Source organism: Panulirus ornatus, chromosome 62 (assembly GCF_036320965.1).
Source record: "Panulirus ornatus isolate Po-2019 chromosome 62, ASM3632096v1, whole genome shotgun sequence".
Classification (NCBI taxonomy): Eukaryota; Metazoa; Arthropoda; class Malacostraca; order Decapoda; family Palinuridae; genus Panulirus; species Panulirus ornatus.
Genome location: NC_092285.1, coordinates 1,506,463 through 1,650,641, shown reverse-complemented (window position 1 = coordinate 1,650,641; position 144,179 = coordinate 1,506,463). Strand labels below are relative to the sequence as shown.

The window sequence follows — 144,179 nt, the reverse complement described above, 5'->3', positions numbered from 1 at the left end:
ATTGGAATAAGATGACTGATGACATTGTTAATGCAGAGAGCATACATGATTTTAAGTTGTATGGTAACATAGAATGTTTAAAGAGATGGGCCCCACAAGTGTAAATATTCTTCCCCTTACAGTATAGATAGGTAATTATGTATGGTGAAATTTGGTACAGATACATAATTATGTATGGTGAAATTTCAACAGGGCCATGAGCCTTGTATGTATAAAGGCCTTTTAGTATTTGTTTTGTTGATGACTACTTTAGATCACAGTGCTTTCCCAAACCTCCTTCCCATTCCATTTTGACAACTTTTATTTGTATTTCCTTTGGATGTGTGCTTATATGCATTGGTGCACAAGTGGTTGTGGATGTCCATATTTTTATGCTTGTACTTAATTTTACATTCAGTACATCTACAAAAATAGTCAGGAGTTTATTTATGTATCTGATCAATTTATTTCCATAGATGTAGTTGATGTGTATCGTCCAGCCAAAGACCATGTGATCCTGCTTGATTTTAATGTATTTGGTGAAACAACTGATGGACTTCTTTTCTCATGGCCTGAACTAAAAGGGCTGGAAGACACAAGACAGTGTCAAATCAGGGTAAAGTGATACTTGGTCTCTGATGTTAGATTATCAATGTTTATATTTTTCTTGGTAATGAGATATTAATGCTGTGTGATTATCATTAGGATTATTACAATTATAATTTATTTCATCCCTGGGGGTAGGGGAGAAAGAATACTTCCCATGTATTCCCTGCATGTCATAGAAAGCGACTAAAAGGGGAGAGATTGGGGGACCGGAAATCCTTCCCTCTTGTTTTTTAATCTTCCAAAAGAAGGAACAGAGAAGGGTCCAAGTGAGGATATTCCCTCTAAGGCTCAGTCCTCTGTTCTGAATGCTACCTCACTAATGCAGGAAATGGTGAATATGTATGAAAAAAAATGATAATGGATTTTATAATGTGATTATTTTTTTTCTTACACATTCACCATTTCCCGCATCAGTGAGGTATCGTTAAGAACAGAGGATTGAGCTTTAGAGGGAATATCCTCACTTGGCTCCCTTCTCTGTTCCGTTTTTTGAAAAATTAAAAAACAGGAGGGGAAGATTTCCAGCTCCCCGCTCCCTCCCCTTTTGGTCAACTTCTACAACATGCAGGGAATATGTGGGAAGTATTCTTTCTCCCCTGCCCCCAAGGATAATGTGTGATAATGTATATATTAATTTTCAGTTGAAATGTGTATCAGTTTTAACTATCAATGTGCCTTTCTATATATCTCTGACGTCTGTTCCCTTTGGCAAAAGATTCTCCATAACTGGTGAACTCCATTCCCATTTCTTAGCCCTTAGTGCCTCACCCTTCGCATGCCACTGGCAAAGGGCAACTCTAATGTTTCACCCTATTACTACTTAATGCTCTTAGCTAATGTTCCATTTTACCAACCACAACATCAGGCTTTGAGTATCCACGGTTTTCCATGACATCATCCAAATTTTATGCATATACTGGGTAAGTGGGAAGTGGCCAGGGGGGTACATATGATGCCTTGCAGATAAACATTACTTGGGAGAGGCAGGAGGAATGTTATAACCAGATTGTTTTGCTCGGGCTATCCTTGAAATAATGTCTTGTGAATGTAGCTATGATTTTTGTCATTTCCTGGTGCTACCTTGCTAATACAGGAAAAAGTAAACAAGTATGAAAGAAAGAGAAAGTTTCAGAGAATTATAGTTATTATTATTATCAATGTAAGGGTAAGAGAGATGTGTGGAAATAAAAAGAGCGTGGTTGAGAGAGCAGAAGAGGGTGTTTTGAAATGGTTTGGGCACATGGAGAGAATGAGTGAGGAAAGATTGACCAAGAGGATATATGTGTCGGAGGTGGAGGGAACGAGGAGAAGTGGGAGACCAAATTGGAGGTGAAAAGATGGAGTGAAAAAGATTTTGTGTGATCGGGGCCTGAACATGCTGGAGGGTGAAAGGAGGGCAAGGAATAAAGTGAATTGGATCGATGTGGTATACCGGAGTTGACGTGCTGTTAGTGGATTGAATCAGGGCATGTGAAGCATCTGGGGTAAACCATGGAAAGTTGTGTGGGGCCTGGATGTGGAAAGGGAGCTGTGGTTTCGGGCATTATTGCGCAGCAGCTAGAGACTGAGTGTGAACGAATGGGGCCTTTGTTGTCTTTTCCTAGCGCTACCTTGCACACATGAGGGGGAGGGGGATGGTATTCCATGTGTGGCGAGGTGGCGATGGGAGTGAATGGGGGCAGACAGTGTGAATTGTGTGCATTGGTATATATGTATGTGTCTTTGTATGTATATATATGTGTACATTGAGATGTATAGGTATGTATATTTGCGTGTGTGGACGTGTGTGTGTGTATACATTGTGTATAGGGGTGGGTTGGGCCATTTCTTTCGTCTGTTTCCTTGCGCTACCTCGCAAACGCGAGAGACAGCGATAAAGCAAAATAAATAAATAAATAATTATTATTATTATTATTATTATTATTATTATTATTTCTTTCTTTCATACTATTCGCCATTTCCCGCGTTAGCGAGGTAGCATTAAGAACAGAGGACTGGGCCTTTTAGGGAATATCCTCATCTGGCCCCCTTCTCTGTTCCTTCTTTGGGAAAAAAAAAAAAAGAGGGGAGGATTTCCAGCCCCCCGCTCCCTTCCCTTTTAGTCGCCTTCTACGACACGCAGGGAATACGTGGGAAGTATTCTTTCTCCCCTATCCCCAGGGATATTATTATTATTATTATTATTATTATTATCATTTTATTTATTTATTTGAATATATTATTATCATTACTATTATTATTATTTTTTATACTATTCGCCATTTCCCGTGTTAGCGAGGTAGCGTTAAAAACAGAGGACTGAGCCTTTGAGGAATAACTTCACTTGGCCCCCTTCTCTGTTCCTTCTTTTGGAAAATTAAAAATGAGAGGGGAGGATTTCCAGCCTCCCCGCTCTCTTCCCTTTTAGTCGCCTTCTTCGACATGTAGGGAATACATGGGAAGTATTCTTTCTCCCCTGTCCCGTATACATAATTGCTGTTTTCCGCATCAGCAAGGTAGCACCAGGAAACAGGTGTATATATATACACCTTTATATACATAAACGTCCATACACGCACATATACATACATATACATATCAACATTACATATACAAACACATATACATATATACATATCTACATATGCACACTTGCTTGCCTTCATCCATTCCTGTTGCTACCCCGCCACACAGGAAATATCATTGCTACCCCTACTTCAGCGAGGTAACATCAGGAAAACAGACAAAAAAGACCACATTCGTTCACACTCAATCTCTAGCTATCATGTGTAATGCATGGAAACCACAGCTCCCTATTCACATCCAGGCCCCACATGCCTTTTGATGGTTTACCCAAGATGCTTCACATGCCCTGGTTCAGTCCATTGACAGCACGTCAACCCCAATATACCACATTGTTCCAATTCACTCTATTCTTTGCATGCCTTTCACTCTCCTGTATATTCAGGCCCTGATCGCTCAAAATCTTTTTCACTCCATCTTTCCACCACCAGTTTGGTCTCCCGCTTCTCCCTGTTCCCTTCACTTCTGACACATATATTAAGTATTATATTTAGGTTGGTCTCTTGAAAATTATTTAAATGTTTAATGTGTTAATATTAAGTATTATATTTAGGTTGGCCTCTTGAAAATTATTTAAGTGTTTAATGTGTTATTATATAATGCTTACAGATTGTTGATGATGAACCCAGACTGAGTTTTATAGATGAGGAACCAGAAGGGAACATCCACCACTTTAATGAGAGAAACATCACTGATAGCAACAGACATTCATACTCTCCACTGAGAGAAAATATGCCCGAGTTCAGGTTCATATCAGATGCCACTGGAGTTCAGCCAAGCCCATATATGTAAGTTTTATGAGTACACTGGATTTCAGATGAGATACTTGTGTGTCTTTGCATATATAGATATAAGAATGTACTCTCTTTTACACTTAATAATCATTTGAATCCCAAATTTCAGTTACTTTACATTGTTGTACAGTTACACTGTACTTGATTACAAATGTATGTGACTGTATTACTGTTAGCTTGCAGATATATCTGGTAAGTGTTTTTAAAGCAAAATCTGAATTATTTTCTTTTCTCCTATGCAATCTGTTCCGTGATCATGAGAGATTCTCTAACTTACTGTATCTCAAAGAAAGTTAGTTAGAGCCATCTAAGTGTAGGTGTTTCTGGTGTGGAAACGCTGGCCTTTTTCACCCTTTGCTAACCACTCGCCCATGACTGGCAGCTTGCTTATTTCAGTCCTGACCATTAACGTCAGATTTCTTTAGGATCCTATACTCTCGAGATAAATGTTGCAAACAGACCAGCTTTTTCTATTCCTTGGATTTTTTTTTATGCTTATTGCTTAGCTTATTAACAGAATGGCATACTGTATGTGTTTGAGGTCATTGTTTTAGGAGGGGTTGGGGTGTCTGGGAGGGGAAAGTGTGAGAATATGATAGGAAAGAGGGCCTAGAAAGATATGAGGGGACGAAGTGGGCTACAGAGGTGGGCTTGGATAGGGTGGCCTTTTTTACTTTTCTGTCAAACTTACCTGATCCATTTCTGGAATTTTTTTATGTCTTCTGTCCATCTATCTATATCTCTGATGCTTTTCCCCCCTAGAACTTCCTCAAGAGGGTGGCCATGGCAAGTGAGTCTCCATAACCACTGAACTCCAATGCCGTTTCTTAGTTAAGTGCCTCATCCTCAACATGCCACTGGCAGAGGGCAACCCTAGCATAGTGTTTCCAGAGGCTCCTACCTAATGTACCTACTAGCTACATATACCTAATGTTCCAACCCACTACTTTTGCATAATGCTTCCATCTAATGTCGCTACTTGCTGCTTCTACCTAATGTTCCTACCGACTACTTCTATAACTTGCTTCCACCATTTTGCCAAAAGGCAGGGCTTGCACACCGTGTTAACCACAGGAAAATTTAGTGTTACGAAGAATAAGTTGTGTGAGTTAAGTTTTTTCAAGTTTTATGTGCAACAAGAAGAGATTGTACATTTGTGGAGAGAATGCGAGCAGTCCACTTGTGGGTGAGACAGAAAGAAAAGACAGCTCCTGGGTCAGAGGAATGGAACTTGACAACCTCCCAGTACCCAGGTGGGTAGTACCAGTAATGTACCTCCTTGGTTGGTGGCTGCCTACCAGCTACTACCTACGCTTCCTTACCTATTTATTTTATTATACTTTGTTGCTGTCTCCCATGTTAGCGAGGTAGCGCAAGGCAATGGACAAAAGAATGGCCCAACCCACCCATATACACATGTATATACATATACATCCACACACGCATATATGCACACCTATACATTTCAACGTATACATGTATATACATACACAGACATATACATATATACACATGTACATAATTAATACTTGCTGCCTTTATTCATTCCCGTCACCACCCCGCCACACATGAAAATACAAACCCCCTCCCCTGCATGCGCACGAGGTAGCGCTAGGAAAAAACAACAAAGGCCACATTTGTTCATCCTCAGCCTCTAGCTATCATGTATAATGCACCGAAACCACAGCTCCCTTTCCACATCCAGGCCCCACAAAACTTTCCATGGTTTATCCCAGATGCTTCATATGCCCTGGTTCAATCCATTGACAGCATATCGACCCCGGTATAACACGTCATTCCAATTCACTCTATTCCTTGCATGCCTTTCACCCTCCTGCATGTTCAGGCCCCGATCGCTCAAAATCTTTTTCACTCCATCTTTCCACCTCCAGTTTGGTCTCCCACTATTCCTCGTTCCCTCCATCTCTGACACATATATCCTCTTTGTCAATCTCTCCTCACTCATTCTCTCCATGTGACCAATCCATCTCAAAACACCCTCTTCTGCTCTCTCAACCACACTCTCTTTATAACCACACATCTCTCTTACCCTTTCATTACTTACTCGATCAAACCACCTCACACCACATATTGTCCTCAAACATCTCATTTCTAACACATCCACCCTCCTCCTTACAAATCTATCTATTGCCCATGCCTCTCAACCATATAACATTGTTGGAACCACTATTCCTTCAAACATACCCATTTTTGCTTTCCAAGATAATGTTCTCGCTTTCCTCACATTTTTTCAACGCTCCCAGAACTTTTGCCCCTCCCCCACCCTGTGACTCACTTCCGCCTCCATGGTTCCATCTGCTGCCAAATCCACTCCCAGGTATCTAAAACACTTCACTTCTCCAGTTTTTCTCCATTTAAACTTACCTCCCAATTGACTTGTCCCTCAACCCTACTGTACCTAATAACCTTGCTCTTATTCACATTTACTCTAAGCTTTCTTCTTTCACACACTTTACCAAACTCAGTCACCAGCTTTTGCAGTTTCTCATCCGAATCAGCCACCAGCGCTGTATCATCAACGAACAACAACTGACTCACTTCCCAAGCTCTCTCATCCACAACAGACTGCACTTGCCCCTCTCTCCAAAACTCTTGCATTCACCTCCCTAATGACCCCATCCTTAAACAAATTTAACAACCAAGGAGACATCAAGCACCCCTGCTGCAAACCACAAACCTGTCTTTGTTTTTTCTACTTACATGTGCATACACACACATAAGAGGACATATATAGTCTTACTAGCCTTGTAATCCCCCTAACAATTCTATAACTCATTTTTTTACTATTATATTATTATTTTGCTTTGTCGCTGTCTCCTGCGTTTGTGAGGTAGCGCAAGGAAACAGACGAAAGAAATGGCCCAACCCACTTAATACACATGTATATACATACACGTTCACACACACAAATATACATACCTATACATCTCAATGAACACATATATATATACACACACAGACATATACATATATACACATGTACATAATTCATACTGTCTGCCTTTATTTATTCCCATCGCCACCTCGCCACACATGGAATAACATCCCCCTCCCCCCTCATGTGTGCGAGGTAGCGCTAGGAAAAGACAACAAAGGCCCCATTCGTTCACACTCAGTCTCTAGCTGTCATGTAATAATGCCCGAAACCACAGCTCCCTTTCCACATCCAGGCCCCACACAACTTTCCATGGTTTACCCCAGACACTTCACATGCCCTGATTCAATCCATTGACAGCACGTCGACCCCAGTATACCACATTGATCCAATTCACTCTATTCCTTGCCCGCCTTTCACCCTTCTGCATGTTCAGGCCCCAATCACTCAAAATCTTTTTCACTCCATCTTTCCACCTCCAATTTGGTCTCCCACTTCTCCTCGTTCCCTCCACCTCCGACACATATATCCTCTTGGTCAATCTTTCCTCACTCATTCTCTCCATGTGCCCAAACCATTTCAAAACACCCTCTTCTGCTCTCTCAACCATGCTCTTTTTTATTTCCACACATCTATAACTCATAAATTCATTATATTTACAGCTTGCTAAACATTCTGTGTCATTGAATGGCATGCATTTTATTGATTTACATGATATTTACCTCAGCAGGAAACAAGACCTGCAGTTAAACAATTTTCTTTATTCACAGGCAGTATGGACTCCCACTGGACATAGTTGATTTAAGCACTGGTCATGATCCTCAAAAACTTATTGATTTTCTACAGATGGTAAGGATTTTTTTTTTTAACAAATATAAACACTGCTACTTTTAAAGTAAGATAAGGTAGATTTTCCAGCAATCAGTTGTAACTGTTTTGAATACTTATGTTGTTTCTTTGGTTTATCTATCTTATTCTTGTAACTAAATATTCTTTCTACCTGTCTGTCATCATACTTCATACCCAATTCCTTAGGATGGACCAGGTCCATACAGCATTGGAAAAATCACTCACACACATCCTTAGTCTAAGCCAATTGTAACATAAATTGTACTTTACCCCCCGTCCTTAGCATCCCTTCTGTGGGACTCCTGTAGTGCTCAGGAAGCTGGCCACATCCACAAAGCAGGATCATAGGTTGAGAAGTGTGGTGAAGTTATGTGTATGTCTTTGCAGTGTGTGTGCAGAACAATTGAGGAGTAAATAATCAGTGTTAGTGTTGAAGTTGCTTTTTGTTCATGAAGGACATGTTTGAAAGTTGTTGTCCAGAAGGCAGATGAAGAAGCATGATTTATATATCTTTGGGGAGAGTTCCTTCAAGTAGGTGTTTACCTTGTGGAATGGAGTTTAGATTTGGGTTGGGAGGGTGGGTTTTTAGAGCTTGTCAATTTTTAACTGTGTTTGTGTTATGTTATTGTTGTTTTTTGGGAAGAAGGATCTGCTTATATAGGTTTCTTTAGTGTGCACCATGGGAAACTTTTTATTTTTATTTAGAGGCTGATGGTTGGTTATGAAGTGGCTTGAGTGTGAGTGGTTTAATGTTGTTGTTAGGCACCTAGTGATTGCTCTGAGTACATTGGTTTGAGTATTTCGAGGTTTTGGTGTATTTGCTTTAAAAAGGGTGATTCATCAAGCATGTGAGGCATAGTTTAGGATGGAGGCTAAATTGCTTATATCAGGTACTAAGGGATTCTTTTCTTGTCTGAAACTGGAGCTGATGAATGTTCTGAGGGCATTTGGTTTCTTTATGGCCTCCGTGTTTATGTTTGTCCTACGTGATATTTAGTATTTAACTGTCAGATTATAATTTTGTTGAGTGGCTCTAGTTGACCATTTAGGATTATAGAGGACGTAGGTTGGTTTCTTGTGGTGACAGTTGATTTCTGTAAGGACGCAGACATTCTTTTTTTCTTAATTAGGATAATATTATGATTACATAATGTAGTACAGCTTCTTTGTTGTTGCTAGAGTTAGGCTTCTGTGAGGTAAATAAGGAGCCAAATGTTGAAGGCTCAGGCTTAAAGGTTTGAATGTGCATTGATGAGATAGACTCAGGGATGAATGTGAGGGTGAGAAATAAGGAAGGGGTAGCATTTCTGCTGAAGGAGTTGTGGGAATGCATGAAAGAGTGTAGGGAAATGAGTTCCAGACTGATATGGGTAAAAATGAAAGTGGATTACAAGAGGTGGGTGATTGTTAGTGCTTATGCACTTGGAAATGAGTGGATTGAGGAAGAGAGATTAGTGTTTTGGGAGGTGCTGAGCTAGAGTGTTAGCAATTTTGATGCAAGGGATCGAGTATTAGTGATGGGTGATTTGAATGCAGTAGTTGATGTGGCAGTTGAGGGTATAATTAGGGGGCATGGGGTACCGAGTGTTGTTATGAAATTGGTGAACAGCTTTTGTGGAGTTGAAGAAGGACTGGTGATGGAAAATACTTGGTATAAAATGAGGGACCTACATAAGGATGTGTAGGGGAATGGGGTAGATGGTGGGAGGCATTATTGGATTACATACTTATTGATAGATTTTTGCATTATATACTTACTGATAGGTCATAATGTGAATGTGCTGAGAGGGACAGCTGATGGCATATCTGATTAGGATTAGGTGGAGGGGAGGGTAAAGGTTTATATAAAGGCTTAAGGAAAAGAGGAAATGCAATAGGTGGAAAGATGATGGTGAAAGTAAGTAAGCCTGGACAAGAGGGTTCTGTGAAGAGATATGTGGAGAGATTGAGTATAGAATGGTGAAAGAAGTAAAATGTTAGAATGGTAAAATAAGTAAAATGTTAGAATGGTAAATGAAGCTAGTGCAGTGGGTGAGTAATGGGAGGCGTTTTGGAAAGCAGTGCTTACATGTGCAAGAGAAGTTGTGTGGCATGTGGAAAGTGTGAGGTGGGTATATGAAAAATGGTAATAAGTGGTTGGATGAGGAAGTATGTTGCTAATGAAAAAGGAAAGAGAGTTTCATAGGCATTGCTTACAGGTAAGGAGTGTGAATAATTGAAAAATGTACAAGAGAAAGTAGCAGGTCAAGAGAAAGGTGTGGGGGCTGAAAAAGAGGGCAAGTGAGAGATGAGTTGAGCAAATATCAGCATACTTCAGTGAGATTATGATGATGTTTTAGAAGATCAGTTGGGTGAAAAAAAGAAAAAGACAAATGGGAGCATCAGTGAAGGGGGCAGATGATGAAGTGGTAACAGGCAGAAATGAGGTTAATAAGAGATAGAGTGAGTATTATGTAAGACTGCTGAATGTGCTCAGTGATGGGGTTGCAAATGGGCATTTTAGATAAGGTGAGAGTCATGACAGGTGGTTTAGTGAAGAGGGAAGAGGTGATGAAAGTGTGATAAATCAGCTGGAGTAGATGGGCTTGCAACTGAACTTCTTAAGAAAGGAAGCAACTGTGTTGTTGATTGGTTAAATTGGATTTTCAGAGTGTGTATGGATCATTGTGAGGTGCCTGAGGATTGTTGGAAGGCCTGTCTAGTGCTTTTGTATGAAGGCAAGGGGGACAAAAGTGAATGTTTGAATTATAAGGGTATTCATTGTATGTGAAACTGATGATAGGGAGGATGGTGTCATGAACAGACCTTCAGATTTGAGAACGACAATGTGGTTTCAGGAGTAACAGATGATGTGTGGAACAGTTGTTTCTTTTGAATTTGAAATGTTTTAGATGACGAAAGAATGGCCTCTTGTGACAAAACTTGGAGAAATAGTAGCATTTGTATGTGGCACTTATGGATCTGAAGAAAGCATGTAAGTTTTCATCAAGAGAGTAAGGTGTGTGTGTGTGTGTGTGTGTGTGTGTATGTGTGTGTGTGTGTGTGTGTGTGTGTGTGAATGGAAAGAAAGCAGGGTAAGCAGTTTCAATTGAAGGTGAGAATCCGGCTAGAGTGTGTGATATCATCATGGCTGTTTAATCTGTTTACAGTTGGGATGGTGATGCAGGTGAATGCAAGGATTTTTTTGGAGAGGGGCAAGTGTGCAGATTGTCAGGGATTGGGGGCTTAGAAAGTGAGTCATTTACTGCATGCAGGTGACACATTGCTGGTGGCAGATTCAAGGGAGAACATGCAGAAGTTGGTGTCTGTGCTTGGGAGAGTTTGTGAAAGGAGGAAGTTAAGAGTAAATATCATTGAAAAGAAGGAAATGGGTTAGTTGGAGGCTGAGTTTGACTGGAGAGAATTTTGAGGAAGTACAGTATTTTAGGTACCTAGGAGTGGGCATAGCAGCAGTGGAACCTTAGGAGCTGAGATGAGCATTAGGTGAGAGGAATGTATGGAAAGAGGTCACTTTCTGTAAGGACAAAGGTGGATATGTTTGATGGTATCCTCGCCCAACAGTGTTTTATATATGTGTGTGCCCTAGATACAAAGTATTGAAGAGAGTAAATGTGTTGGAAATTAAATGCATGGGGACAGTATGTGGTGTAAGGAGGATTGATTGAGTATAAAATGATAGGGTAAGAGAGAGGTGTGGTAGTACAAGAAATATTTATGAGAGCTGAAGAGAGTGGGTTGAAATGGTTTGGACATATGGGGAAGATGACTAAGAGGCCATACATGTTGGATGTAAAGGGAACAAGGGAAAGGGGAACCGGGAAGATGGTAGAAGGATGGAGGGAAAGATGCTTTAAGTGTTTAGGGTTTGAACATGTAGGAGGGTCTGGGGATGGAATACACTGGGACAATGTGGTATATAGGTGGCAATGTGATGTCATTTGGCTGAACTAGGACATGTGGAGCAGTTAGAGAAAACCATAGAAAGGTCTATGGAGATTGGCTGTGGCTAGGGGTTTCTGGTTTTGATGTATTAAACATGATTGAAGGAGAACAGATGTGAGTGAGTGAGGCTGTTTCTTCTGTTGCAAGCTCTCCATTGCTAATTTGGGAAACAAGACATTTTTGAAAAAAGCTATCAAGTGTTGAAACATAACTAGAAACGGATAATTGACAACTAAGAACTAATAGTTGTGATGACTTTTCCAAGACGCTGATGAGGAGTTCTGTATATAATTAAGGTAGTTATAGGAGTATAGATAAGGCAATTATAGAAAGATTTTACATACTGTAGAATGGTCAGTCAAGCAGAATATGGAGTACTGAGTTAGTTTGAACATGAGAGGGAGTAACTTAGATGGGAAAGATGTTTGGGCTTTCTGAAATGCAAGGGTCTAAATGATAGAGAAACCCATGAAGACTGCAGTAGGTGGAGGAGATATAGCATGAGCCACGTTACTTAGTGAGAATAGGCGTAATGAATTTAGACTTTTAGATTTACTGATAACTACTTTTTGTACATCATGTAAACACTCATTAACCTATCCTTTTGAAGAAGAATACTCTCTCTTTTTTCATACTGGTTGCTGTTTTCTGCATTAGTGAGGAAGTACCTGGAACATGTGAAGAAAAAGTCTCATTTGCTCACTTCCATTTTCTAGATGGCATGTGTAATGCACTAAAACCACAGCCCCTTATGCACAGCTAGACCCCACAGACCTTTCCCTGGTTTTTCCTGGTTGTTTCACATGCTCTGGTTCAGTCCATTAACAGTATGTTGCCTCTTGCATACCACATTGCTCCAAATTTTGCCCCTTGCATACCACATTGCTCAAAATTTTGCACCTTGCATAGCACATCACTCCAGTTCACTCTATCTTGCATATCTCTCATCCTCTTGCATGGTCAGGAACCTGAACACAAAGAATCTCGTTCACCCCATCCCGCCATCTTCAATTTGGTGTCCACCTTCTCCTTGTCCATTCCACTTCTGACCCTATATCTTCTTTGTCAACCTCTCCTAACTCATTCTCTCCCTTTATCTGAACCATTGCACCACACTCTTCAACTCTCTTAACTGTACTCTTCTTATTACCACACTTGAAGAATAGGAAAACTGTAAAATTTATTATAATGAGAATCAGTTCTATAGTTATTATAATAGTGTCTAGACAAAACTGAGAATACTGATTGGATACATCTAGCCCTAAAAAAATAAGAGAGAGTACAAAAATGTTGCATGTATTTTCCTTGCAGAAGATGCAAAGTGAGGCAAGTGAGAGTTCTGAGGATGAGGAAGAAGTTCCCAGCTGATCCAAGGAAAAGCATAGATTCTGATTCCACTGCTAGCACCTGATGGATCAAGTTCTTTAGTCTCTGACTTTTTCATTTGTCTTAACTTTCACAAAAGGTAGATGGTTTTATTTTGTTCATTAATGCTTAAAGGAATGATCAATATAAACAGACATCACCCTTTATTCCAGTTTATGTTGATTCCCATATATGATTATATTGGTAGGATTTTTTTTTCATTCGTTACTTCACCCTAAACTGTCTCTTGGCATATTAATCAATGAAATTATATACAAAGTAAGATGTAGTTTTCTTTAACCCTTAAATGCCATGTAACTTAGTGTTCATGTTTTGGACAAAATCCATGGTTTCAACATTTCCATTCCTCTTGTGAAATGAAAGAAATACAAGTAAGTAAAGGATTTGTACAAAAAAATAAGCTAACGTAAATTATATGGCCTTAGTAGAATATAGTGCTGAAGTTAACACATAAAGTGGAGGGAGTAAGGACAGGTAGGAGGAAGAGCAGGGGGTTATGAACCTCTGATACAATCTCAGTAATGATTTAAAGCTATTTATGAAAGAATTATGTGTAAGTGTGTTGGGTGTTTAGAAACGAGTGAGCTGACATAAATTACTTGGCCGTGAAATAGCCCTAACGATAATGCATAACTCCCTGTGCTGGGATAGGGGTGAATCTTGAGATCCACACTAATTGATATCAATTACTATGTATGGTCACAATTTACAATTCATTCTTTCCTACTTGTTCACTGTTTTCCATATTAGTGAGATAGTATGGTGAATGGAAGAAAAGGCCTCATTTGTTCACATACATCCTATAGCTTTCATGTGTAATGTGCAAAAACCGCATATTTACACATATAGACTTTTTTTTATACCTGATTGCTGTTTCTCATGTTAGCGAGATAGTGCCAGGAACAAATGAAGAAATGCCGCATCTGCTCACATCCATTTTCCAGCTGTCATGTGTAATGCACCGAAACCACACAACTCCCTATCCACAGCCAGGCTCCGCAGACCTGGATATTGACATATATTGAAATATTTACATTAAGTACATACTTACACTTCAACACCTGTAATGACCAAGAACCTTAGCAGTTGTACAAATGTTAAAAGACTGGCAGGTTGTTCAAAATATGGTTGTAAAACCTTGTGCTTGTGATGACTCCTGGTGCCCACCATAGTACACAAGTCTTCATATGAAGACTCTTGGCATTTAAGGGTTAAAGATAATGATTTACGAAGAGTTTATAAACACTCAGGGTTTCTTTGCCATCAGACTCTAGCATATTTACAAGAAACATAAAAAAAAATTAGGGATTTATCAGTACTGTCGTTGATTTCAGGTAAAAGTTTTCAAATGACAAAATCATTTATATGTTGCAAGCTTATTACAGATCAACTAAGGGTGCATATGTGTACTCTGTGGTTGTTGACATTTTATTGGCTTGTTTTAGCTATTGATCCAGCTTTCAGGTTTGGTAGAACTGTGAAACTTTTTCTCTCTCTCTTTAAAATATTCAGTCCAGAAAGAAAAGAAAGTTATATGTTTTATTCATTGCAACATGTAGAAAGATTAAAGAAAACAGCTTAGGATTAAACACATGACAATTTGGAAGAATTAGAGAAATTGATTTAAAAGAATTCCAACAAATATGGTATTTGAAATAGACACCAGACCAAGGAAAAATAGCCGAGTCTGACAAGGAAGATGGAGAAATTCTTTATTTTTCACTTTATGAAGTAAGAAATGTGCAAGGAATGACAACTGCAACCTTTAAAAGAGTATGGAATATAGTTGAAAACTGTTCTTATTAACTCCAAAAAAGACATTTATGCAGTGTGTGTTACAGTTCCAAACAAAAAGTAGTGTGTAAAAGCAGAGTATATGGAGAATGGTATACTCTAGCCTTGCTACAAGGCCAAATCGTGTCATAGGAACTTCCTCTCTCTTATACTTGTATGCATAGGTGTTTGAGATATAGTAGATACTGCAGGTTTAAACAAAGTAAATTAATTGACAAAGGGAAGAAATAAGAGTAAGTAGTGAGGTTGCAGTGGAAAGGGATAGGGAGCTGTGATTTCAGTGCATTACACGACAGTTGGAGAATGGATGTGAGCAGATGTGCTACCTAGCTAACGCAGGAAACAGTGATCAAGCTTGAAAAAATTGCATTTATATATGATACAAAGAGATATTATTTAGAACCTGCATTAGGCATACAGACCAATCTGTCAAGGTTATGATATTTTCAGAAAATCTGTGGCCCACATTTTTCTAAAATTCACATACTTCCAAAGACTGGATTTTTGACCCTCCATATCAGAAGTAAAATTTTTAACAAAAAAAATATAAGAGGATGTGCTAGGGTGGTTTGAACATATGGGCAGAGTGAGTTGGAGACGTTGATAGGGAGGATATATGTGTCAGAGGTAGAGGGGACGAGTAGGGGAATACCAAATTGGAGGTGGAAGGATGGATTGAAAAAGTTTTGAGTAATTAGGGCTTGAACTTGGGTGAAGGGCAGTTGTGGGATGGAGTGAATTACAGCACTGTGGTATACAGGGGTCAACCTGCTGTCAGTGGACTGAGCTCGGGCATGTCAGGCAGCTGGGGAAAAGCAGGAAGGTATCTGTGTGACCTGGTTATGGATGGAGAAATATGGTTTCATTCCACTATAAATGACACTTGGAGAGTGGATGTGAGCAAATGCAACCATTTTTTGTCCATTCCTGGCACTTCCTTACTCAAGTGGGAAATGGTGATCTAATATGAAAAAAAAAAGGTGTTAGTATAATAAAATACTTTGACTACAAACCATCCTTTCTGCACCCTCCAAAAAAAAAAGAACATAGTATGAACTGTGACATGTGCAGGGCAGGTAACATAGGAGGAGCAACATGGCATCAGGAGAATTGGTATGAGAAATACTTGAAGGAAGAGAGGGACTTGTATATGGCATTTATTGACTTGGAGAAATTGTATAATAGATTTAATTGAGATTGAAAGGTGTTATTAATATATGGTGTAGTGATGATTTTTTTTTTTTTGGAAAAGTAAGGCCCAGTGCAAGGAGGTAAGGGAGTAAGATGTTCCTGGTGAAGATGGGTCAGTGACAATGGTTTATGATGTCTCCATGGCTTTTTAATCTGCTCATATAGTGTATGGTGAGGGTGGTAAATATGAGGGTTGTGGAGCAAGGGGCAGATGAACTGTATGTTGGGATGGATGAATCAGTTGCTATTTGCAGATGACATGACTCTGGTATCAGAGGCTGGTTATGAGTTTGAGAGAGTGTGAGAAAGGAGATAGTTCGAGAGTTAAAGTGAACAGATGTAAAGTAATGAAGTGTAGCAAGTGAGTGACTGGGGAGGTCCTGGAGGAAGTGAGGTGTCCTAAGTAGCTGGAAGTAGACATGGAAACAGATGGAACCTTGAGGATGAAAGTTAATCTTAGAATGGGAGAAGAGGCTAGGGTCTGAGATGCACTGAGGATGAAGGAGAAGGAAAGGCCTCTGTCTGTTAGGGTTAAGATGGGTATGTCTGAAGGTAATGTCATCCCAACAATGTATGGATGTGAGTCTTGGGCCTTAAATACAAAAGAAAGGAAGAGTTTGTACATGTTGGAAATGAAATGCCAAGGTCCAATAGTGGGTATAAGGCAGGTTGATTGTGTAAGGAATGACAGTGTAAGAGTGTGGTACTATGTGCATCTGATGGAGAGAGCTCGCTAGGGTTGATTGATGTGGTTTGGATATAAGGAAAAGATGAGGGGAAAAATTCTTAAGAGGATCTGCAGAAGTGAAGGGAACAAGGGGTAGGGGTAGACGGAGAAGGAGAGACAGGAGTATGGAATGGAGACGGCTGTAGGGTACCAGGGTGTTAATACTCAGGAATGTGAAAGGTGTGCAATGAATAGAATGAAATGGATGTGGTAGTGGGCAATTTGCTGTCATTGGGCTGAACTTGGGCATTTGAAGTTGTAAATGTAAGCCATGGAATAGTCAGTGAGGCATGGCTATGGTTTCACTCCATTATTCATGACAGCCAGAGTAGATGAGTGCAAATGAGGCTGTTGCTCGTTTGTACTTAATGCTACCTCATTGAAGTTGGAAAAGTAACTACACATAAAAACAAAAATTGAAGTAGATTGAAAACTATTATGAACAAATGTGGAACACTCAAACTAGTATAAAGCCAACAGAGAAATTACTGTGGAGATCAGATGTATGAACTACATGTAGGATTGGTGTCAATGACCTCAGTGAATACAATAGAATTATTGGATCTGAAGGGTTGTATGACTTTTTCGTCAAATAACACAGATAAGTAGAATGAACAGTAGAGACATGAAAGGGAGAGGTACAGATAAGAGCATAATGATGGAAGTGTAGATACTTACAAGAAAATGAAAATGACAGTAAAAATGTGGTAATCACAGAAAACCTAGAACACAATTTGAAAAACTGTAGAAGGAAGAAAAGTTGCTAGTATGAAAGTGGCCCCTGGGGATAGGGGAGAAAGAATACTTCCCACGTATTCCCTGTATGTCGTAGAAGGCGACTAAAAGGGAAGGGAGCGGGGGGCTGGAAATCCTCCCCTCTCGTTTTTTTTTTTTTCCAAAAGAAGGAACAGAGAAGGGGGCCAGGTGAGGGTATTCCCTCAAAGGCCCAGTCCTCTGTTCTTAACGCTACCTCGCTATCGCGGGAAATGGCGAATAGTATGAAAAAAAAAAAAAATGAAAGTGAAGAACATGGAACAAATAAATAAAGAGAGAAAGAATAAGAAATTGAAGGGGACGATGAAAGTAATGAGATGGAGAACGTGCAAATACTGTCTCATAGATGAAAATTTAACGAGCAATTTCCTCACCCATGGTTTTGCCGCCTTATCTTTGGTCTTGTCCTACTTGGATCATGCCTCACCCATGGTCTTGTCTTGGGTCATGCCTCACCTAGGATCTTGTCTCACCTTATATTCATTCACTGTAGGTATTGCCTCACCCTGAGTCCTGTTTCACCCTTTGTTAACTCACTGTACATCTTGCCTTACCCTTTGCTTGGCTTAAACCCTATGACTTGTCCTACCCAGTGTCTTGCTTGACCATGGATTTTGTCTCACTTTGGTACTTGCCTTCTATGTCTTGCTTCACTGGAACTTGCTTCACCATTTCTTGCTCACTGGTTCTTGTCTCACCCTGGGTCTTGCCTCATGATAACTTGCAACACCCTGGGTCTTGCCTCATCTTATGTCTTGCTTTGCCCTTGATATATCCTCACCATGTCTTGCTTCACTGTGGATCTTGCCTCCTTTTGGTTCTTGTTTTGCTTCTCCCTGGATCGTACCTCACCATGTCTTGTTTCACCTTGATTCTCGCTTTATCCAGTATCTTATCTTGGATATGACTCATCTTCCTCCATCCTGGGTCTACTTTCATTCGATATAGCTTTACACATCCATGTCAAGCTTCACCTTGTGTCTCATCCCACCCTGTCTTTACCCCACCGACCTCACCCTGGGTCTAACCTAAACTTGGCAGTGAGATCCTATAAATCGGGCATATTGAGTAACTGTTTAATTCTCCGTTTAATCAAACTTCGCACAAAAACACTGAAGGAGAGAGATCGGAGCATCAGCGAAGGTTCACACCAACCTTGACGGTTCGGAACTTCGAAGAGACGTTTCGTGTTCATTATTCGAATCAAATAACTGCAACATAGTCTACCCACGTAATGCCCCTGGACCCCTTTTTATGGAGCTTGTGCAACTCTTAGGCTCTGGAAATGATAAGCTTCTTTGGAACGAAAAGCTTTTGACGAGATTGTAGTACCCTCATGGTCTCACTGACCACGTACACACTGCTGGTAGCCGTGGGTTATGGTGTCTTTGAATTTCAGTATTGATAAAATCAAAACAAGGGTTAATATGATACAGCCATTGTAATTCTAGTCGGGTTTCTTCGTGTCTTTCGGTATAGTGCTGATATTTAACCCATAAAAGACGATTTGATATTCAGTAACTTATGTGGCTCCTCGCACCAAAATCATTTATGGATACGTGATCTAGAGTTCATTTCTAAAAAAAAGAAAAAAATGGGGTGCAAGCCTATCCTTGTTCCTGGCTTATTAATGATGACCTCTAATGATCACCTTAATCTCACCCAAGTGTTGGGTCAGAAATTATTTTGCACCACAGCTCTATCACCCGAGAGAAAAATAAAGGAAAATAGTTTACTTTCGTTCAGACGAATATCCGTGGATTTATCCCTCTGAAAATAGTTACGGAATTTTTGCTTCCTTGTTCCAGTAGAACAACTGTATGATAAAACAATATACAGCGTCTTGTTATGGCATACAGTGGGAAAAGTTTGGAACTCGTCATCCACTGCTAGTAAGAGGATGGTGGACCAAATGATGATTAGTGGTAGATTTGTTATGATTTTCTACGAAAAATCTCTTCCTCTGAAGTAAGAGTGATAATGTATGTAGTGTGATGAGCTTTTGATAATGTTAACTCTGTAGGGGATGTTTTGGGGCTGCATTTGTATCAGTGGTGGTGAGTTTTAATGTCTCTTGTGCCCTGTGTTCCATTATTTCAATTATGTTCCGGTGAAACCCGATGATCATCATTCTGTACACACTATTACAACAGACCATATACATTAAATACACTATACACATCATGCTAGTGCCTCATATAAGATTGTTATATTGGTCCAATGAAACTTAACACAGTGTGGTTATGAATAAGCATTTTTGGCTACAGTAAGAAAGTTAAGAAGACCAGCTTAACTCTGAGGTGAGATGTGATTAAATGATAATCTCCAAGAAAGATGAAGGGTGAGGAATGTGGCCTGGGGGTGTTTTCTGAGGGCGGTGATCCGAACTTGTCCCCTGAAGCTTCGTACTTGTGTCAATATCCCGCGTGAATCACATAGTTAAACGTCCTAAATATTGCTTATAGAACGGCTAGCAAGAAAATCTTAGCTTTATTTCTTAGGTGAATGTCCCATGAACGTGGAGACAGGCAGCTATATCTTATTCTTTTAAAGGAATGAGAATGGTGGACTTTTCATTGACGAATAGCATGTTGGTTAGCTTTGAGTCGAAGCAATGCTTCGAAACATTTTCACATCATCACATTTTTGGCACACCATTTCGAGTGCGTGGTCGCAGGCATCGGTGTGTTAAGTTGTTATTCTGTGAGTGAATTGTGTTATTATGAAAAATCTCTCGGTTTATTAGACACTGTGTCAGGACTCGGAATCTAAAGTGAAGTAAACTGAACAATAAAAGTGTGAAGCACATGAAACACAAACGTGTGTACTTGGACGGCGTTTCCTACTGTCTTGGCCGGTAAGTTGTAGTTAGAGGACATATTTAGCAATGGCTTTTAGAGAGTTGAATCCATCGTTACGCCATCTATCTCTTAACCCACACCATTTATTCAGTGGAAACATGTCTATTTGCGAGTCTGATATTTCATCTTTGTTAAGTCAGGCATAACTATGATATTAGGGTATGTTGGTTTAGGTCAGAGGTCATATGTAGTTTGCATGCCCGAGAGATGCTCGTTAAAAGAAGTTTTTCTTGTTAAAATCACTTACGGTTTAGGAAGATAAAACCTTGTCAACATGCATGCAAAATTCAGTGTCAGAACTGTGTCAATAGATTTTATTTTAAGCATTTTGTCAACACAGTACTGAGCTCAAGAGCTGAGTAAGATACATAGGTCATATTTAGTGTATTATGTCGGGAAAGAAGAAAGTTATCAGTATCTTTGACTGTGATAATTATCGTAATATTATGTAATAACTTTGTAAGTTATTTGTAATTTATCAACAGGACATATGAAAGCCTTAGTAAGCCTAATAGTATTTGCCATTATATTTATCGCAAAGTAGGCTACGCAGGCGGTGCTTATTCATATGTGATATAAAATTGACTAAATGATATTAATTAATATAAAGATTTGTTTTTACGAAGTTATGATGTGGTATTCATAATGTTGAGTTGTTAGAAGCAACCCTTTAGTCTCCTGTATATACTTGTATGGCTTTATTTGATCTCTCAAGATCACATAATGCTCCAAGTTATGTTATGTAGATATTTATGTAATCACATGAACTATTATAGAAAGCAAAATGTAGGAGAATGTAAGTATATATACGAAACACTTGTAGAAATCAACAGAACCTATGTAATCCTTATCAAAATTCTTTTGCAGTAGAAATTTATCTCGATGTTCATTATTCTTGTCAAAATATATTTGTCACATGCCACTGCTTGATCCCCTTAAACAGCCACCATTCAATGTGATAATCAGCAGTAGACCACTTTAGTGTTGGTATATTGCCACTATACAGTACATCTCTGCTACTCAGGAGGGTAAGTAAGGCCTTCATAGGTAGTTTTTATATTTTGCCTGCTTATTACTACAGTGACATTTTCACATTTTCCTTGATATACAGTAAATAACCCACAATGCTGTTATGTTATTTAATGGTATTATTCCCACGCTGTTTCCCTAGTTTATGAGGTAGCGCAAGGAACAGACGAAGAACGACCTAATTTGTTCATATTGGCTTTGTATTGTCGTGTACAGTGGAGAACCCCCAACCACAGACCTTCCTGTGGTTTTCCAGCTTTGATATGTCCCATGCGAGCTTATTATGTGTTACTGTAGATTAGAATCTAATACTTCAAGTCACACTCCACAAATTTTATTCTATACTCTGATTACTGAGCAAACATTACAGAATGGAATTGTTTTTTGGTCAAAGTCTAATTTTGATATGTGGCTAAACTGGAAATTTCCCAAAGGTAGAAGGACTTGGTATAGTTGTTTACAGCAACAGATCCAAGTTTCACAATTGGCTGCGGAGTTATACTGTAGCCATTAAATTGGGGAAAGTTGTTTCGGTATATTTAGTGATGGCTTGGTAGGCTAGATTTGGTTACATTAACCTGGTCTTGGTGAAGTTAATTTACTCCCCCATGACATCTATTAGATTTGGGTTGTGGTGTATTTCTGCATTTTTTATATCTCATATCACTAGTTGCCTCTGATTAAAAGCCCTGTGCAATTTATGGGGTACTCAAGATTTTTAGAAATTTATAATGTCACCTCAGCACTTGAAAGTGACTTACCCTGAGTGTTTTGAAACTAGATTTGTGAATTTTCAGCTGTAGATAATGATGCAGAGCTAAATTAGGAAATTACGTTTGCTTCCTATGATAATCTGCCTTTCCTTTTCACATGACTTCTCCAATCTTTCATGTGAAACTAGTTGCATATTTCATTTTACCTTTATAGTTTGTCTAGTACAATGGGAAGATGACTTTTGTGTTCTTTCTTAGGCCATTGAATTTTCTTTGATTATCTTCTTCATACTATTCGCCATTTCCCGCGTTTGCGAGGTAGCGTTAAGAACAGAGGACTGGGCCTTAGAGGGAAAATCCTCACCTGGCCCCCTTCTCTGTTCCTTCTTTTGGAAAATTAAAAAAAATGAGAGGGGAGGATTTCCAGCCACCCGCTCCCTCCCCTTTTAGTCGCCTTCTACGACACGCAGGGAATACGTGGGAAGTATTCTTTCTTCCCTATCCCCAGGGATATTATATCATTGATTATGATTATATCATTGTATTTACTCATTCATCTTAAGGTTTCTTGAAATGATCTGAGTCTTCCTGCTTTCTCCATGAACATATTGCAGTGTTTTTATAATGCTGTAGTATTTTTTGCACTTTCATTTCAAAGCCATTGCCATTCCAACAGTCAGAGACTAATGGAGCTTCAGCTTGTGTAGGACTTTCTTGTGCTGGCTTGCACTGGAAGGCTTGACTATCTCTGACCATGGGGTCAGTTGTTATACTGTTTTATTTATATTTTCTTGTCTGGGATAAAGCCACTCCATTTCTGAAGTATACCAAAATACATAAAATGTTTTTCTGTATAGGAATAAAGTAGCTCCACAAGTAAAACATATAGACTGTTATTGCTTATTTTCCTTTTTATTTATGGAGTTTTTACAACAGCTGTGGATGAACATTGTACACCTTGCTCAGTCTGTATAGGAAAATGATAGGTCAAGGTTTTAATGGGCTTCACCTATAAGATGTTACTTTGCATGTGAAAAGTTACCTTTGGTGAGGCCGTATTACTCGGAATACATTTTTGTTGAAGGAGTACTTATTACTCCAAAGGAGTCTACAGTTTCCTGCTGCTGGAAGTAGTACAGCCTTGGGCTACAGAGGCCTTTAAAAAGGTCCTTGTTAACACAAGGACTCTGTAATAGAATTTGGTCCGGGAGCAATCGTGAAATAAAGAAAATAAGTGAAAAGTCAACATGAAAATCTCACCCATGTTCCCTGGTTAGTAGGTAAAGTGGTGTTGGTGTGGGGTAATGTTTACCTTTCTGATGATTATTTCGTAGAATCTTTGTGTTGGACAGTAAGGGTTGATGTTTTTTTTTTTTTTTTTTTTTTTATACTTTGTCGCTGTCTCCCGCGTTTGCGAGGTAGCGCAAGGAAACAGACGAAAGAAATGCCCCCCCCCCCATACACATGTACATACACACGTCCACACACGCAAATATACATACCTACACAGCTTTCCATGGTTTACCCCAGACGCTTCACATGCCTTGATTCAATCCACTGACAGCACGTCAAACCCTGTATACCACATCGCTCCAATTCACTCTATTCCTTGCCCTCCTTTCACCCTCCTGCATGTTCAGGCCCCGATCACACAAAATCTTTTTCACTCCATCTTTCCACCTCCAATTTGGTCTCCCTCTTCTCCTCGTTCCCTCCACCTCCGACACATATATCCTCTTGGTCAATCTTTCCTCACTCATTCTCTCCATGTGCCCAAACCATTTCAAAACACCCTCTTCTGCTCTCTCAACCACGCTCTTTTTATTTCCACACATCTCTCTTACCCTTACGTTACTTACTCGATCAAACCACCTCACACCACACATTGTCCTCAAACATCTCATTTCCAGCACATCCATCCTCCTGCGCACAACTCTATCCATAGCCCACGCCTCGCAACCATACAACATTGTTGGAACCACTATTCCTTCAAACATACCCATTTTTGCTTTCCGAGATAATGTTCTCGACTTCCACACATTTTTCAAGGCTTAAAATCCAAGCATTTCAGAATTCTAGAAATCATGACAATAATTTTATGATAATGATTTCATACTGATAACCTCTTACATCTTTGCATATTTCTACATTTTGATTATGTTGACCGGATCAACTGCACATTCACCCCTCTTACTTTCTTTTTCTATGCTGTTAGGGTAGGTTTCTAATCTAACATTAACAGATCAACTCAAATCAAAACAGCGTAGAAAAAAATAGGGGTGAATCTAACAATGACTCTCCTGCTTGGTCGGTTAAGCATCCTCTGTCGCATCCAAAGCCTGATGGTCACTGTTATATTTGCAACCTTACAAATAGCAATGGTCTCTGCAACCTTGCAAACAGCCAATGTTGCTCTTTTGTCCTAGCTGACAGCGACTGATGCATGAGTAGACTAACATATCTTTTTTTTTTTTTTTTTTTTTTGCTTTGTCGCTGTCTCCCGCGTTTGCGAGGTAGCGCAAGGAAACAGACGAAAGAAATGGCCCAACCCACCCCCATACACATGCCTTGATTCAATCCACTGACAGCACGTCAACCCCGGTATACCACATCGCTCCAATTCACTCTATTCTTTGCCCTCCTTTCACCCTCCTGCATGTTCAGGCCCCGATCACACAAAATCTTTTTCACTCCATCTTTCCACCTCCAATTTGGTCTCCCTCTTCTCCTCGTTCCCTCCACCTCCGACACATATATCCTCTTGGTCAATCTTTCCTCACTCATTCTCTCCATGTGACCAAACCATTTCAAAACACCCTCTTCTGCTCTCTCAACCACGCTCTTTTTATTTCCACACATCTCTCTTACCCTTACGTTACTTACTCGATCAAACCACCTCACACCACACATTGTCCTCAAACATCTCATTTCCAGCACATCCATCCTCCTGTGCACAACTCTATCCATAGTCCACGCCTCACAACCATACAACATTGTTGGAACCACTATTCCTTCAAACATACCCATTTTTGCTTTCCGAGATAATGTTCTCGACTTCCACACATTCTTCAAGGCTCCCAGAATTTTTGCCCCCTCCCCCACCTTATGATCCACTTCCGCTTCCATGGTTCCATCCGCTGCCAGATCCACTCCCAGATATCTAAAACACTTCACTTCCTCCAGTTTTTCTCCATTCAAACTCACCTCCCAATTGAATTGACCCTCAACCCTACTGTACCTAATAACCTTGCTCTTATTCACATTTACTCTTAACTTTCTTCTTTCACACACTTTACCAAACTCAGTCACCAGCTTCTGCAGTTTCTCACATGAATCAGCCACCAGCGCTGTATCATCAGCGAACAACAACTGACTCACTTCCCAAGCTCTCTCATCCCCAACAGACTTCATACTTGCCCCTCTTTCCAAAACTCTTGCATTCACCTCCCTAACAACCCCATCCATAAACAAATTAAACAACCATGGAGACATCACACACCCCTGCCGCAAACCTACATTCACTGAGAACCAATCACTTTCCTCTCTTCCTACACGTACACATGCCTTACATCCTCGATAAAGACTTTTCACTGCTTCTAACAACTTGCCTCCCACACCATATATTCTTAATACCTTCCACAGAGCATCTCTATCAACTCTGTCATATGCCTTCTCCAGATCCATAAATGCTACATACAAATCCATTTGCTTTTCTAAGTATTTCTCACATACATTCTTCAAAGCAAACACCTGATCCACACATCCTCTACCACTTCTGAAACCACACTGCTCTTCCCCAATCTGATGCTCTGTACATGCCTTCACCCTCTCAATCAATACCATCCCATATAATTTGCCAGGAATACTCAACAAACTTATACCTCTGTAATTTGAGCACTCACAGATATCTACATGCATTAAATTATGATTTTATATGTTGTTGATTTGATTGCTGTCAGCTGTGAAGACAGCCAAAATAATTTGCTAAAACATTCATAGTAGAAAAACTTTATATCTTATACAACTTTCGTTCAGCTAGACATGAGATAGAAAAGATTGCAACTCCCTTTGAAAGTTCTACATTTTAGATTGATTACTGTATTTCCTGAAATTCATCACTTCGTGCAAAAGTTTGTACTTCAGAATAGAAAGATTATACAGTTTTCTGGCTTTGGAAATGGGTAACAAAAGAAAAATATTTGAAGAAAACTTACTATAAGAAAATGTTTAAAGAAACATTTGAAAATTGTATATCATATGATACAAATCTGAACTTTGAGCTCATTTAAAAGTTCTTAAAGTGAATTATTCTGAATGCAAGGAAGAGGTGATTATCAATAGTGTAAAGTTCCCTTTTTAAAATCACAAATAGGTAATTGAAATTTTAAAGTTGTTGGGTATGTTTGGTGTGACATATGGATGTAAAATGTCCATAAATCATGCAAATATGCCACTTTTCATAAAGCATATTATTGCAACCCAAAAGTGTGTGAGGAAGAGGACCTTAATTTATAGTACAGAAATTAGTTTGTAGGATTATTTTGGTATTTTAATTTGTAATCAATGCACAACACAAACATTAACCATTAAGAAATCAGCAGCAGTAGCAAAAACAAAAGAAAAATAAATATAATAGGAGCAACTGGTACAAGAGACTGAAGGAGGAAAAGCAAAAAGTTGGGTATTTTGTGTGTCTTTAACACCAAGTGACATTGACAAACCATGAAAGCTTCAAGGCTATGTTGCATGTTAAAAGAAAATTTTCAGCCAAAGGAAAAAAATAATAAACAGATAAATTCCAGTGGTTTGGGCTCTCAAAGAACATAGGAAGTGTTAAAGACAGGATAAGAATGGTATATGTAATCTGACAGACAAAATGTCTGATACTGTGGAGTTTTACCAGTTTATGACAGAAAGTAGTATAATGGGGCATCAGAGATTAATGAAATGTAGAAATACTGTTCTGTGAAAGTCATGTAGAGCATATTTAGGTTAAGAAAATGGGAAACATTCAATGCAGGAAACATTAATAAAGGAGCATGAACAGTGGCATGTTATAGGAGGCGGACCCATGGTCTGATAGTGGGTTGGAGGGGTCTGAAAATGAGAAAATCTGATTGTCATAAAACTATTTCAGGGTCCAATAGCTTAGACATGATTTTTTTAATAGTCGCAGTGTCTGTTAGTTTGGGGGAATGTCCATCCTTCTAAGGGAGGAGATAGGAGTTTTTGGCCAAAAAGTCCTTTTAACATTCATTATTTTTTCATTTATTAAACACTCAGTTTTTGTACCATTACAGATGTTTATAATGATTAAAGAATGAGATTATAAATAGCATGAAAGTAAACTTAACCTTGTAATACACAAGGAGGACCTACTGCACCACAGTTGTCAGATATAAAACTAACAGTTTTGCTTTCATGTATATCTTAATTTTTTTCTACATTACCTATCAATGGGATTATTGTCATCTTGCATTTATTCCTGAGTAGACAAAATAATATAAAGTATTCTTTATTACCTTTATCAATAGAGATTGGCTTATGTGCTGACATTGACACAAAATGTCCACTTTACTTCCCCATTGTGTCTCCAGCATAAAAGAAAGTGATTGTTCTGTGGCAACTTTCAGCACCCATACATGTGCCATCCCTATTCCTGCCCAGAACATTTCCCTGAAACTGTGGTGGGAATTCACAGTGCAAAGATCCTTGCCCATAGATGTTGATTACAGCAAAGAGCTCTGTTTGTGTGTCAATTTTTTTTTTTTTTTTGCTCCTAAGCTAAACAAATGATTTATCGTCTAGTTCAGATTAACTTGTAAATCTTTTTATTAAAGTAAAAGATGGGAAACACTAAAGTAAGAAGTTTTAGGTTAAAGAAGGTAGATATTCATTAAAGAAATTAAGGAAAAAAGTTTATGTGCCTTGAAGAAGTACAAGATGTTCTTTAGATGTAAATCTTGACTTTTTTTATTTCCCCTTTTTTGTGGGTATTACTTTGGTTTTGGCTCCTGAATGCTGGCTGCTTGTGTGCTCCCACCATCAAGTAGACCATGCAACACTCAGCAAGCTGCTGCATCACTTGATTAATGCTTGGCCATTGGCAGCTTATGGGTGGGTTGTTTTGATAACTGTGTCTTTCCTCACACCTCGAAGCTTTGGAAATCTCTACCTTCTTTCCCAATGACTATGATATGGCACATTTTTCACTTCCTCCAAGATTTGTATATACTTTCCCGTGTCTCTTCTTTTTCTCTTTCTCGTGATTCTCTCTATATTCCAATTAAGGCCCAGCCTTGATGTGGACTTTTCTCTGTGACTGGAGCCTCTAATGTAAAATTAATATTATTATTATACTTTGCCACTGTCTCCCGCGTTAGCAAGGTAGTGCAAGGAAACAGACGAAAGAATGGCCTAACCCATGCACATACTCATGTGTATGCATACACGCCCACATGCACACATACATACCTATACATTTCAACATATACATACATATACATATATACGCATGTACATATTCATACTTGCTGCCTTCATCCGTTCCCGTCGCCACCCCACCACACATGAAATCCCCCCCCCCCCCCCCACACACACACACACACACACACACACACACACACACACACACACACACACACACACACGTGTGAGGTAGTGCTAGGAAAAGACAGCAAAAGCCACATTTGTTCACACTCAGTCTCTAGCTGTCATGTGTGATACATCGAAATCACAGCTCCCTTTCCACATCTAGGCCCCCCATAACTTTCCATGGTTTACCCCAGATGCTTCACATGCCCTGGTTCAATCCATTGACAGCACGTCAACCCCTGTACACCACATCGTTCCAATTCACTCTATTCCTTGCATGCCTTTCACCCTCTTGCATGTTCAGGCCCCGATTGCTCAAAATTTTTTTCATTCCATCCTTCCACCTCCAAAACAAAGTCAAAGAGATCATTGCTTCCTTATTTCAGCTAAACATGAGATATTTTTATCATAGTGTCACATGCCTGTGTCACTACATGAGCTTTTCACCAATCACCAATGAGGAAGGATGACTGGGTACACCCATTCTTCGTTTTACATGGGATCACTATATGTGATTTCGCTATTGTGCAAGGAACCAAATTATACTGGTCTTCCTTTCATGTGGTCAAAATTTGCTGCTATGCAGATGTGTGTACAGTAGAAAGTGTGCCAGAACATTTGTGAGGGTTGGAAGGTGGAGTAGCATGGGTCTTGGGTGGATCGCACTAAAGTCCCGCCAGTGGGTCAGTCTCACAGTTACTATTATTGTCACCACATCCCCTCTTGCCCCCTTCACCAATGTTCTTATGTGTTCTCTTAACAGCTTATTCTTCCTAAAGTTTACTGATACTCACTAACCCCAACTCTCATATGCCCTCTTTTTCAAACTTCCTCTTGCCCTGTTGCTTTCTCTTGTACATCCTCCAATAATTTGCACTCCTTCCCTGTAAGCACCACCCAAAGCCTCTGTTTTTTCTTTCACAAGCAACTTCACTTCTTCATTCCACCAGTCACTACCCTTTCTAATCTGCCCACCTCTCGCCTTTTGCGTGCCACATGCATCTGTCACACATATCCGCACCTCCTATTTCACATCTGCTCCCCTTGCTCCATTAAATCTTTGCCATTCTACTCTCATTTTCTCTTGTTATTTCTTCACATGTCTCTTTGCCAAGCTCACTTACATTCTGCACTGTCTTCTCATGAGCACTGATTCGTCTTTTTCTAAATCTGTACAAATCTTTACCCCTGCCCCACAAGATAGTGATCATATATTCCACCATCTGCCCCTCTCAGCTCGCTTACATCCCAAAGTCTCTCTTTTATCTGCCTATCAATTAATGTGTAATCCCATAGTGTTTGCTGACCATCTCTCCTGCTCACATACATATACTTATGTATGTCCCTCTTTTTAAATCAGGTATTCCCAGTCACCAGTCCTGTTTTGGCACATCTCCACAAGCTGTTCACCATTTCCATTCATAATACTGAATATCCCATGCCACCCACTTATACCCTCAACTGATACATTACACACCTTCACAGTCAAATCACCCATCACTAATACCCAGTTTCGTACATGAAAAATGTTGACACACTCACTCAGGTGCACCAAAAACCCTTGCCTCTCATGATTTTACTTCACATGGCCAGTTGCATAAGCTCCAGTAAACATCCATCCCTTGTTAGCTACTTTCATTTTGACCCACATCAGTTTAGAATTCACCTCTTAAACTCATTCACATTCCCACAACTCCTGCTTCAGGAGTAGTGATACTGCTTCCATAGATCATTTCTTCTCACTAACCCCTGACTTTACTCCTAAGATATTTCCAAACCATCCTTCCCCTTTACCCTTGAGCTTTGTTTCACTCAGAGCCAGAACATCCAGGTTTCTTTCCAGAAACATAATCCCTGATTCTCCTCTTTTCAACTTGGTAATATGTACACACATACAATCATGCCTGAGCATGAGGAGGATGATCACTCCCTGTATGGCTCCATTTTCTGTTCTGTCTTCTAGAAATTTGAATACTAGAAGGGGTCTCCAATCCTGCTTTTGCCCTTTTAGTTGCCATCTACAACAGGCAACAACCCCAGGGATACTTATTGTTGTATTTTTTTATTGTACTTTGTTGTTGTCTCCTGCATTAGTGAGGTAGCGCAAGGAAATGGACAAAAGAATGGCCCCACCCATCCACATACATGTGTATATACATACACATCTACACACGCACATATACATACCAATACATTTTAACGTATACATATATATACATACACATAATTCATACTTGCTGCTTTTATTCATTCCCGTTGCCACCCCGCCACACATGAAATAGCATCCCCTCTCCCCCTGCAAGGTAGCGCTAGGAAAGGACAAAAGGCCACATATGTTCACACTCAGTCTCTAGCTGTCAAGTGTAATGCATCGAAACCAAAGCTCCCTTTTCACATCCAGGCCCCACAAAACTTTCCATGGTTTACCCCAGATGCTTCACATTCCCTGGTTCAAGCACATCGACCCGGGTATACCACATCATTCCAATTCACTCTATTCCTTGCGCGCCTTTCACCCTCCTGTGTGTTCAGGCCCCGATCACTCAAAATCTTTTTCACTCCATCCTTCCACCTCCAATTTGGTCTCCTCTTTCTCCTTGTTCCCTCCGCCTCTGACACATATATCCTCTTTGTCAATCACATTGCCTTCTACAGGTTGACTATCCCTTATCCGAATTATCTAGGACCAGAAGTGCTTCAGATTTTGGAATATTTGCATATACATATTATGATGATCTTGGGGATGAGACCCAAGTCTAAACACAGAATCCATTTGTGTTTCATATGCACCTTATACACATAGCCTGAAGGTAATTCATACAATATTTTTTAATAATTTTGCACATGAAACAAAGTGTGTGGAACACTGAAACATCAGGAAGCTAAGGTGTCACACCCTCAGCTACCCTTGTAGACAATCTGTGGTTGTTTGGTGTCACCATTCCTGACTCTGAATTTATATGCTACTGATAAGCAATCATTTTCTTATGCTTATTCACATGTAAGTACTGTAAGTACTTAACAGTAAAAAATTTGAAATAGCATTAATACAATGAAAATATAATGTTTAGGTGTGGAATTTTCCTCTTGTAATGTCATGTCGCTGCTCATAAAGTTTCGGATTTTGGAGGATTTTGGATTTTTGGATTAGGGATGCTCAACCTGTATTAACTTATGATGCCACAAGTAGTCACTTGTTAGCCATGTGAGAAAGATCAGAAAAATATTAGTACACTGCTTTTTACTGGAAATAATATTGGTGTCTTTCTGTTATCCTTTAAGTCAAATAAATAAGTAGGAGAAAACAAAAGGAATGAAAAAGCTTTTGAGGGCAAAAGTGGACAGTTTATGGGAAATAATTTTCAATTTCAGAATGAATATTCACCCCAGATGATAAATAAACTTAAGCAATTCTAAGGCAGATGTAGGGTGTTTATGTTAGGGTGGTATGTGAAATGAGAGAGTCACAGAAAGTGGTTTGGTGAAAGGAGGATGTGGTGAAAGCTTACCTAGGATGAAATATGGCAAGACAGCAGGAGGGGATGGCATTGCACTTGAATTTCTTAAGGAAGGGCATAACTGTGTTGTTAGGATTCTCAGTATATGTATGGATTATGTTGAGGTGCCTGAGGATATGCAGAATGCATACGTCTGGGTTCTGTTCTGACCAACTGGTCGGATCTCGAAGTGGATGTAAGTCGGATGCATGTTGGCATGACATGTAGAATTCGTGTACCTGTACAACATTCTTTTATCGTACTCAGTTTCTCTCATGATTATCTCGTTATTTTAGTGATCAGCTTTATTATATGATTCTGTGGTTTCCTTTTACATCCTTTAGTGTCTTTAGTTCATATTTCATCATTGCAGCAGGGGTGTGTGATGTCACCAGGCTATTTGTTTATGGTTGGGATGAGGATGGACGTAAATGCGAAAGTCTTGTTTGTAGGGGATGAGAGGTCTTGGAAAATGAATCAGTTATTGTTTGCTACTGATACAGCACTAGTGGCAGATTTGATTGAAAAACTGCAGAGGTTGGTGACTGAGTTTGGAAGTGTGTGAAAGGAGGAAGTGGAGTAAATGTGAATAACAGCAAGGTTTGAGGTTTAGCAGGGTTGAGGGACAGGTTCACTGGGGTGTGAGTTTGATTGGAGAAAAATTAGGGGAGGTAAAGCATTTTTAGATACCTGGGAGGTGACATGGCAGCAAACAGAAGCATAGAAATGAAAGCGAGTTTTAGGGTAGGTGAGGGGGCGAAGGTTCTGTGAGCAATGACGAATTTGTAGAAAGAGGGATTGTTATCTGGGAGGGCAGAAATGGGTATATTTGAAGGTATAGTAGTTCCATCAATATATGGATGCAAGGCTTGGACTATAGATGAGGATATGCAGAGGGGGTTGGATGAGTTGGAAATGAAATGTTTGAGAACATTTTTTGGTGTGAGGAGGTTTGATTGAGTTAGTAATAAAAGGGTAAGAGGGAGGTGTGATAATAAAAAGATTGTGGTTGAAAGAACTGAAGAGAGTATGCTGAAATGGTTTGGACATATGGATAGAGTGAATGAGGAAAAATCGATAAATGAGGGTATATGTGTCAGAAGTTGAGGGAACAAGGAGAAGGAGGAGACCAAATTGGAGATAAAAGGATGGAGTGAAAAACTCTTTGAGTGATTTGTGCCTGAACATGCAGGAGGGCGGGTAAAAGGCATGCATGGGATACAGTGAATTGAAACAATGTGGTATACAAGGGACACTGCTGTCAGTTGACTGAACCAAGGCACATGAAGCAGACAGGGTAAACCATTGAAAGGTCTGTGAGTTCTGGTTGTGGATAGGGAGCTGTGGTTTTGGTGCAATACACATGATAACCAGATAATGGATGGGAGTGAATGCAGCCTTTCTTTGTCTTTTCTTGGTGCTACCTTTTTTACACAGGAAATGGTGATAAGGAAGAAAAATGTTCTTAGGCTTAATTTTAAGACTTGCAGAAACTGCTTTGAATGCCTGACAAGGATTATTGGTCAAATTAAAAAGAATGATTGCTATGTGGAATGTAAGGATTATGTTACAATGTGCTTGTTTAAATTAGGAGAGCTATATGAAAATGCACTTAAAAATACTTAGTACAATGCTTTAGGATATAAAAAAAATATTTTTTATGGAGAATGTACTTATAACTGTCAACATCATCAAATGCTTAATACATTACAAGGCTCACAATAATTGAAACATTTTTTCAAATCAAAAGAATGCTTTCACAAGGCAAACTGTTAACATTCAAGTTTGGTCCTACCATATAATTATTAAAAGATAAAAAAATTTTACCCAGTTTCTAAAGAGGCTTTTCCAGTAGATTTAAACTTAAACATTAGGTTTCTGAGGTTTGTTTAACTATCTATTGATAAAGAATAAATTACATCTGTGATACAGTATCTCAAAAAATTGCTTTGCTTAGTAAATATATCCATAAAATCTTTCATCATCTCAATAAATTATTAAATTGAATTGCTTTTGTTGAAATGATGGAGTTTACATACATCAGTCTGTAAAGCAGGATGCCTAATATCTGGCATTTTGAAAACAAGCAACTCTCGAAATCAAGCATATGCAAGAACTTTGAGCACCCAGAGCTGAGGAAAATCTATTAAAAGAAAAATATAATTACATAAAGTAACTGACATTATTAGGACTGGTTAAGAAGTCCCCCCATTACAGAAATTCCAACTCGTGTTTCCGAGCTTGAACCGAGTTCAGTGATCCTTCATGGGCTCTAATACCAACCTGTATGATGGATGAAGTGCAAGATGTTACAGTTCACTTTTACGTTTTAATGTCACGCATTTGTCTGGTTAATAACTTTCACCTCCCAAAATCAACGAGGATAAATACATCTGCATCTGCATCCCTCCTGCCATTCCTGATGCTTCATTCTCATTGAAACAAGATTTTATTCATCTTCAACTTCAAATGAGCCAAATGCCACCCCCAGCACTTCAAATAAGAGATTACCCATTGCTCCCTTAGTCTACGTGTACATTTTGGGATCACAGACAGTTAAACTATTTCTGGGAAGAACAGTAAATAATTACAATTATAATATGTGACATGAATTTGAATACTAGGAAAAGAAAACTCCACAGGTATAGTTATAATTCATTCCATCTGTCTCCTGCCTCTCTTGAGGCATTAATTAAACTCCGTGAATCAAGAGAACACTCATGTTTAATCCTTTTAATCCAATTCATTTGAGTCAGATGCCACCCTCAGTACTTCAGATAAGCAATCAACCTGATTTTCTGTGTACAATTTGGGATGAGAAACAATCATTGAAAATTCTGAAATATCCCTACTGCTTGGCCCCAAGATTGCCAGATCTTTGACATTCTGCTGTACATGATCAGAGTAGATAGGCTCGACTGAAAACAGTTATGATTACAGTGATAGGTTACTTATGAATGTATTAAAAAAATATATTTTTCTCTATAAATATACACAAATATACTTAATGTATAAACTTCTTATCCAATAGACAAAATTATCTTAAATCTACCTTACTGTAGGAGCTACCTCTGCAAATCCTACTAAGCATGAAAAACATTCAATACCAGTAACATAAATGCTGGAAAATCATGGTGAAATTAGTGTAACCCTGCCTTACTGAAACTCGGACATTACTCAATCCTCCTTCAGTTTTAACACTGCTTTATATGTAAACCTCTGAATGTGTCACACGACTTACCACATGCCATAGGCATTATAAGTGTGTCTGAAAACCTTTAAGTATTCCAATTTATGTCCAGTATAATTCAAAAGATGCTGTATATACCCTTTTGAATTTATCTTCCATTTTCATTAGCAAACACAGTGCAGTCTCAAAAATATCGTTTTGTACATCTCTTGCAGTGCTACATAGAATCTTCTTTAACTGTTCTGTCTTCTAATTTTCAGTAGAACTGATTTCATTCAGCATAATATATCTGGCTTACTAATTACCAAGAATTTTGACAGTTTAGAAGTTTTTTATACAGTAGGAAGGATACTAAATCCATTCATTCATTAGCTCATGTGTGAAGAAGAATAAAAGTAAATATCTCCTTGACATAATGATTAATGAGATGGCAGTTTCTTTCATCAGCATTACTCATTGCAGCAGATGTGACAGTTTAAGTGAACTTCAGAAGTTCATGGCAGACTTAATAGTAAGAAAAAGCCAAGGCATTTTTATTTGTGTTCATCTCTCTGAAGGTTGGAGAGTGGTAACTAATGTAAAAGTGTCTTAGGAATCTAAAAACTCGTCTCTAACAAAATTCTGCTTATGAGATTATCCATTAATACCCAAAAAGTAGGGTGCGCTCAAATTCTGCATTTTGCTGTTTGGTAAGATGCTGTATTGAACTTCTGTATGTTTTTGCTCCTAAATGACATTGACCTTCAGTTAGGCATAAATTTATATTTTCAAATGATTAAAAAAGAAGAAACAAGAAAATTATCAAGAAGACACTTTAATGCATTCATTAGAATGAAAAAACACAAATATACCATTTCATGTAACATATCAGTTCCATACAAAAATGCATTTTTGCAAAAGTGTAGAAAGACCATTCTCTATACCTGGAAGTATTTTCAATAAAAAAACATACAACATAAGTAATTTCATACTTGTTACAGATACTAAATTAGTCATTATAACTGAATGGTCCAAAGAAAATAACAGTGCACTATAATCATACGATTTCCCATTACCACAGAAAATCCTTATGTGGTTAGAGCTTATCAACACCACTGCATGCTAAGGAATGCTTTAAAAAGTCATCCTCCTCATCCCACTCATTGGATCCATACAGTGACTCATTTAGTTCCCTCTTTTCCTCAGCTTCCTTATTCAGTAAAGGGGTATCTTTTTTTTCTAAGTTCAGTAATTTGTTGAAGTTTGGAGGTAACTGACCACCAGCATACTAATCAATCATGTATTGACAACTTATTTTTATCAGCCTATTTCTTTCAGGTTCAGATGCACAGGGTTTCTGCATTGAAGTTCTTTTCCACACTGCTGCAGCATGCTTTATTCTTTTTATCTTGTTTTTGAAAACATATGCACTTGGTGATGAGGAACTAGGTTAGAAATCTTTCGTCAAGGCCAGAGATCCTTAATTGTTTTGGGTGCATATGTGCGCTGGAAGATTATGTAGTGACATTATTCACACTTTCCAGCTTTGGTCTCCCATATAGATGGCAAAGACTTCTCAGATATATAGACATAATTGGAAACTGAATTTGATGATCCCAGTGCTCTAAAAAATGCCCTGTATTCATCATCCTTCATTATGTGTTCCAATAGCATCATCATTCCTTTGTTCATGAAAGATATCATGTAATCTCAACCAGTAAATGGTTGAATAGCAGGCAAGGCATCCAGGGTAATTTTTGTCAACAGAATTAACCAAATGATTTATGTTGATGAGGTATCATGTGCTGTTGGTATTAAGCCCTACAACTAACTAGAGGCTAACATTTACTTACCCTTGAGGTATGTAATACAGTAGTATGACTTAGATTTCTCCTGATGGTAATGTTAGTTGCCGGCTGCTGGTTGATTCTCAAAGATGTGATATAGATTGGGTTTGCAAGCTGGATTCTGCAAAAGCTTGATGTGCTTCCATAAGCTGTTTCATGAGAGAATGAGAGGGTTCCATGGCTCTAAAAAGTTTGAAAGCCCCTTGATGTAGATGATAGGATGATAGGTGCAGATAATAGTGCTGGGGTTACACTGTTCACAGTGAATTAGTAACATTCACTGTCCAGGACAGTGTACACTTTGTCATTCACCAGGAAATCAATATATCTTGAAAGATTATAACTTAGAGGCTGACTGCCAGTCTCTTGGACAATTCTTAGAACGACTTTTGATTCAGTATGACATATTTTGTGGACCATGCTTTTGTCATTGAATCCTTGATCAAAGGACTAACATAGCTATTGCAAACATTTTTTACCAAAGCTGCTATTTGGCATAGCTGTGTAAGCAGAACCCTGGCGAGGCTGCTAAGTGGTGTAGGAAAATTCTGCTTCATGAGTGTGTGTGTAAGACTGGCATTGATGATTGTAACTTGAGGTTCAGTTGATGACACGGTACACTCAAGGTCATGACACATAATGTTCTTAATCTTGTGAAGCACCTTGGATGTATCTCCAGTGTTCAAGCTACCATCAGTATGAGCCAATAATAAAGGCACTATTGGTAGTGTAAATTGAAGGGCTTTCTCAGGTACTGTCAGCTAACCAGATCTCTGGTTCTTTTTATCTCATATAACTTCACTCTACTTAGGGCTTTTGTTCTCACTGCAGCTGACCCAAAGTTTTTGCTTTGCATCTCTTGATTAGTTTCTCAGAGTTAGAAGGTTCTGTAAAATAAGCATCCTGGAATTCAGCAGAACAAGCCTCTCCTTTTGATGATGTAATATTATGTCAGTCATTGTCAATAATTTTCTGGCCAAAAGTAAGATAGCATGTACAAGTTCTCCTCTGCATCTTCCATGAAAGGATTCATAGTGGACTGTATCCCTGCCATAGGTCTTTTAAAATTATCATTGCCTTTTCCTGTTCTGTAGGGTCTTAGGTCCTTTGTGTTGTCTTAGGGGAGGATATACTTGATTTACTCCAGAAAATGCTGATGATTAGACTATAAACTGTTCTAGTGACCATCCAGTGGTTTCTTGCATTTTCTGAGATAATGAATGAATCTTTACCAGTGTTATGCAAGGCCACACCTACATTCACAATTTGTTCCAAGGTTGTGTCTATATCCGTTAATGAAAGATGTCAATGCATCGCAAAGGCAGTGTCTCTTAACTCCAACATCTGCTGTACATGTAAGCTCCTGCAACAATATAGCGCTTCCCAGTCATGGACAGAATCAGTAAACCTGGTGGTAGTATATTATTATGACTTTGTTGAGAACCCCAGAACCTTTCAGATAGTAACCTACACAGACCAAACCAAAATATGCTTGGGAGATGTGGAAGGGACTGGAACAAATTAATGCTGCTGTTCTATTATGCTGAATTTCTAGTGCTGGCTTAGCATTGGCAAAATCATTGATGATGATGGCATGTCTCTCCACATTCTTCAGCAACCCACTGTAACATCTTTAGTGTTTCTGAAACCACACTCACTTTATGAGGAGCTGTTATTTTGACCATATATGCTATCCACTGCGTTGAAATGGATATTGTGTGATTTGGGAATTCCATTCAGCTCATATGGGACACTTGTCTAGCATTATATTAATCACCCACAGTGTGTCCTTCCATTCAGAGATAGTCATATAGAGAAGGCGAATATTCAATATACTGGATATCATAGTGGGAATTAGTCACCATAAACACATTTATTATCTGATGTAGGTATTCTAAACAGATGGAAACAAAGTTGAAGCTCATTATTCAAAACATCTTAATCATCAGTATACGCAACATATCAGACAAACCAGATGACACTGATTCATTTTGTTATAAATAAATACATAAACAGAAATTAAGTGTTTCATCTATTACAGGTACACCACCGATTTCCCAGCACTCTTGATTCCAAAGCCTTTCCGGATTAATCATTTTGCCGGACCAACCTTGGTCACGTAATAATGATTCATCAACACACCTCTAACCCACTAATTATACATCTTCCATGTTTCTGTAGTAAGCCATGGACTGCTAGAAATTTAAATTAAACATATTAAATGTGATAGAGATGCTCTGTGGAAGGTATTAAGAATATATGGTGTGGGAGGAAAGTTGTTAGAAGCAGTGAAAAGTTTTTATCGAGGATGTAAGGCATGTGTGCGTGTAGGAAGAGAGGAAAGTGATTGGTTCTCAGTGAATGTAGGTTTGCGGCAGGGGTGTGTGATGTCTCCATGGTTGTTTAATTTGTTTATGGATGGGGTTGTTAGGGAGGTAAATGCAAGAGTTTTGGAAAGAGGGGCAAGTATGAAGTCTGTTGGGGATGAGAGAGCTTGGGAGGTGAGTCAGTTGTTGTTCGCTGATGATACAGCGCTGGTGGCTGATTCATGTGAGAAACTGCAGAAGCTGGTGACTGAGTTTGGTAAAGTGTGTGGAAGAAGAAAGTTAAGAGTAAATGTGAATAAGAGCAAGGTTATTAGGTACAGTAGGGTTGAGGGTCAAGTCAATTGGGAGGTGAGTTTGAATGGAGAAAAACTGGAGGAAGTGAAGTGTTTTAGATATCTGGGAGTGGATCTGGCAGCGGATGGAACCATGGAAGCGGAAGTGGATCATAGGGTGGGGGAGGGGGCGAAAATCCTGGGGGCCTTGAAGAATGTGTGGAAGTCGAGAACATTATCTCGGAAAGCAAAAATGGGTATGTTTGAAGGAATAGTGGTTCCAACAATGTTGTATGGTTGCGAGGCGTGGGCTATGGATAGAGTTGTGCGCAGGAGGATGGATGTGCTGGAAATGAGATGTTTGAGGACAATGTGTGGTGTGAGGTGGTTTGATCGAGTGAGTAACGTAAGGGTAAGAGAGATGTGTGGAAATAAAAAGAGCGTGGTTGAGAGAGCAGAAGAGGGTGTTTTGAAGTGGTTTGGGCACATGGAGAGGATGAGTGAGGAAAGATTGATCAAGAGGATATATGTGTCGGAGGTGGAGGGAACAAGGAGAAGAGGGAGACCAAATTGGAGGTGGAAAGATGGAGTGAAAAAGATTTTGTGTGATCGGGGCCTGAACATGCAGGAGGGTGAAAGGAGGGCAAGGAATAGAGTGAATTGGAGCGATGTGGTATACCGGGGTTGACGTGCTGTCAGTGGATTGAAGCAAGGCATGTGAAGCGTCTGGGGTAAACCATGGAAAGCTGTGTAGGTATGTATATTTGCGTGTGTGGACGTATGTATATACATGTGTATGGGGGGGGGTTGGGCCATTTCTTTCGTCTGTTTCCTTGCGCTACCTCGCAAACGCGGGAGACAGCGACAAAGTATAATAATAATAATAATAATTAAATGTGAATTAAATAAATAGATGAAATACATTATACACCTGCTCAGGACTGAGGTGCTCATCAGCTACGATTTCGCAAATTCGTCCACATACTCAGCAGCTCCTTCATGGGTTGCAGACCACTTTTCTCCACACACTTTATTCAAGGAAATTCCATGACGCTTCTTGAATCTTTGAATCCATCCTTCACCATAGTCGTCACGCTCATGTTGTAATTTAAGTTCTTTATGGAACAACTTAGCCTGGTTCATTATCATGCTACCTGACAAGTCCACTCCATCACTCCGACACTGTCGAAACCATTCCATCATCTCTCGATCCTGCTCAGTACTCTTACCATCTTTCATTTTCTTTCTTTTAAACTATTCGCCATTTCCCGCATTAGCGAGGTAGCATCAGGAACAGAGGACTGGGCCTTTTTTGGAATATCCTCACCTGGCCCCCTCTGTTCCTTCTTTTGGAAAATTTAAAAAAAAAGAGAGGGGAGGATTTCCAGCCCCCCGCTCCCTCCCCTTCTAGTCGCCTTCTACGACACGCAGGGAATACGTGGGAAGTATTCTTAATCCCCTATCCCCAGGGGATAGTTTTTTTTTTTCATAGTTTTTCTAATTGTCATTTGCTTCTTGGAATCACTGTCTGCATAGAATTTCAGTATTTTCTCCCTTTGCTTCTTTATATCATAAACAGTTAAAGAACCAATACTGTAGATGTCACACAGTTTATGCAACGAAACACTATGGTCCATTTTTTTCAACAGTTCTACTTTATCTTGGATCAATGTGGACTGATTTTTCCATTTGACATCATGACTGACACTCTCATATGTCTTAGAAGCCATATGAGTTAAATTCAGGCAAAATAAGCTAAAAATCTCACAGCATTGTGGTATCACCATCAACAAGTACGGTGTAAAGAATGTAAATAAGCGTGCCCTACACAACGCCATCTGTGGCCGTGGTAATTTCAAGTTCCCTTACGTAATTTTGTCCGGCCTAAAGGAGGTACCGAACCATCAGTTACCAGAAATTCGGTGGTGTACCTGTACCAAGATTCAGAATCTGAGGGAACCCTACTTTTGGGTAATCTCTGAAAAATCCCCCAAGCAGAATTTTGTACGATTTGATTTTCAGATTCCTGAGAGATTTTCACTTTAAAAACCAGCCTCCAATCTTTTGGCAGACAAATAAAAGTGCCCTGGATCTTGAACTGTATGTAATCTGAATCTGTCTAATACCTGACTAACTTTATGTAAAACATACATATTCTATATTGTTATGTTAATATCCAATGTGAAGTCCATGTTTCTTAATTGTAAGTAACTTTGCATCTGACTAGATTATAATGCAACTTTAAAGTGTGTGAGTGTGTCTATACAAGTATGCATTTTATAAATGTGTGAAAGACAATTAGCTATCTGTTCCCATTTATATTGTGTGAATTAAGTGCATTTAATATTTGGTTCACACATATCTTCTATTTATGTTTAATGTATTACAGTGACTATTGGTTACCAGCTAATGTACACACTACTAAATCTCACACTGCACACTATGTTGATCCATCAACTGAGACAAATACCATTCATCCCTTCACCTTCATACAGAAATGGCTCCTGTGCATCATTTGCAATTATTCTAACCTTGAAGAATTTATTAGCAGCAGTGTCTGTCCGTCTGGTTTGGAATCTGTCTTATCTCCTTTAACCAACCAAAAATCTGCCATGCATTTTTCATCCCCACAATATCTTTGCGGGTTTCATCCATATATCCTTATATTAGTCTTTACTCCTCCTACATTTCTCCAATCTTCATTAATTACTCTGTCATATTACACTGATTCCATTTATACAAGTTGTGTATCTCTACTGCTCCTATGTAGGTCTTGGAATACTCAGTTCAATTATTTCGCAGACTAAGTACCCCCTAGATAGGTAACTAAAAATGAAACATAACGATAACTGGTCATTCATTGACATTGTGTAATCAAGTGTAACCATTATTTCTTCATTATTTTATTATAGGTATTGAATCTGGCTATTCTATAATCTTCTGTAGTTTCTTAATGTGCATTCCTTCTCTTTTCCCTTTCTTTGTCTGGTTTATGATGATCTTAGTCGAGAATAATCAATGATTTTCTTCTTTTGACCTCTGCTTTACCAGTCTTTCTAATTTTGGTGCCACCACTTTTCAACCAGATCCTTCAGTGTTGAATTGTTAACCTATGTGTCTTTGACTTTTAATAAATTTTCTCATATTGTTTACAAACACTGATTCTCTGTGTTCTGCAGTTATCTAAACATTTCATCAGTAAGGCAATAAACTTCCTTGACTGTTTCATACCAATGGTGCATAATCTTTCTTCAACTTCACTTAATTTCCTTGATTCATCAGTTTGTATGCTCCCATGTCTCTGTCCCACTGCATCAGTCCTCATGCTCTGCATTTGTTGATCTACCCCAAAAACTGCTCCTACTCATTCTTACCCACCATTTTCAACACATTTATGTGATTTAGGTATTTCCTCTTGTTGAACAATCTTTAGAATATCTATAAAAAAGACTTTCTAACATGCTTTTGTTTTTCAATGAGTTCATCTTCTTTCCTCTGGATGTAGTCCTTCAGAATCCCCACAACTATTTTGAATATAAGTTCATGACCACTGACACTATTTTTCAAAGCCATAAGTTTCTCTTTCATTTCATGAAACCTTCCATGATCTTTCAATTGATTCTTCAAGTTCCTTATTTCTTGCTCAAATAATGTTATCTTCTGATCCTGTTTTTTAATTATTTTGATTTTTTTCATACTAGATCACTATTTCCTGCGTTAGGGAGGTGGCACTAGGAACAGATGAAGAAGGGCCGCATCCACTCACATTCATTTTCTAGCTGTCATGGGTAATGCACAGAAACCACAACTCCCTATCCTCAACATGGCCCTACAAACCTTTCCATGGTTTATCTCAGACACTTCACATACCCTGGTTTAGTTGTTGACAACACGTTGATCCCTGTATACTACATAATTCTAGTTCACTTTATCCTGTGCACACCTTTCACCCTCCTGCATGTTCAGTCCCCATTCACTCAAATTCCTTTTCATTCCATCCATCCATCTCCAATTTGGCCTTCCCATTCTCCTTGTTCCCTTTACTTCTGACACATGTGATCTCTTTGTCAACCTTTCCCAGTCATTCTCTCCTTATTTCTAGACCATTGCAGCACACTCTTCATCTCTCTTAACCACAATCTTTTTATAATCGAACCTCTCTCTTACCATTTCATTATTTCCTTGGTCAAACTTAAACATTTTATTTCAGACACATCCACCCTCCTTCGCACAATCTTATGTATAGCCCATGCCTTGCTTTTATATAATATTGTTGGTACTACCATATCTTCAAACATACCCATTTTTGCCCTCCTAGGTAATGTTCTCTCTTTCCACACATTCTTCAGCTCTCCCGGGACCTTCACCCCCACACCCACCCTATGACTCACTTCTGCTTCCATGGTCCAATTCATTGCCATGTCCACTCCTAGATATTTAACACACGTCACTTCCTCCAAGTTTCCTTATTTCAAACTCACACCTCAACTAACCTGTCAGTCAACTCTGCCAAGCCCTATAACCTAGCTTTTATTCACATTTACTCTCAACTTTCTACTTTCACACACTCTTCCAAACTTATGTCACCAACATCTGCAGTTTCTCACACGAACTGCCACCAATGGCAAACAACAACCAGTTCATTTCCTAGGCCCTTTCATCCCCACACACTGCATACTTGCCTCTCACTCATAGTGTCACTTACCTCCCTCGCCACCCTGTTCCATAAACAAATTAAACAGCCATGATGACATCACACACTCCTGCTACAGTTCAACCTTTATTTGGAACCATTCTCTTTCCTCTCTTCCTACTCGTACACATGCTTCACACCTTTGATAAAAACTACTTACTGCTTCTAGCAGCTTTCTTCCCACTATGTATGTTCTTAAGACCTTTCACAAGGCATCTTTATCAACCTTATCATATGCTTTCTCCAGATCCCACTGTTTCTTTAGAGTATTTCTCACAAACATTCTTTAAAGCAAACACCTGATCCACACATCCTCTACCACTTCTGAAACCACACTGCTCCTCAAGCCTTACTATGATCCTTACACACATTAAAAATCCTTACCAATGAAACAACAACACAGTCACCCCCTTTCTCAATAGATTCTACAACAATACCATCCACTTAAGCCACCTTACCTCAATTCATCTTGTGCAAGGCTTTACACCTTTGATAAAAACTTCTTACTACTTCTAGCAGCTTTCTTCCCACCGTGTATGTTCTTAAGACCTTTCACAAGGTATCTTTATCAACCTTATCGTATGCTTTCTCCAGATCCCTTTGTTTCTCTAAAGTATTTCTCACAAACATTCTTTAAAGCTAACACCTGATCCACACATCCTCTACCATTTCTAAAACCACACTGCTCCTCAAGCCTTACTATGATCCTTACATACATTGAAAATCCTTACCAATGAATCAAAAACACAGTCACCCCCTTTCTCAATAAATTCTACAGCAATACCATCCACTTAAGCTACCTTGCCTCAATTCATCTTGTGCAAGGCTTTCACTGTCTCTTTTCTCTTCAACCAAAACACTCTCCATGACTTTCTCACTTCACATATTACCCTAACCCAACACCCTTTGTCTACCATCATATCATCAAACATTCACAAGTCCTTCAAAATACTCACCTCATTACTACCTGTTACCTCTTCCTCTTTTGCCTCTTCACCAATGTTCCTATTTTTTTTTTTTTTTTTTTTTTTTTTTTTTTTTTTTTTTTTTACAAATTATAACCTCTTTCCAAAACGTCTTATTCTCCCTAACGTTTAGACTTGCTCACCCCAACTCTAATTTGCCTCTTTTTCAGTCCCTGCACTTCCTTCTGCCACTTTTTTTTTTTTTCTTTTTTTTTTTTTTTACATTCTCAATCATTTGCACTTCTTCCCTGTAAGTACTGCCCAAAAGCCTCTCTTTTCTCTTTCATTAGAAACTTTTCTTCTTCATCCCACTATTCCCTCCCCTTTTACTCTGTCTTATCCCTTCTTCTTCATCCCACTATTCCCTCCCCTTTTAATCTGTCTTATCCCCACCTTTCACATGCCACATGCCTCTCTCACACATGCCAGAACTCCTTCCTTAAGTACCTCCCATCCCTCATCCACTCCCCTTGCTTCATTTACTCTCACTTTTTGCCTTTCCACACTCAATCTCTCCTTGTATTTCTTCACACAAGTCTATTTCCAAGCTCACTTATTCTCACCACGTTCTTCTCACCGACATTGTGTCCTCTTTTTTGAAAACCTTTACGAAGCCTCACTCTCTCCTCCGCTAGACAGTGATCATGCATCCCACCAGCTGTCCCTCTCAGCATAGTTACATTCAAAAGTCTCTCTTTTACATGTCTATCAATTATGTAATCAAATAGTATCACAAACTTTTGTTTTCTGATGATTCATCCTTTATTTCTTCCTCTTTTCTTCTCCTTGTGGATCTAGTTGTAAGTGACTGGTCTTGATATTTTCCCTTATTTTTTAATCCATTTCTGATGTAGAATTAGATTGAAAATTGAGAACCTTTGACCTACCTGGGTGTATGTGTCTCATAAAAGGCCTACCTTAAAGTGGTCCAGCTGGTCAGGCTGCTTGGATTTACCTCCCTGCCATCTTTTAATGAGAAAATTTACTTGGCTTAGGCAATGCTAAAGGTTTTAAATTGTTCCCCTTATTATTATGAATAATAATATATAGCTTACTGGTGCAAAAGCAGTGTCTGTCTAAAAAAATATGGATCACATCACCAGCAGTGTTGCCATTTAGTGATAAATACTTTACTATCTTCTGTTTAATCAGTCACACTTAAGAGTAATTCTTTGATAAAACTGTTGATTCTCTCCTTGTCAGCCACTCAAGTAGTCATTTTTTTTATTGTTTTGATATCCTTTACAATTAAACAATGATTTAGAGTGCATTCATGTACCCAGGTACGTGAATGCATTTAAACACCTGTGAACACATTTGCATAAGTATATTGCACATGTGAAGCTTATAGCCAGTGCAGTCACATTTTTAGATGCATGTCTGCCTGAGTTTGTCAAGGACTGTATGCATGATAGCTGTGACAGTGGATAGTAATATCATACACAAGATGTTTGTTGCACTGACATAATATGGAATGTATGGTATATAGCAAAGTAAGGTTAAGTAAGGTGTGACAGAGTGTGTTTAAGATTTCTACTTGCCCAATGTAAATGTAAAAATAGCAAGTATCATGCATCAAAGTCTCCTAAATTGACAAATACCAAAGCTTCAACCTGCATAACTTAAAAATAACTTAAAAAGGTCAAACATATGCAGTAGACATTGTAATGTCCAACTATCACCTGAGATGTGTAAGTTAAAAATAATATATAACAGTTTCTATCATACAAATTATTATCTTACCTTATAACCATCATTTTTTGGCAAATTCAAAGATACTGACTCATCATTTATAGTTATTTCAAATACAAAATACATTCACCCTGCTGTTAAGTAGTTTAAGTCGTCTTTGATGTACTTACCTCTTTGCACTTGTCATCTTAGTCACTTTCATCTCCAATGTCTACAACTGTCATAACTTCAGCACTTTCTCCTCTACTTCTCCTTCTCCGTCCCCCACTATTTCCTGTTTTACCATTTGCATTACGTTTATGTGATCCATGGCTAGATGAGACATTTTTAATGCTTGTTAAAGTTTTCTCTCCACTAATGTTTAGCTTCTTTGGCAACTTTGTTACTGGAGTACCCGGTCGATCATTATTTAGAGGCTTTCTTCGACAAAAACTTGTTTCATTAATTTTCTTTCTACTATCTTGAGTTCTGTATGTGTTTATAGGACTGCTGTCACTGTCATATGGAGAATGCACCTGGGATACTTGGCTAACCCTCATTAGTAAAGGCGTTGAAACTTGAACAGATTTATCTTCCATGGTGGCTTTTGTACTGTTATTTGCAAAGGACACTTGAACCCCTACACTTGTGCACATAACTTGTGTTCCTGTATCGACATTTCCTCGTCTGCTACAGGTGCGCACTTGACCTGATGACAGTAACTCATCTTCAAGGGCTGTTGCTGCCCTCACATAACCTTCCTCCTGTCTTTTGAGATCAGCACTCTTAAGAGCATTATTCAAAACAGTGTGAGCAATTGAATCGTTGTCAGGATAGCCATGATTCTCGGCTCCTACCTCTTCTTCAGACTCCAGTGCTGTCTGACCAGGAAGTGGAACACTAATGTTCATGGACTTTGCTGGTGGGGCCGTAGGAGCGGCTCTTTCAGAACGGGTTGGTTCATCAGAACTCAAGTTGAGACGTTTCATCATGTTTGTGAATAATGTATCTTGGTTGTTCATTGTAATTGCAGGCAAAATCTGTGGATAAAATTTTAGTCTAAGTGACTTTCTTAGGTTATGACCTTGTCTTGATCAACTTATTAGGATTCTTATGCACTTTATTTACACTTTTAAATTTGAATTTCAGTGCCAAGTGTTGTGTGAAAAATAGAATAAAGTTATAAATTTATTTGACATAAAGAAGACAGGAAGAACCAAGCCTTAAAAGTGGCTTATTCTTTACTGAGCAAACCATCCTGACACCACATCTAGTTAAAGACAGCCAGATGAGAAGTAACTTGGAAAAGCAAATGAAAAGATTATATAGCATCCATCAAAACAGAAAGAAATAATATACTGCACACATACATTTACCATTACTAAAAGATGTTTAATAGAAGGACTGGGTTTTTCTTTCATACTGTTCATCGTTTTCAGCATTAGTGAGAGAGCACCAGAAACTGATGAAGACATGGCCTTTTTTGCATGCATCCATTTTCTAGCTTTCATGAGTAAATGCACTGAAACCACATCTCCCTATACACAATTAGGCCTCATGGACCTTTTTGTGGTTTCATGTCGCTCCTTCATATGTCCTGGTCAAGTCCACTGACAGTGTCTCGCCTGCTGCATATCACATTGCTCCAATTCACTCTGTTCCATGCATTGTTCCTGTATGTTCAGGCCCCAAGCACTCCCCTTTCTTTTTCTCCACTCCATTTCTAACACATATATCCTCTTTGTCGCCTTTTCTCACTCGTTCTCTCCATATATGCAAACCATTTCAGCTCTCGCAGCCATACTCTCCTCATCACAACACCCCTCTCTTACCCTTTCAATTTCTACTTGACAGACCCTCTTTGCACCACATACTGCCCTCAAATACTTCTTTACCAATGCAATCACCCTCATCTATAGCCCATGCCTTGCAACCAATAAACTTCATCAGGAACTACACTTTCAAACATACTCATCTTCTCTCTGCCAGATGGTGACCTTTCTTTTCACACATTCCTCAATGCTTCCAGGAGCTTTGCCCACTCACCCGCCCTACAACTTAGCTCCCATTTGCTGCAATGTCCACTCCCAGGTATCTAAAACACTTCACTTACGCGTTTTCTTCATTCAAACTTAGACCTCAGCTATTCTGTCTCTCCAAATTGCTAAACCTAATAATCTTGCTATTATTCACATTTACTCTCAACCTTCTTTCACATATTCTCATTAACTTTTCCAAATTCTCACTCGAATGTGCAACAAGTGACATTTCATAAGCAAACTGCTGACTTGCCTCCCAATCCCCCCTACTCCCAAGAAACTGCATTTACCAACCACAACACTCCATCCATAAAGTTAAACATCCATGTTGATATCACACACCCCTGTCACAGACCCATCTTCTCCTTGAACTAATCAATCTCCTCTCTATCTCCTTGCACACTTGCCTTACTCTCTTGATTAAAAACTCCTCTGCTTTTAATAGCTTTCCTCCTTCATGATATATTCATGACACCTTCCACAAAGTATCTCTGCTACCCCTATCATATGCTTTCTGTGGATCCAGAAATGCCACAGACAAATCCTGTTTCTTTTAAGTATTTCTCACCTACATTCTTCAAAACAAATGCCTGATTCACACATCGTCTGCCACTCCTGGAACCACACTGTTCCTCCCAGTTTGATGATCAGTGCATGCTGCCATGCCCTTAGTCATCACTTTTCCATACAACTTTTCATGTTAGTCAACATGCTTATTCCCCTGTAATTCAAACAATCAATTTTTTCTTCCATGTCTTTATACAGTGAAATTAAACATGCATTCTGCTAATCCTCAGGCATATTTCCATCTAAATACTCAATCAACACCATGGTCACCCACTTTCTTTAGAAATTCACCTGCATTACCATACATTCCATCTGCCTTGCCACATTTCATCTTATGCAAAGCTTTCACCACCTCTTCTCTTTTCACCGAACCATTTGCCACGACTCCCCAACCCAGACACCCTACATCTGCCACACTATCATCAAACACATTCAACGATCCTTCAGAGCGCTCACTACATCTCCTCACCTCATCTCTGCTTGTTATCACTTCCCCATTTGTCCCCTTTCCTGATGTTCCAATTTCTTTTCTTGTTTTTCTCACATTATTAACCTTCTTCCACAACATCTTATTTTCCCTGAAGTTTGCTGACAACTGCTTATCCATCTTTCAGTTGCCCTCTTTTTAGCCCCTGCATCTTCCTTTTGACTTCCTGCTGCTTTCTCTTATACATATTCCTGTCACTTGCACTACTTCCCTATAAGTAATGCACATCCGCCTAGCAACATAACTTCATCATTCTATCTCCTCTTTTCTTTTTCACAAACAATATTACTTCATCATCCCACCCCTCAGTACCCTTTCTCATCTGCCCACTTCCCACAAGTGACACACTTTTCTTGCACATGCCAGAATCACATTTTTAAATACATCCCATTCCTAACTCACTCCCTTTGCTTCATTAACCCTCACCTTTTGCTCTTCTGTGTTCAGTCTCTCCTGATACCTCTTCACTTGAGTTTCTTCCATGCCCATTACTTGCACCACCCTCATTTCACCCACATGTCCTCTTTTCCAAAAGCCCCTACAGATCTTCACTCTTGCCTCCACCCAGTAATGATCAAATATCCCATCAGCTGCCCTTCTCAACACATTTACACCAAGAAGTCTCCCTTTTTGCACACCAATCAGTTAGTATGTAATCCAATACTGCCTACTGAAACTCTTTCCTACCCCATGTATTCTTGTATAGGTCCCTCTTTTTAAACCAAGTATTCACAGCCACCAGTCCTTTTTCAGCACACAGCTCTTGAACCTGTTCACTATCTCCATTCTCATCACTGAATACGCCATACTTCCTTCAGCTGTCATATTGTCCACTTTCACATTATCCATCACTAATACCCAAAATTTTACATCAGAACTGCTGACACTTACTCAATTCCTCCCAAAATACTGTTCTCTGTCTGTCAGTCTTATCACCCACTCTCATTTTCAACCTCGTACATATGTGGCTCATTTCATTACATTCTCAAATTCCACAACTCTTCATCATCAGTGTTATCCTTCTCTATGTTCTCAGTCTCAGACTAACCCCTGATTTTACCCCAAGGCATTCTCAAACCATTCTTCCCCCTTACCCTTGAGCTTTATTTCACTCAGAGCTAGAATGTCAGTGTTCCTCACCTCAAACAAACAATCTCTCTCTCTCTCTCTCTCTCTCTCTCTCTCTCTCTCTCTCTCTCTCTCTCTCTCTCTCTCTCTCTCTCTCTCTCACATTTAGACGTCCCAGCTAGAGCCTTTAAGGAGGATGAGCTTAGCTTCCTCCATAAAACAAACAACACCGACCATTTTAGGTGTCACATACAACACACATGACATTCAATATCCATAATAACATCACAAAAACAACACAGACTAAATGTCCTCAGAACACTAACTGGTACCAGATTTAGGCAAGAAAGAGAATCCCTTAATATCCTCACAAACAGTTCATCTGCTCCACTTTAAACCCGCAGGTCTTCTGGCTCCTCAAAAGTAAGTAGAACAAAACTGCAAATCACAAAAAATAGTGCACTCACTGGCTGCCTAGAAACCACGGATACTCAGCACCTACACAGTGAAACTAAAACTTTTTTAATACAATCCCACCTCAACATGCTTGGCACTCAAGTCTATGCAACAGTACTAGACCCATCCACCCCAAACCACTTTATAACTAACTTCCAGCCACCAAATAGAAATAAAAAGCTTACCTCTGCTTCACACTAACGTAACTTCTATTCACATCTCCCCACCCCAACACATAACACAGACATAATGTATACACATTTATGTAATCTAAGCACTAAACATCTGCCCTCCCATATTTCATAAAATGTTGTGATATGTGTGTAACTATGTGGGGAGAATGATGCACATCTGAGCATTAAATGTTCAATTTTTTATTGTGATTGCTACATTTTGGATATGAAAGGTTCTGGGTGTTTGTAGTAATGTAAGGGAAGGGTGATGTCTACAGTGTGGACAAAAAAGTGTGAGTCGTGTTTGTCTAGGGAGTGTGCTTTTTACTTGGATTTTTTCTCTGATGGGTTGGTGTTTAAGCTGGGAGGGCAGTTGTTTAGTGCTTGTCAGGTCATTTCAATGTGTAAGTATTTTGTCAGTGCTATATTTGCTGGGGGTGGAGGGATAAGTGAGTAGATGTTGCTTTTGTGTGAGGTTGAGATAGGCTTTTTATATCTGCTTGGGTTTAGTGGTGAGCTACATAGTGGTTAGGTTGCAAAGTGGTCTCATTGCGGCTGCAAAGAACAGTGTTGAGCATGTTAAAGCTGGACTGTAATGGGAGGATTTTTTTTCATTGTGAAGGTGTTGAGTGTTTGTGGTTGCTGAGTAGCCAGCAATTGTTTTGAGTGCTCTGTTTTTTATGGTTTGGAGTTTTGTTGTATTTGCTTTAGAAAGGATAGAAGACCTGGAAGTTGAGGCATAGTTTAGTTTGAAGATGAACTCTTTGTAGAGGTTGCCAGGGAATTCTTTCTCTTGTCCATATCTGCTGCCAATTAGTGTTTTGAGGGCATTCAGAGTGTGTGCTTCTGATTTTCTTTCTGTCTTGGGGAATAAAGTTGTGTGTTGTAAGTGATGCTAAGAATGATTGGTTGGTTATGATGTGGTTTGGGTGGAAAGAGTCTAATGCTGTTGCAAAGAACTTAAGTGTTGAATAAAGTAAGGTGAGACTGTATTTTAAGATTTTTTTTTAGGTGTAGAAAGTTTGTGGTTTGCCAAGATCACTTATAGTATTCACTTCTGTCACTGTGAATGACCAGGGGTGAGATTAGATTTTTGTGGTGGACCCTATGGGTGTGAATGTATGTTTATGTAAGTGAAAGATCTGGCTGTATGGATCTGATTCACTTGGTGAATACAACATAAATCTTACCTTGCCTTTTTATTATAATGTTAACCTCTCAAAAAAGTGTCAAAATTAACTTACCATGGAGCCAAGATTACTGTCATCAGAGGTATTGGATCCTCGTCTGTCCCAAGCATTAACCCGCCGGCTACGCTTGAGACTAAACCAATCACGTCTTTTACGGCGACCAAATCTGGCAGCTGTATGTAATGCAGCTAATCTTTCAGCATCAGATACATGAAATGACATCTGTGAATCTAAAGAATGACGTCGGGAACTACGGTTGTTGTGTCCTGATTCTATGGAAAATCTGTAAGAGAAGTAATTAAAAATTTCAAGTTAAGAATTACTTTTCTATATACTTAAATTTCCCTTTTCCGTCTACCTACCTATATAAGTATCCTTTTAAAAAAACGTAACATTCATACATAAACGCATACCAAAAACTGAACATTATATTATTTATTTATTATACTTTGTCGCTGTCTCCCGCGTTTGCGAGGTAGCGCAAGGAAATAGACGAAAGAAATGGCCCAACCCCCCCCATACACATGTATATACATACGTCCACACACGCAAATATACATACCTACACAGCCTTCCATGGTCCACCCCAGACGCTTCACATGCCCTGATTCAATCCACTGACAGCACGTCAACCCCGGTATACCACATCGCTCCAATTCACTCTATTCCTTGCCCTCCTTTCACCCTCCTGCATGTTCAGGCCCCGATCCCACAAAATCTTTTTCACTCCATCTTTCCACCTCCAATTTGGTCTCCCTCTTCTCCTCGTTCCCTCCACCTCCGACACATATATCCTCTTGGTCAATCTTTCCTCACTCATTCTCTCCATGTGCCCAAACCACTTCAAAACACCCTCTTCTGCTCTCTCAACCACGCTCTTTTTATTTCCACACATCTCTCTTACCCTTACATTACTCACTTGATCAAACCACCTCACACCACACATTGTCCTCAAACATCTCATTTCCAGCACATCCATCCTCCTGCGCACAACTCTATCCATAGCCCACACCTCGCAACCATACAACATTGTTGGAACCACTATCCTTCAAACATACCCATTTTTGCTTTCCGAGATAATGTTCTTGACTTCCACACATTCTTCAAGGCCCCCAGAATTTTCGCCCCCTCCCCCACCCTATGATCCACTTCCGCTTCCATGGTTCCATCCGCTGCCAGATCCACTCCCAGATATCTAAAACACTTCACTTCCTCCAGTTTTTCTCCATTCAAACTCACCTCCCAATTGACTTGACCCTCAACCCTACTGTACCTAATAACCTTGCTCTTATTCACATTTACTCTTAACTTTCTTCTTCCACACACTTTACCAAACTCAGTCACCAGCTTCTGCAGTTTCTCACATGAATCAGCCACCAGCGCTGTATCATCAGCGAACAACAACTGACTCACTTCCCAAGCTCTCTCATCCCCAACAGACTTCATACTTGCCCCTCTTTCCAAAACTCTTGCATTTACCTCCCTAACAACCCCATCCATAAACAAATTAAACAACCATGGAGACATCACACACCCCTGCCGCAAACCTACATTCACTGAGAACCAATCACTTTCCTCTCTTCCTACACGTACACATGCCTTACATCCTCGATAAAAACTTTTCACTGCTTCTAACAACTTTCCTCCCACACCATATATTCTTAATACCTTCCACAGAGCATCTCTATCAGCTCTATCATATGCCTTCTCCAGATCCATAAATGCTACATACAAATCCATTTGCTTTTCTAAGTATTTCTCACATACATTCTTCAAAGCAAACACCTGATCCACACATCCTCTACCACTTCTGAAACCACACTGCTCTTCCCCAATCTGATGCTCTGTACATGCCTTCACCCTCTCAATCAATACCCTCCCATATAATTTACCAGGAATACTCAACAAACTTATACCTCTGTAATTTGAGCACTCACTCTTATCCCCTTTGCCTTTGTACAATGGCACTATGCACGCATTCCGCCAATCCTCAGGCACCTCACCATGAGTCATACATACATTAAATAACCTTACCAACCAGTCAACAATACAGTCACCCCCTTTTTTGATAAATTCCACTGCAATACCATCCAAACCTGCTGCCTTGCCGGCTTTCATCTTCCGCAAAGCTTTCACTACCTCTTCTCTGTTTACCAAATCATTTTCCCTAACCCTCTCACTTTGCACACCACCTCGACCAAAACACCCTATATCTGCCACTCTATCATCAAACACATTCAACAAACCTTCAAAATACTCACTCCATCTCCTTCTCACATCACCACTACTTGTTTTCACCTCCCCATTTGCGCCCCTCACTGAAGTTCCCATTTGCTCCCTTGTCTTACGCACTTTATTTACCTCCTTCCAGAACATCTTTTTATTCTCCCTAAAATTTAATGATACTCTCTCACCCCAACTCTCATTTGCCCTTTTTTTTTTTTCACCTCTTGCACCTTTCTCTTGACCTCCTGTCTCTTTCTTTTATACATCTCCCACTCAATGGCATTTTTTCCCTGCAAAAATCGTCCAAATGCCTCTCTCTTCTCTTTCACTAATACTCTTACTTCTTCATCCCACCACTCACTACCCTTTCTAATCAACCCACCTCCCACTCTTCTCATGCCACAAGCACTGAACATATTTTCCCTTATTCATATCAACTCTTCTTTTTGAAATAGCATTTAATGGAAATTAATTCATACAAAAATCTTCTTGAAACATTTTGCCACCAAATGAATGTTTCATACATATCTTTTGGTTTCTTTAACACTAGAGATTTTATTGTCAAAAACATTAATACTATCTTCCTCATCCAAGGTATATTATGTGTAAAGAAATAATTTCTATCTTCCTTTTCCAGGGTATATTTTATAATTACATTTCTCTTTATCAGTATCATGCATGATTAACTCCTTTCCAAATTCCATGGGGTTGGATCAGGAATATGCAGCCTCTCAAATTAAACATACACATCCAGAACCTATGCCTAGCATACTGTGTTAAAGTAAAACACAAACACACACACAAAAGTGCTTCTGACTAATTCACCTTGGAGGTCCTTCTTCTGACATCATTTATTAAAATATCTCTATCTTTAACTGACTTCCAGTCTTCCATATTCTACTTAATCTCATTTTGTCTTCAGCTGTATTGATCTTACATTTCTGCCCATAGTAATATCAACAGGAAATTCAGAGTATAGTTCTTAACCAAGCAAATATGGAGAGGGAGTTCTGCTTAATATTTACCTTAACAATGTAACATCAGGAACTAATGAGCTGTTGCCTCATTCTCACACATCTGCTTTCCAAAGGTCATGTATAAGAATAAAAGATAAACAAAAGTAACAGTTACAAAAAAATAACTGAAGATGCACGAATTTCAGCATTATTGTGATCTCATATCAGTCATCCCATGTGTGGTCTATATGTTAGGCATGACAACCATGACTACAAAGGCTCCCCACATACATATACAGAGCTGTCAACCTTGTCAAAAAAAGAAAAAAGGAATAAATGGCAAAAATAAGGAATTGAGAAAAAAAAGGAACCTTGCAACGTGAAACTTACAACCTTACATAATACAGGTTGCACTTTCCGTTCAGGAAATTGTGATGTCCAGTGCTCAAGCTGTTATCTCCATTCTTTATCTATGTGTAGATTGTCCACAAATGTTTCCTTTAAAACCAACAAAGTACCTAGTCTGCAGTGTTCCATTTTTGGTCCTCGAACTATGTCTACAGAGATTCTAATGTTTGTTTGTCAACACATATTCACTCCTGGCTAGAGAGATTTTTAAGTAGTGACAGCCTATTTGCACTTCTCCAGAAGCCTTTCACTGAACTTCACTTGATGACAACTGCTTTTTTTTTTTTTTACCACCGCTCTACATTTTCTGTATGAGGAAATCTGATAATGTTTGTGTGCCAAGACTTGGGTGAAATTCAGTGGAGTTTTTCCTTACCAGACTCAAAATTCTCTCATCTTCAGCATTGCTGTGAGCAACTGACTTGGTAGCAACCATGATTCTGGAAAGATGTACATACTTTTCCTTATAAGAAGACTTGTCTCTTAGTTGTGAAATGGCCACCCACAACTCATCAGCTCTTTGGTCAAGATATGATGTACAGTACATGAACATATGACCTGAATTTAAAAAAAAAGTATTTTACTAAGAAAAATCATACTGCCATATTTATCTTAAAAGAGTAATAAATTCGCCAAAAATGTAATGGTTGGCAGCTTTGCAAATGCATTTCATAAGCTCCACTTACAGCAGCAATATCTTAGCTTCAAAAAAGAAAAGTATACAGCCTTACATAACACCACTTACACATTCATGGAATGAACTTTTACTTGCTACAAAATCAGTGACTATATCAAACACAGTAGAAAGTAAAATATTAACCTATGAAAATGTGGCATCATAAAATCTTTCTAAAGGAGATGCATTACACATGACAGCTAGAGATTGGATGTAAGCAAATGAGGCCTTTTGTTCATCTGTTCCTGGTGCTAACTTGCTAATGCAAGAAATGGCGGGCAATTAAGAAACTGAGTTTCCTCTTTAGATGGCGAAATTTCCGAACAAATGCTCTGTTTATACAAGGTATTCATCCTTGTATGGGGTACTACTGTCACATTTAGGGTTCTAGCTCTGTATCCATACTTGACAGAGTTGAGTCAAACGTGGTCAGACTCATAAACTGTTCCAGGCTAACTTCCCTACTCTGCAGTGTTGGTTCACTTTCCCTCTTCTGTAGGTATTACTTTAGTTTTTGCTCCCAAGAGCTGGCTGCTTGTGTGCCCCCACCTCTAGCTAAAACCATGCAAAGCTGCTGTGTCACGATTTTTGTGTGGCCATCAGCAACTCAAGAGTGGGCTGTTTTGATACCTGCTTCTTTCCCTACATGTTGAAGCTCTGGACCCTTTTTGTGTCTTTCCTGATAACTATGACCTGGCACATTTAAAAAGACAGGTCTCTCACTTTCTCAAAGATTAGTAAATGCTTTCCACTGTCTTTTCCCTTTTCATAATTCTTTCTGTATTTACATTAAGGCCTGGCCTTGATGTGGACTTCTGTCCATGACTGGAGCTTTCATCATTAAAGAAGAAAAAAGGAAATAGAACAGTCAGTATACTGGATGATTTTGACAATGTATGGTCTCACAAAAGGGGGATAATGTTTTGCTACAAGGATAAAAATTAGACTTATTGTGATGTATGTTTTTTCTGGTCTGTCATATAATCACAAAAAAATGGCTTTGGTTCAGAATGTGTTACATAGTTTAGCAAAGGATGTGTAACTGAAAGGAAAAGCTCTTAACCTTGTAGGTGCTGGTTAGAGTTAAAAAAAAAAGTGTCTTCCCAGTCGAGCAAAATAAGTAAAATTTGAAATAAAAAAAAAATGTATTATGCGTCCTACAACTCTCAAATTTCTCTTATGGTCATTCGATGACCTTACAGAGGAGGGTTTCCCGCTCACATGGTTATTTAACTTTCCCCACCTATGTTTCACTATCCAGCTGATTTATCCTTAGTATCCTTTAAAGGTCTCTGTCAATGCCAGGAAGGTGCTGGAAAAAAGTTCTGCTTTCCTCAGTACCCACATATAACCATCATAACAGAGGCATGGCTACTGACCTGCGGGTTTTGTGTACATGGTTACCCCATTGAAAATACATAGATTGGATGACTGACCCTAGTGATGAGAAGGACCATTTATGATATACAGTATATCAGTTGGTGAGAAAAAATAAAGATTAATTTAAAAAAGGTGAAGAAATAAGTAACTCAGAAAATGATTTTTGTAGGATTACTTAAGGAGAGAGGAGGCCTGCACAGGACACCACCCTCTTCTTTCTTGGACTTGGCCTTTCTTCATGGGGAAGTTATACATTAAAACCACGAGTGTCAAAGCATTCATAGTGTATAAACAAGAACTAACAAGAACTCTCAAATTTCCATGTCTTGACAGGTAAAAGGCATGAGCAGCAGAGATTGATGTTCTCCAAAGTATAGTTAGGATGAAGACAAGAGACATTATAGAATCAAAAGGAGGAGTATATTTGGCATGGAGTTGTCAGAAAGCCAAAAGAATGAAGGCATCCAAAGATATGGCACAGTTGGACATCCTGCATATGATGTGCTGCTGAAGAAAATTTATGGTTGGAGGCACAAGAAGAAACAAAGCACAAAAAATTGCATATCTTTGAAGGCTGCAAGAATTTCCAACGAGGATGTTTAGCATGAGCAGCAAAGATATTTTGTGTGAAATTTGGAAGTGTACATGATGTTATTCTCATTTCATGAAACATGTATATGCAAGGAAAATTGGCAATTAAAAAGCACTTTAGTAGTCGGGAAGCTTTGTTCTCTTTACTATGTTTAGCATAAGCTGTAGCTAATTTTCAAGGACCAAAGAGATTGTATGTACATGATCTATCTCATATAAGTGGGAGAAGAGTTAAAGATACCAGAAATGAAATGTTAGTATTTGGCTAAATGATGCAATTTTCTTTCAGTAACTGCTTGTGCTTATAAAAGACTGCCATATGTGTACATCTCTCATGAAACCCAGTTTTTCAATGTTACTGGTAATAGAAAAATTGGAAAAGGCTGCAAACATCTCACTTTAATACAGTGTCTGTCATTAATGGCACTACTCAATTCCCAAGTTCCAGGTCCATAGGGATGACTTATTGCTACCAATTATTAAACAAAGACTGTACTTTTGGATAGCACAGTCCTACAGTTTATAACACCTAATCTTGATATTCAGATTTATGAAAAATTTACATTTAACAAAGTAATTTTCATTTATGTTGTATCTACAAGCTACATTTATTTATTATTTATTTTGCTTTGTCGCTGTCTCCCGCATTAGCGAGGTAGCGCAAGGAAACAGACGAAAGAATGGCCCAACCCACCCACATACACATGTAAATACATATATGTCCACACATGCAAATATACATACCTATACATCTCAACGTATACATATACATACACACACAGACATATACATATATACACATGTACATAATTCATACTGTCTGCCTTTATTCATTCCCATCGCCACCCGGCCACACATGAAATAACAACCCCCTCCCCCCTCATGTGTGCGAGGTAGCCCTAGGAAGACAACAAAGGCCCCATTCGTTCACACTCAGTCTCTAGCTGTCATGTAATAATGCACCGAAACCACAGCTCCCTTTCCACATCCAGGCCCCACAGAATTTTCCACGGTTTACCCCAGACGCTTCACATGCCCTGGTTCAATCCATTGACAGCACGTCGACCCAGGTATACCACATCATCCCAATTCACTCTATTCCTTGCATGCCTTTCACCCTCCTCCATGTTCAGGCCCCGATCACTCAAAATCTTTTTCACTCCATCTTTCCACCTCCAATTTGGTCTCCCACTTCTCCTCGTTCCCTCCAACTCTGACACATATATCCTCTTAGTCAATCTTTCCTCACTCATTCTCTCCATGTGACCAAACCATTTCAAAACACCCTCTTCTGCTCTCTCAACCACACTCTTTTTATTACCACACATCTCTCTTACCCTATTATTACTTACTCGATCAAACCACCTCACACCACATATTGTCCTCGAACATCTCATTTCCAGCACATCCACCCTCCTGTGCACAACTCTATCCATAGCCCATGCCTCACAACCATACAACATTGTTGGAACCACTATTCCTTCAAACATACCCATTTTTGCTTTCCGAGATAATGTTCTCGACTTCCACACGTTCTTCAACGCTCCCAGAACTTTCGCCCCCCTCCCCCACCCTATGATTCACTTCTGCTTCCATAGTTCCATCCGCTGCCAAATCCACTCTCAGATATCTAAAACACTTCACTTCCTCCAGTTTTTCTCCATTCAAACTTACCTCCCAGTTGACTTGACCTTCAACTCTACTGTACCAAATAACCTTGCTCTTATTCACATTTACTCTCAACTTTCTTCTTTCACACACTTTGCCAAATTCAGTCACCAGCTTCTGCAGTTTCTCACATGAATCAGCGACCAGCGCTGTATCATCAGCGAACAACAACTGACTCACTTCCCAAGCTCTCTCATCCACAACAGATTGTATACTTGCCCCTCTTTCCAAAACCCTTGCATTCATCTCCCTAACAACCCCATCCATAAACAAATCAAACAACCATGGAGACATCACTCACCCCTGCCGCAAACCTACATTCATTGAGAACCAATCACTTTCCTCTCTTCCTACATGTACACAAGCCTTACATCCTTGATAAAAACTTTTCACTGCTTCTAACAACTTGCCTCCCACACCATATATTCTTAATACCTTCCACAGAGCATCTCTATCAACTCTATCACATGCCTTCTCCAGATCCATAAATGCTACGTACAAATCCATTTGCTTTTCTAAGTATTTCTCACATACATTCTTCAAAGCAAACACCTGATCCACACATCCTCTACCACTTCTGAAACCACACTGCTCTTCCCCAATCTGATCTCTGTACATGCCTTCACCCTCTCCATCAATACCCTCCCATATAATTTCCTAGGAATACTCAACAAACTTATGCCTCTGTAATTTGAGCACTCACCTTTGTCCCCTTTGCCTTTGTACAATGGCACTATGCAAGCATTCTGCCAATCCTCAGGCACCTCACCATGAATCATACATACATTAAATAACCTTACCAACCTGTCAACAATACAGTCACCCCCTTTTTTAATAAATTCCACTGCAATGCCATCCAAACCCGCTGCCTTGCCGGCTTTCATCTTCCGCAAAGCTTTTACTACCTCTTCTCTGTTTACCAAATCATCCTCCCTAACCCTCTCACTTTGCACACCACCTATATCTGCCACTCTGTGTCATCAAACACATTCAACAAACCTTCAAAATACTCACCAAACACATTCATCAAACCTTCAAAATACTCACTCCATCTCCTTCTCACATCACCACTACTTGTTATCACCTCCCCATTAGCCCCCTTCACGGAAAGTTCCCATTTGTTCCCTTGTCTTACGCACTTTATTTACCTCCTTCCAAAACATCTTTTTATTCTCCCTAAAATTTAATGATACTCTCATCCCAACTCTCATTTGCCGCCCTCTTTTTCACCTCTTGCACCTTTCTCTTGACCTCCTGCCTCTTTCTTTTATACATCTCCCACTCATTTGCATTATTTCCCTGCAAAAATCATCCAAATGCCTCTCTCTTCTCTTTCACTAATAATCTTATTTCTTCATCCCACCACTCACTACCCTTTCTAATCTGCCCTACTCCCACGCTTCTCATGCCACAAGCATCTTTTGCGTAAGTCATCACTGCTTCCCTAAATACATCCCATTCCTCCCCCACTCCCCTTACCTCCTTTGTTCCTACCTTTTATCATTCTGTACTCATTCTCTCCTGGTACTTCCTCTCACAGGTCTCCTTCCCAAGCTCACTTACTCTCACCACTCTCTTCACCTCAACATTCTCTCTTCTTTTCTGAAAACCTCTACAAATCTTCACCTTCGCCTCCACAAGATAATGATCAGACATCCCTCCAGTTGCACCTCTCAGCACATTTACATCCAAAAGTCTCTCTTTTGCATGCCTATCAATTAACACGTAATCCAATAACGCTCTCTGGCCATCCCTCATACTTACATACTTATGTATATCTCTCTTTTTAGACCAGGTATTCCCAATCATCAGTCCTTTTTCAGCACATAAATCTACAAGCTCTTCACCATTTCCATTTACAACACTGAACACCCTATGTATACCAATTATTCCCTCAACTGCCACATTACTCACCTTTGCATTCAAATCACCCATCACTATAACCCAGTCTCATGCATCAAAACCACTAACACACTCATTCAGCTGCTCCCAAAACACTTGCCTCTCATGATCTTTCTTCTCATGCCCAGGTGCATATGCACCAATAATCACCCATCTCTCTCCATCAACTTTCAATTTTACCCATATCAATCTAGAGTTTACTTTCTTACACTCTATTCCATACTCCCACCACTCCTGTTTCAGGAGTAGTGCTACTCTTTCCCTTGCTCTTGTCCTCTCACTAACCCCTGACTTTACTCCCAAGACATTCCCAAACCACTCTTCCCCTTTACCCTTGAGCTTCGTTTCACTCCGAGCCTAAACTTCCAGGTTCCTTTCCTCAAATATACTACCTATCTCTCCTTTTTTCTCATCTTGGTTACATCCACACACGTTTAGACACCCCAATCTGAGCCTTCGAGGAGGATGAGCACTCCCCGCGTGACTCCTTCTTCTGTTTCCCCTTTTAGAAAGTTAAAATACAAGGAGGGTAGGGTTTCTGGCCCCCCACTCCCGTCCCCTTTAGTCGCCTTCTACGACATGTGAGGAATGCGTGGGAAGTATTCTTTATCCCCTATCCCCTATAATTATTCATAATTATTATCTTACAATGTTAAATCTGCTGACTCCTTCAATCAAGTTTGTTTTAAATGTACAATAGGTCAAATTTTCAAGTGAGATTAATGATGACAATGAAAGATGTAATAACTGATTAATTATGTAATAATGACTTGGGAGTTATATTACCAATACTATCTTCCTGGATATAGGGAGGCTTAGTGATGGCTGCACAGTGAGCCAGTATTTCGATGGTTGTGAAGTTGCTTTCTTTTCTTTCTGCCTTATCCAAATACGGACTACTGGGATTTTGTCCACAAACATACAGTCTCCCCTTGTAACACATGACACTTGACAGCACTTAATTCACATAGCTTTTTTTTTTGTAACTAGATTTTCCTGCAGTGGGCACTGTGTGCTAGCCCTGCCTTTTGGCAAAATGGTAGTAGCAGTAGTTAGAAATAGTAGATAGGAACAAATTGGCAGGAGCATTAGGTAGAAGTAGTACATTGGAACATTAGGTAAACATATTAGGTATAGGAAGTCAGTAGGAAGGAGCCTCTGCAAACACTGTGCTAGAGCTGACCTCTGCCGGTGACCTGTTAAAGGTGAGGCATTAAAGGCTAGGAAACAGGACTGGAGTTCACTAGTTATGATACTCTACTGCTATGGTCACCTCCCTTGAGGGAGTTCCAGGAGGGAACAGACATCAGAGATATAGATAGACAGATAATAATTAAGTCTTGAACTTGCCTCCTACTGACACTGTATTCTGAATCTACAGAATTTCTCCTAAGTCCAAGAGCTGCAGAACCTACTAAAGCCCCACGTCTTGTCATAAGATGAGGGATGGCTGTGGCCCAAGCAGAAGACATATCGCCAGAAGTTGCACTATTCATGTCAAAGTTTAATCCTGAAAGACAATTCAGATTCATAAAATTTACTGCTGACTACATGAATTAAGTAATATACAAAGAACATGCACATGAGCAGTGTGTATGTATGCATGCTTACATGCATACACACATTGAAGAGAAAAGAGTGAGGGGTAACACAATTACAGTCAAAAAATTAAGCAAGAAATTTGTAAAAGATGCAAAGAAGCTCTCTTATATATAAAGAGCAGCATATGAATAGAGTAAAATGAAGGATGTTGTAGTACACGTGGACAGCACACAGAAGTGTGAATGGCTGTAAAATAGAAATGAATGTTAAGACGTGCCATACAAGTGTAATACCCTCCTTGTACAGTACAAATAGTTAACTAATCAAAGACATAGCAAAGGTTATGCAGTATCATTTTTGGTCCTTCTTACTTAACCTACCAAGGGTTACTTGACTCACTAACCCTTAAGATTCGCCTCATCACCATTTTCGTCCAACGGTGCAAGATTAAGATAATGCACCATTTTCATCTTTTATTATCTGAGATCACCCATCCCCAAGTTGCAGTTTGGCATCACAACCACATGAAAACTGCAAGCCCATATGCACCAAAGCAAGAACAGCTCCATTTCAGAATTGTGAACATAAAAATTAGCAGACTGTATTTTGGCCTCATATTTGTGCTACACAAAGTGTTTAAAGACTGACTGTTAACATCCTCTTCTTACAGTTGTCCACAGTCCTGGCTGGTACAGTCATTGTTGTCAATCCTAACATTCTGGTAGATGTGAACTCTGGGAGGATTGACTCTTAAATCTGAATCATTCACAAGGGCAAGGGAGGCAAGAGAGGTCAGGGGGTGACTGATAGTGGAGGTAAGGAAGGGGCAGAGGGGGTCAGGGGTTTGGCAGAGGTGATATTACACAACACAGCAGACATGGTATGATTCCATCACCTATGGAATCAATTATGATTACAATTAGTTAAGAAGACTGTTATTACGATTCCACCCACAAAGTGTTGGAATCAATTCTGATTCCAATTCCAAAGGTTTACAATTGATTATGATTACAAATTACATTATCAGAGGAAAACAGGACCACACAGATGTTTCAATGCCTGAAATGTGACAGTGAATACTTGGCAAAACAAGAAGTAAAATTTAGTATCTTCAAAATAATGCCAAAACCACAAGGCTATAGATAAGTTCAGTGTGATGTAAAAAATGCTATATTTTCAAACTTATAATATCTCATTGGCCAGCTGCTGGGCTCCAGCTCTCCTGTCCTCTGCTAACTGCGTAATACTTGGATTATACACTTTTCTTGGGTACTTTTTACTTAATCATTATAGTTGTCACACAATCTTAGTACAGGCCTGTTCCATTTTTCTTTTTCCCCCAAATTTACTATTTCTGTGGAGAGCATAAACTTGAGCTTCACAGCTGGCAAGTAATTAAAATGTAATCATGATTGTGACTACTTTTGAAGTGGAATCAGTTACAATTACTTTGGCTCTGGAGACAATGGAATGATAACGGTTACAGTTCCTCAAAAATCATGGAATCGATTCCAATGATTATGATTACATAATGTCTGCAATGTAGTACTAAACAAAGGGTGTAATTATTAATTATGCAAGCAAAATATATGATGAATTGTGACGTGTTAACTATTATACGTAAATTGCTGTTATCTACAATTTAGAAATACTTTGGTACATCGACATCAAATTCTCTCTCTCTCTCTCTCTCTCTCTCTCTCTCTCTCTCTCTCTCTCTCTCTCTCTCTCTCTCTCTCTCTCTCTATGTTTGTGCTTGTTTTTATCTACATTTGGAAAGTTTAAAAATACCCTGACCTATTCGAAGGGTGACAATGATAGAGGTTGCTCTTTTTATGACAGGATGACTTTAACTAATGAGAAACTTGTTTACAGTTTACATAATCCTTGTAATTGTAATCCTTTTCACCCTGATCATCCATAATGATGAGCTAATATATTTCTGTTTACGCAGTGACTACCATCACAGCAACAACCTCACCAACATGGCACTCCAACAGTCATTTTATCACTGTTGCATCCTCAGCATTTGTCCAATATCTTCTGAAAAGCCTCATACCCCTATTGAGCTCCTGTAATGTCAATTACAAGCTCATTATTAGGGCCCAGTTGATTAAAGGATATGGCTGACTGCCCGGGTCTCTCTCTCATTGTAGCAGTGTGTTCATTTGCACTTTAACACTGAACCACTCAGGTGTTCCTTTTGAATAAATATCAGTCATGAAACCAGCTGAAAGGCAAGTTTTAAAGGAACTACAGTGACATTTTAAATCTGCATTTCCTAAAATATCAGCTTGAAGAAAAGTAAACCCCATTTGCCATTAGAACCTCACCATTTCCAGTATGATAATTAACACGTAACTACTTGCATCAAATAACATCCCTAACTTTGTGTTTATTGATTTACCATTTCACCTGAGTATCCAAAAAAGTAAGATATTTTTGTTTGGTCTTCAATCACTGTGAAATTGTGTGAGATAGATATTAATAACAGAGCAGTTGTGCTGGATTCATAATTATCCTTGTTGATATTAGTTGATAAGATTAGATATTTCAAGTACTGATTCACCTGGAAGTGAGGTTTACCATAATTTAAATCTACTTCACTTTATTATAACAATTCTACTTTGTTACGGGAATCTACCCTATGCCTCGGAGACATTGTGAAAAGCTTTGTCAGTTACTCTGTTGATATCTAATCCCTTATACTGTATTTGGCCTGCCCGAGGCAAGTGCATCATTGCATAGCGATGTGAACATACTTTAGCCATAATCATGGTATATTGTTGCATCATATTGCAGAGTCAACATTACTCCCACCTGAAATAGATTTTAAATAGGCATTGTTTAAAAACAGTTGCTAGCTTAACTATTAACATTGTTTGATGAACCCTACACTGATAACCAATTTGTGGATGGAGTGGAAACATTAGTTTTAAATCATTCAAATACTTTATTTACAAAATCTTTCCTTACACAATAGTATCTTTAGTGCTGTAAATCCATTACTTGAAGAAAATATTATAGCAGTTTCTCTTTGGGTCATGAAATGTATATTATGAAAAAAAAATTGATGCAGGAAGGAGTAGGCAAGGGCAGCAATGCTAAAATGAAACTCCTACAGGAGTGTCATGGCACCTGTCAAATTAGTTTTCTTTACATCTCCATTGTTTTGTAGTCCACTGTAACCCAGTCACTTAGTGAGGCATCAGAGATGATTTGTTTTGTTTCTACATAAAGATCAAGCAGATGATTATATTACACCAGCTAAAACGTGACAGATTGTTTATTTAATTCATCTATTGATAGTGTTCACTGAAACATCCTGTAAGGTTTAAAAAATTTCAACAGAGGCAAGTTTAGTTGGTTACTCAAACAAGCACAGCTCTTAATCTGTCTGGCATGAAGGAGACATGGTTGTGGACGAGGTTAGGCTGGTGCCTTAACAGTTCCCACTGATGACTAGTGTGGGCAAAAAAGTTCAGGCAGTTTATGATATTTGCCCACATATTTTCATTGGGGAAACGGGAAACGGAAGAAGGAGTCACATGGGGAGTGCTCATCCTCCTCGAAGGCTCAGATTGGGGTGTCTAAATGTGTGTGGATCAACCAAGATGAGAAAAAAGGAGAGATAGGTAGTATGTTTGAGGAAAGGAACCTGGATGTTTTGGCTCTGAGTGAAACAAAGCTCAAGGATAAAGGGGAAGAGTGGTTTGGGAATGTCTTGGGAGTAAAGTCAGGGGTTAGTGAGAGGACAAGAGCAAGGGAAGGAGTAGCACTACTCATGAAACAGGAGTGGTGGGAGTGTGATAGAGTGTAAGAAAGTACACATTTGATTGATATCGGTAAAACTGAAAGTTGATAGAGAGAGATGGGTGATTATTGGTGCATATGCACCTGGGCATGAGAAGAAAGATCATGAGAGGCAAGTGTTTTGGGAGCAGCTGAATGAGGGTGTGAGTGGTTCTGATGCACGAGACCGGGTTATAGTGATGGGTGATTTGAATGCAAAGGTGAGTAATGTGGCAGTTGAGGGAATAATTGGTATACATGGGGTGTTCAGTGTTGTAAATGGAAATGGTGAAGAGCTTGTAGATTTATGTGCTGAAAAAGGACTGGTGATTGGGAATACCTGGTTTAAAAAGAGAGATATACATAAGTATACATATGTAAGTAGGAGAGATGGCCAGAGAGCGTTATTGGATTACATTTTAATTGATAGGCGCGCGAAAGAGAGACTTCTGGATGTTAATGTGCTGAGAGGTGCAACTGGAGGGATGTCTGATCATTATCTTGTGGAGGCGAAGGTGAAGATTTGTAAAGGTTTTCAGAAAAGAAGAGAGAATGTTGGGGTGAAGAGAGTGGTGAGAGTAAGTGAGCTTGGGAAGGAGACTTGTGTGAGGAAGTATCAGGAGAGACTGAGTACAAAATGGAAAAAGGTGAGAACAAAGGGGGTAAGGGGAGTGGGGGAGGAATGGGATGTATTTAGGGAAGCAGTGATGGCTTGCTAAAAAGATGCTTGTGGCGTGAGAAGCGTGGGAGGTGGGCAGATTAGAAAGGGTAGTGAGTGGTGGGATGAAGAAGTAAGATTATTATAGAAAGAGAAAAGAGAGGCATTTGGACGATTTTTGCAGGGAAATAATGCAAATGAGTGGGAGATGTATAAAAGAAAGAGGCAGGAGGTCAAGAGAAAGGTGCAAGAGGTGAAAAAGAGGGCAAATGAGAGATGGGGTGAGAGAGTATCATCAAATTTTAGGGAGAATAAAAATATGTTTTGGAAGGAGGTAAATAAAGTGCGTAAGACAAGGGAACAAATGGGAACTTCAGTGAAGGGGGCTAATGGGGAGGTGATAACAAGTAGTGGTGATGTGAGAAGGAGATGGAGTGAGTATTTTGAAGTTTTGTTGAATGTGTTGATGATAGATTGGCAGATATAAGGTGTTTTGGTTGAGGTGGTGTGCAAAGAGAGAGGGTTAGGGAAAATGATTTGGTAAACAGAGAAGAGGAAGTAAAAGCATTGCGGAAGATGAAAGCCGGCAAGGCAGCGGGTTTGGATGGTATTGCAGTGGAATTTATTAAAAAAGGGAGTGACTGTATTGTTGACTGGTTGGTAAGGTTATTTAATGTATGTATGATTCATGGTGAGGTGCCTGAGGATTGGCAGAATGCTTGCATAGTGCCATTGTACAAAGGCAAAGGGGATAAGAGTGAGTGCTCAAATTACAGAGGTATAAGTTTGTTGAGTATTCCTGGTAAATTATATGGGAGGGTATTGATTGAGAGGGTGAAGGTATGTACAGAGCATCAGATTGGGGAAGAGCAGTGTGGTTTCAGAAGTGGTAGAGGATGTGTGGACCAGGTGTTTGCCTTGAAGAATGTATGTGAGAAATACTTAGAAAAGCAAATGGATTTGTATGTAGCATTTATGGATCTGGAGAAGGCATATGATAGAGTTGATGGGGATGCTCTGTGGAAGGTATTAAGAATATATGGTGTGGGAGGCAAGTTGTTAGAAGCAGTGAAAAGTTTTTATCGAGGATGTAAGGCATGTGAACGTGTAGGAAGAGAGGAAAGTGATTGGTTTCTCAGTGAATGTAGGTTTGCGGCAGGGGTGTGTAATGGATGTTTAATTTGTTTATGGATGGGGTTGTTAGGGAGGTGAATGCAAGAGTTTTGGAAAGAGGGGCAAGTATGCAATCTGTTGTGGATGAGAGAGCTTGGGAAGTGAGTCAGTTGTTGTTCATTGATGATACAGCGCTGGTGGCTGTTTCATGTGAGAAACTGCAGAAGCTGGTGACTGAGTTTGGTAAAGTGTGTGAAAGAAGAAAGTTGAGAGTAAATGTGAATAAGAGCAAGGTTATTAGGTACATTAGGGTTGTGGGTCAAGTCAATTGGGAGGTAAGTTTGAATGGAGCAAAAGTGGAGGAAGTGAAGTGTTTTAGATATCTGGGAGTGGATTTGGCAGCGGATGGAACCATGGAAGCGGAAGTAAATCATAGGGTGGGGGAGGGGGCAAAAATTCTGGGAGCCTTGAAGAATGTGTGGAAGTTGAGAACATTATCTTGGAAAGCAAAAATGGGTATGTTTGAAGGAATAGTGGTTCCAACAATGTTGTATGGTTGCGAGGCGTGGGCTATGGATAGAGTTGTGCGCAGGAGGGTGGATGTGCTGGAAATGAGATGTTTGAGGACAATATGTGGTGTGAGGTGGTTTGATCGAGTAAGTAATAATAGGGTAAGAGAGATGTGTAGCAATAAAAAGAGTGTGGTTGAGAGAGTAGAAGAGGGTGTTTTGAAATGGTTTGGTCACATGGAGAGAATGAGTGAGGAAAGATTGACTAAGAGGATATATGTGTCAGAGTTGGAGGGAACGAGAGAAGTGGGAGACCAAATTGGAGGTGGAAAGATGGAGTGAAAAAGATTTTGAGTGATCGGGGCCTGAACATGCAGGAGGGTGAAAGGCGTGCAAGGAATAGAGTGAATTGGAACGATGTGGTATACCGGGGTCGACATGCTGTCAATGGATTGAACCAGGGCATGTGAAGCGTCTGGGGTAAACCATGGAAAGTTCTGTGGGGCATGGATGTGGAAAGGGAGCTGTGGTTTCAGTGCATTATTACATGACAGCTAGAGACTGAGTGTGAACGAATGGGGCCTTTGTTATCTTCCTAGGGCTACCTCGCACACATGAGGGGGGAGGGGGTTGTTATTCCATGTGTGGCGAGGTGGCGATGGGAATGAATAAAGGCAGACAGTATGAATTATGTACATGTGTATATATGTATATGTCTGTGTGTATATATATATATATATACATTGAGATGTATAGGTATGTATATTTGCGTGTGTGGACGTGTATGTATATACATGTGTATGTGGGTGGGTTGGGCCATTCTTTCATCTGTTTCCTTGCGCTACCTTGCTAATGTGTGAGACACGACAAAGCAAAATCAATAAATAAATATAATTTTCATTGGGGTTCATATCGCACCCCCTTGTCTGGCCACTTGAGGAACTGCAGGTCTTCTTGGTCAGCAAACCAATGCTGAATAGTCCAGGCTATGTGGATAGGGCAGTGGTCGTGAAGAAAAAGGATGTGGCTGGCGGGGAATGGGAGTTTGCTCTTGGAGTGAGGGGAGGAAAAAAATCTTGCAAAATATTAATATACTTTGCAGCAGTAAACCTGCCCATAATCCTGGTTAGGTTTCCCATACCATGCAGGGAGATCCACCCCCACATGTTCACTGTCACATGTCCATTCCATTTCTCCTTGTAGATGTTCCTATGCTCGTATCTGCACAGAAATACAGATGGTGTAATAGTTGCACATCTTGTTTTCTAGCAGTGTTTCAGGATTTTTTTAAATGGCTACAGTTAGTTAACTTTAAATACAACTCTTCATATAAGAAATGTTTTTGTTTCCCATTAACCTAACTTGAATTAATATACTATAAAGAAGGACTTTGACCATATCCTTCTCTTAATTTTCATTTCTATATGTTTTTTTTTTTTTTTTTTTTTTTTTTTTTATACTTTGTCGCTGTCTCCCGCGTTTGCGAGGTAGCGCAAGGAAACAGACGAAAGAAATGGCCCAACCCCCCCCCCATACACATGTACATACACACGTCCAGACACGCAAATATACATACCTACACAGCTTTCCATGGTTTACCCCAGACGCTTCACATGCCTTGCTTCAATCCACTGACAGCACGTCAACCCCTGTATACCACATGACTCCAATTCACTCTATTTCTTGCCCTCCGTTCACCCTCCTGCATGTTCAGGCCCCGATCACACAAAATCTTTTTCACTCCATCTTTCCACCTCCAATTTGGTCTCCCTCTTCTCCTCGTTCCCTCCACCTCCGACACATATATCCTCTTGGTCAATCTCTCCTCACTCATTCTCTCCATGTGCCCAAACCATTTCAAAACACCCTCTTCTGCTCTCTCGACCACGCTCTTTTTATTTCCACACATCTCTCTTACCCTTACGTTACTTACTCGATCAAACCACCTCACACCACACATTGTCCTCAAACATCTCATTTCCAGCACATCCATCCTCCTGCGCACATCTCTATCCATAGCCCACGCCTCGCAACCATACAGCATTGTTGGAACCACTATTCCCTCAAACATACCCATTTTTGCTTTCCGAGATAATGTTCTCGACTTCCACACATTTTTCAAGGCTCCCAAAATTTTCGCCCCCTCCCCCACCCTATGATCCACTTCCGCTTCCATGGTTCCATCCGCTGACAGATCCACTCCCAGATATCTAAAACACTTCACTTCCTCCAGTTTTTCTCCATTCAAACTCACCTCCCAACTGACTTGACCCTCACCCCTACTGTACCTAATAACCTTGCTCTTATTCACATTTACTCTCAACTTTCTTCTTCCACACACTTTACCAAACTCAGTCACCAGCTTCTGCAGTTTCTCACATGAATCAGCCACCAGCGCTGTATCATCAGCGAACAACAATTGACTCACTTCCCAAGCTCTCTCATCCCCAACAGACTTTCTATATGTACTACTGTTATAATTGCTATCCTCCTCCATCATTAGTTCACATTTAGTCTTAATATGGAATCAGACCAGGCTCATCCTTATGACTGTTAAGGAAAGTAAAACAAATATACATACTAATTTTAGTATGAAGTTTGTATGGGTTCATGCATTCTAGTATTATAGAAATTATATTTATGCTTACGTAGTATTACTGAGTCTCCACAAGTGTATTTTGCCATGGTTGTTGCTGTTAAAAGTCTTCTCATCATTGAAGACCACATGGGACCAAAAATCCGCATCCTCTGCAACATACTGGAGGGCACAGGCGAGGTGGCCAGTGCAGTGCTAGTAGTGGTGAGGCACTCCTTCACAGCAGGAACCCTGTGGTGAACTTCCCCCTTCTGTAAGCACCATTGGATAGTCTCCACTGATACTGGTAGCTGCAGGTCCTCGCGGATCCTAGCAGCATTGCTGAAGGGGTTGTCCTCGCTGCTCATAGTATGACTTTGTCTTCCTGGCGGGTGGTCAGCCATGGCCTTGGTATCCTTTTGATAATAAAATCAAAAGCATTGAAACTCTTAACTTATAGCTTATGATAAAATATAGGAAATGATAGCTTTACTGCTTACCAGAATTATAGCACTATATACAGTGATAATTACATTCAAACTATGTTCAACTTACCAAGATCTGTTAGATCACCAGTTTCCTAATTCCTTCTGATCCACTTTGCCACCGGGGGAGGGGATATGCCGAGTTGCTGGGCGACAACCCAACTGGAGAGACCAGTCCCGGGAAGGGTGATGATTTGGTTGCACTTAATTAGTTGGTCTTGTCATTTTGGCGTTGTCATGTTGAGGACGAGGGAAGCAGTGTTCCACCTCAAGCAGTGAAGGTATGAAAACACCTCGGTTTGTGTGTGACTGGCTACTTACATTAGGATAAGATAATGTAACTGGCTGGTTTAACGCATTATTTTCACTCAGTCCTATTCTTAGACTTTTCCTTTATTTCCAAACTAAAATTACACCATGCGATTAGTACCATATAACATGGGCCGTTATCAATAACCAAGACTGAGTTTGCTTGGCAAAGATTTTATTGATGTGATATTTCAGCATATGAAGAATACAGGTGTTCCCAATACCACAGACTTGCCAATCCTTAAATACTGCTGTTTTATAAACACATAGTATCATACATTAGTTCATTACTATTGCCATACATAAAATGTGGCAGATTAAATTATTATTTCTTTCAGTTTAATGACACCACTGTAGCCTCAATCTGCTTGCCAAGTGGCCTGCCTGAAGGAGGAAAGTATTCTCACTCACCACATCACTGTAAAATATCTGCCATGTTTAGATGTAATTATGTCAAAGGCAGTCTCATGAGTTTAAACATAAGGCTAGACCTTTCATTAATATGGACTTTATGCTGTCCCAAATATTACTTTAACCGGCCCTATCTTATGTGCTTGCACCAAACATGCAAGCAATAAGCTCCCTAAGAATTTTATTAATCAATTAGTCAGTCAGCAAGCATTGAGCCTATTACACCATGACAAAGTACTGTATATGTTCACAGGTTACACGTTTGGTAGGCTTTCTTATTGTTGTCAAGATTAAGCAGCTGCAATTTGATTCTGACCACCTTTATCCTAACCACTAATTTTGATTGGAAGGAAAGATCAGGACAGAGTGAGGAGAACAATGATTATTAATTGATATGTTCACACTGCAAATATTAGCTAAGTTTGGAGGTGTATAATACATGCTCACTAACATCATTCTCTGTTTGTTCCCTCCTTAAAAATTACGTTTATCATTTGTTTATAAAAATGACACAGTTGTGTAATAATTCATTAAACACTACTGGCTGTCTCTCCCCTAACTTTTCCAACACAGTTTTGTCTTCCCCTATCCCTCTCCTCCTACCTGGTTACTCTTGTACAATTGTATTTGTTTGTACTAAAGATGTGCATTAGTGAAGGTGAATGTTTAGTGAAGATGGCCTTTTAGACTTGACCCCTTAAAATGATGTAAACTTGGTTCAAGGCCAGCTGAAGAAGATCTAAGTACAAGGCCAGTTTCAGAAGATCGTTTATATAACACTGTCATCTCTACGGTACGAACTACATATATTCATAATTAGGGAAACTAATTGTTCTTTTGAGAAACTGAGAAAAGAGGATGTTACAAAATGAAGCTGTGCAAATGTAGCATTAAGAATTTATATAAATAAGCAACTTTCCCTTGGCTTCCTGCATACATTGGACTGGCTGAAAATGAATTAGCTAATATGAAGGCAAAAGATGGATGTAGGAGGATTTTATGTAGATGTACATATATGACAAAGAACACTGCCGCAAGAAAATTTGACAGAAGGAACTACTGGAAAGAAGAAATTACAGAAAACAGGATTATTATGTAGTATGGTGAAATAGAGGCACAGGATATAAACATGAAGAGAACAGGGATAAGGACATTGAGGTTAGATTAACTATCATTATCCTTATTAGATATCATTATCTAATAGCTCCAGGACTCCCTCTTTAGGGGAGTCCTGGATGCACTACAATCATTAGTGGGGAATGGATGGACTCCTTTGGAGCAAGATATTCTTTGACGTAATTTTGCTCCAACGATAACCTTGCTAAAGGTGATTTTTCATGGATGGCCTAACTACCTGAAGGCAGAGTCCAGTGGAGTCTGAAGGTCAGATTACTTGAGAACTAATAAACAAAAGATAGAAAGATGGACTAAGTTGTGAGGATGATGACATAAGTTGTAACATGAGTTTTGTGGAAGAAAAGGATACAAGTGAGCACTACCTTAAAGAATATAGCATACTGTCTTGGTTTAAAATGACATGACAAAAAATGCTATCAGATAAATGAGGTTGTTAAACTTTGAAAATAATGCATTATTGATACATTAGTGGGCCCTGTTTCATAGACTTTGCTGTAATAAGTTTTTTAAAACAAGTTACCATCATTTAGAATTCCTCAAATTTCATGAAAACGATATCTGATGGTGCCATTTTTTTTGAGATAACTGTACCAGATTCTAGACACTGAAAAATCCTTAAACCCATCATTTCCTCATCCCTGAGCATCTTGAACTGGCAAGAATACACCTGTATCATTATATGCATTTGGTGTGCCAGACATAATAAAGAATGGGTATGTACAAATGAATCCATTGTTCTTCTGTTCCTAATGGTACATAACTAAGACAGAAGCAACTACTTCCATCATTTCATAAAGGGTGATGATGTGTGCATGTTTATTTGAGGTGAGTGCAGGGCATTTGAGAAGTAAGAGTTCTTTGTTTTCTCCTTGGTAGTTGCATCATGGACGTGAAGGGTTCTGTTGCATATTAAATCAGTGTTTATAATGTTGGAGCAATGAGTGGTGTCTGAGGCACAGATGAGAGAGTGTGAATTGTGTATATAGATATGTCTTGGAAGTGTTGTTTCAGATGGGTGTATGTGTGGTGGGGTAGTGTTTAAGACGTGATTGGGAAGATGGATGTTAGTGCTTGTTGGGTCATTTCAGTGTGTATATGTTCTGACAGTGTTATGTTTGTGGAAGATGAGGAGATCTGTAAGTATAGACCGTTTAAGTGTGAAGCAGGGGTAAATTTATTATTTCTACCTTGAGTTAGTGGTCAGTTTTGTTGTGATTTGGATGAAAGGGGTTTCGTGCTGTTGTAAAGAAGAGAGTGCTGGGCATGTTAAGGTAAGACTGTATTGGGAGAATCTTCCTTCATTATGTAGGTGCTGAGCCCTTGAGGTTGTTAGACAGCCAGTGATTGTTGCAGGTACTCCAATTTGTGTGGTTTGCAGCTTTGTTGTATTTATTTTTGACAGGGTGGATGACCAAGCAAGTGAAGTGCAAGTTTGGATGGAACAGATGAATTGCTTGTAGAAGGTACTAAAGAATGTTCTGAAGGCATTATTTGATTTGTTGCTCTGTTATTGATGTTTGTGATATGTAGGTAGTGAATATCATGAGTGTCATAGTGAAGCCTAAAACAGTTGGAGTTCTGTTAAATGGTAGTAACTGGCCATTCAAATTTATGAGAGAGTGCAGGTTGGTTTCATGTTTGCCTAGGGTTAAGGGGGTGACAGAAGACTTGTATGGAGATGCAGACGTTCTTTTCTAGGTTTGCCACTGTTACAACAGTATGATGTAATGCTGGATGTTTGTTGTTACTTAGGTCAAGGTGCTATGATGTGACTGTAAAGTTATCTACACATGAGAGGACTTACACACCATAGTTTGCTGCAGGTGATGAAAAGTTATATAGGAAAACTCTAATGTGGAGTTTAAAGTTGAAGCTAGGGGATGGGGATGTTAAGTTTCTTTTGTAAGAGGATGTGTTGGAGGACTGTGTCAGAAGCTTTGCTAGTATCTGTTGCTACTAATACTGACCAGGAGAACTGTGGTATATAGTAGGGTGACATTCTGACAATGGGCTGAACCAGGGCATTTGGTGTCGTCAGGGCAATTCACAGAATGGTCTTTGGGGCTTGATTGTGCATGGGGGACTCTAGATTTGGTACATTGTAATTGACAGTTCCTGGTGCTACCTTGCTGTGGCAGTAAATGGTGACATATGCAAAGAATATACAAATAATGTGTATTGTAGAAAGTAAATAATATTAACAGATATGGATATATAAAGTTAGTTAAGAGTCCTACTTACCAACAGGGTCATCATGAATAGAGTGTAAACTGATAGAGAGTCGACCAGCAGTATTGAAGTCATGACGTTTAGCAAAGGCCTGGGCAATAACCCTGTGCCGAGCTAAACGTAGAGGCTCTTCTGTAGAAACTCCTGCAACTCTGTAAATTAAACATCAGTAGTCTTCACTTGTACAAAATAGTTAGGATGAAAGAAGATATGGTTAGTAAAGTAAAGGGAGGAGTATACAGTTGGTTCTGACCCACCAAAAAACCAGCAAGGGTAATAAGCCTATCACATGGAGTCGGGAATCTCTTTCCTTTATGCTAGCCTGCAAGATTGTGGTTGTGAACCCCATTCACGCAAGTATTCCCCACAGTAAGAGCACATGGCCTTGGAATAAAGTGGCATGCCTGCAGCTTCTGTGTACAAGAGATGGTTGTTCATATGAGTGAGTGGAGTGTGAGGAATAAATGAAATATGTTAGAGGATGGAAGGTACTTGTATTAGAAAAATAAGGTCTCATATCACTGTACTGAATAATGTAAAGTGGAGGTGCTCAACTTGAGTTAGTGTGTGAATGACAGAGATTCTTTGTTAATACACAGTTCTTTACCAGTATCAAGTGCACATAACTGCTAAACAGTTATCAGATGAGCTAATATAATCTGTATATAACAGTATCTGTACTTTGTTAAATTGTTACAGTGCATATTGATAAAGCTGAAGCTATGTAGTATAACTTCTCAGAAAATGTCTTCATTCTTAAAGTGTGTTAGACTATCACAAGGAAGACAAAAATCAAGGAAAAATAAAATGTTGTACACTTAATCAACAAGCTATTTCAATCTTTTTATGATTCATATTTGGTAATCTTTCTATAATTCAAATCAAGTAAAAATAATTCACTACATGATGAATAAGATAATGTTTAGTATTGTACCTTCTCAAAAAACGTTTCCATGCTTGAAGTGTGTTTGGAGTCCAGCACCAGGAAGACATGATGATCCCTGCACCAAAAAGTGCGAGTAGGTGCAGTTTGTATACATTGATACTGGGACGCTCGGCTATTGTGCAGTCTGATGACCCACTACTGGACTGAGCAGCAGCTGTCATGTTTGACACACACCTGTGCATTATGAATACAATTACTGAAGCACCATCACCTAAAAATTTACTGAATACCAATATAAAAAATAAGCAAAAAAATTATCTAGAAGGATTTCTACTGAACTATAGTTATACAGTTAACTGTGTTAATATATCAAAGGATGAAAATATAGTTTGCATTGAGGAAAGTGATTGGTTCTCAGTGAATGTAGGTTTGCGGCAGGGGTGTGTGATGTCTCCATGGTTGTTTAATTTGTTTATGGATGGGGTTGTTAGGGAGGTGAGTGCAAGAGTTTTGGAAAGAGGGGCAAATATGAAGTCTGTTGGGGATGAGAGAGCTTGGGAAGTGAGTCAGTTGTTGTTCGCTGATGATACAGCGCTGGTGGCTGATTCATGTGAGAAACTGCAGAAGCTGGTGACTGAGTTTGGTAAAGTGTGTGAAAGAAGAAAGTTAAGAGTAAATGTGAATAAGAGCAAGGTTATTAGGTACAGTAGGGTTGAGGGTCAAGTCAATTGGGAGGTGAGTTTGAATGGAGAAAAACTGGAGGAAGTGAAGTGTTTTAGATATCTGGGAGTGGATCTGGCAGCGGATGGAACCATGGAAGCGGAAGTGGATCACAGGGTGGGGGAGGGGGCGAAAATTCTGGGAGCCTTGAAGAATGTGTGGAAGTCGAGAACATTATCTCGGAAAGCAAAAATGGGTATGTTTGAAGGAATAGTGGTTCCAACAATGTTGTATGGTTGCGAGGCGTGGGCTATGGATAGAGTGGTGTGCAGGAGGATGGATGTGCTGGAAATGAGATGTTTGAGGACAATGTGTGGTGTGAGGTGGTTTGATCGAGTAATTAACGTAAGGGTAAGAGAGATGTGTGGAAATAAAAAGAGCGTGGTTGAGAGAGCAGAAGAGGGTGTTTTGAAATGGTTTGGGCACATGGAGAGAATGAGTGAGGAAAGATTGACCAAGAGGATATATGTGTCGGAGGTGGAGGGAACGAGGAGAAGAGGGAGACCAAATTGGAGGTGGAAAGATGGAGTGAAAAAGATTTTGTGTGATCGGGGCCTGAACATGCAGGAGGGTGAAAGGAGGGCAAGGAATAGAGTGAATTGGAGCGATGTGGTATACTGGGGTTGACGTGCTGTCAGTGGATTGAATCAGGGCATGTGAAGCGTCTGGGGTAAACCATGGAAAGCTGTGTAGGTATGTATATTTGCGTGTGTGGACGTATGTATATACATGTGTATGGGGGTGGGTTGGGCCATTTCTTTCGTCTGTTTCCTTGCGCTACCTCGCAAACACGGGAGACAGCGGCAAAAAAAAAAAAAAAAAAAAAAAAAAAAAAAAAAAAAAAATTGATATCTCTGAAGCAAAAAGTTTTCTGCTATATTCAGTGGTGTGTAATATATACTTAAAATCTTGAGTCTATCAAAACTGTCATGTCAATATGAAATTGTCAAAAGATTAAAAATTATTTAGTGATTTCTCTGCCTCCTAGAGTTGCCAAAATACTGCACTTCATTATGGCACATTTTCTCTCCGTGGCTCAGTTACTATTGGAGATGGGTATTCATGAATAACTATCTCAATTCGAGTTTCTTTAATGTGCAGTATTTTGGCAACTGCACCCTCCTTTACTCATTAAAATGTACAGTTTCTTATGCCTAAACAGATAACAAAGAGTTTTGGTTTCCTTAGGCAAATTCTTACATCATTCTAATTCATCGTCTCAAAATTCAAAAGAAGTTACTCATCAGTCATAAGTTCAAATAAGCATGAAAAAATCCACCTTTTGATTTGCATCAAAACTGGTTTACTTGACACTACATTCTATTATATAGAGTCTAAATGGGCCATCTAGAATATTTTTCTTTTCTACTTGTTTTAAGTTTCCTACATTAGTGAGGTAGCACCTAGAACAGAGGAGTGGCTTCAGTTGCTCCCATCAACTCTGTAGCTTTCAAGTATAATGCACCAAAACAAGAGCCTCCATCTACAACCAAGCCTCAGAGACTGTCCCATAATCTCCCTTGATCACTTCATATGCCCTAATCCAACCTACTGACAACACAATGCTCCAATTCACTCTATCCCATGCACATCTCTCACCCTACTGAAGGCTCAGGCCCTGAGACATTAACAGTGGAAAGTCACATTTAGTGAATGAAAAGGAGTAAAATCTAATCAAGGAATAGCTTGCTCTACCTAAAAAGTCCATCATTTTCCTATTACTGACTGTAGTACTGCCTTGGAGCTGTCAGAGCCCTGTAAAGGGGTCTAGGGTTATTTGATTAAAATAAATTGTTCAGGCTCAAAATATCTACAAGTGAAATATAAAAGTCCTCTTTACCAATAATGAAATCGACAACTAGGATAAGGTTTCACCTCCTTCCATTCCCACTTGGAAATACGTATATCATTATCTACAATTACAATGGGCTCATACAGGACCAGGCAGTATCCACTAAAGACAATAACCAATAATGAATTGCTTTTTATGTGCTGAAAAAGGACTGGTGATTGGGAATACCTGGTTTAAAAAGCGAGATATACATAAGTATACGTATGTAAGTTGGAGAGATGGCCAGAGAGCGTTACTGGATTACGTGTTAATTGACAGGCGAGCGAAAGAGAGACTTTTGGATGTTAATGTGCTGAGAGGTGCAACTGGAGGGATGTCTGATCATTATCTTGTGGAGGCTAAGGTGAAGATTTGTATGGGTTTTCAGAAAAGAAGAGTGAATGTTGGGGTGAGGAGGGTGGTGAGAGTAAGTGAGCTTGGGAAGGAGACTTGTGTGAGGAAGTACCAGGAGAGACTGAGTACAGAATGGAAAAAGGTGAGAACAATGGAAGTAAGGGGAGTGGGGGAGGAATGGGATGTATTTAGGGAATCATTGATGGAGTGCGCAAAAGATGCTTGTGGCATGAGAAGCGTGGGAGGTGGGTTGATTAGAAAGGGTAGTGAGTGGTGGGATGAAGAAGTAAGATTATTAGTGAAAGAGAAGAGAGAGGCATTTGGACGATTTTTGCAGGGAAATAATGCAATTGAGTGGGAGATGGATAAAAAAAAGAGACAGGAGGTCAAGAGAAAGGTGCAAGAGGTGAAAAAGAGGGCAAATGAGAGTTGGGGTGAGAGAGTATCATTAAATTTTAGGGAGAATAAAAAGATGTTCTGGAAGGAGGTAAATAAAGTGCGTAAGACAAGGGAGCAAATGGGAACTTCAGTGAAGGGCGCAAATGGGGAGGTGATAACAAGTAGTGGTGATGTGAGAAGGAGATGGAGTGAGTATTTTGAAGGTTTGTTGAATGTGTTTGATGATAGAGTGGCAGATATAGGGTGTTTTGGTCGAGGTGGTGTGCAAAGTGAGAGGGTTAGGGAAAATGATTTGGTAAACAGAGAAGAGGTAGTAAAAGCTTTGCGGAAGATGAAAGCTGGCAAGGCAGCAGGTTTGGATGGTATTGCAGTGGAATCTATTAAAAAGGGGGGTGACTGTATTGTTGACTGGTTGGTAAGGTTATTTAATGTATGTGACTCATGGTGAGGTGCCTGAGGATTGGCGGAATGCGTGCATAGTGCCATTGTACAAAGGCAAAGGGGATAAGAGTGAGTGCTCAAATTACAGAGGTATAAGTTTGTTGAGTATTCCTGGTAAATTATATGGGAGGGTATTGATTGAGAGGGTGAAGGCATGTACAGAGCACCAGATTGGGGAAGAGCAGTGTGGTTTCAGAAGTGGTAGAGGATGTGTGGATCAGGTGTTTGCTTTGAAGGATGTATGTAAGAAATACTTAGAAAAGCAAATGGATTTGTATGTAGCATTTATGGATCTGGAGAAGGCATATGATAGAGTTGATAGAGATGCTCTGTGGAAGGTATTAAGAATATATGGTGTGGGAGGCAAGTTGTTAGAAGCAGTGAAAAGTTTTTATCGAGGATGTAAGGCATGTGTACGTGTAGGAAGAGAGGAAAGTGATTGGTTCTCAGTGAATGTAGGTTTGCGGCAGGGGTGTGTGATGTCTCCATGGGTGTTTAATTTGTTTATGGATGGGGTTGTTAGGGAGGTGAATGCAAGAGTTTTGGAAAGAGGGGCAAGTATGAAGTCTGTTGTGGATGAGAGAGCTTGGGAAGTGAGTCAGTTGTTGTTCGCTGATGATACAGCGCTGGTGGCTGATTCATGTGAGAAACTGCAGAAGCTGGTGACTGAGTTTGGTAAAGTGTGTGAAAGAAGAAAGTTAAGAGTAAATGTGAATAAGAGCAAGGTTATTAGGTACAGTAGGGTTGAGGGTCAAGTCAATTGGGAGGTAAGTTTGAATGGAGAGAAACTGGAGGAGGTGGAGTGTTTTAGATATCTGGGAGTGGATCTGGCAGTGGATGGAAGCGGAAGTGAATCATAGGGTGGGGGAGGGGGCGAAAATCCTGGGAGCCTTGAAGAATGTGTGGAAGTCGAGAACATTGTCTCGGAGAGCAAAGATGGGTATGTTTGAAGGAATAGTTGTTCCAACAATGTTGTGTGGTTGCGAGGCGTGGGCTATGGATAGAGTTGTGCGCAGGAGGGTGGATGTGCTGGAAATGAGATGTTTGAGGACAATATGTGGTGTGAGGTGGTTTGATCAAGTAAGTAATGTAAGGGTAAGAGAGATGTGTGGAAATAAAAAGAGCGTGGTTGAGAGAGCAGAAGAGGGTGTTTTGAAATGGTTTGGGCACATGGAGAGAATGAGTGAGGAAAGATTGACCAAGAGGATATATGTGTCGGAGGTGGAGGGAACGAGGAGAAGAGGGAGACCAAATTGGAGGTGGAAAGATGGAGTGAAAAAGATTTTGTGTGATCGGGGCCTGAACATGCAGGAGGGTGAAAGGAGGGCAAGGAATAGAGTGAATTGGAGCGATGTGGTATACTGGGGTTGACGTGCTGTCAGTGGATTGAATCAGGGCATGTGAAGCGTCTGGGGTAAACCATGGAAAGCTGTGTAGGTATGTATATTTGCGTGTGTGGACGTATGTATATACATGTGTATGGGGTGGGTTGGGCCATTTCTTTCGTCTGTTTCCTTGCGCTACCTCGCAAACACGGGAGACAGCGGCAAAAAAAAAAAAAAAAAAAAAAAAAAAAAAAAAAAAAAATGATATCTCTGAAGCAAAAAGTTTTCTGCTATATTCAGTGGTGTGTAATATATACTTAAAATCTTGAGTCTATCAAAACTGTCATGTCAATATGAAATTGTCAAAGATTAAAAATTATTTAGTGATTTCTCTGCCTCCTAGAGTTGCCAAAATACTGCACTTCATTATGGCACATTTTCTCTCCGTGGCTCAGTACTATTGGAGATGGGTATTCATGAATAACTATCTCAATTCGAGTTTCTTTAATGTGCAGTATTTTGGCAACTGCACCCTCCTTTACTCATTAAAATGTACAGTTTCTTATGCCTAAACAGATAACAAAGAGTTTTGGTTTCCTTAGGCAAATTCTTACATCATTCTAATTCATCGTCTCAAAATTCAAAAGAAGTTACTCATCAGTCATAAGTTCAAATAAGCATGAAAAAATCCACCTTTTGATTTGCATCAAAACTGGTTTACTTGACACTACATTCTATTATATAGAGTCTAAATGGGCCATCTAGAATATTTTTCTTTTCTACTTGTTTTAAGTTTCCTACATTAGTGAGGTAGCACCTAGAACAGAGGAGTGGCTTCAGTTGCTCCCATCAACTCTGTAGCTTTCAAGTATAATGCACCAAAACAAGAGCCTCCATCTACAACCAAGCCTCAGAGACTGTCCCATAATCTCCCTTGATCACTTCATATGCCCTAATCCAACCTACTGACAACACAATGCTCCAATTCACTCTATCCCATGCACATCTCTCACCCTACTGAAGGCTCAGGCCCTGAGACATTAACAGTGGAAAGTCACATTTAGTGAATGAAAAGGAGTAAAATCTAATCAAGGAATAGCTTGCTCTACCTAAAAAGTCCATCATTTTCCTATTACTGACTGTAGTACTGCCTTGGAGCTGTCAGAGCCCTGTAAAGGGGTCTAGGGTTATTTGATTAAAATAAATTGTTCAGGCTCAAAATATCTACAAGTGAAATATAACAGTCCTCTTTACCAATAATGAAATCGACAACTAGGATAAGGTTTCACCTCGTTCCATTCCCACTTGGAAATACGTATATCATTATCTACAATTACAATGGGCTCATACAGGACCAGGCAGTATCCACTAAAGACAATAACCAATAATGAATTGCTTTTTATGTGCTGAAAAAGGACTGGTGATTGGGAATACCTGGTTTAAAAAGCGAGATATACATAAGTATACGTATGTAAGTTGGAGAGATGGCCAGAGAGCGTTACTGGATTACGTGTTAATTGACAGGCGAGCGAAAGAGAGACTTTTGGATGTTAATGTGCTGAGAGGTGCAACTGGAGGGATGTCTGATCATTATCTTGTGGAGGCTAAGGTGAAGATTTGTATGGGTTTTCAGAAAAGAAGAGTGAATGTTGGGGTGAGGAGGGTGGTGAGAGTAAGTGAGCTTGGGAAGGAGACTTGTGTGAGGAAGTACCAGGAGAGACTGAGTACAGAATGGAAAAAGGTGAGAACAATGGAAGTAAGGGGAGTGGGGGAGGAATGGGATGTATTTAGGGAATCATTGATGGAGTGCGCAAAAGAAGCTTGTGGCATGAGAAGCGTGGGAGGTGGGTTGATTAGAAAAGGTAGTGAGTGGTGGGATGAAGAAGTAAGATTATTAGTGAAAGAGAAGAGAGAGGCATTTGGACGATTTTTGCAGGGAAATAATGCAATTGAGTGGGAGATGGATAAAAAAAAGAGACAGGAGGTCAAGAGAAAGGTGCAAGAGGTGAAAAAGAGGGCAAATGAGAGTTGGGGTGAGAGAGTATCATTAAATTTTAGGGAGAATAAAAAGATGTTCTGGAAGGAGGTAAATAAAGTGCGTAAGACAAGGGAGCAAATGGGAACTTCAGTGAAGGGCGCAAATGGGGAGGTGATAACAAGTAGTGGTGATGTGAGAAGGAGATGGAGTGAGTATTTTGAAGGTTTGTTGAATGTGTTTGATGATAGAGTGGCAGATATAGGGTGTTTTGGTCGAGGTGGTGTGCAAAGTGAGAGGGTTAGGGAAAATGATTTGGTAAACAGAGAAGAGGTAGTAAAAGCTTTGCGGAAGATGAAAGCTGGCAAGGCAGCAGGTTTGGATGGTATTGCAGTGGAATCTATTAAAAAGGGGGGTGACTGTATTGTTGACTGGTTGGTAAGGTTATTTAATGTATGTGACTCATGGTGAGGTGCCTGAGGATTGGCGGAATGCGTGCATAGTGCCATTGTACAAAGGCAAAGGGGATAAGAGTGAGTGCTCAAATTACAGAGGTATAAGTTTGTTGAGTATTCCTGGTAAATTATATGGGAGGGTATTGATTGAGAGGGTGAAGGCATGTACAGAGCACCAGATTGGGGAAGAGCAGTGTGGTTTCAGAAGTGGTAGAGGATGTGTGGATCAGGTGTTTGCTTTGAAGGATGTATGTAAGAAATACTTAGAAAAGCAAATGGATTTGTATGTAGCATTTATGGATCTGGAGAAGGCATATGATAGAGTTGATAGAGATGCTCTGTGGAAGGTATTAAGAATATATGGTGTGGGAGGCAAGTTGTTAGAAGCAGTGAAAAGTTTTTATCGAGGATGTAAGGCATGTGTACGTGTAGGAAGAGAGGAAAGTGATTGGTTCTCAGTGAATGTAGGTTTGCGGCAGGGGTGTGTGATGTCTCCATGGGTGTTTAATTTGTTTATGGATGGGGTTGTTAGGGAGGTGAATGCAAGAGTTTTGGAAAGAGGGGCAAGTATGAAGTCTGTTGTGGATGAGAGAGCTTGGGAAGTGAGTCAGTTGTTGTTTGCTGATGATACAGCGCTGGTGGCTGATTCATGTGAGAAACTGCAGAAGCTGGTGACTGAGTTTGGTAAAGTGTGTGAAAGAAGAAAGTTAAGAGTAAATGTGAATAAGAGCAAGGTTATTAGGTACAGTAGGGTTGAGGGTCAAGTCAATTGGGAGGTAAGTTTGAATGGAGAGAAACTGGAGGAGGTGGAGTGTTTTAGATATCTGGGAGTGGATCTGGCAGTGGATGGAAGCGGAAGTGAATCATAGGGTGGGGGAGGGGGCAAAAATCCTGGGAGCCTTGAAGAATGTGTGGAAGTCGAGAACATTGTCTCGGAGAGCAAAGATGGGTATGTTTGAAGGAATAGTTGTTCCAACAATGTTGTGTGGTTGCGAGGCGTGGGCTATGGATAGAGTTGTGCGCAGGAGGGTGGATGTGCTGGAAATGAGATGTTTGAGGACAATATGTGGTGTGAGGTGGTTTGATCAAGTAAGTAATGTAAGGGTAAGAGAGATGTGTGGAAATAAAAAGAGCGTGGTTGAGAGAGCAGAAGAGGGTGTTTTGAAATGGTTTGGGCACATGGAGAGAATGAGTGAGGAAAGATTGACCAAGAGGATATATGTGTCGGAGGTGGAGGGAACGAGAAGTGGGAGACCAAATTGGAGGTGGAAAGATGGAGTGAAAAAGATTTTGAGTGATCGGGGCCTGAACATGAAGGAGGGTGAAAGGCGGGCAAGGAATAGAGTGAATTGGATCGATGTGGTATACCGGGCTTGACGTGCTGTCAATGGATTGAATCAGGGCATGTGAAGCGTCTGGGGTAAACCATGGAAAGTTCTGTGGGGCCTGGATGTGGAAAGGGAGCTGTGGTTTCGGGCATTATTGCATGACAGCTAGAGACTGAGTGTGAACAAATGGGGCCTTTGTTGTCTTTCCTAGCGCTACCTCGCACACATGAGTGGGGAGGGGGATGGTATTCCATGTGTGGTGAGGTGGCGATGGGAATGAATAAAGGCAGTGTGAATTGTGTGCATGGGTATATATGTATGTGTCTGTGTGTGTATATATATGTGTACATTGAGATGTATAGGTATGTATATTTGCGTGTGTGGACGTGTATGTATATACATGTGTATGGGGGTGGGTTGGGCCATTTCTTTCGTCTGTTTCCTTGCGCTGCCTCGCAAACGCGGGAGACAGCGACAAAGCAAAATAAATAAATAAATATTTATATTAAACAACAGGATTATGAATGGGCTAATTTATTAGACAACAAAACAAACTCACATAATGTAGTCACGAAGTGCCTTATCCCATAGAGGCTGGTTCTTGTACTGATAAATATGACAGTACATAGTGATACCAGTGAAGATTGTCAGGGTGATGGTAATGATAGCCAGTCTGATGATGGTTTCCACTATCTTGCTGTTGGCACTGTCGCTGATTATATTGAAACATTCCATCTTCAGATGGATTAATTTGATCATACCTGCAATGAAACTGTGTAATCAACATCCTGTTTCTAACTCAGAAGTAAATTTTTAAAGTAAAATTTCTGTATAAAGTCAATCATTTCAAAATCTCCATAAAATAAGGAGTTGCTGTACATACTTTATAATATTTCTCACCATCATTTCCATATACCCAGTTCTGCAAAGTTTAAGTATTAATGTTAATAATGTGGCTCACATAAACTGTGACTTGAATATTCCTAAATATCCATTTGAAATACATATGTGCTATACGCTTCCTGTTATAAAAAATTATCAAGCTCAAGATATCCCAAGGATGAGTTGATAAAAACATGGACTATATATAAAAACAGTACATTCAGTTTACTGAGAGGATAATTCTTGAACTCAGGCATACTTTTTAATGAAACTAAAAAGGAAAGAGGGTATATGTGTCAGAGGTGGAGGGAACAAGGAGAAGTGGGAGACCAAATTGGAGGTGGAAGGATACAGTGATTTTGAGTGATTGTGGTCTGAACATACAGGAGGGTGAGAAGCCTGCAAGGAATAGAGTGCATTGGAATGATGTGGTATACCGGGGTCGACATGTTGTCAAAGGACTGAACCAGGGCATGTGAAGCATCAGGGGTAAACCTTGGAAAGGTCTGTGGGGCCTGGATGTGGATAGGGAGCTGTAGTTTTGATGCATTACACATGACAGCTTGAGACTGAGTGTGAATGAATGTGGCCTTTTTAGTCTGTTTTTTTTTTGGCACTACCCCGCTGAAGTGGGGGGTAGCGATGATGTTTCCTGTTGGGCAGGGTAGCAACAGGAACGGATGAAGGCAAACAAGTATCAATATGTACTTGTGTATATATGTATATGTCTGCATGTATATGTATATGTTGATATGTATGTACATGTGTACATATGGGCATTTATGTATACATTTTTGTATAAGAGTGGATGGGCCTTTCTTTGTTTCCTGGTGCTACTTTGCTGACATGGAAAACCAATTATGTATAATAATAATAATAATAATAATAATAATAATAATAATTCATTCATCTATTTATTTTGCTTTGTCGCTGTCTCCCGCATTAACGTGGTAGCACAAGGAAACAGACAAAAGAATGGCCCAACCCACCCACATACACATGTATATACAAACACGTCCACACACGCAAATATACATACCTGTACATCTCAACGTATACATATATATACACACAGACATATACATATATACACATGTACGTAATTCATAGTCTGCCTTTATTCATTCCCACTGCCACCCTCCCGCCACACATGAAATAACAACCCCCTCCTCCCAAGTGTGTGCGAGGTAGCACTAGGGAAAGACAACTAAGGCCACATTCGTTAACTCTCAGTCTCTAGCTGTCATGTAATAATGCATCGAAACCACAGCTCCCTTTCCACATCCATGCCCCACAGAACTTTCCCTGGTTTACCCTAGACACTTCACATGCCCTGGTTCAATCCATTGGCAGCACGTCGACCCCGGTATACCACATCGTTCCAATTCACTCTATTCCTTGCACGCCTTTCAACCTCATGCATGTTCAGGCCCCGATCACTCAAAAATCTTTTTCACTTCATCTTTCCACCTCCAATTTGGTCTCCCACTTCTCCTCGTTCCCTCCACCTCTGACACATATATCCTCTTGGTCAATCTTTCCTCACTCATTCTCTCCATGTGACCAAACCATTTCAAAACACCCTCTTCTGCTTTCTCAACCACACTCTTTTTATTACAACACATCTCTGTTACCCCATTATTACTTACTCAATCAAACCACCTCACACCACATATTGTCCTAAAACATCTCATTTCCAGCACATCCACCCTCCTCCGCACAACTCTATCCATAGCTCACACCTCGCAACCATATAACATTATTGGAACCACTATTCCTTCAAACATACCCATTTTTGCTGTCCGAGATAATGTTCTCGACTTCCACACATTCTTCAACGCTCCCAGAATTTTCACTCCCTCCCCCACCCTATGATTCACTTCCGCTTCCGTGGTTCCATCCGCTGCCAAATCCACTCCCAGATATCTAAAACACTTCACTTCCTCCAGTTTTTCTCCATTCAAACTTACCTCCCAATTGACTTGACCCTCAACCCTACTGTACCTAATAACCTTGCTCTTATTCACATTTACTCTCAGCTTTCTTCTTTCACACACTTTATCAAACTCAGTCACCAGCTTCTGCAGTTTCTCACATGAATCAGCCACCAGCGCTGTATCATCAGCGAACAACAAATGACTCACTTCCCAAGCTCTCTCATCCACAACAGACTGCATACTTGCCCCTTTTTCCAAACTCTTGCATCCCCCTCCCTAACAACCCCATCCATAAACGCATTAAACAACCATGGAGACATCACACACCCCTGCTGCAAACCTACATTCACTGATAAACCAATCACTTTCCTCTCTTCCTACACATACACATGCCTTACATCCTCGATAAAAACTTTTCACTGCTTCTAACAACTTGCCTCCCACACCATATATTCTTAATACCTTCCACAGAGCATCTCTATTAACTCTATCATATGCCTTCTCCAGATCCGTAAATGCTACATACAAATCCATTTGCTTTTCTGAGTATTTCTCACATACATTCTTCAAAGCAAACACCTGATCCACACATCCTCTACCACTTCTGAAACCACACTGCTCTTCCCCAATCCGATGCTCAGTACATGCCTTCACCCTCTCAATCAATACCCTCCCATATAATTTCCCAGGAATACTCAACAAACTTATACCTCTGTAATTAGAGCACTCACTTTTATCCCCCTTGCCTTTGTACAATGGCTTTATGCAATCCACAGGCACCTCCCCATGAGTCATACATACATTGAATAACCTTAACAACCAGTCAACAATACAGTCGCCCCCCTTTTTAATAAATTCCACTGCAATACCATCCAAACCTGCTGCCTTGCCGGCTTTCATCTTCCGCAAAGCTTTACTACCTCTTCTCTGTTTACCAAATCATTTTCCCTAACCCTCTCACTTTGCACACCACCTTGACCAAAACACCCTTTATCTGCCATTCTATCATCAAACACATTCAACAAACCTTCAAAATACTCACTCCATCTCCTTCCCACATCACCACTACTTCTCATCACCCCTCCATTAACCCTTCACTGACGTTCCCATTCGTTCCCTTGTCTTACGCACTTTATTTACCTCCTTCCAAAACATCTTTTTATTCTCCCTAAAATTTAATGATACTCTCTCACCCCAACTCTCATTTGCCGCCCTCTTTTTCACCTCTTGCACCTTTCTCTTGACCTCCTGCCTCTTCCTTTTATACATCTCCCACTCATTTCCACTATTTCCCTGCAAAACTCATCCAAATACCTCTCTCTTCTCTTTCACTAATAATCTTACTTCTTCATCCCACCACTCACTACCCTTTCTAGTTTTTCCACCTCCCACGCTTCTTATGCTAAAAGCATCTTTTGCACAAGCCATCACTGCTTCCCTAAATACATCCCATTCCTCCCCTACTCCCCTTACGTCCTTTGTTCTCACCTTTTTCCATTCTGTAGTCAGTCTCTCCTGGTACTTCCTCACACAAGTCTCCTTCCCAAGCTCACTTACTCTCACCACTCTTTTGACCCCAACATTCTCTCTTCTTTTCTGAAAACCTCTACAAATCTTCACCTTCGCCTCCACAAGATAATGATCAGACATCCCTCCAGTTGCACCTCTCAGCACATTAACATCCAAAGTCTCTCTTTCACATGCCTATCAATTAACACGTAATCCAATAATGCTCTCTGGCCATCTCTCCTACTTGCATGCGTATACTTATGTATATCTCTCTTTTTAAACCAGGTATTCTCAATCACCAGTCCTTTTTCAGCACATAAATCTACAAGCTCTGCACCATTTCCATTTACAACACTGAACACCCCATGTATACCAATTATTCCCTCAACTGCCACATTACTCACCTTTGCATTTGAATCACCCATCACTATAACCCAGTCTCGTGCATCAAAACTACTAACACACTCATTCAGCTGCTCCCAAAACACTTGCCTCTCATGATCTTTCTTCTCATCCCAGGTGCATATGCACCAATAATCACCCATCTCTCTCCATCAACTTTCAGTTTTACCCATATCAATCTAGAGTTTACCTTCTTACACTCTGTCACATACTCTCACCACTCCTGTTTCAGGAGTAGTGCAACTCCTTCCCTTGCTCTTGTCCTCTCACTAACCCCTGACTTTACTCCCAAGACATTCCCAAACCACTCTTCCCCTTTACCCTTGAGCTTCATTTTACTCAAGAGCCAAAACATTCAGGTTCCTTTCCTCAAACATACTACCTATCTCTCCTTTTTTCTCATCTTGGTTGCATCCACACACATTTAGACACCCCAATCTGAGCCTTCGAGGAGGATGAGCACTCCCCGCGTGACTGCTTCTTCTGTTTCCCCTTTTAGAAAGTTAAAATACAACAATAATAATAATAATAATAATAATAATAATAATAATAATAATAATAATAATAATAAAAAGGAAATTAAAACACAAGTTTCTTGAAGCTATATAAACTCTGTCTACACCAAACAAGTTGTCACATCATTACATTAATTTTACGTACTTATTCGCCCTCTGTACTATATATTCTAAGCAGAGAGCCTGCTTGTGGGTACACCACAGACCGGAAGTCAGCTTCAAATAAGCGGTCTCACAGTCAAGGATCTTCTAACTCTATAGGCATCCATCTTTTCCATGGAGAGAATGAGTGAGGAAAGATTGACAAAAAGGATATATGTGTCAGAGGTGGAAGGAACAAGGAGAAGCACGAGACCAAATTGGAGGTGGAAGGATGAAGTGAAAAAGATTTTGAGCAATCAGGGCCTGAACATACAAGAGGGTGAGAGGCATGCAAAGAATAGAGTGAAGTGGAACGATATGGTATACTTGGGTCAACATGCTGTCAGTGGACTGAACCAGGGCATGTGAAACATCTGGGGTAAACCATGGAAAGGTCTGTGGGGCCTGGATGTGGATAGGGATCTGTGGTTTTGGTGCATTACACATGACAGCTTGAGACTGAGTGTGAATGAATATGGCCTTTTTTGTCTGTTTTCCAGGCACTACCTCAATGAAGCACGGGGTAGCGATGCTGTTTCCTACCTATGGGGCGGGGTACCACCAGACCTGTTATTACTTCCCCATTTGCCCCCTTCACCGATGTTCCCATTTGTTCCTTTGTCTTACACATGTTCTTTAAGTCCTTCCAAAACATCTTTTTATTCTCCTAAAAGTTTAATGATACTCTCTCACCTCATCTCTCTTTTGCCCTCTTTTTCAACCTTTTTCTTGACCTCCTGCCGCTTTCTTTTATACATCTCCTAAACATTTGCACTCCATCCTTGCAAGTATCATCCAAATGCTTCTCTTTTCTCTTTCACAAACAACATCTTCATCCCACCCCTCAATACCCTTTCTAATCTGCCCACCTCCCATCTTTCTCTTGCCATATGCGTCTTTTGCACAAGCCACCACTGCTTCCCTAAATACTACCCATTCCTCACCCACTCCCCTCACGTCATTTGCTCTCACCTTTTGCCATTCTACACTCAATCTCTCCTGGTACTTCCTCACACAAGTCTCTTTTCCATGCTTACTTACTCTCACCACTCTCTTCTCCCCAACGAATGTCTAATCTTTTTTGAAAACCTCTACAAATCTTCACCTTCAGTTCCACAAGATAATGATCGGACATCCCTCCAGCTGCCCCTCTCAGCACATTAACATCCTAAAGTCTCTCTTTCATGCCTATCAGTTAAAATGTAACCCAGTGATGCCCTTTGACCACCTCCTACTCACATATGGGTTCTTATGTATATCTCTCTTTTTAAACCAGGTATTCCCAATCACCAGTCATTTTTCAGCACACAAATCTACAAGCTCTTCACCATTTCCATTCACAACACTGAATACCCCATGTACACCAATTATACCCTCAACTGCCATATTACTCACCTCTGCACTTAAATCACCCATAACCCTGTCTCATGCAGCAAAACTGTTGACACATTCACTAAGCTGCTCCCAAAACACTTGCCTCATGATCTTTCTTCTCATGACCAAGTGCATAAGCACCAACAGTCACCCATTTCTCTCCATCCACTTTCAGTTTTACCCATATCAATCTGTAATTTACTTTCTTACACTTGATCACGCACTCCCACAACTCCTGCTTCAGGAGTAGTGCTACTCCTTCCTTAGCTCTTGTCCTCTCACCAGCCACTGACTACTCCCAAGACTTTCCCATATCACTCTTCCCCTTTACCATTGAGCTTCATTTCACTCAGAGCCAGAACATCCAGGTTTCTTTCCTCAAACATACTACCTATATCTCCTTTCTTCTCATCTTGGTTACATCCACACACATTCAGACACCCCAATCTGAGCCTTCAAGGTGGATGAGCACTCCCTGCTTGACTCCTTCTTCTGTTTCACCTTTTAGAAATTGAAAGTGAAGGAAGTGAAGTGTTTTAGATATCTGGGAGTGGACTTAGCAGTTTATGGAACCATGGAAGTAGATGTGATGTTTATTATTTACTTGTACAATGATCAGGACAGAAAAACCCGTTTCAAACTATCTTACTTACCTCGGACCAGAAAAAATCCCCCAATGAGAACAATAATGAAAATGGGGAACAGGAGAAATCCTATCCTTATGTGAACAGCTGAAGATAAAAAGCAAATCCCTGCTACAGAGTCTGCTTCTACTTCTGCTAAGGCCATGATGGTGATGGTGAGTACAAGGGGCAATGACCATGACACAAGATGGAAGTAAGCTGCTCGTCGCTCCAGTTCATCACCACATAAGCCTGCTGCTGTAGAAGATGGTTTACAGTAATTTCAAGAACATAGTTAAGAAAATTGCATTTAGATTTATATACCATTCTTTTTCTTTCTTGTTTCATACTTATTTGCTTTCCCCACATAAGTGAGATTCTTTAGTGTTGTATTATCAATACTCTGTTTCAAATATAATAAAAAGGATCAGGGACACACAGCCTCTTCAGTTGTACAAATCCTCAATCCATGTCCAGTGAGTTAAAGTGAAACATCAACTTCAACTCCTATTACAGCAATTTAATAGGGAAACATGAGCTGTTTATTACTAACATCTCAAAGAAAATGCTCTTGAACCCAGTTCAGAATATCTTTTATTAAAAATATGGCTATGACTCTTGACACTGATTGCAATGACTTTGAGTCAACGGTTAATATGAATACAGAAACAACATTGTTGTACATAACTAAATAGTGAAAAAAAAAAAAAAATGCTATGAAAACTGTGGAACTTTGCATTGGATAAAAAAAAGTTCTGAATTCAATTCATAATGCAGGACACTTAAGAGGGGGAAGATGTGCAAATGAGGCTGTCGTTCACTTGTTCCTGATGCTACTGTAATAGGGAGGATAGGCAGATAAATTACACTGAATATAAAAACAAAATACAGTAAAGCAGATTGGCCTTCATCAAAGATAATTTCCCTCCTCCATATCATGCCATTTCACACTTAATCAGCATCACCATTAGTCTATGCCAGCCTAAGACATATATCAAGAGGGCATAGAAATATATGTAATCCAAACTTCTTCCCACAAGTTGCAGACCCTATAAAACATGGAAAAATGCTCACACACAGCCACTCACTTCCTATCTATCTATTGGTCTATATCTCTGATGTCTATCTTCTCCAAGAACTCCTACAAAGGGTGTGGCCATGGCAAACGAGCTTCCAATTATCCCCATCCATACATTTTTCCCTCGCATACACCATTCCACGCTTATTCCCACCATTTCTCTCTCTTCAGTACTCTTCTACTGTATTTCCTAATGTTACAGGTGGTCTTCCTCTCACTCCAATCCTTTTGATTGTACTATCATACACTCTCCTTGCAAACTCCCTATACTGAATTCTTTCAACATGCCCTAACCATATCAAAGGATTATGTTTCACCCACTGTAGCACTCAGTAATTCATTCCCTTTGCATTCATGCCATACCACATCTCTCATACACCCAAAATTTCTTTTTTCATCCCATCTAGTCATGCTCCTCTCAAATAGCTCATTTCCACAGCCTGGATTCTTTATGTCTGTGACTCTTTTCATGTCCATGTTTCAGCTGCATAGGCCAGGGTTGGGAGGATTATGCTGTCCCTTATCCATTTCCTCGCTTCCAAAATTATACCTCTATCCTTCATTATTCTATTAAGTGACCCAATGACTCTTCTACCCTGTACTGCTCTCACCCTTATATCTCCTTCCATATCACAAAACTTACCCAAGATAGTTTCCTAAATACTTAAATTCTCTTCTCTCTTCCAGTCTTTCTCCCCCATTTCTATAACACATATTGGCACACTTTCTTCTTTCACTACTTGGGGTTTGTGAAATCTATACTTTTACTCCGTTACCTTTTAAACTATTATAATTTTACTCGCATTTAAGCTTACTCACGTAAAAAACACACAACCTTCTGCAACTCATCTTTACTCTCAGCAAACAACACAGTATCATCCACAAACAGGTAGAATGTATGAAAGGAGGAAGCTGAGAGTAGTTGTGAATAAAAGCAAGGTTATTAGGTTAAAAAGGGTAGAGGGATAGTTTACTTGGGCTGTGATTTTGAATAGAGAAAAATTGGAGGAGGTGAAGTATTTTAGATACTTAGGAGTGGACATAGCAGCAAATGGAACCATGGAAGTAGAAGTGAGTTGTAGGATGAGCAAGGGAGGTGAAGGTTCTGAGAGTGCCAAAATGGATAGGTTTGAAGATATAGTAGTTCCAACACTATCATATGGATGTGAGGCATGGGCTATAGATAAGGCTGTGCAGAGGACGGTGAATGTGCTGGAAATTAAATGTTTGAGGACAATATGTGATGTGAAGTGGTTTGATCGAGTAAGTAATGAAAGGGTAAGAAGGAGGTGTGGTAATGAAAAAGACTGTGGTTGAGAGAGCTGAAGAGAGCATGCTAAAATGGTTTGGTTTGTGACATATGGAAAGAATGAGTAAGGAAACATTGACAAAGAGGATATATGTGTCAGAAATGAAGGGAACAAGGAGGACAGAGAGGCCAAACTGGAGACAATAATGAAGTGAGAAAGATTTTGAGTGATCAGGGCCTGGATGTGCGGGAGGGTAAAAGGTATGTACGAGATCAGGTGAATTGAAAAGATATGGTATACTGAGGTTGACATGCTGTCAATGGATTGAACCAGGGCATGTGAAGCATCTGAGGTAAATCATGGAAAGGTTTGTGGGGCTGGGGATGGGGAGGTATGGTTTCGGTGCATTACACATGACAGTTACAGAATGGAAGTGAATGGATATGGCCTTTCTTTATTTGTTTCTGGCATTACCTCGCTAACATGGGAAATGGCAATCAGTTGTGGAAAAATTGATTATAACAGTTACCATTTCATTCTGGATTCCCAAGCTAATGGTGAAATTACAGTCTGATGATTTATGAGTGACTGATGCATGACAGTTTTTTCATCTGCATCGTTTGGTTGCTAGTGACATCTGTGAGTCAGAGATGTTATCATACATCATCTGGGTAGTTTATTCAGAGCACAATATCTTAAACTGTCATTTGATAACAGCAGTGAATCGTGTTGTCAGTTTACGACCATAGCATTTTAAGGGTTAAAGAACTCCCTCTGACAACAAATTGAACTTCCATGCATAACGCTTTGCCAAATTTGCAATCTAAGCACTTACAGACATCAACAACAACTCCTGGCCACTCAAAATCTCATTCATCTGAAAATATGCCATCATAGCACCCAACTTTATTTCCTCCTTCCCACATCATCTCCCCTCCTACTGCTTTACAATACTTTTCATTTCATTATCCAAATTCCATGAAAAACTGATCCACAAGAAATTCGTGAAGAATATCCCACTCTCCTATATAGGATAGCCATAGACCCAGTTACTCTAATACCACACTGCACACAAACTTCATACACCTTGTCCAGAAGGGCTTCAACCAACCACAGCCCCCTCCCACATAGTATTAAAGGCAACAGATATTGCAGAAGTTGGTGACTGAGTTTGAAAAAGTATGGGAAAGGAGAAAGTTGAGAGTAAATGTGAATAAAAGCAAGGCTCAGTAGGGTTGAAGGACAAGTTGATTGGGATGTAAGTTTGAATGGAGAAAAATTGGAGGAGGTGAAGTGTTTTAGATATCTGGGAGTGGACTTTGCAGCAGATGGAACTATGGAAATGGAAGTGAGTCACAGGGTGGGGGAGGAGGCGAAGGTTCTGGGAGCATTGAAGAATGTGTGGAAGGCAAGAGTGTTAGAGAGTAAAAGTGGGTATGTCTGAAGGAATAGTGGTTCCAACAATATTATATGGTTGCGAAGCATGGGTTATAGGTAGGATTGTGTGGAGGAAGGTGGATGTGTTGGAAATGAAATGTTTGAGAGCAATATGTGGTGTGAAGTGGTTTGATCGAGTAAGCACTGAAAGGGTAAGAGAGATGTGTGGTAATAAAAAGAGCGTGGTTGAGAGAGCAGAAGAGGGTGCGTTGAAATGGTTTGGTCACAGAGAGAATGAGTGAGGAAAGACTGACAAAGAGGATATATGTGTCAGAGGTGGAGGGAAGAAGGAGAAGCGGGAGACCAAATTAGAGGTGGAAGGATGGAGTGATAAAGATTTTGAGTGAACATACAGGAGGGTGAAAGGCATGCAAGGAATAGAGTGAACTGGAACAATGTGGTATACCGGGGTGGACGTGCTGTCACTGGATTGAACTAGGGCATGTGAAGCATCTGGGGTAAACCATGGAAAGGTCTGTGGGGCTTGGATGTGGGAAGATAGCTGTGGTTTCGGTGCATTACACATGACAGCTAGAGACTGAGTGTAAACGAATGTCGACTTTTTTGTCTTTTCCTGTCACTACCTCACTGGATGGGGGGCAATGCTATTTCATAAGTGGCGGGGTGGTGACAGGAATGGATGAAGGGAGCAAGTATGAATATGTACACGTGAATATATGTATATGTCTGTGTATGTATATGTTGAAATGTATGTGTATGTATATGAGCGTGTATGGGCATTTATGTATATACATGCGCATGTGGGTGGGTTGCACCATTCCTCATTTCTTTGAGCTACTTTGCTAATGCCGGAGACTTGTGTGAGGAAGTACCAGGAGAGACTGAGTGAAGAATGGAAAAAGGTGAGAGCAAAGGACGTAAGGGGAGTGGTGGAGGAATGGGATGTATTTAGAGAAGCAGTGATGGCTTGTGAAAAAGATGCTTGTGACATGAAAAGCGTGGGAGATGGGCCGATTAGAAAGGGTAGTGAGTGGTGGGATGAAGAAGTAAGATTATTAGTGAAAGAGAAGAGAGAGGCATTTGGATGAGTTTTGCAGGGAAAAAATGCAACTGAGAGGGAGAAGTACAAAAGAAAGAGACAGGAGGTCAAGAGAAAGGTGCAAGAGGTGAAAAAGAGGGCAAATGAAAGTTGGGGTGAGAGAATATCATTAAATTTTAGGGAGAATAAAAAGATGTTTTGGAAGGAGGTAAATAAAGTGCGTAAGATGAGAACAAATGGGAACATCGATGAAGGGGGCTAATGGGGAGGTGATAACAAATAGAGGTGATGTGAGAAGGAGATGAGCGAGTATTTTGAAGGTTTGTTGAATATGTTTGATGATAGAGTGGCAGATGTAGGGTGTTTTGGTTGAGGTGGTGTGCGAAGTGAGAGGGTTAGGGAGAATGATTTGGTAAACTGAGAAGAGGTAGTAAAAGCTTTGTGGAAGATGAAAGCTGGCAAGGCAGCGGGTTTGGATGGTATTTCAGTGGAATTTATTAAAAAAGGGGATGACTGTGTTGTTGATGGGTTGGTAAGGATATTTAATGTATGTATGACTCATGGTGAGGTGCCTGAGGATTGGCAGAATGCATGCATAGTGCCATTGTACAAAGGTAAAGGGGATAAAGGTGAGTGCTCAAATTACAGAGGTATAAGTTTGTTGAGTATTCCTGGGAAATAATATAGGAGGGTATTGATTGAGAGGTTGAAGTCATGTACAGAGCATCAAATTGGGGAAGAGCAGTGTGGTTTCAGAAGTGGTAGAGGATGTGTGGATCAGGTGTTTGCTTTGAAGAATGTATGTGAGAAATACTTAGAAAAGCAAATGGATTTGTATGTAGCATTTATGGATCTGGAGAAGGCATATGATAAGAGTTGACAGAGATGCTCAGTGGAAGGTATTAAGAATATATGGTGTGGGAGGCAAGCTGTTAGAAGCAGTGAAAAGTTTTTATCGAGGATGTAAGGCATGTGTATGAGTAGGAAGAGAGGAAAGTGATTGGTTCTCAGTGAATGTCAGTTTGCGGCAGGGGTGTGTGATGTCTCCATGGTTGTTTAATTTGTTTATGGATGGGATGTTAGGGAGGTGAATGCAAGAGTTTTGGAAAGAGGGGCAAGTATGTGGTCTGTTGTGGATGAGAGAGCTTTGGAAGTGAGTCAGTTGTTGTTCACTGATGATACAGCACTGGTGGATGATTCGGGAGAGACAATGCAGAAGCTGGTGACTGAGTTTGGTAAAGTGTGTGAAAGAAGAAAGCAGAGAGTAAATGTGAATAAGAGCAAGGTTATTAGGTACAGTAGGGTTGAGGGACAAGTCAATTGGGAGGTAAGTTTGAATGGAGAAAGGCTGGAGGAAGTGAAGTGTTTTAGATATCTGGGAGTGGATTTGGCAGCGGATGGAACCATGGAAGTGGAAGTGAGTCATAGGGTGGGGGAGGTGTCTACAATAATGACAAAGCAACGACAAAGGCCCATCCATGAATTGGAAAAGATGTTGATATTGTGGATGAAAGATCAAATTAAAAAACATGTACCACTAAGCTTACTAACAATTCAGTTGAAGGCTTGAAGTATTTTTTAGACTTTGAAGGAGCGAGCAGGAGAGAATATATCAAGAACTTCACAGCACATCATGTTTGGTTCAAAGTTTGAGTCACAGGTAAAGCAGCAAGTGCTGTTGAAGTTGCTGAAAAGTTCATTGATAGTTTGGATGAATCAATCTGTGAACTGAAGAATCTTACATAAAAGGTAAAAATAAGCTACAGAATCTTAATAAAAAATGAGATAATCATGACAGAAACTGAGTAGGATAAAAGAATGCTGCACAGGTATATGAATTCTACATGCCATGCTAACATACGTTCGACTTACGTCCATTTCAAGATCAGACAGGTCAGTCACGACAGAACTCAGACATATGTCAGGGAGCATCTGTACTATCATACACTCTCCTTGTAAACTTCATCTTGGATTCTTTACACATGCCTAAACTACCTCAAAGTATTAGCTTTCACCCACTCTACTAATTTACATTGCATTCCCTACCATACCAAATATATCATACACCACCTCATTACTTAATTCATTCCATTTAGTCTTACCACATTCTATCATATAACTCATTTCCACAGCCTGTTACTCACCCTATGTCTCTGTTTCAGCTGCATAGGTTAGGGTCATGAGGACTGCTGTTTTTAATCAATTCTTTGCTTCCATACTTACACCTCTACCTTTCATTATTTAATTAAGGGACCCATTGCTGTGGACTTGATACCCTGCCATGTAAACCTGGCTCTCAAGACTTATTCATTATTTTCACTTAAAGGCCATCCAAAAGTCTGATGCAAAAGAAGTCTAGAGCTGATAAACCTGAAAATTGTAAGTAAAGAAAATCATTTGATAAAATCATGTATGCCTTTTACCACACTTCAGAAGCAAACCAAGTATTCTCACCATAAGACTTGAAGCTTGTGTGCAAAGAGTATGCCAGGATGATAAGCCACATGCCTCCAGCTACCATGAAATAGTAGATGCAGACAAATACCACCACACATGAAAGATTTCCTCCAGAACTGTGGAAAATGAATGAAGAAATACAATAGAAAAATTCTCCATCCAAAAAAATTCCTTGAAGATGATTGGATATATTCATATGAAACTTTTGTATGATTCCTGACTACATGCATTTGACTTGTTGAGTATTTTTTGACTGGTTTCTGCTATACATTCAATGTTTTATAGTGATTTTTTTTTGTGCCATTTTGAAGACCATATATATATACAATTTGATATTTCTGAGATGCTGTCTCTATACAGTACATTTATTTATTTTCTGTTTAGGCAATTGTATTCATTATACTTTTTATTTATTATCAGCTATGTAGCACAATGGCTTATGCAAAATAATGATCAGACATGAAGTAGGCCTACCTTAAAATGATAGCACAAGGGTATCACTAGCACTGATGCACTTATTTCTCTTTAAATACTTAAAAAAGAATAAATTGTTGAAAGTATAGAAATTAATCATCATGAGCTACAGTTTCTTATTAATGACTAATACTTAAATAAGACTGGAACTTCCTGTGATATAACAGAAAAGGAAAGTGAAACAACTATAACTGCAGTATTTTCACATCTTACCTGGGTTCACCTTGACGCAGAGTTCCGTCTGAGCGACAGGTGAGATCATGGCGGACCCCTGGGTGAAACTGAACCATGAAGCCAATACTGGCAATTAAAAAACATCCATTGATGTAGAAGATAATGAGTACTGGATACTTGTTTGCTGCACGCCAGTCGATGAGGTATGTTAGCTGTGGAGATTTTACAATAGGATTACCTATAAGTTCAAGGAAATTCACAAGATGAAAAATTATTCTTATTACTTTCATGATGCAAGTCTCATAAAACTAACTACATTATAATCCATATATGTAAATTTTTTCCTCTAGCAAGAAGTTTAACCTTTCCTTCCTGCCCTGAAATACATAAATATTTATGTACAGACAATAGGATTCATTCATTACAAAACCACATCATAAGTGGTTACTGTATCTTTGTCTAGATTTCTTGTGATTACTGTTACAGAAAAGTACTTGGCTTTAATTTATGGGAAGTAGGTATTAACTAAATACAGAGCAAAAAGCGGCTATAGTGCCCACTAAGAAAATGTTCTATCGAATACACACACTCCCAAACAATCGTGTTCAAGAGGAAAGGTCCCAGGAGTGCAGAGCTCCATCCCTGTACAGTATTTATGTCATTTCTTAATTATGCAATGACCTCTTCCTGAAAGGGCCCTTGTGTCACCCAGAACCCCTTTCCCAGGGGCTCCTTCAGCTCAATGCTGCACTACACTCAGCAGTAGGGACAGGATAGACTCTTTCAAAGAGACTGTACTCTGTTCCATCAACTGATCATGATACAGCCTTGCCAAAGGTGAATTTTTACTTGCAGAGTAACCTCAAGCAGGCAAAGTAAGGTAAAAACCATGTACAGTACAAACAAGTAATTAAATCAGATTATATAGAAAATGTGTCCATGCAACATGAGTGTACTATTGGTGGCAATGTAACTACCTCACAAAATTGTATTACTTTAAGTGCAAAAATTTTTTATGAACACACTGAAACATGAACTGTCATATCTAATCAGAGGTTAACTGTCAAGTATATACAAAATATATATACTATTAGCCCAAGATAAACTGGCAGGATATAAAACCAAGGAAGTGAAAACTTCAGCAAAATGAAATGAGTTGTGTTCTGCATACATAATCAATCCCAGAAAATTTACAGGCTTCAGCCGGTCCTTTATGCTTATGCATATCAAGTTAATAAGCCTTTTGTCAGTATCTTTCTTTATACAAAGATCTTCATATTCATACAACTGTGGATCATATACATCCCTATGGTGCTCCTAAAGAGGAAAAGGCTCTTGGTGCATTTAGTAAAAGTAATTTGGTTATATACCGCACTTTAATGTGACTAGGTGGCACCCAGTCAACTATAACAGAAGCCAACCTGTGAAGTCTTGCTGAGACTGGAGTGTGGAGGATGGATTCACTAGGACCTCCTTTGCAACCAATACCTGTGGGTTGTATGGGAAATGCATGCAAGAATTTTCCATAATTCTGTACTTGAAACAGTATGGGAATTAAAAAAAAAAGAAAGATGAATTGAAATTTTTTTGTAAGTATATGGATTATGAAAATATTAATGAAAAAAGGACTGAGAATTAATCAGAACTTGGAAACATTTGATAAGAGCAATAATCAAAATATACAGGGGGTCCCCGACTTATGAATGGGTTACATTATGTATGTATTTATATTTTACATTATGTATGTATTTATTTACATTACAGTATGTATTTATACTACCTGACTGTAATAATGTATCAAATATTGTATTCTGAAGTACTTATAGTAAATAAAACATCATATGAAGCAGCACAACGAAAAACGATACACATTTAAGTAGTACTGCAGTTCATTAGCATGAGTAATCAATTGCATGACAGACTATGAATTGAATATTGTTTTTTGACCTCATTCACTGGTGCAGATGTTTGTAGGTTGGATGTTTGTAAGTTAAGGACCCCCTGTAATATATCTGAATATGATGGAACTGATGTGGTTACAGACAGATGATACAGCAGAAGGATGTAGCTGTTTTATCTGAGAAAGGTGGGTTATGTGGATTAACAGGAAGATATAATCAGTTACAGTTGAGATGTATATAAGGTATGCACTAAAAGTTAAGGGAAATTATGAAAAGCTTCTAGAGTAGCCTCGATGAAGACTCTTGGGGAAGAAATGTTAATGGAGAGAATTTCCTGGAATGACTGGTAGTCAATCATGCATTTTCAATTTTAAATCTGATGCTATTCACCTACTGTCCCTTTCAAATTCACTACTCTAATTCACCCTTCTTTTATGAGACTTTTTCTGATCTTTTTAATTGCTCCAAAAGTTTTAGGCCAATAACATTTAGCATAAAGTCTTCAGCAATGCTTCTATACATATCATATGAACCCTTTCACTATCCCAAGTTGTATTTATTGCTGATCACAGTATGCAGCACTGATCTAAACCTTCGCACCCTCATTTGAACTCACAACTGAAGTATGACTCTTTGTCTCATGCATGGCTGTCACTAGCATTTTCAAAATGCATCATCTGCAAACCACCAAAGAAAGTGTAAATGCAGCATCACACTGGGAAGTTAGATTTATGCAGCAACTGCAATAGTTATTTTTTCAGTACAAGAAACGATTTCCTTTGTATTATTGTTTATATTATTTTGATGAAACTAATTGTTCTTCATTCATGTATATAATGTTCTGTGTGAAAGATAAGTAAACATGTGAATAATGTGAATGAGTATAAAAGTATATATATAATGAGTAAAGAAAAAATATGTAAATGATATGTACTGAAATATAAAAAAGAAAAGACTTATAATCTTCCAATACATACAGAAAGAGAATCCATACCACAATCCAGGGCATACGATATACCCTTCCATATCAGAACTGAGAAAAGTATACTACTTTTTGGGTCATTTTTTCAATAATATATGATAAAGATATTCATTAATTTTGATTTAATTCATTTGTGCATGGTATAATCAACTTTTCAGTAAGAAAGTGCGATGAAATGGTTAAAATACATATTCATGAACAGCAATAAAAGTCTTTGAAGATTTCAAAGCATCATCTTAATATAATACTGGGAGAGAACTTATGCAAACATAGAAAGCATACATTGTAAATATCAAAATGCCGCACTTGGCATTTGAAGATATACATTACATGGGTCCTTACAGGTAGAAAATATGCATGATTCATCAAATTTGGTAAATTTATAAGAGTCAAATTGTTCAATCAGCAAAAAAGACCATTGTAAAACATACCACTGTGAGTGCAGCACATGCCAAGCAAACCCCTCCAAGTGTCGCAACGAAATGGTGAAGGTCTTCATGCTCGTCAGTTGTAAACATTGGATTGTCACACTGAATACCACAACCCTTCACACCTTCATACCATGAGGACTCCTCCTCTGTGGCCACAAGTGGGGAAGTGCACTGTCCTGTTGTGTTGAATTTCAGTTCCCTCACACTGTTCTGTAAATGTACAATAAAGTCTCACAGTTAGAGAAGTTTCAGAAGTGGTAGAGGATGTGTTGATCAGGTGTTTGCTTTAAAGAATGTATGTGAGAAATACTTAGAAAAGCAAATGGATTTGTATGTAGCATTTATGGATCTGGAGAAGGCATATGACAGAGTTGATAGGGAATGCTCTGTGGAAGGTACTAAGAATATATGGTGTGGGAGGCAAGTTGTTAGAAGCAGTGAAAAGTTTTTATCGAGGATGTAAGGCATGTGTATGTGTAGGAAGAGAGGAAAGTGATTGGTTCTCAGTGAATGTAGGTTTGCGGCAGGGGTGTGTGATGTCTCCATGGTTGTTTAATTTGTTTATGGATGGGGTTGTTAGGCAGGTGAATGCAAGAGTTTTGGAAAGAGGGGCAAGTATGAAGTCTGTTGGGGATGAGAGAGCTTGGGAAGTGAGTCAGTTGTTGTTCGCTGATGATACAGCGCTGGTGGCTGATTCATGTGAGAAACTGCAGAAGCTGGTGACTGAGTTTGGTAAAGTGTTTGAAAGAAGAAAGTTAAGAGTAAATGTGAATAAGAGCAAGGGTATTAGGTACAGTAGGGTTGAGGGTCAAGTCAATTAGGAGGTAAGTTTGAATGGAGAAAAACTGGAGGAAGTAAAGTGTTTTAGATATCTGGGAGTGGATCTGGCAGCGGATGGAACCATGGAAGCGGAAGTGAATCATAGGGTGGGGGAGGGGGCGAAAATCCTGGGAGCCTTGAAGAATGTGTGGAAGTCGAGAACATTATCTCGGAAAGCAAAAATGGGTATGTTTGAAGGAATAGTGGTTCCAACAATGTTGTATGGTTGCGAAGCGTGGGCTATGGATAGAGTTGTACGCAGGAGGGTGGATGTGCTGGAAATGAGATGTTTGAGGACAATATATGGTGCGAGGTGGTTTGATCGAGTAAGTAATGTAAGGGTAAGAGAGATGTGTGGAAATAAAAAGAGCGTGGTTGAGAGAGCAGAAGAGGGTGTTTTGAAATGGTTTGGGCACATGGAGAGAATGAGTGAGGAAAGATTGACCAAGAGGATATATGTGTCGGAGGTGGAGGGAACGAGGAGAGGTGGGAGACCAAATTGGAGGTGGAAGGATGGAGTGAAAAAGATTTGAGTGATCGGGGCCTGAACATGCAGGAGGGTGAAAGGCGGGCAAGGAATAGAGTGAATTGGATCGATGTGGTATACTGGGGTCGACATGCTGTCAGTGGATTGAACCAGGGCATGTGAAGCGTCTGGGATAAACCATGGAAAGTTGTGTGGGGCCTGGATGTGGAAAGGGAGCTGTGGTTTAGGGCATTATTGCATGACAGCTAGAGACTGAGTGTGAACGAATGGGGCCTTTGTTGTCCTTTCCTAGCGCTACCTCGCACACATGAGGGGGGAGGGGGAGGTTCTTCCATGTGTGGCGAGGTGGCGATGGGAATGAATAAAGGCAGACAGTGTGAATTGTGTGCATGTGTATATATATGTGTACACTGAGGTGTATGGGTATGTATATTTGCGTGTGTGGACGTGCATGTATATATATGTGTATGGGGGTGGGTTGGGCCATTTCTTTCGTCTGTCTCCTTGCGCTGCCTCGCAAACGTGGGAGACAGCGACAAAGCAAAATAAAATGAATGATAAAAAATATAGTTAGAGACAACAGCTTTATAAGGAATTTATGATATGACTGCCATTTCTGAATCTTGCTTAGATATCAAAACAGATTTTTCCATGCCAAATATGCAATTCCAGGGTACTCTGTTTAATAGGGAAAGGGGAAACAATGTAGGCAGTGGTGCCTTGCTCTTTGTTATAGCTCATTAAACTCCCATAGTAAAAAATGTTCTAGCTGTTGAGAATGTCAACTTGATTTTTGTAGAAATTAATGATAACTTTCATAAGAAAATAACAGTAGGACTAATTTATGGGCCCCCGTGCAGACACCAAAAGTAGACAAAGATTTTACGAAGTTAGCAGAAATGTGTATTGAACAAGATTCTACCAAAGTAGATTATAATATACCATTATCTAAATGAGGGGAATCCCTTTCTAGTAGCACCAGGCATGGACTGTACCTAAATTTGCTCATGTCTTAATCCAATTCATTAAGAAGCCTACTCATGACGAGAGCAGAGTATAAGATTTAGTTCTAACTACAAATGAAGGATCATGTCAATAATGCTGAAGTTGGAGGAAAGTTTGGCTCAAGTAATTAATGACAAATTACTTTAAGTCACTGTCAACTCTGTATTTCATGTTAATCAACATGATGCTGTTATCCATGTTGCAGTAGGTCACAGTGGTGCATGTGATTTAGTATTAAAAAAAATCATCACTGTTCCCTACATTGCCATATATGTATGGACTTCTCAAACTATCCAGCAAGACCCATAATTAGTTCAGTGGACTCACTCACATGTAGGTTATCAAAATGGTTAGTTTCTTTAATAATTGATAACATATCAAAGTCTAATATCATGAACAATGTAGATTTAATTAGTTAATAAGTTTAATAATATCCAGGTCAATTTTGATTTCAAACTTGTAAGTTTTGATGTGTTGTCCTTGTTCACAAAAGTTCCAGTTGACTTTTAGAATGTCTGGTGGATGCCTTGGATAGTACTGATTTACCTGTTTCAAATTTTGTTTCTTGAACTTGTAAAACTGTCACCCTTTATTCATTCCCATCACCACCTCGCCACACATGAAATAACAACCCCCTCCCTCCTCCTATATATATATGTATATTATTTTTATTATTTATTTATTTATTATATTTATTATATTATATTATTTATTATATTTTTTTTTTTTTGCTTTGTCGCTGTCTCCCGCATTTGCGAGGTAGCGCAAGGAAACAGACGAAAGAAATGGCCCAACCCACCCCATACACATGTATATACATACGTCCACACACGCAAATATACATACCTACACAGCTTTCCATGGTTTACCCCAGACGCTTCACATGCCTTGATTCAATCCACTGACAGCACGTCAACCCCGGTATACCACATCGCTCCAATTCACTCTATTCCTTGCCCTCCTTTCACCCTCCTGCATGTTCAGGCCCCGATCACACAAAATCTTTTTCACTCCATCTTTCCACCTCCAATTTGGTCTCCCTCTTCTCCTCGTTCCCTCCACCTCCGACACATATATCCTCTTGGTCAATCTTTCCTCACTCATTCTCTCCATGTGCCCAAACCATTTCAAAACACCCTCTTCTGCTCTCTCAACCATGCTCTTTTTATTTCCACACATCTCTCTTACCCTTACGTTACTTACTCGATCAAACCACCTCACACCACACATTGTCCTCAAACATCTCATTTCCAGCACATCCATCCTCCTGCGCACAACTCTATCCATAGCCCACGCCTCGCAACCATACAACATTGTTGGAACCACTATTCCTTCAAACATACCCATTTTTGCTTTCCGAGATAATGCTCTCGACTTCCTCACATTCTTCAAGGCCCCCAGGATTTTCGCCCCCTCCCCCACCCTATGATCCACTTCCGCTTCCATCCGCTGCCACATCCACTCCCAGATATCTAAAACACTTCACTTCCTCCAGTTTTTCTCCATTCAAACTCACCTCCCAATTGACTTGACCCTCAACCCTACTGTACCTAATAACCTTGCTCTTATTCACATTTACTCTTAACTTTATTCTTCCACACACTTTACCAAACTCAGTCACCAGCTTCTGCAGTTTCTCACATGAATCAGCCACCAGCGCTGTATCATCAGCGAACAACAACTGACTCACTTCCCAAGCTCTCTCATCCCCAACAGACTTCATACTTGCCCCTCTTTCCAAAACTCTTGCATTCACCTCCCTAACAACCCCATCCATAAACAAATTAAACAACCATGGAGACATCACACCCCCCTGCCGCAAACCTACATTCACTGAGAACCAATCACTTTCCTCTCTTCCTACACGTACACATGCCTTACATCCTCGATAAAAACTTTTCACTGCTTCTAACAACTTTCCTCCCACACCATATATTCTTAATACCTTCCACAGAGCATCTCTATCAACTCTATCATATGCCTTCTCCAGATCCATAAATGCTACATACAAATCCATTTGCTTTTCTAAGTATTTCTCACATACATTCTTCAAAGCAAACACCTGATCCACACATCCTCTACTACTTCTGAAACCACACTGCTCTTTCCCCAATCTGATGCTCTGTACATGCCTTCACCCTCTCAATCAATACCCTCCCATATAATTTACCAGGAATACTCAACAAACTTATACCTCTGTAATTTGAGCACTCACTCTTATCCCCTTTGCCTTTGTACAATGGCACTATGCACGCATTCCCCCAATCCTCAGGCACCTCACCATGAGTCATACATACATTAAATAACCTTACCAACCAGTCAATAATACAGTCACCCCCTTTTTTAATAAATTCCACTGCAATACCATCCAAACCTGCTGCCTTGCCGGCTTTCATCTTCCGCAAAGCTTTCACTACCTCTTCTCTGTTTACCAAATCATTTTCCCTAACCCTCTCACTTTGCACACCACCCCGACCAAAACACCCTATATCTGCCACTCTATCATCAAACACATTCAACAAACCTTCAAAATACTCACTCCATCTCCTTCTCACATCACCACTACTCGTTATCACCTCCCCATTTGCGCCCTTCACTGAAGTTCCCATTTGCTCCCTTGTCTTACGCACTTTATTTACCTCCTTCCAGAACATCTTTTTTTTTTTTTTTTCATACTATTTGCTATTTCCCGCAATAGCGAGGTAGCGTTAAGAACAGAGGACTGGGCCTTTGAGGGAATATCCTCACCAGGACCTCTTCTCTGTTCCTTCTTTTGGAAAATTAAAAAAAAAAAAAAAAAAAAAAAAAAAAAAAAAAAGAGAGAGGAGGATTTCCAGCCCCCCGCTCCCTTCCCTTTTAGTCGCCTTCTACGACACGCAGGGAATTCTCCCTAAAATTTAATGATACTCTCTCACCCCAACTCTCATTTGCCCTTTTTTTCACCTCTTGCACCTTTCTCTTGACCTCCTGTCTCTTTCTTTTATACATCTCCCACTCAATTGCATTTTTTCCCTGTGTGGGGCATGGATGTATTCTTTCTCCCCTATCCCCAGGGATATATAGGGATATATAGGGGAGAAAGAATACTTCCCACGTATTCCCTGTGTGTCATAGAAGGTGACTAAAAGGGGAGGGAGCGGGGGGCTGGAAATCCTCCCCTCTCATTTTTTTTTTATTTTCCAAAAGAAGGAACAGAGAAGGGGGCCAAGTGAGGATATTCCCTCAAAGGCCCAGTCCTCTGTTCTTAACGCTACCTCGCTAATGTGGGAAATGGCGAATAGTTTGAAAGAAAAAGAAAAGAATATATATATATATATATATATATACATTTATTACACTTTGTCGCTGTCTCCTGTGTTAGTGAGGTAGCGCAAGGAAACAGATGAAAGAATGGCCCAACCCACCCACATACACATGTATATACATACACGTCCACACACGCACATATACATACCTACACATCTCAATGTATACATTTATATACACACACAGACATATACATATATACACATGTACATAATTCATACTGTCTGCCCTTATTCATTCCTGTCGCCACCCCGCCACACATGAAAATGAAAGCCCCCTCCCCCTGCATGTGTGCGAGGTAGCATGAGGAAAGACAACAAAGGCCACATTCGTTCACATTCAGTCTCTAGCTGTCATGTATAATGCACCGAAACCTACAGCTCCCTTTCCACATCCAGTCCCCACAGAACTTTCCATGGTTTACCCCAGACGCTTCACATGCCCTGGTTCAGTCCATTGACAGCGTGTTGACCCCGGTATACCACATTGTTCCAATTCACTCTATTCCTTGCATGCCTTTCACCCTCCTGCATGTTCAGGCCCTGATCACTCAAAATCTTTTTCACTCCATCTTTCTACCTCCAATTTGGTCTCCCACTTCTCCTCGTTCCCTCCACCTCTGACACATATATCCTCTCTGTCAATCTTTCCTCACTCACTCTCTCCATGTGACCAAACCATTTCAAAATACCCTCATCTGCTCTCTCATGCACACTCTTTTTATTACCACACATCTCTCTTACCCTTTCATTACTTACTTGATCAAACCACCTCACACCACATATTGTCCTCAAACATCTCATTTCCAGCACATCCACCCTCCTCCACACAATTCTATCTACAGCCCATGCCCCGCAACCATATAACATTGTTGGAACCACTATTCCTTCAAACATACCAATTTTTGCTTTCTAAGATAATGTTCTCGACTTCCACGCTTTTTTCAACACTCCCAGAACTTTTGCCCCCTCCCCCACCCTATGATTGACCTCTGCTTCTATGGTTCCATCCACTGCCAAATCCACTCCCAGATATCTAAAACACTTCACTTCCTCCAGCCTTTCTCCATTCAGACTTACCTCCCAATTGACTTATCCCTCAACCCTACTGTACCTAATAACCTTGCTCTTATTCACATTTACTCTCAGCTTTCTTCTCTCACACACTTTACCAAACTCAGTCACCAGCTTCTGCAGTTTCTCACCCGAATCAGCCACCAGCGCTGTATCATCAGCGAACAACAACTGACTCACTTCCCAAGCTCTCTCATCCACAACAGACTGCATTCTTGCCCCTCTTTCCAAAACTCTTGCATTCACCTCCCTTACAACCCTATCCATAAACAAATTAAATAACCATGGAGACATCACACACCCCTGCCGCAAACCCACATTCACTGAGAACCAATCACTTTCCTCTCTTCCTACACGTACACATGCCTTACATCCTCGATAAAAACTTTTCACTGCTTGTAGCACCTTACCTTCCACACCATATACTCTTAAAACCTTCCACAAAGCATCTCTGTCAACCATATCATATGCCGTTTCCAGATCCATGAATGCTACATACAAGTCCATCCTTAGGACACACTTATGTTTAAATTTCATTGTATGCATTAACTGCAACTGTGCCATAACCAGCAGAGTTTCCTTACTCATCAGAGGATGACCTATGGCCTTCAAGGAATTACATAGGTAAGGGGACTGAGGGGCATTTGCTTAAACTGGCATGGATGCCAGTTTACTGCACTCTGATTCTGCAATCATTCTCTTGCTTTGTGAGAGTGTTTACTTAGTGTGAGTCTAAGTCTAATGGCAATGTCCAACTGATTAGCATATAATTAGGCCTTTGGCATATGTGCGATGTAATTTGTGGCCCTCTACAGGAGCCACGAGACAAGGGGCCTGAATCTGCTGGTATTCAAGGGATGTGGACAAAAATAATTCTTCAGTTCCAGCAAATTTCACTTATATGCTCTGATCTTCCTGAAACAAAGAGAGAAGGCTCTGCAAAAGAGGGTTTCATGATGGTCAGACCTTTACATTCCCCCTCAGATCATTAGATCCTCTCACTTTTAATTCAAAGTGCTGCTAGATTTTGAAATAATTACTGGAAATTTTACATTATGGAAAGCTTCTAGAAAATACTGAATCCATTTTCAAGCACAAACTTACCTTACACTTATGTGGATAATCCTCACGACATATCAAAAACTCTGGCCAACCTCTTTCATACTCCACCAAGCGGCAAGGACCCCGAGTAATGACACACATTTCCTGTACATTGAAAATACATAAGGCTAACACTATCAACAATTTAATTTATTTCATGCTGGCACATAATGAAGACTATGTAAGGTAAGGATGAAATGAAGCATTTCTTGAGAAATTTGAATGATGGTATAAACGGTTTTGAGAGCAAGAGAAAGGTGGTTGTATGGGGTGATATGAATGCAAAGGCAGATATGATTAAATTGGCAAGATGGTAAATGTGGAGTGCCTGAGCAAATGAAAATGGCAGTTACCTTGTGGATGTCTGTGCTGAGAGGTGTGTATTCCTTGCAAACACCTTTCTTCAGCACTAGATGATCCATAAGTATACATGAATGAGATATGATGGAAGAGAAGAGCAAAAGGGGTTTGACTGACTATGTGGCAGTGGATAAAGGACTGAGAAAGGCTATGCTAGATGCTACAGTTGTGAGAGGATTCTTTGGAGACTGACTATTCCATGGTTCTTATAGGGATGAGGATCAGGGAGAAGTGGAGGTATGATATAAGGAAGAATGGAGAGGTAAAAGTGTTGGCTAGCGAGGAGATGAATCTGAAATAATACAGGGAGAAGTATGAAAGGAGGATGACCAAAAGGTCAGATGGACTAAGTGTAGCGATGTAGCCATGTGCGAATGAGGTGTTTAAAATGTTTAGAGAAAGACCATTGAAGGTAGTAGAATTAGTGGTTGGATACAAGGTCATGAGATACAGAAAAAAAAGGGAAGTGTATGGTGGATGGAAGAGATTAGAAATGCTGAGTAAGGGATGAAAAAGGCATATTGTAGATTGCTTGAAAGGAATGTACCAGTGGAAGTTCAGCAAAGGAGGAGGGAGGAATATAAGATGTGTATGCAGAGTGTTAAGAAGCTGATAGAGAAAAGCAAAGAAAGAGTAGATGAAGATTTTGGAAGAAAATTTAGGAAAAATAAAATATTGTACCAGAAGGAGGTGAAAAAGGAAAGAGGTGGATGTATGAGTGGAAACTTTAATGTGAGAAGTAAGAAAGGGGAGTTGCTGAATCAAAAGGAGAAAGTATATAGAAGATGGAAAGAGTATTTTGAAGAACTGATGAATGTGGGAGAAAGTGAAGCAGAAGTTGTTACATGCAAGGGTATGGAGGATGGAAGGAAGAAGACACAAGTAAAGGGGGTAATGAGGCTGAAGGTAAGAAAGGCACTGGAATGTATGAGATTATGGCTGAAATGATGGAATATTGAGGAGAAAGTGTGATTGAAAGGATGCATATGACATCTACTTTAGTATAGAAAATGAAGGTTGTGCCTGAGGGTTGAATGAAAGCTTTTATTGTTCCTTTTTTCAAAGGAAAAAGGTGCTAAGGATGTATTTAGTAATTATAAGGGAATATGTCTATTAAATATGCCAGGAAAAGTGTATGCAAAAGTGTTAATTGACAGAGTGATGAAAGTGACTGAATGCAGAATAAGTGAGGAGCAAGGGGGCTTTAGGAAAGGTAGGGGATGTGTGGAATTGATTTTTGTAGTAAAGATGACTATGGAAAAGTTACTAGCAAAAGGCAAGAAGTTGTATGCAGCTTTTAATGTGATCAGGAGGAAGAGTAAGACGGAGTCAAGTGGAATGCTTAATGGGATGTGTTAAGAATTTATGGGTTAGGGGGACAACTGCTGAATGGTGTGAAAAGCTTCTATAGAACAGCAAATCCACATGTGAGTGGATGGAGAGTTGAGTGAAAGTTTTGGTATACATGTGGGTGTGAGGCAGGGCTCTGTGATGTCATCAAGGCTTTTTGATATATTTTTTTTTTTTTTTTTTATACTTTGTCGCTGTCTCCCGCGTTTGCGAGGTAGCGCAAGGAAACAGACGAAAGAAATGGCCCAACCCCCCCCCATACACATGTATATACATACGTCCACACACGCAAATATACATACCTACACAGCTTTCCATGGTTTACCCCAGACGCTTCACATGCCTTGATTCAATCCACTGACAGCACGTCAACCCCGGTATACCACATCGCTCCAATTCACTCTATTCCTTGCCCTCCTTTCACCCTCCTGCATGTTCAGGCCCCGATCACACAAAATCTTTTTCACTCCATCTTTCCACCTCCAATTTGGTCTCCCTCTTCTCCTTGCTCCCTCCACCTCCGACACATATATCCTCTTGGTCAATCTTTCCTCACTCATCCTCTCCATGTGCCCAAACCACTTCAAAACACCCTCTTCTGCTCTCTCAACCACGCTCTTTTTATTGCCACACATCTCTCTTACCCTTACGTTACTCACTCGATCAAACCACCTCACACCACACATTGTCCTCAAACATCTCATTTCCAGCACATCCATCCTCCTGCGCACAACTCTATCCATAGCCCACGCCTCGCACCCATACAACATTGTTGGAACCACTATTCCTTCAAACATACCCATTTTTGCTTTCCGAGATAATGTTCTCGACTTCCACACATTCTTCAAGGCCCCCAGAATTTTCGCCCCCTCCCCCACCCTATGATCCACTTCTGCTTCCATGGTTCCATCCGCTGCCAGATCCACTCCCAGATATCTAAAACACTTCACTTCCTCCAGTTTTTGATATATATATTTATTAAAAAAGGGGGTGACTGTATTATTGACTGGTTGGTTAGGTTATTTAATGTATGTATGACTCATGGTGAGGTGCCTGAGGATTGGCGGAATGCGTGCATAGTGCCATTGTACAAAGGCAACGGGGATAAGAGTGAGTGCTCAAATTACAGAGGTATAAGTTTGTAGAGTATTCCTGGTAAATTATATGGGAGGGTATTGATTGAGAGGGTGAAGGCATGTACAGAGCATCAGATTGGGGAAGAGCAGTGTGGTTTCAGAAGTGGTAGAGGATGTGTGGATCAGGTGTTTGCTTTGAAGAATGTATGTGAGAAATACTTAGAAAAGCAAATGGATTTGTATGTAGCATTTATGGATCTGGAGAAGGCATATGATAGAGTTGATAGAGATGCTCTGTGGAAGGTATTAAGAATATATGGTGTGGGAGGCAAGTTGTTAGAAGCAGTGAAAAGTTTTTATTGAGCATGTAAGGCATGTGTACGTGTAGGAAGAGAGGAAAGTGATTGGTTCTCAGTGAATGTAGGTTTGCGGCAGGGGTGTGTGATGTCTCCATGGTTGTTTAATTTGTTTATGGATGGGGTTGTTAGGGAGGTGAATGCAAGAGTTTTGGAAAGAGGGGCAAGTATGAAGTCTGTTGGGGATGAGAGAGTCTGGGAAGTGAGTCAGTTGTTGTTCGCTGATGATACAGCGCTGGTGGCTGATTCATGTGAGAAACTGCAGAAGCTGGTGACTGAGTTTGGTAAAGTGTGTGAAAGAAGAAAGTTAAGAGTAAATGTGAATAAGAGCAAGGTTATTAGGTACAGTAGGGTTGAGGGTCAAGTCAATTGGGAGGTAAGTTTGAATGGAGAAAAACTGGAGGAAGTAAAGTGTTTTAGATATCTGGGAGTGGATCTGGCAGCGGATGGAACCATGGAAGCGGAAGTGGATCATAGGGCGGGGAAGGGGGCGAAAATCCTGGGAGCCTTGAAGAATGTGTGGAAGTCGAGAACATTATCTCGGAAAGCAAAAATGGGTATGTTTGAAGGAATAGTGGTTCCAACAATGTTGTATGGTTGCGAGGCGTGGGCTATGGATAGAGTTGTGCGCAGGAGGATGGATGTGCTGGAAATGAGATGTTTGAGGACAATGTGTGGTGTGAGGTGGTTTGATCGAGTAAGTAACGTAAGGGTAAGAGAGATGTGTGGAAATAAAAAGAGCGTGGTTGAGAGAGCAGAAGAGGGTGTTTTGAAATGGTTTGGGCACATGGAGAGAATGAGTGAGGAAATATTGACCAAGAGGATATATGTGTCGGAGGTGGAGGGAACGAGGAGAAGTGGGAGACCAAATTGGAGGTGGAAAGATGGAGTGAAAAAGATTTTGTGTGATCGGGGCCTGAACATGCAGGAGGGTGAAAGGAGGGCAAGGAATAGAGTGAATTGGATCGATGTGGTATACCGGGGTTGACGTGCTAGCACGTCAGTGGATTGAATCAGGGCATGTGAAGCGTCTGGGGTAAACCATGGAAAGCTGTGTAGGTATGTATATTTGCGTGTGTGGACGTATGTATATACATGTGTATGGGGGTGGGTTGGGCCATTTCTTTCGTCTGTTTCCTTGCGCTACCTCGCAAACGCGGGAGACAGCGACAAAGCAAAAAAGAAAAGAAAAATATATATATATTTGTACATATGCATGGAGTTGGAAATTAAATCAAAGCTTGGAAGGGGGTGCAGAGATGGAGTGTGGTGTTGAAGTATGGTGGCTAGCGGCAAACCTGTTTGCAGATGATACTGTGTTCTTTGCTGAGAGTAAAGAGGAATTGCAGGTTTTGTGTTTTATGATGTGTGTAAGCATAGGCATTTGAGGGTAAATGCAAGTAAAACTAAAGTGATGTGTTTGAAAGGAAACAGAGTGAAAGTATAGATTTTGCTTAACCATAAAGAGTGAAAGAAGAAAGTACTTAACTGTGTATTGGATATGGGGTCGGGAAAGATTGGAAGAGGTCAGAAAACTTAAGTATTTAGGAGCTGCCTTGGGTTTGTTTGGTGATATGGAAGGAAAGATAAGGGAGAAAGCAGTGCAGGGTAGAAGTCAGTGGATCCCTTAACAGAATAATGAGGGGTAGAGGTGTAAGTATAGAAGTGAAGAGACGATTAAGGGACAGCGTAGTCCTCCCAACCCTGACCTATGCAGCCAAAACATGGATATGTAATGAGTCACAGAGGTCAAGAATCCAGGCTGTGGAAATAAGCTATTTAAGAGGAATATGTGCCATGAGTAGATGGAACGAAGAAAGAAATGAAGAGGTGTATGAGATGTGGTATGACAAGGAATGCAAAGGAAATGAACTGTGCAGTGGCAGAGTGGGTGAAACATAACACTTTGAGGTGGTTTGGACATGTGGAAAGAATGCAAGATTAGGAGTTTACAAAATGGGTTTATGATAGTAAAATTAAATGGGTTGGTGTGAAAGGAAGACCACCACATGGGGAAATTTAGTTGAAGAATATTAAGGGAGAAAAATGGTGGAAGAATGTGTAGAATAGTGCATGCAAGGTAGGCATGTAAGTACAGGAATAAGTGAATATTCTTTTGCCATGGCCCCCCCCTTGGTGAGAGTTCCCAAAGGGAACAAATGTCAAAGATAGATAGATAGATAGATAGGACATAATAATGATATAGTTAGTTTTAAGGCAGTGTCCAACTGGTTACTTCTTTCATTCCTAATATCATGTACAATGCAAACATTCAACTCAGCATGCTGTAGTCAGAAAACATTTTAGAATGACTTTTAATATAAGTAAATATATTAGGAAAATTCTTGGTTATGTATTCTTTACTTTAATTTTTTAGCTCTGATAGGTTTTCGCTGTACCAGTATGCCACATGCTATGAAATTTCACATGCCACTAACTATTTATGTGTAACTATCACTTGATATTGGCACATAAAAAATCTAGCATTATTTGGCAATGAAATTAAATGACAAAACTCACTTGTGAAGGTAGCTCCAATGAGTTGTTGTCACACCGTGGAAAAAAGATAGCACAAAGTAAGGGCTGTACCACAGCCCAGCATCTTGGGATATTACGCAGTGCAGACCATAATTCCAAATGCTCCTACAAAGATAAATAATATTATCAGTTTTAACAGTAAGATTATATTTGATCGCTTGAACTCAAAACTAGTAAGCAGAAAGTTGACTCCTACATTCATCTATATGTAATAAGCAAAGACTTAAAAACCATTGCAAAGATAGTCACTTTAGTCAGCATACACATCAAAATTCAATATAACATTAGATGTGTATCCTTGTTATCCTTGTGCTGGGGATGCAACCGTTTTTAAAGTCCTACAAGCAAATGCCCTCTCCAATGCTCATGGGGCTCTGCCCGTTAGTGAGGAAAATTATTCTTATTCTACATTTGAGATGTTCAGTGCACTAGAACACAAAATCTGTTATATAATTATCATTACATCAAAGGCAAACACATAATCTTACCCTGGCGGTCTGCTGGTTTGGTAAGTCAGTGAGTGCCAGAGATGTATGTATGTATGGGAGCTGTACTCCCAGACAAGTTGTCTCCTCCAGGTGTTCACAATGAGCATTCTGATGACACTGATCAACCTGTAATGCATCCTCATAAAGTTTCTCTCTGAGCAGCATAATAAATCTTTTTTTTTCTCAGGAAAAACCAAACAACAAAATCACTTAAGTACATAATTACAACTCAGTTATAGTACATTTTACATACAGGTAGCATCTGATCACAATTTTCCACTATGTGGAGTGGCTTTCATTAGTCAAGACTGGTTAATCTAGTCCTTCGCCCTAGCAGAAAAAGTGAATAGGTTGCAATAATTTCAACTATCAGTTAACAATGATCAACCTCAGGATCATACCTGGTTCTCATGGCTGGGAATAAAAGGCAACAACTTAATGTATTCTGCTTCTTTGAAAAATGATATAATGAATCGGCAGTAAACAGATTATTTTACTTCTTTGAAAAATAATTAATCTGCAATAAACAAACATTATAAAATGTCATGATATCATTTTCATCCATCAAATGACTGTGCTTACACTTTGACTTTCGTTAAAATTGGCAGTGAAACTTCCATCTCGAGAAAATGGAAATGAATCCAAGGAAAATCTTGGATTCACAACATCCACTATGCTGTTAACAGTTGATGAAACTCTTGTGGCTGGAGCTGAAGTTGTGGCTAGCCTAGCCTGAGTTGTTCTAGGCTCATCTGTTATGGTGGCAGTAGTGGATGAAACACCATCAGCCCAAGTGAGGTTTGCGTGAGGTGTGGTATTATTGTTGATTTCATCTTCAGTCCATGTAATCCCTGCACTCACAACCAGAAGAAAAATACTCGCTGCAGGTAAACCCATGATCCTGCAAAACACAAAGTAACAGTAACCATTAAAAATCAAGGTTAGATCTCTAAGGTTTGTATATAATATAACTTACATAGAGAAAACTAAAATGATTAGGGTCCCAACTGCTTTCTTTTGCATATATGATACAAAGGAATTGAAACAGCTACAGACCACTGAGTCCTTTTGAGGCTGTTTGTGATAGTAGAAGGTATCAGAAACTCACAGATTAGTAAAAAGTTAGGTATACAGATATTAGTAAAAGTTAGGTAAAAGTCAGAGAGAATAATTTGCAAATTCTCTCTATGACTAAGGAGATGCAAATAATGTAAGTCATGGTTTTGAAGGGAAATATTTATGATCAGCTCTTAAATGTATGTAGTACTGTTATCAACCACTCTTAATTGGAAGATTGTTCTGTACATCAACAATCCTGTTGAAGACAAAGTACTTCGCCTCATTCAAGATAAAATGTTTACCCATGAATTTGCATACATTACTATGAGTAAAATCAGACGAACCAAATCTGAAGTAGATTGATAGATCAAGATTATCAAAGGCTTTGATATCTTGCATATGAGTGGGTCTTTACCACAGACTTATTCTTAGAGTGATGGCCATACTTATAAAATGTTCAGCCTTTATGAATTAGTACTGTATATGGTCAACAGTCAAAATGAATATTTTGAAAAGGCCAAGAAATGAGAAGATACTTCTCCAGTTGAGGTTCAGGGTAATGAAGGAGCATAAAGACAAGAAGATACTTCTTTATTTGAGGTTGATGGTAAAGAAGTTGCTTAGAGACAAATTTCCATGTTTGGGTATCTGAAGAGTAGAGTCCAAGCTTGCATAATAATGTACAAAATTCAAAATATGTCTGTGATAATATCAATTTGTGACACATAGAGTAACTAGAGCTACCTCCTGCTGCAGAAATAACACCTATCATACATATCATATCATCATACATATGATGGCTTTGTCCAGCTCCATCTTGTACATCCATTATAGGTTTTTAATATTGTATTTTACAGTAATGTGTGGAGAAAATTTTTAATGTAATAGCATCTGACGTTTTTGGAACAATTTTGATCTGATACATCTCGTACACCAGTTAAGACTCACGTTTCTGAGTTTAGCATTTAGGTCAATACAATGACATCCTTGTAAAGTCTATAATAGCTTTCAGAAATGCTCTAAGTAATCAAAGTTCTGTGATATCAAGTCAGATTACAAGAGATTGAGACTTCCAAACAGTGGATACTGTAGAATTGGGTAATTCGATCAATCAAGGGGTATTGGGGCCCATCCTAAGGTAGTTGATTTTTACATCAAAATGAAGAAATATTTCTTTTATGTTTTCTGATATGCATTTGAATCTTTATATTTCTTAGAAAATAATGGGCTTCTTAACATTTTAATAATTTGCAGCAGCATAATTTTCATTTAAGTATTTTTTTCAAAAATCTTTATTTTCTGGACTATGGGAAATAACATTATTGCATCATGAAGGAAAGTAGCTATATAACTAATTTTTGGTGCATAAACTACAAATATAGTAAGGTAGCCATCAATTACATTTACATTTTGTCTACCAGTTAAGGGTTTAAATTGAACCCATGGGGCTACTAGGCCCACTTTGTGTGAGGTAAATGGGCCTAGTAGGTACTGTGTCATATCATTCATTCATTTCCTATTTTTTTAAGTAATTGTTTCTTTGTGCCAGGTTTGAATAATGGTTAAAAAAACATAAACTAGGTCGGGGGTGTCCATGTCCGAGGACTTACACACAGCATCACCTTAGACCACGCTGCATCTTTCTTGAGGTGGATGTTCCCTCAGAAGTGTTGTCGGTGAGTTGAACTTTGTGCAGTCACCTCAGAACTATTCCTCGCAAAGCCCAGAGCAGAATGCTGCCCTTTTTGGGGATTATGGCTGTGCCTTTGATTAAATGGAGTTGTAGCTTTTTGTAAAATCCTTCATTGACAAGACTGGCTGTGATATTCTACAAACTCAAGAACAATATGCCTTGAGTTGAATGGGTGAAGAATTTTGTGAAATGGCACTATCTGTCTATCTATGTCTCTGACTCCAGTTCCCTCTGGGAAGTCCTATTAAGGGGTGTCCATGGCAAAAGAGTCTCCACTTATCCCTGTCCTTACATGCCTCTGTCATATAAACCATTCCACACATTCTGCCACTATTGCTCTCCCTCCAGCATTCCTCCACCCTATTTGCCCATATCACAGGCAGTTCTCCACTCACACCAACCAGTTACATTGTACTATCATGCACTCTCCTTGTAAACTCCCAGTCTTGCATCCTTTCCACATGCTCAAACCACCTTAAAGTATTACATTTCACCCATTCTTCCACTCCACAATTCACTTCCTTTGCATTCCCTGCCTTACCACATCTCTCATAAAGCCTCTCATTTCTTTCTTCATTCCATCTAGTCATACCAAATGCTCTTCTGAAATAGCTCATTTCCACAGCCTGGATTCTTGACCTCTGTGACTCATTCCATGTCCATGTTTTGGCTGCATAGGTCAGGGTTGGGAGGAATATGCTGTCCCTTAATCCTCTCTTCACTCCACTTACTCCTCTACCCTTCATTATTCTATTAAGTGGCCCAAAGACTTTTTTACCCTGTACTGCTCTCTCCCTTATCTCTCCTTCCATATCACCACACTTACCCAAGACAGCTCTTAGATACTTAAATTCTGACACTTCTTCCTGTCTTTTCCCCCCATATCCACAGCAAAATTTTGTACACTTTCTTCTTTCACTGTATATCGTTTTACAAAATCTATACTTTCACTCTAATGCTATCTTTCCAAATTTACTTTAACTTGCATTTACCTTCAATTGCTTATGCTTACACATATCATAAAACACATTCACAACCTTCTGCAACACCTCTTCACTCTCGGCAAATGACTAACCACCATATCTCTGCCACACTCCATCTCTGGATCCCTTTTCCCTAGTCTTGCTTTCATCTCTCTTATCACTCCATCCATATATAGATATATATTAGAAAGCCATGGTGATCACACAGCCCTTCCTTACACCTACATGTATCCCAAAACTTTTGCTCAGCTCTCCATCCTCCAGAACTTATTTTCAGAGTGCATGTGCCAAAACATCAAAACATTAATCGTAAGAGAGTTCCTGTTTGAGTGTTGAAACTTGAAACTGTCAAGGGTTTTTATGATAACTGGGAAGTAAGAGGTGTCATTGATGTGCTTCCTAGAATTATTATTAATCACAATGGAACTAACCTCTTAGATGATCTGAAGTTGACAAATTTGATATACAGGAGGGGAATTAAACATGCAGACTTATGAACACTTCCAAGACAAAAATGTCACTGATCTGTACATGCATTGCCTCTGGAAAATTGCTCCTTATGTTGTATATCTTGCAGATTGTTTGATAGACAGTTGGGTTATTCTTGGACAATTTCATGCTAGCTACAATGGGAGTAAGTCAGGTGGTTTGATATACGTTGTTCCTGTGATTGGTTTGAAATGGTGGCGGTACATTTAATGCTTTTCTACAATGAGTTACATGTTGTCTGTTTTACTAAAGCATTATTTAAAACTTATTGTGTTAAGGATATTCTATATTAGCATACTTTGTTTTTCTTTAACCATTTGTTTCATTTCTGCTACTATAAATTCATATTTTAAACTCGAAGACCCATTTCATGGGGAATATAGGCCAAGGTCATATTTAGTGTCTTTTTCATTTACTGTAAAAGGTTTATTGATTTCATTTAGAACATGCAAGGCCCCAGCAAGGTCTTACCTGATGGTGAAATAAAAAAACAGAATTATATAGCAAGTCTTTAAGTAATTTTAGAAAAATATGAAAAAATGGGCCCAAAAGCCCCATTTCATGTTATAAAACCCCCCAAAGAAGTTCCCACATTGGTCTGAATAAAATGCTTCCCCGCCTTTACACACATGCAGGAGGGTGAAAGGAGGGCAAGGAATAGAGGGAATTGGAGCGATGTGGTATACAGGGGTTGACGTGCTGTCAGTGGATTGAATCAAGGCATGTGAAGCGTCCGGGGTAAACCAAGGAAAGCTGTGTAGGTATGTATATTTGCGTGTGTGGACGTGTGTATGTACATGTGTATGGGGGGGGGTTGGGCCATTTCTTTCGTCTGTTTCCTTGCGCTACCTCGCAAACGCGGGAGACAGCGACAAAGTATAAAAAAAAAAAAATATATATATATATATATATATATATTTTATTTTTATTTTTTTTATTATACTTTGTCGCTGTCTCCTGCGTTTGCGAGGTAGCGCAAGGAAACAGACGAAAGAAATGGCAGAACCCCCCCCATACACATGTATATACATACGTCCACACACGCAAATATACATACCTACACAGCTTTCCATGGTTTACCCCAGACGCTTCACATGCCTTGATTCAATCCACTGACAGCACGTCAACCCCGGTATACCACATCGCTCCAGTTCACTCTATTCCTTGCCCTCCTTTCACCCTCCTGCATGTTCAGGCCCCGATCACACAAAATCTTTTTCACTCCATCTTTCCACCTCCAATTTGGTCTCCCACTTCTCCTCGTTCCCTCCACCTCCGACACATATATCCTCTTGGTCAATCTTTCCTCACTCATTCTCTCCATGTGCCCAAACCACTTCAAAACACCCTCTTCTGCTCTCTCAACCACGCTCTTTTTATTTCCACACATCTCTCTTACCCTTACGTTACTCACTCGATCAAACCACCTCACACCACACATTGTCCTCAAACATCTCATTTCCAGCACATCCATCCTCCTGCGCACAACTCTATCCATAGCCCACGCCTCGCAACCATACAACATTGTTGGAACCACTATTCCTTCAAACATACCCATTTTTGCTTTCCGAGATAATGTTCTCGACTTCCACACATTCTTCAAGGCCCCCAGAATTTTCGCCCCCTCCCCCACCCTATGATCCACTTCCGCTTCCATGGTTCCATCCGCTGCCAGATCCACTCCCAGATATCTAAAACACTTCACTTCCTCCAGTTTTTCTCCATTCAAACTCACCTCCCAATTGACTTGACCCTCAACCCTACTGTACCTAATAACCTTGCTCTTATTCACATTTACTCTTAACTTTCTTCTTCCACACACTTTACCAAACTCAGTCACCAGCTTCTGCAGTTTCTCACATGAATCAGCCACCAGCGCTGTATCATCAGCGAACAACAACTGACTCACTTCCCAAGCTCTCTCATCCCCAACAGACTTCATACTTGCCCCTCTTTCCAAAACTCTTGCATTTACCTCCTAACAACCCCATCCATAAACAAATTAAACAACCATGGAGACATCACACACCCCTGCCGCAAACCTACATTCACTGAGAACCAATCACTTTCCTCTCTTCCTACACGTACACATGCCTTACATCCTCGATAAAAAACTTTTCACTGCTTCTAACAACTTTCCTCCCACACCATATATTCTTAATACCTTCCACAGAGCATCTCTATCAACTCTATCATATGCCTTCTCCAGATCCATAAATGCTACATACAAATCTATTTGCTTTTCTAAGTATATATATATATATATATATATATATATATATATATATATATATATATATATATATATATATATATATGAGAACAACAGGGAACATATGATCAGACACAGTCAGCACATGCTAAACTTTTTTGTAAGTGAATTAAAAAAATTACAAATATTTGGCCCTTAGAGAGAGAGAGAGAGAGAGAGAGAGAGAGAGAGAGAGAGAGAGAGAGAGAGAGTTACTAACCAAGTAATTTTTAGAAACAACCATTAACCCCTGCCATGTGAGTTCTGGTCAACTGGCTGATGAATAAATATTAAGCACAAAAGTTTACTAAAAAAAATTCTATCCTAACCCAAACTGCAACAGAACACTGGCATGTATATTGGTTTTGATGAAATAATCATCCATTGACAGTCAAATAATGTCAAATTCAAAGGTTTTTAAGTGACAAGTGAGTTAGTTTCTGTGGAATAAGTTAGATGTTTAATGATCATGATGGTAAATATAACTAGATTTTGATTCCTCTACTCTGGTGGTAGTAAGAGGACTCAGGTCTTTAATATTAGTTTATAATCATTATAAAATCACTCTGTTTTGTATCTTGTCCATCTTTTTTATATGAAAACGTCAATCATTTGGAAGGAACTAAAAAGACCATACCAGTTATAAGTATATATAATATGTGCTATACTCAGTAAAATATGTATATATGAACACTAAACAGGTATTTTGCCATATATATTCAATCCCAGATTCTGACACAAAACTATGACGAATGACAGAACTGCTTGAGAGAGAAGCATCACATTAATGAATATATATTGTGAGGATTTCCTTTCCAGTAATTTAGAAATATTCCCTCCAAAAAGAAGCATCTTATCTTTAAAACATACGTACATAGGTCTATGTTGGTTGAACCTTAGAATAAAGCATACATACATAGGTCTATGTTGGTTGAACCTTAGAATAAATTAAACACAAATCTCAGTTCAAAAGTATGAATTAAAAAGTATGTGTGAATCGTAATGGATCCCTTAGAATGACACATAAAGGAATACTTCTCACCAAACCTGTGACACGGCCTCACCAAGGAAGTGCCATTCCACGTCCACCTCTTTCAACACTGGCTCATCCTAACATACCTGCGTGGGAACACCTTTCTCTGGGGTTTCTCCCTCATAACCCACTGTGACAGTGCCTTATATTCAATTTCTAGCTTCCTTCCGTGAGATTTACCTACTGTTAATGTACTTGAAGCTTCACATAGTCGCTGGCGAGAAATATGACTCAGATTTCTTTTTGACTGAGAAGCGGACCACACACATCGCCGTGTTTAGAGTTTGAATGCGTCGTCCTGACTCATGACTACGCTTGTTATACATTGTATTTCTACCTTATTACAATAAGGAAATGATTATTTTATCTCTTTATCATTAACATATACTATTCTTAAGAAAGAAATGGTAAGAAAGGATTTTTAGACTATTTTTTGATAGTATAATAAGTACGAAGCCAAAGTTCGGGCATTTAATTTCATCGTTGTTTACCACCCGCATTATTGGGGGGGAATTTGGGGGGAACATTAAAGAAAACGGAAGGAGACACTTCTCTATTCCGAGTTTCTCTAAATTTTATTAAAAATATGTCATCCTCAAGCCTAAAACTATACTCAAAATGACAGATATATCGATTTTTATTATAAGCTATTAATACATTTACTAATTGACTACAGCTACCATTGCGTTTATCTTTGCAACTACACTTAAGCGTGAAGGATTTCTTCATGTCTCATTGTTAAGTATTACATTCATGAATAATGAAGATATCATGGTTATGCCATGAATATGATTTTCTTTGGGATGAGGGAATTCATCATATGCTACACACACACAGCCACAATAGACCACTACACCCCCACTACACATGGTCACGCCTGCTGTGCACACTTTACCTGTACGCCAGTAATGACACACCTCAGACAGGCTGTCACTGACGAGCACTTGTGCCAAGCTTAAGCTATAGCGAATCGTTACACAACAACTCGGTTGGATATAAAGTTATTTTGATTATAGTTGCTACTGAAAACATACATGAGTTGGCCAGAGTTACCGAGTGCCTTCTTCCACTTTTTTTTTCGCTTAGTTCAATTTTTATTTGATTTTTTTTTTTTTGACGTTGGAAGCTCCAGTCATGGACACAAGTCCACATCAAGGTGGGGCCTTAATTGAAATACAGAGAGGTTAATGACAGGGAAAAACAAGAGGTATTGGAAAGTATTTACTAATTTTGGAGGAAGTGGAAAAACCTGACTTTTAGGATGTGCCAGGTCATAGCTATTGGGAAAGACATTATAGGGTAAAGAGTTCCAATGTTTCGAGGTGCAGGGAGAGAAGCAGTTATCAAAACAGCCCACGCTTCAGTTGCCAAGGGCCACACAGTCGTCATGTGACGCAGCAGCTTGCCCAGTTCATGGAAAGATGGAGGAAGTACAAAGGTCACTCCTCGTGTGGCTGGTCTCTACACCTAACGTACAGGAAGCAGCAGCCAGACTCGTGCTGTGAGCCCAGGCCTTACTGGAACATAGAGAGCTCACTGGAGCGGTGGCCGAAACAATACCTGTAGAAAGAGAGAGAGAGAGAGAGAGAGAGAGAGAGAGAGAGAGAGAGAGAGAGAGAGAGAGAGAGAGAGAGAAGCAACATCAAGAAGGATTGAGTGGAATGATTGAAGAAAGACGGGTGGAGGAAGAGCCACTCCAGATATGCAAGCAGGACTTCGTACTACGGCAGAGCCCTGGAGACATGAAATACCTGTCCTTAAGACAATTGATTTCGGCATGTTTACAACAGCCTCAGCTATTAGGTATGATGTTCAATATGTGGAATTTTCGCTCAGAGCAGAGGATATGGTTATGATCACAGCGATTACATGGTTGCAAGGTTGAAATTTAGTAGTTGGAAAAACATAAGATTTAGAAGGAGATATATAAGGTAGGGATTACGTTTTTGTTAACCTTTATCTTACCAGGTTACTACTTCCCTGGTATAAACTGTTGTCCTGGTCCGAATTTAGAGTGAAGAGGAGCAGTGATGGAGATAAATGATTGTATAATTGAACACAGTTATTTCGCCGTTCTCTTCCCTCAGCAGGAGCGAGCAGATATAGGCCCATATGGCTCAAATTTGCCTGTGTCCATAAATTGATTAGTTTAATAGTTAATAACCAAATTTAGGTTCTTTCTCCTACGTAGATAATACACACTAAACGAACCTTAGGTCCTAGCAAGGTTGCTGTCCCCTTAAAAGCAGTAGAATAAGGGGTAGCAAAGCAACACGCCGAGCGGGAAACAGGTAGAAAAAAATACCTTGCAGGACTAATATGCCTGAATTATTATTTTTTTTTTTTTTTTTTAAGAAAGGCAGACGATAGAATGAACGTAAATATATCATGGATCCCATCAACATAAGCATGCATTCCATCACTTCTTGTTATAAAGACAATAGTAAGGACAATCTTCGACCTCCAGCCTCAAGATGTCTGTATTACTCATGATGTGGATGGACGGTACATTGATTCCTTGTTGTTCCCTTCAAGCAGGCTACACGGGTTGATTAATTTTGGTACGTTATCGCAGCATGGCCAAGGTGAAGAAAGTAGTTGAGAAGGTAGCATGATATGCCACAGGATTTTGCTGAATGGTTGAAGGAATTCTTGAAAACTGTAGTGTCAGATGATGACCAAGGCCAATTTTGAACACATTAATGGTGGTACTCGGAATGATATGTCCTGGGGAGTTGTGAATTCATGTGTCAGTAATGTTGGGAAAGATACATTTCGTTCAGTCCAGATTAACTCGATGATCTAAGTTTTAGTCCACTTTCTCTCTCTAGTAGCATGTGGACGACCGTAAAGAAATTTTCACCTTCTCCGTCGTTGACTTATCTCTGTATTCTAAACCATTCTGTCGTCTTGCCCTGGAGCTGCCTCTTGCACAGAGTGAACAAATTCAGTTCTCATGGTCTGCCTTCATATCGTCTGTTGCGTAAGGATGGAATAAATATAATTGCTCTCCACTTCAGTGCTTTCAGTTTAAGAGTGTCCTTACGTTAGGCTGGCTTTCGATGGCTTTACCGTGTGACCCATCCATTCATAATAGATTTCTTGTTGAACTTTCCTATCGCAGCAGCTGACATTGACCCTAGAACTTTCAACTATTCAATCTAGATTCTCCTGTCATCCTAATTTTTTTTTTTTTCAATTAATATGGCATTGCCGATCTCTCTCATTCGCCAATTTGGCCACTACGTTATTCATCCTTACATCATTATCGAGAATATGAATGATGAAAATCCTATGCCCTAGGTCTTCCCCCTGGGGTATCCCACTGGTAATGGATGACCACGGTGACGATTCACCATTCATTACGTCTGTCTACCTCCTATACGTAACTAACTTCTATCCAATTTCCTATGCCACCAGTCATCCCCAAGGCCCGACTTTATGCATCAATTCAACGTGGAGAGCTTTGTCCAATGCTTTTTGGAGATCTGGTAATATAATATCCATGACTTTAGTCATGTCGTGGGTACTGAATAATCTGTGATCAAATTCAAGGAGGTTTGTAAGACATGATCCGTGCCTTCTAAACCCATGCTGTGTATTATTGATCAAACTGACTTGTTACAGGTGAGCTACGATTTTATGTCTGGTAATCGACTTCTGAAGTGAATAGATAATATGAGGCTAATAGGATGGTAACTGATGTGAGGCTAATAGGACGGTAACTGATGTGAGGCTAATAGGACGGTAATTGATGTGAGGCTAATAGGATGGTAACTGATGTGAGGCTAATAGGATGGTAATTGATGTGAGGCGAACAGGACGGTAATTAATATGAGTCTAATAGGACGGTAATTGATGTGAGGCTAATAGGACGGTAACTGATGTGAGGCTAATAGGATGGTAATTGATGTGAGGCTAATAGGACGGTAACTGATGTGAGGCTAATAGGATGGTTATTGATGTGAGGCTAATAGGATGGTAATTGATGTGAGGCTAATAGGATGGTAATTGATGTGAGGCTAATAGGACGGTAACTGATGTGAGGCTAATAGGATGGTTATTGATGTGAGGCTAATAGGATGGTAATTGATGTGAGGCTAATAGGATGGTAATTGATGTGAGGCTAATAGGACGGTAACTGATGTGAGGCTAATAGGACGGTATATATAGGACGGTAACTGATGTGAGGCTAATAGGATGGTAACTGATGTGAGGCTAATAGGATGGTAATTGATGTGAGGCTAATAGGAAGGTAACTGATGTGAGGCTAATAGGATGGTAACTGATGTGAGGCGAACAGGACGGTAATTAATATGAGTCTAATAGGACGGTAATTGATGTGAGGCTAATAGGACGGTAACTGATGTGAGGCTAATAGGATGGTAATTGATGTGAGGCTAATAGGATGGTAATTGCCAAGCAATTTACGGCTTCCCTGCTTGAATATAGGAGTGACATGTGTCAGTCTTTAGTTCTGCCGTGGTATAACATACTGGAGAGATTTAGACGAAAACGGGTTAACGGTTTGACAGTTTTATGTATTTGGATGCTGCTGGATGGAGAGATGTCAGTCAGTCTTCAGCTTATGTGTGTTACCACTTCTCCAACTGTGATGCTCAGTTCTGGTGAGGGTCGTGGTGGACTGAGTAGTTAGTTTAACCATCTTGTTGTTATGATATATCGTTTCTATAGTGGAGGAAAGTGATTCATGGAGGAGTGAGGGAGGCGGAAGAATATTGTGCCTTGGCTGTGTGTGTGTGTGTGTGTGTGTGTGTGTGTGGCATTTAACACAGTTTCAAAATTCTTGTCTCAGCTTTCCTGTGTGAAAACAGAACTAAAGAAAACCACATCAGGGTTGGTGCTGTGGTTCTTATCATCCACATTTGGGTTTCCCATTTTCGTTTACTAAAGATGTTATTCCACACCTAAGATGTTTTTCTTGTTATAGATATATCTGTACGACCTTTTAGGATATGTGGTGCTGTTCCTTGCAATATTAATTTCATGCTTTAGCTTGGCTTGCTTAATAATGAGTTTTCACATCTCTCGTAAGACATATTGTGTTGCAAACTTTTGCCCACTTGCAATATGCCTTGTTTTTCTTTTTGCTCACCAAAGAATTTAACCTCCATTTTCTCCTAAATCCTTTTTAGATAGGTTAGGTTATCTTACGAAAAATGTAAGGGTTCAGGTTGTTACATTAGATTTGGTGAATGAAATACTCCTGTTTACGTCTAATAAATGTTGTATTGATATAACGAAACAATATATTCATAATCTCCATTTTCTCTACTTCAGGAACGCCTATACTGAGAAATTATTATACAGTTACAGTGTAACCATTAATATACCATTAATATACATCATAAGTACAAGAACACGTGGTGAATGGGCCAGTGTAACCATTAATATACATCATAAAGACGACAGAAGATGTTACTGTTAGCTGAATAATTTTATTATGTAATCATATTGTGTTAGCAAACACAATATATATTGAGTTATGATATTAATATAGATACATATAAGCACATGTACAGAAGTAATAGAACAGGTGTAGAGGAAAGCAATAAAATATGTTACTAGAATTAAGACAGTCATGTTACAGGAGGGGCTAAATGCCTTGAATTTGTCCACTATGGAAGGAAGAGGAGTCATGGGTGATTCGATCATGTCCATTTGATTATATATTTATTTTTATTATACTTTGTCGCTGTCTCCCGCGTTTGCGAGGTAGCGCAAGGAAACAGACGAAAGAAATGGCCCAACCCCCCCCCCCCCCCCCATACACATGTATATACATACGTCCACACACGCAAATATACTTACCTACACAGCTTTCCATGGTTTACCCCAGACGCTTCACATGCCTTGCTTCAATCCACTGACAGCACGTCAACCCCGGTATACCACATCGCTCCAATTCACTCTATTCCTTGCCCTCCTTTCACCCTCCTGCATGTTCAGGCCCCGATCACACAAAATCTTTTTCACTCCATCTTTCCACCTCCAATTTGGTCTCCCTCTTCTCCTTGTTCCCTCCACCTCCGACACATATATCCTCTTGGTCAATCTTTCCTCACTCATCCTCTCCATGTGCCCAAACCACTTCAAAACACCCTCTTCTGCTCTCTCAACCACGCTCTTTTTATTTCCACACATCTCTCTTACCCTTACGTTACTCACTCGATCAAACCACCTCACACCACACATTGTCCTCAAACATCTCATTTCCAGCACATCCATCCTCCTGCGCACAACTCTATCCATAGCCCACGCCTCGCAACCATACAACATTGTTGGAACCACTATTCCTTCAAACATACCCATTTTTGCTTTCCGAGATAATGTTCTCGACTTCCACACATTTTTCAAGGCCCCCAGGATTTTCGCCCCCTCCCCCACCCTATGATCCACTTCCGCTTCCATGGTTCCATCCGCTGCCAGATCCACTCCCAGATATCTAAAACACTTCACTTCCTCCAGTTTTTCTCCATTCAAACTCACCTCCCAATTGACTTGACCCTCAACCCTACTGTACCTAATAACCTTGCTCTTATTCACATTTACTCTTAACTTTCTTCTTCCACACACTTTTCCAAACTCAGTCACCAGCTTCTGCAGTTTCTCACATGAATCAGCCACCAGCGCTGTATCATCAGCGAACAACAACTGACTCACTTCCCAAGCTCTCTCATCCCCAACAGACTTCATACTTGCCCCTCTTTCCAAAACTCTTGCATTTACCTCCCTAACAACCCCATCCATAAACAAATTAAACAACCATGGAGACATCACACACCCCTGCCGCAAACCTACATTCACTGAGAACCAATCACTTTCCTCTCTTCCTACACGTACACATGCCTTACATCCTCGATAAAAACTTTTCACTGCTTCTAACAACTTTCCTCCCACACCATATATTCTTAATACCTTCCACAGAGCATCTCTATCAACTCTATCATATGCCTTCTCCAGATCCATAAATGCTACATACAAATCCATTTGCTTTTCTAAGTATTTCTCACATACATTCTTCAAAGCAAACACCTGATCCACACATCCTCTACCACTTCTGAAACCACACTGCTCTTCTCCAATCTGATGCTCTGTACATGCCTTCACCCTCTCAATCAATACCCTCCCATATAATTTACCAGGAATACTCAACAAACTTATACCTCTGTAATTTGAGCACTCACTCTTATCCCCTTTGCCTTTGTACAATGGCACTATGCACGCATTCCGCCAATCCTCAGGCACCTCACCATGAGTCATACATACATTAAATAACCTTACCAACCAGTCAACAGTACAGTCACCCCCTTTTTTTATAAATTCCACTGCAATACCATCCAAACCTGCTGCCTTGCCGGCTTTCATCTTCCGCAAAGCTTTCACTACCTCTTCTCTGTTTACCAAATCATTTTCCCTAACCCTCTCACTTTGCACACCACCTCGACCAAAACACCCTATATCTGCCACTCTATCATCAAACACATTCAACAAACCTTCAAAATACTCACTCCATCTCCTTCTCACATCACCACTACTTGTTATCACCTCCCCATTTGCGCCCTTCACTGAAGTTCCCATTTGCTCCCTTGTCTTACGCACTTTATTTACCTCCTTCCAGAACATCTTTTTATTCTCCCTAAAATTTAATGATACTCTCTCACCCCAACTCTCATTTGCCCTTTTTTCACCTCTTGCACCTTTCTCTTGACCTCCTGTCTCTTTCTTTTATACATCTCCCACTCAATTGCATTTTTTCCCTGCAAAAATCGTCCAAATGCCTCTCTCTTCTCTTTCACTAATACTCTTACTTCTTCATCCCACCACTCACTACCCTTTCTAATCAACCCACCTCCCACTCTTCTCATGCCACAAGCATCTTTTGCGCAATCCATCACTGATTCCCTAAATACATCCCATTCCTCCCCCACTCCCCTTACTTCCATTGTTCTCACCTTTTTCCATTCTGTACTCAGTCTCTCCTGGTACTTCCTCACACAGGTCTCCTTCTCAAGCTCACTTACTCTCACCATCCTCTTCACCCCAACATTCACTCTTCTTTTCTGAAAACCCATACAAATCTTTACCTTAGCCTCCACAAGATAATGATCAGACATCCCTCCAGTTGCACCTCTCAGCACATTAACATCCAAAAGTCTCTCTTTCGCACGCCTGTCAATTAACACGTAATCCAATAACGCTCTCTGGCCATCTCTCCTACTTACATAAGTATACTTATGTATATCTCGCTTTTTAAACCAGGTATTCCCAATCATCAGTCCTTTTTCAGCACATAAATCTACAAGCTCTTCACCATTTCCATTTACAACACTGAACACCCCATGTATACCAATTATTCCCTCAACTGCCACATTACTCACCTTTGCATTCAAATCACCCATCACTATGACCCGGTCTCGTGCATCAAAACCACTAACACACTCATTCAGCTGCTCCCAAAACACTTGCCTCTCTTGATCTTTCTTCTCATCCCCAGGTGCATATGCACCAATAATCACCCACCTCTCTCCATCAACTTTCAGTTTTACCCATATTAATCGAGAATTTACTTTCTTACACTCTATCACATACTCCCACAACTCCTGTTTCAGGAGTATTGCTACTCCTTCCCTTGCTCTTGTCCTCTCACTAACCCCTGACTTTACTCCCCAGACATTCCCAAACCACTCTTCCCCTTTACCCTTGAGCTTCGTTTCACTCAGAGCCAAAACATCCAGGTTCCTCTCCTCAAACATACTACCTATCTCTCCTTTTTTCACATCTTGGTTACATCCACACACATTTAGGCACCCCACTCTGAGCCTTCGAGGAGGATGAGCACTCCCCGCGTGACTCCTTCTTCTGTTTCCCATTTTAGAAAGTTAATACAAGGAGGGGAGGATTTCTGGCCCCCCGCTCCCGTCCCCTCTAGTCGCTTTTTTTTGAACAAATTTCATAACGTCAACAATGAACAGTTCTTCCAAAGATGGTAAGATAGAACACTATAACATATCGTAACAAGAAAGCAGACAAGAAACATTTTAGAAAAGATATATATTGAAGTACTTGTGCAGGACATGAGTTACAGATGATTGAAATAAACTTAAGTCATGTAATTATGAATATAGATAGCATATATATGAGTTTACAAAAAACTGTATGACAGATTTGAGGAGATGGGGGCCCGTGAGTGTACAGTAAGAATAGGTAATTGCACACAAACACGCAAATAAACATAAACATAGATACATATACATACTAACTATACATGTTTGTTATACATTATCCTAAACAAAAGAATTGTGTCAAAATGGTTCTCCCACGACTGAATACAAGTAGAAATATCTCAGAAACCGTAAAAGATAGCAACACTCACTTGAATAATATTGAAAATGGTTTAATTTTGGGATCGTGGTTGAGAAACACGCGATAGAATTTTGAAGAAAAAAAACTTCATATGAATTAATGTTTAACATTTCCTGTGGTGCCGAAGACAGAATTTTTTTCAGATCTTCATGATATATAAAACCATCTCGCGAAATACCACAGATTAGTATATAAACAGAATAGAAAATGCAAGTGTGACTCAGGTATTTTAAAAAATATTGATGTAAGTCTAACGAGGAAATATGAATCGTTACCATTCTAAAATCTGTAATATTCTAATTACGTTTATAATACGTACAATCTGCCATTTGAATAACAATTGATTTACAGATGATAGGAATGAAGAAACATTTAAGATATTCTTAAAAAGACTTTTTGATTCCAACCTGTTTTTTAGGACACATTTACCTCACATCAACAATTAGAGAAATTATCACTAATTCACATTATAATTGGGCTATCTCAAAGTTCTTATATATATTTTTTTATTGTCAATTTCAAGCCTTATTAGCACCATAATTATAAACAACCTAATCTTCATATATTTTCTCGGAGGGAAAAAAAATAGACTTGAAAGCAGTTAGATTTGGAGTTTAGTTTTCTTCCTTCCTATATCTACAATAATATAACCTGGCTGATTTAAATAACAAGTTAGTGTTGGGGGAAAAAATCTAAAATGGTGAATGATGATAATAATAGATATGCCTTTGCACTGGTCGATCTTTGAATATATTTAGATCGTACCCAGACTAATGTTCACTTTTTTAAGAATATAGTATAGAAGAAAATTTGGTTTGGGAAGTATAGATATATATAAATCAGAATTTTGTCACTATTGGAAGCATATATATATTTATATATATATATATATATATATATATATATATATATATATATATATATATATATATATTTATATATATATATATATCGGAGGTGAGCATGTAATACATGTATCACAGTAATTATTACTCAAACCAATTATCAATTCTATAAAACATGTAACGCTACGGGTTGTGTGGGCAAGGCTGGACACCGCAGATATCCACGAGGTTGTAATTATACAATGAAGGTTGTTATTATGAAATGAAGGTTGTTATTATGCAATGAGGGACATTGTATTATCATTATTATATGTAGGATGAGCAGGGAGAGGAGGAGTTGGGGCGTGTGGCTGGCCCACTCTGCTGTGTGTTGTGGATATACTGAATGGTGATGGTGAGTGGTTGGTGATGGTGAGAATGGGTGATAGTGATGGGGCTCTGGATAATACGAGATAGATAAGATAATAGTGAAGAACTCGGGTTAGGTTACACAGGATTGGTGTATCCTATTTTTCTCTCGTTCCATTAAGATGAATTAGGTAAGGTTGGACGAGGGATAAAGTTATTTTATTTAATTATGAATTTATATCCAAGATATCATACATTAAGTATCATACGAAAAGATATATTAGAAGCATTTAATTACGATGACAAGGTAGTAAAACCTGAGGTAAAGTTCCTAAAACTAACACTATTCCCAACTCATACCAGTAATTTTTTTCACATTAAAGATATATGATTTGTTCATGAGCAAGGACAAAGTAATATGTTTATTACTAACAATCGTACATGGTTAACGACCTAACAGCAGTCTGACAATCGCCACTGTACATTTTCTTCAGTGGCATTTCATAATAATAGGGTTCATGATGAAAGAAAAAACCCAGAGTCAGTGAAGAAGGATTGTGAGTGAATAAGAAAATAGATTCATCTGTAGAGATTCATGTGATCGTGAATTTCATGAATCAGTGAGTCATGCAGGAAATACACGATCGTTGTTCATGAACCTCGTCTCTATGTACTGATGTGTAGTTAAGTCGCTCATTTGTAATGGGGTGCTCAAGCACGCATTAGTGTAATCACCCTCTGAACCTACATCCAATAATGACTGAGAACTGAAATTGGGAAGAAAATTGAATAAAGGTGTAGACGTAGATGTAGTGAGTAGTAGAATGGCACTGGAGGACATCTACTTCATACAATCTAACTAATGGCCAGCCGAGCGATAGATAAGCTTGGATTATTCAAAAGCTGCTATTTTAAGTCTCGTGTGTGTGTGTGAAATATTCATTGTCTCTCATAATAAAATCCTAATCATTAGAACCTCCTGAATTGAAATTCGTACACATGTGTGTATGACAAAAAAAAAGACCCTCATGTATGAATTTAGATGTGAGTGTTGCATACGAGTGTGAGGGAGTGTAGGTAGACTTTATAATGTCCTTCACCAACACAAAATCTGACATTTTGTGTTCCCGCTGAGCCACATGAAGGTATGGGTTGTGCATGTTGTTAAAGAAGTTGTAGATGTACGTGATGATAGATCTTTCATCATAGGTTGTGGCCCAGTGGCCACACTGTGGCCCGTAATACCGTAAATGGCCAAACTGTGGCCCGTAAAACCGTAAATGGCTGGTTAAGCAAAGCTTCATCGGCAACCACCAGTTATGTAGCGGGTGTCGGTCATCAGAGCCCGTGTGTCCTGCTGTTATCACCCGTGTACTGTACTACTGCTAGGTGTACTTCACCCGTGTATTCCACTGTTGCTAGGTGTACTTCACGCGTGTATTCCACTACTGCTAGGTGTACTTCACCCGTGTACTCCACTGTTGCTAGTTGTACTTCACCCGTGTATTCCACTACTGCTAGGTGTACTTCACGCGTGTACTCCACTGTTGCTAGTTGTACTTCACCCGTGTATTCCACTACTGCTAGGTGTACTTCACGCGTGTACTCCACTGTTGCTAGTTGTACTTCACCCGTGTATTCCACTACTGCTAGGTGTACTTCACCCGTGTACTCCACTGTTGCTAGTTGTACTTCACCCGTGTATTCCACTACTGCTAGGTGTACTTCACCCGTGTACTCCACTGTTGCTAGTTGTACTTCACCCGTGTATTCCACTACTGCTAGGTGTACTCCACTGTTGCTAGGTGTACTTCACCCGTGTATTCCACTACTGCTAGGTGTACTCCACTGTTGCTAGGTGTACTTCACCCGTGTATACCACTTTTGGAAGGTATGATGTGTTCCCAAGTAAACCAGAGAACGCCGATGGCTTTCCTTTTCAGCCATTAACAAGGTGATTCAGTAGTTGAAAGAATGATTCCACATCAACATACACGCTACCTTACATGATAAAGATATCTAAATATGAAGGTTAGTAGCGAAATTAGATATGATAAGATAGACGTAATGTTGGGAGAAGCTAGGAGTTGACATGATGATCAATTGATGAGAATGTTTGAGTCCAAAAGTCTGACTGTGTCTTGCTTTTCAAATGTTCCAGTACTCTCTCTCTCTCTCTCTCTCTCTCTCTCTCTCTCTCTCTCTCTCTCTCTCTCTCTCTTGAGTAGTTTATTTTTTTTCTTACATTCTGGTTTTATTCTCAAACTTTAATATTGTTGTGTGGATGTTTCGTTCAACCATCTCTGGGAATCAGTCAGGAGAAGTGAACTGGTTTGTTTAAGACAGAAGTGGACGCGAAAGTAGCAGCATTTACAGCTGATCGTAGTACTCCAAACAAGCAAACAATATCACTACACACACACACACACACACACACACACACACACACACACACACACACACACACACAATCTGTCATAGTTATAATACACACAAGATACACATATATATCAAACTACTCACACATGCCAGTCAAACCTTGGCCCATATATGTTTACATTTCATGATGATCTTCCACATTTCTAACATACCTTCCCCCTCCTGTATTATCACAACTTCGATATTGTGAATGAATGCACGGAAATGTTATAATTATTTACTGGACATGAAAGTGCCTTGCATTTCACACTTCAGAATTTATTTTTTTATATATATGATTTCTCGTCATTATTTCAGTCATGCTGAAGTGGATCAGAATGTTGCTGAAATGTTACTTTGTTGTTATGAAGATGTGTCATAACCTTCATAATGATGGTGAGGCCAGTGGTGGCGGGTGATGGTGAGGCCAGTGGTGGTGGTGATGGTGAGGCCAGTGGTGGTGGTGATGGTGAGGCCAGTGGTGGTGGTGATGGTGAGGCCAGTGGTGGCGGGTGATGGTGAGGCCAGTGGTGGTGGTGATGGTGAGGCCAGTGGTGGTGGTGATGGTGAGGCCAGTGGTGGCGGGTGATGGTGAGGCCAGTGGTGGTGGTGATGGTGAGGCCAGTGGTGGTGGTGATGGTGAGGCCAGTGGTGGCAGGTGATGGTGAGGCCAGTGGTGGTGGTGATGGTGAGGCCAGTGGTGGCGGGTGATGGTGAGGCCAGTGGTGGCAGGTGATGGTGAGGCCAGTGGTGGTGGTGATGGTGAGGCCAGTGGTGGTGGTGATGGTGAGGCCAGTGGTGGCGGGTGATGGTGAGGCCAGTGGTGGTGGGTGATGGTGAGGCCAGTGGTGGTGGTGATGGTGAGGCCAGTGGTGGTGGTGATGGTGAGGCCAGTGGTGGCAGGTGATGGTGAGGCCAGTGGTGGTGGTGATGGTGAGGCCAGTGGTGGCAGGTGATGGTGAGGCCAGTGGTGGCAGGTGATGGTGAGGCCAGTGGTGGCGGGTGATGGTGAGGCCAGTGGTGGTGGTGATGGTGAGGCCAGTGGTGGTGGTGATGGTGAGGCCAGTGGTGGCAGGTGATGGTGAGGCCAGTGGTGGTGATGGTGAGGCCAGTTGTGGTGGGTGATGGTGAGGCCAGTGGTGGTGATGGTGAGGCCAGTGGTGGCGGGTGATGGTGAGGCCAGTGGTGGCGGGTGATGGTGAGGTCAGTGGTGGTGATGGTGAGGCCAGTGGTGGCAGGTGATGGTGAGGCCAGTGGTGGTGATGGTGAGGCCTGTGGTGGCGGGTGATGGTGAGGCCAGTGGTGGCGGGTGATGGTGAGGCCAGTGGTGGCAGGTGATGGTGAGGCCAGTGGTGGTGATGGTGAGGCCAGTGGTGGCGGGTGATGGTGAGGCCAGTGGTGGCGGGTGATGGTGAGGCCAGTGGTGGCGGGTCATGGTGATGCCAGTGGTGGCAGGTGATGGTGAGGCCAGTGGTGGCGGGTGATGGTGAGGCCAGTGGTGGCGGGTGATGGTGAGGCCAGTGGTGGCGGGTGATGGTGAGGCCAGTGGTGGCGGGTGATGGTGAGGCCAGTGGTGGCAGGTGATGGTGAGGCCAGTGGTGGCGGGTGATGGTGAGACCAGTGGTGGTGGGTGATGGTGAGGCCAGTGGTGGCGGGTGATGGTGAGGCCAGTGGTGGCGGGTGATGGTGAGACCAGTGGTGGCGGGTGATGGTGAGGTAAAAAAATTAGTTCCATATCTATTTTTTTCTATGAATACTCTATAAAAAGATATAAGTATCATAAACACAATGGAAATATATATATATATATATATATATATATATATATATATATATATATATATATATATATATATATATATATATTTATTTTATCTTTTATTTATTTTACTTTGTCGCTGTCTCCCGCGTTAGCGAGGTAGCGCAAGGAAACAGACGAAAGAATGGCCCAACCCACCCCCATACACATGTATATACATACACGTCCACACATGTATATACATACACGTCCACACACGCAAATATACATACCTATACATCTCAATGTACACATATATACACAATATAAATATATATATATATATATATATATATATATATATATATATATATATATATATATATATATTTTTTTTTTTTTTGCTTTGTCGCTGTCTCCCTCGTTTGCGAGGTAGCGCAAGGAAACAGACGAAAGAAATGGCCCAACCCCCCCCCCCCCATACACATGTATATACATAGGTCCACACACGCAAAATATACATACCTACACAGCTTTCCATGGTTTACCCCAGACGCTTCACATGCCCCGATTCAATCCACTGACAGCACGTCAACCCCTGTATACCACATCGCTCCAATTCACTCTATTCCTTGCCCTCCTTTCACCCTCCTGCATGTTCAGGCCCCGATCACACAAAATCTTTTTCACTCCATCTTTCCACCTCCAATTTGGTCTCCCTCTTCTCCTCGTTCCCTCCACCTCCGACACATATATCCTCTTGGTCAATCTCTCCTCACTCATTCTCTCCATGTGCCCAAACCATTTCAAAACACCCTCTTCTGCTCTCTCAACCACGCTCTTTTTATTTCCACACATCTCTCTTACCCTTACGTTACTTACTCGATCAAACCACCTCACACCACACATTGTCCTCAAACATCTCATTTCCAGCACATCCATCCTCCTGCGAACAACTCTATCCATAGCCCACGCCTCGCAACCATACAACATTGTTGGAACCACTATTCCTTCAAACATACCCATTTTTGCTTTCCGAGATAATGTTCTCGACTTCCACACATTCTTCAAGGCTCCCAGAATTTTCGCCCCCTCCCCCACCCTATGATCCACTTCCGCTTCCATGGTTCCATCCGCTGCCAGATCCACTCCCAGATATCTAAAACACTTCACTTCCTCCAGTTTTTCTCCATTCAAACTCACCTCCCAATTGACTTGACCCTCAACCCTACTGTACCTAATAACCTTGCTCTTATTCACATTTACTCTTAACTTTCTTCTTTCACACGCTTTACCAAACTCAGTCACCAGCTTCTGCAGTTTCTCACATGAATCAGCCACCAGCGCTGTATCATCAGCGAACAACAACTGACTCACTTCCCAAGCTCTCTCATCCCCAACAGACTTCATACTTGCCCCTCTTTCCAAAACTCTTGCATTTTCCTCCCTAACAACCCCATCTATAAACAAATTAAACAACCATGGAGACATCACACACCCCTGCCGCAAACCTACATTCACTGAGAACCAATCACTTTCCTCTCTTCCTACACGTACACATGCCTTACATATATATATATATATATATATATATATATATATATATATATATATATACCAAGATATATATATCTAGTAAAACTGTGTGTGTGTGTGTGTGTGTGTGTGTGGATGGGGCGATGGAGAAAAGCGAAAGATTGACTCCCTTCTACTCCCACCTCATAAAATGTGCAGCCATTTGTCCTCCCCAGGGATCCTCAATATAAGCGGCACATACTAACTTTCCCGCCGAATGTCTTCCAGCCATTTCTTCCTCCAGGTCGCGCTAATGCGAGTTTTTGATACAGTTAAGGTGGTCCGGGAATTCAATTTATGGCAATCATGGAAGTCTAGGTGGAAAAAAAAGATTAATATCATCTTAAAATGGAGAAGAAATACACATTAAATTCTTGAGCTTGTTCTTGTTAAGGGATGCAGATGATAAATGTATGGCAGGCATTGTGTTAA

General features: G+C 39.9%; 2 protein-coding genes and 1 long non-coding RNA gene across 4 annotated transcripts in view; 1 reads left to right on the top strand and 2 right to left on the bottom strand.

Moving 5' to 3' along the window:
* The window catches only part of LOC139745688 (translation initiation factor eIF2 assembly protein-like), a 41,093-nt gene extending 27,814 nt beyond the window's left edge, over nt 1-13,279 (top strand). The window contains exons 7-10 of the mRNA XM_071656118.1: nt 456-595; nt 3,760-3,938; nt 7,611-7,689; nt 12,943-13,279. Of these exons, the coding sequence (XP_071512219.1) occupies nt 456-595; nt 3,760-3,938; nt 7,611-7,689; nt 12,943-12,999 (455 nt within the window). The 3' untranslated portion in view covers nt 13,000-13,279. The remainder of the gene's footprint in view (nt 1-455; nt 596-3,759; nt 3,939-7,610; nt 7,690-12,942) is intronic.
* Nucleotides 1-18,372, bottom strand: part of LOC139745690 (uncharacterized) — a 106,458-nt gene extending 88,086 nt beyond the window's left edge. Inside the window, exon 1 of the long non-coding RNA XR_011711916.1 lies at nt 18,139-18,372. This is a non-coding gene — a long non-coding RNA (uncharacterized lncRNA). The remainder of the gene's footprint in view (nt 1-18,138) is intronic.
* A 27,132-nt stretch (nt 18,373-45,504) lies between these two features.
* On the bottom strand, nt 45,505-127,725 carry smo (smoothened, frizzled class receptor). Of its 2 annotated transcripts, XM_071656110.1 has the most exons (16): nt 127,523-127,646; nt 120,511-120,829; nt 119,929-120,054; nt 119,423-119,545; nt 113,764-113,865; nt 105,970-106,179; nt 102,695-102,867; nt 102,005-102,123; nt 94,816-95,043; nt 87,962-88,163; nt 78,623-78,808; nt 77,701-77,840; nt 64,279-64,438; nt 53,176-53,404; nt 47,333-48,181; nt 45,505-46,436 (listed from the first exon to the last, which is right to left on the bottom strand). In XM_071656110.1, exons 1-15 carry the CDS (start codon nt 127,558-127,560, stop codon nt 47,351-47,353), a joined length of 3,186 nt encoding a protein of 1,061 aa, XP_071512211.1. In that variant the 5' UTR covers nt 127,561-127,646; the 3' UTR covers nt 45,505-46,436; nt 47,333-47,350. The 2 variants fall into 2 exon arrangements, with proteins under 2 accessions (XP_071512211.1, XP_071512212.1); XM_071656111.1 differs by having other exon boundaries at nt 45,505-48,181; nt 127,617-127,725.
* Between the last annotated feature and the right edge of the window lie 16,454 nt (nt 127,726-144,179).

Excerpts from the sequence above, each read along its gene's own strand:
- smo (XM_071656110.1), bottom strand. The coding sequence starts at position 127,560 with ATGAGGGAGAAACCCCAGAGAAAGGTGTTCCCACGCAG. Across the intron at positions 113,866-119,422 it reads CATTGGAGCTACCTTCACAA|GAAATGTGTGTCATTACTCG; the intron begins GTGAGTTTTGTC and ends TTCAATGTACAG. Across the intron at positions 106,180-113,763 it reads ATTATCCACATAAGTGTAAG|AACAGTGTGAGGGAACTGAA; the intron begins GTAAGTTTGTGC and ends GTACATTTACAG.